The following is a 137830-nucleotide window of genomic DNA, read 5'->3' as shown; positions in this document are numbered from 1 at the left end:
TATGAAACTAGGAATAAGCATAAAGATCATGAAGGTTAAGGACATAATTTAAGATTGGGAACACCAAAAGAAAAACTCTACTAGTCAGCTTGTGAAGGTGCAGTGTTAGGCATATCAATACAACATTTTGAGGCTTACTTTGGCGAAATTTACAATATTTTGCTTAATTTGCATTAGAGGAAGCTCCTTTTTCTATCCATAGTTTTGTGCCCTTTAGCATCTTTGTAGGAATTGAGAGTTTTATAAGAACGTTATATGGACTATTGCATGCATTGCGAGTACATATACTGCATGGATGATTGCACACATTGGGTAAATAATGCATGGACTATTGCACACATTGAGTACATATTGCACACACCATTCTTGCATGGACTATTGCACACATTGAGTACATATTGCACGCACCATTCTTGCATGTCGCTCTATTCTTATGTACAAATAAATTGTGCACTATTCTTGCATGATGCCATACTAGTCTTATGCATGCACACCTAGGTAACTGGCGTGTATATAGAAATTTGGAAATCATGGTGGGACCCTCATTGTGAAACATGAGTCTTTGCTCATATGGATTTCTTGTGCATTTAGCTTAGTATGAGTTAGTAGCATATAGCTTTCCCAAGTTTTTCATGAGTATTAATGCAAAAAGTCATTGCATGAATCTTGGTTGCACTACCTCATGAATGCAAGAAACCAAGAAGCAAGGTTAGAGCTAGTGGATAGACTTCATCTAGCCTCCACTATCTTATTGTTGATCTTCCCTAATCATTTGTAGCAGAAAGAAGCGGCTCAACTCTTTGAGTGGATTAATATTTGTAGGCTACTTAAAACAAAGTGTGGATAGAAAATCTCTTATAGATCTAGTTAAGTTGCCATTCGAGACATGTAAATACTATTATCTTTAGTACTACTAGGTTTGGGAACTCTATAGATTAGTACATAGGTTCATACTTTAGGAATATCCAAGTAGTAGCCTTTGAGGGTCCTAGTACATTCTTGAATATGACCAACCAAGTCCTTCACCCTCGACAAGTCAAATAGGAGACATGTAGACGCTTGGAGAAGAGGGGAGGGCTTGGACGAGATTGATTTAAGAAGTAGGTTGGAAGACCAAGAAGTAGAAAGAACTCAAGAGAATTCATTTTGACCTTTCATCTAATTTATCCCCAAACAAGAGCTCCCTACCGCCAAGCAAGAGGTTTATGTTAAATCTCATAGGTTTATAAGCATTACCCATTACTAGGACGAGTCATTTAACCAAATGTGTATTAGCACAAACAACCTTAGAGTCATTCAAGATTTGTAAAAGGCAATAAGCAATTAAAGTCATAAATTCTACTTAGGAACCTCTACAAAATCAAGTGGGTGTAAGAACAGACGAGCCCACCCTGAAGGCCTACATTTTGGGGAGAGAAAAGTGGTCAAAAGGAGATAATAGCAGAGGATTGGGGGAATCAAGCTTGGCTCCATATGCTTGTAATGTGCCTATATAAAAGAAGCCTCATTGTATGACTAAAGTAATCTAGTCTTTGCTCTAATTCAACTAGTGTGTCATTAGTGGTCTATTAACTCTTAATAATCATTATTAGTCCATAATCATGTTGTAAATTTACACTAATTAGCATACCCTAATCCAATTAATCCTTGGCGTTGTGAGCTTTGAGGTAACGTTGTTGCCGATTGGTCCGGTAAAAAGTATTTTCCAAAAAAGTAGAAAACCTTCATCTAACAATTGTGAAACTATTTTTAAAGGAAAATCTTAAAATTTCAAGGTTTTTGTTCTATAACTTCTCAAAATCTAGAGGTATTTGTACCTTCTTCAAGTTTTAAATTGGAAGGTATTTTTCAAAATATGACAGTGCAAACTACACTAAACTCAGGTTTTTTTCGAACACCGTTTGCTGCTTGACTAGCTGTAGACTGGCCACCTGTTTGTTTGGGTGCCCTGCTGGCTTTTACGACTGTTGTTGTGGTTGATGACTCGATACTCATGCCCCTACATGATGATGATTTATGCTAAGCCTAAACTGCTGTCCCCCTAAACATGGATTATGGTGTTCATACTGAGATTATGCCATGGCACAGGTGTGCATGTGACAAATGTACCCAATCCGGGAGGCTCACATGAATATTAATGTGATTAAACACTTAAAATAAAGGAACAGAGTTTAACCACTTAAAACCACAAGCACACATAAGAATTTGACACCACATTGGGACCAGAATGGGCCGGCCTAACTTGGGAATCATATCCATCATTGTATGAGACTATTTTCATTTTGCTTCATCATTACAACCCTCATCAAGCCTCTCCAAATCAGTGATTTGTTCACTACACATAAATATGCATTTGTATGGTAAAGATCTAGAGCATTATTATATTAGGGATAGTGTATTAGGGACTAGCCACTGCACTTGGAATCATTCACCAAGAGGTAAGATCTTTCCTCTATTTCATCTCATGACATCTCATTCCATGCATCTAAATAAGTTCGATGGGCATGGATTCCATACATGGAAGATGAAAATAAAATATAATCTAATGACAGAGCATATGGAATGTAGCCAATTAAAGGAAAAGAAACTAAATACTAGAGAGGCAGAAATTGCATGGGTTACTAGAGATGACAAGGGATTCATTAGGGGAGGATTGGACTCAATTTTGGGCCTTTTTCTTCTAGAGAGAGAAAGGATTTAGACCAATAGGAAGAGAGCCACTGTAATGGAAATTTTGGTAATTAGATGTTTTTCATATAATCTTTTTATGAATATATTATTAATAAAGAAATGCAAATTGCATTTCAAAATACTTAGAGCACACTTAGTATGTCAATTCTTTAATATATATGAAAGCTAGAGTGTTGTCAGCTCATTTAATATAAGTAGTTTTTTCCTCTAAAATTTTGAGATGTTCTCTTCGAGGTTTCTAGCTCATTTAATGAATGCGGTTTTACATTATGTTAATGCACTGCGCTTCATTTCTATACTTATAATTGTTTTGTATTTCTCTATAGATATATATCCTTCAAACCTGGTAGACTTGTAGTCTAGCGGGAATCTTTGATGCGTTCGTTGCACACTTTTATTGGTGAGCACCTATACAAAGTAAGATCAAGGAGGTCTTTGACTAAGAGAGGAGTTTTCTTTTATGGCAAATTTTACACGACATCCCATAGTGTTACAGGTTATAAATCTTTGAAACCATTACCTACTACCTTCATTCGACAATCCACAATGACCAATACTCACTATAGAAACAAGTAAGTACTTTAGATTAAAGATATACCAAGACTTGCAAAGATGTATGAGACCAAATGTAGCAAGTCGCTAGGTGAAAATCATTGCCTTTAAGCCATTGCACGCTTTTGTTAACTTCTTTTATGATAAGGAGGTTAGAAAAACATTGTCAATGTTTATTTGCAAATTAGAGAAATGTGTGGATTTCTTAGATAAAAAATAGGGTGTAAAGAAATAAATGGGAATACCTACAAAATCCAACGAAAGTCTATTATTTATAAATACACGATTGGCTCTCAGAATTTCATTTTAGTCTTTCATTATATGAGATGGCATTATGTCAATGGAAATCTTGTAGCAATTGATCAAGGTTTGCTAGAAGACATTGAAAATCTATTGATCTTATTAGAGGTATGGTTTGAACATGAGCTCTTAATAGTTGTCAATAGTAGGTCAGACATCTAACTACGTCAAGTGAGAGTAGACCTGGAAAATGAGGAGGACCTACATGTGCCTGATGATTAACGATAGTAAGGTATGCCAATCACTCTAATCTTGAAAACGTCTAGATTTCAACATTAAGCCATAATCATTATTACTTACATACATTACTTTGAATTCTACATATAGGTACCATGGAGAAAAGAAATAACCATTTCATGTAAAGACATTACCACACGAAGCAAGTTTTCCTCGTACTATTGACTATATCAGGAACTCATCATTACAACATGGAGATACAAAAATAGAGTCTCTTTTGTTTTTGATAGTTACATCAATGCCATGTTTACATCAATCATGAGAAAATTTTGTACATCCCTATAGCAGTTAATACAAGGATTAATGCCTTCTTGCATTGTCTAAAATATTGAGTTTACATATTGCATCAGAGCTTTGTTCAAAACATTGGATGAATGCAAGTTGGTTGATGAAGTGTGTTGTTGTTGGGGAGGGGAAGCTTGCTCTTTCTGTTGGGGAGGGGAGGATTAATCTTGATATTAATGAGCTTGCTCTCCGAAAGGGAAACCTTGCTATTCATGAGGCGGTGATGCTTGCTCATGTGCAGGGCCACTGAGGGGGTGGTGAATCTCCTATACAGATCCACTCTGTGTTAACTGGTGTTTGTAGATATTGCCATGGTGGTGCCCGTGGTGGAGGGGGCACAAACAAAAATGGCATATATGGCCACGAAAGAAAAAATTAAATATGTGCTATATCAGAGAATGTATAAGGAAACTGAGATATCATTAAAAGAAAAAATGCATGTTTATAGTTTATGAGGGTAGTCCCAACATTGAGTGCAGCACAACAACATGGCATTGTAGTACACTCTCCAACCACAGCTATAGCCATCCTCTTGGTGCGACACTCTGCATCTAATATAATCTTTGTTACCTCTTACATATCCTCATGGTGGGTAAGGGCTTTGGCACTAGCTATTAACTCTTTAATAGATGTGCATGCCATTTTATGGTTATCAATACAAAAAGTTCTCTCCCTCCCTCTCTCTCTTAGTCTCTCTCTATCTCTCTCTTAGTGTCTCTCTCTCACTTTCTCAATTATATTAAAAATGATTGTGTGGACTTACTGCCTCACGGTGCCATGGAAGCAATTGTTGGCGAGATAACATCTCTTTGATTCAATATAAAAAACAATCAAACTCTAGTGTGAATTACAGAAGGCAATTAAGACTACAAGAAGTAGCATGTACTATCTATGTCACAATACTAAAAGTGTAATTAGGTCACATGTCACTTACTCTTCATGCTAGGCCATTATAAGGACCTAGGCTTTGTCCAAATTTACATCCCTTAACCATGGACATACATCCACATAGGAATGCTTCTCTTCTGAAACCAGAACCGGATAGCAGGGAATCCAAAACATATACTTTATGCCAAGACTTCCATGGGAGATTTGATAAATCAGGTTGCATAAATAATTTACATCATATAACTTACTTTAAGAAGGCATAAAACTTTATAATCAAGTTAATTAGATGGACATAGCAAACCTTAAAGCAGCCAATATAACTCTATTGTTGACCTCCTTGTGCACATTGGATAGGACCACATCAATCTCCTCCATGCCAAAATGGAAGTGTTGAGCAGTGTTACACATTGAAAGCATCACATCGAAGGAGAGGCCTAGATAGCTCAATGATTCAACATTGGATCGATGTAGTTCTAGATAAGCTACCTTCATCACCCTCTTAGAATCTCCCTATTTTTGGCTTGGTTTTGGGTCCTTTATGCATTGAGCCGTGTGTCACGAGAATGAGTAACCTTTGTCACCTCGGTGATCTTAACTCTATCACCCAGGGAAGGGATTTTTCCATAATACCTTTCATCCTTGTGTTAGTAAGTTGAACCGGCTCTAGGGTCTTGTCATACCGGAACCTAAACAGCCAAAGGGAGTTCATGTTGTTTCGCACCATTGTAACCCTATTATGTGCATGAGCAGCTACCATATAGCTATCCTAGAAATACTCGATAAGCCAGTCCTCAATAGCCTCCTACAAGAAACCGAAGGCAGAAACCTACCAAGACATACTGATATGGTTCCTTTCACAAATGGATCTAACTAGGCGCTGAAATGGGAACTTTGGAATTTGTGCTTTGCATGTGCCTCTACACCTTTCACAATGAACAGATTTATGTTGTTCGTACTTTCGAGTTCTCATTGACCACAAAGGGTGGATATGTTTTTACCAAGTCACACCTTCTTAGCTCTCTGAGGAGCTGGATAATGAGATCCTTGTTGTGGACTGCTTTGTATGCACCATCTTTTAAAAAATCATATGGATAGATGTTTAGTCTTCTCAATAGAGTATCTAGGAAAACTTATTAAATAAAAATCACTACAATGCGATAAGTAGTCATCGCACGAAATCGATTCCCCTCCTCATGTTGTACTAATTTCACAAACAAAGGGCCATACTACACATAATAACTCATCTATACTTTTAAAAGACCTATCACTATGTAATGTGCACCAAATCAATACAAAGCGAGGGGGCGACCTAAAAATATGCAAGGTCGCCACCTCGTGTTGTGGTGTTCCTACCCACCACGGAGGAGTTTATTCATGACTTACGAGAATTTGACATGTTAAATTATGAAGTATTAAACATGCTTAATGCAGACATGGTCCATTCCGTACACTGCGGTGATGGAGTCTCCAATAAATTGTACAACCAAGCATGCATTGTCCCGATTTGCACTATATGGTCAATGCAAAGGTTGTCCCACATTGTTGTCGCTCGTGAAGTGGAGCATGTATGCCGTCTATGATGAATACAAAGGTCAACGTGCGTTGATGTGAATGGGATGCATGAGTTTTTAATCAAAACATGCATTTTCGAGAAGAAAACTTACCCACCACAGTAGAGTTGGCATCCACAAGCGTGAATAGTGGAGATGGCATAGACGAGGCACAACTAATGACGTTGAGGCGGCAGACGCATGAAAAAGACAATTTGAAGGGCTCTCTAGTAAATATAACGGTTAAGATTTAATAAGAGAGGTCACACCTTAAATAGGTGTGATGCGACATGATGACATCAACAATAAATGCACTCATTACTAGTGATGACAAGGCATGATGATGTCATGTACACGTAGTATTTAATGATATTGAATGCGTGAATGACATGAGTGGAGGAGAACGTGGGGCGACCCACCAATGCATGCCTGCCACATGTAAAGACCATTTGGTGTCAAGAATAAAGCACTCCCACATTTATTATTGGTACCATTTGGTGTCAAGAATAAAGCACTCCCACATTTATTATTGGTAGCATGATTTTCAGTCACACTTATCGGCCATGACATTGTTCCTCTCCTGCAACAACTGATCCTAATTTTGACAGCGTGATACAGATAGTTGTCTTGATAGTTACTAGTAACAATCTCCTACCCAATTCTAAATTTTGAGGCATGTTCTCAAAGCTTGTCGATTTTGAACTGTCAGTTTTCATGAGATTAAAATATGAATGTGCACCTTAGTTCTATAGTTAAGCAAATCACAATAACACAATATGGGATGTCATATCTCGACTATGTCCTTGATTCACATTGTAATGATCTTTGAGAATTTTTTATCATTCAATATCGATTGTTACTAGTTGATGCAACTCAGTATAACATGAGATATGGAACCTTCTACTCCATCACCGGTCCAGTATCGTGTTGTAATGAATCTTTCAATTACCCTAATTTTCTTGTTGTTTAGAGCCGAGTATCAATGATTGTCGCATATTTGTGCAACATAGACCCTTATAATAGCAATTCAGTACAATGCAATATGAGACCTCACTTGTGATCCTCAGCCACATATCATGGTGTATCAGATCTTTGCACATCTATCAATGCAAATCACTACCATTTTCTCATTTATATATAGTTAATAATCGTTGTGACATCTTCACTGGCGTGTAGATGGATCTGATTGAGGTTGAGGTTGAACTCGATGCTAGGATTGAAGAAACCCTAGAATAGAAATTTTTTGACTTCCTTCACAGAGTTGTCCACAACATCATCACCATCCCGAGATAACATGTATGTTTGCTTGCAATGTCTTCGTCGAGGACATGGTCGTGTCTACACACTCGTATCTCCAAGAGAAAGAACAACGATACTACCAAGAGATCACTTCGAATGATGGCTCAGACAATGTTCGATACGTGCATGTCAATGATCTTGTTCCTTCAACATCCTAAACAGGGATAGGTGCCAGAGGATACGAAGAAGACAAACAATAAGTTCACCATCCACAACCACAAATGTCATCTTGCCGACTACCACTACGTTTATTTGCTACTTGCACACGTGCTGCTTGAGAGCAAGAGCAAGTTTCAATTGAAGGGGTTGAGGAGAGAGCAAAGGAACCTCCAAGAGCAGAAGATGAGGTTCAGAAGATTCCGGAGGAGGCTATAGAGAGGGACCTCAGTGTGAGCAGCTTGATATTGATGCCCTCATAAGAGAAGACACCCAAATGGTAACAACTGACGAGGATCCCTCTGTGACTACAGAGGAAACATAACACATTTTGATCTTAGTCCTCCCCACCTATCCTATAGGTGACAATTATTATGTTCTAATAATAGATATTCAAGCTATGTTTGACATTAGGGAGGACTACTATCTTGCCATCATCACACAGAATCTTGAAGAAGATGATTTTGTTGGATCTAGATGTGGATAAATATCTTCAATTGGATTCAAATGTCAAGGACATGAGAGTTCCGTACTCTTGAGACATTAGCAATGATGTACAAGGATGCATTTTACTATGAAGCCGACCTTCCCATTGAAGAGGAATTTTAAGCTACTCATTAAAGACTCAATATTCCACATATGGGAAAGGAAGGGGAGTCTTCATCATTCCAGGAAACCAAATCAACAATCAACATATGGACAAATGATTTACTTGTTAATGATGAGAATCAGAAGGTCTACTTACAATAATGTTGTCCAAAAGACCGAGAGTTCTACCGGTTTTACAATTGTAAGATGATGTTGAGCCATCTTCAAAGAGGGCAAGGCTTCATGCACCGAAGGATGGCAGTTAGTTAGGAGATCAAGAGTAGTAGTAGACTCCTATCTCTTATAATAATTGGCTCTTTAATGTAATACAATGACACTTCAAGCTATGTTCATTTCTGAAGTAAAATTGTTAATCATGGACCTATGGGTATCCAAATCTTTCCATGTCTTTGTTTTCTTTGTCTCGCCATTCAGCATGCTTAACACTTGCATTAGATCTCCTCCATATATCTTGCTTTTTTTCTTTGTCGCCATTCAACATGCTTAACACTTACATTAGATCTCCTCCATATATCTTGCTTTTTTTCTCTATTTAAAAGTTTCACTACTTGATAAATTTTGGATGCTTTAAATTGCTCCTTTTTTGCTCTAGCTTCCTATATATTCACTAATGCAATTCCTCTAAACTATTAGCTTTCTTTGCTATGATAATGTGTTTTCTCCATTCCTTGGGTTGACTATATTGATAAATTACCATACTACTTTGCAAACTAAGGAGTATGATTGTAGATGATATACAGTAAAAGAATTAACCAATACTTCAATTACTAAATTGCTTAAAATATAGTTTTAGAACTAGTTCAATGCATGAATCAAATACCGTATAGTGGGTGATGTGTTGATCTGCAGCAACTCATCTAGTGCTGTTTGAAAGATCTCATGGTTCTTCTTAGTCCACACTTTCAAATCATAAAACTTAACATAGTGTCTAAATATTTCCACACATTGACCTTACATGATCTTGCTTGACCATTGTCTCCATGGTCTACTATTGCATTATGATCGCACTTCCATCGGCTATATTTTAGGTCTGCACTAATCATCTTCTTCGAGACGACAAGGGATATCCTTTAGTGTTGGTGAAGATAGAAACCTTCTTGCTTTAACACCCCTAATGGAAGGTTTCTTAGGTACATGCCTTCCATCCTTTGATGTTGGTGAAGATAGATTAATTATGGAGTTGTATTCTTACATTAAGTGTTTGCACAAGCCTAAGCGGTCGTGGAGGATAGCCATGGACCTATTTTTTAAGTATGGTCGCACAAGTTGTGAAGGCTGGTGGGGGATAAGATAAGTGTCATTTTGTAGTCTCACCACTCATTCTCTTATGCTAATTCAATTGAGTGCTCTTCTTCTCTACTCTCCTATGCTATTGCTTTCTTGCTTGCCTCTTGCTTTTTTGATCTCTTGTGTGCCTGCTTGCATGTATGTGAGAGAGTGAGTGTGTGTGATTGAGTGAGAGGATGGTCGAGCTTCCATTGAGAGTGCGGCGATGGTGTTGGAGTGGAGATTGGAGTGTGGGTGCATGGCAACATCATCTTCTACGAGAATCCGAGCACAAGCATTCATGAGGTGAGATTTGGGGCATGTTGATTGGCAAGCTGCATTGCGTGCAGGCTTTTAGACCACTAGCCATAAATTTCTAAAGTGTGTTTTATGTGGTTGAACGCATTTATGCGTGCAGGCCCCAAGTCAAAGATTTTCAGAAAACCCTTTTTCGATGAAACTAAAAAGTGAAATTGTAAATAGTAAAACAAAAAAGTGAAAAGCAAAAAATAAAAAAAAAGTAAAAAGTAAAAATAAAAAGTGAAAAGTGAAAAGTGAAAGGGGAAAGGTAAAAAGCCTAGGGGTTAAAAAAATATAAAATGTTTTTAGAAAGTGCTCGAACAAACTTGCCTAATTAAGTTTTGGGCTGTTGCGGTCATACTGATATAACTTGTGTGACACCCAAAAAAATTACAATTTTGCATAGTTAAGAAGCTTTCCTTAACTATGGGAGCCAGTGCATGTAGCGCTTGACTGAACCAGAAAAATTACACTATTTCTAGTGCCAGATGAGTTAAGAAACACAAAAGACGTGTTTCGAAATTTTTTAGCAAATCCAAATTTTTTTGATTTTGTTAAATTTTTTTAAAAATTTTCCAAACTTGTCGGGGGCGTTTATAGGATCTTCTTGCATCCTATAATCACATGCACCTATGATCTGGGTGTGTATTAGAGGCCGATATAGACAATAGTGCATCTATCAAGCTACGTACCTACCTGGTGCTTACACCGGGCTCAGGACCTTCGGTCGAACCCAGTTTAGCATTGTACAAGGACTTGTACAAGGGGCCAGTGACACTTCGTCAAACTTTGAGTCAGTGGAAGAATCCCCAGTCCCAAGAAGTGAGAACCCTAACTAGGTCTCACTAGTTAAGCCAGCTACTAGTCTTTTTGACCGCGTAGCTAGCTACCTCAGAGGTTTGGCCTCAACTGCTACCTTTAATCAAACCTTACGACTTATAGACCATATGATGAAGGAGTTGAGGTTAACTCCAAAGAGACACTTGGTGTACTCTCATCATTGCAAGAAGGAGGGAGCATTCGTGTTGATATCCTTATCCATACAGCTCTTGTTGCACATGCCGCAACTGTGACCATCGAACCACCCCCTGCGCACAAGTGTTTATGCCCAATGGTAGGACATTAGAAGAAGTGCATGCAGTAGAGGAACTAATCCAAGCTGCTAGATCAAAGGAAGAAGAGGCTTTGCGATTGGCACAACAACGATTGACAGCCTAAATAACCCAATACACCCAAAACGAGTCCCAAGCCAGGACTGTCCAAGTAGTGCCCAATAGTCTATCTTGGGGAAAGAGCTAGGCTTGCAAATCATGGATCAATGTCTTCTCACAAATGATTAGGAGTATGACGCATCTGCAAAGACTCTTGTGGATTTTGCCACAGGCCAAGCTTATGGTGTTAATTGGGAAGGGATTGTCTAATCCATATCTGGGGCCACAACAGAGGAGGAAAGATTATAGGGTATCTACGACGATTGTATATATAGGGTCATTGAACATGAAAGGATCCAAAGACCTATGGCACAAGTTGGGACATCCAAAGTAAGAATGCCCACAATGAGTGAAATGGTAACACCTCCTGTGAGCCCAGTGGATCCTACTTTTGTAGTATCACCCGGCTATACCATAGACCAATCCACATCTTCTAACCCACAAGGCCATGCTATAGGGACTTAAGGAGAGACTAGCATAAGATTCACTTTCTTAGATCCTAGAGCTTCTCCCGCCCAAGCTAATATTAGTACACCACCTCATCCAGTGGATGGCATCACACCAACTATGGTACCTACTATGACTGATGCAGAATTGCCTTTGAGCCACATGCCCTCGGTTACCACGGTAGCCAAAAACACCACTTCACACATGGAGCCCCCTATGCCTCGCATATCTAGTATTACCATTCCTAGAGGGGTCACATCTCATTCTAGTGCACCCATGAAATATCACTTCCCTAGAGTGAGTGTGCTACCAACTTCTATTGCGAGACTAGTTACACCTAATGCCCACGTGACTAGAGCACCTCCTTCCGCATGAACACTATTCAAATAATCAATTGTTGGATAAATTCATCCACGGGCTTAACCATGCGATGAGGCAATCTATAATGGCTTAGTCATTTAGAGGGATCATTACATGGGATGAAGTAACAGCAAACGCCATCCAACTAGAGGATAATCTCATGGTCAAAGGAAATGAACTTCCATATGTTGAAATATACAAGTGAATAGGGTGTGTGCGGGAACAAGCCCTTGGCAAGAGGCTATAAAAGAGAATCTGTAAATGTGAGAGAACCTGTGAAAAGGTTAGAAGTATCTACTGGGAGAGAATAAAGGGTAGCATGAGGAGATTTAGGAGGTGTGGAGATATTATGGGAAGAGGTGGAGAGAATCAAGCAAAAGAGGTGGAGTGAATCAAGGAGAAATCAGTGGGATTAGATGCTTGGATGTAAACTCTACAAATTGAGGCATTGGCCTAATGAGAATTTGCTGGTTTTTGATTACCCATGCTTACATTAAGCTATCATTTAATTGCTCACTAATCACATTTTAAAGACATTATGCATTCCCTAGAATATCTAAAATAAGGTTAAACTCAATTAATGATTTACACTAACACCTTATGCAACTTCAAAAACTAAGTAGTGCTTGACAAATTCCATGTGGTCATGCATTATAGTTCATGCAATTAATTGAACAGTAAAAATGAAAGAGAGTGGGCATGGAAGAATTACACCTGTATTTTGGAGATCTCCTTGATTCGATGAGAAATGCTCGTAATTTGATGTAGATATCCATGTATGAACATTGCGGCAGTCCCAGGACTATGAAAGCGAACCCACCTCAAACTTTTCAACCTGTACAATTAACTAACAAAGCACTATACTTCGAGAGGCACATCAGTGGGAAAAAATAAGGACTCGTTTAAGGACACAAAACTAGAAACAACTTGAAAACACTAACCTACCTACCAGTTACCACACTAATACTGAGGATCAAGGTAAGAGGATGCTGTAGAGTTTTGGCTGTAGCCGCGTAAGGCTAAGCCTCTATCCGCATCATCCAAATAAATAAAATCAGCCTCGATAGTGCCATGAGTCTCATCCGTCCATTCATTGTCAGATATATCTTCTTCATACTCCCATCCACATAGACTTGTCAAGAATGTAACTATGCGAGGATAGTCATCTTGTGGAAAAGTAAAGACTTGGGCTATCGGGGATACGTCCTCTATGGAGTAGGGGTCAGTCATGGTCAATAGGTGAATTAGCCATTCTAATTCCTCAACATTTCCCTCGCTGGCTAGTACATCTATATGACCCAATTCGGTTTTAATAACAGGATAGCACATGTGAAATATCTGAGAAAGGTACAGATGATACCTCTCACCAAAGGTGGGAGTGGATGAAGTGTGTGATGGTCGTGCATCTGCCATATCTGCAAACACAGATATAGCATCAGTAGGTTTATGTGAAGACAGGTCAATCTTGTTTCTAATTGTGTGCGGATAACTCTCCTCTTAATGTGATCTTACTCTTTTTACTATTTTTTTTTCTTTTCTTTTTTGTGTATGAAGCTATATATATACATTCCCTCGAATTTGGAAGTTACATGGTCAGGGGAGAATTTCAGGAAGGAAGCAATAGAATGTGGAACGTGAGTACATGCTCCCCCCTTCCTTGGGTAGATCATTTTTTTTGCAATGATGTTGTAGCCCCTTGGAACCAATTTGTCAAGTGGGTTATAGGTGGTGATGTGGGCAGATAGCTTTTTATGACCCTTGTGGGCACATCAAGTTGCAGAGATGGTAGTGTACGCTCCCATGAACGAACGGAGGATATGGCTTCCGACGATACATTTACAAGAGGAGACGTAGACTCATTGGTTTCTTGGTGGGTATTGACAAGGGTAGGTGTAGAGCGTGCAGAAACTTCTATATCAACGTGTGAATGGCATGAGGAGCTAGAAGCTTCCTGTGACTCCCCCCTTCCTAAGCTAGGTGGTAGCGATCGATATCGTTTGGGAATCCAAACTAGCTCGTGGAAGAAGTGGTGTGGAGTACTCCGTTACCTTTCCCTTACCACGGTCTTGAATTGTCGTTGGGGTGGTAACATTTGGCTTACAAGATTTTACAGGCGATGTAGAGGAATTCAGCTTATAGTTAGGGACCCAAATCCGGTCATTCCCTTCGTAGTACCCTTGGGCTGCTAAATAATATTTTAGGAATCCAACGTGATGTTACCTTGCCTTTTCTAGGACAGGTAGCTGCTTTCCTACCTGTACGAGGCTTCTTCTCTGAACGAGGTTGAGCAGTAGAGGTAGCCACCATTAACGAAGCTTTTGGGACCCATTTGTATGTACTCTTCGGTAAAGTAAGCGGAGCCTTAGGGACCGCACTGCCTGTCTCCACTCTTGGCGTTGAAGCGTTAGAGGGGTGGCAAACAATCAAAGATGGTGTAGCCACTTGACTTTGTGATTTTTCCTTATCTAGCGTTTTGTCCAAAGTTGATGGCTTAGGTGTGCGGGACCCTGAGTGGTCAGGCTGAGAGCTGGTTCTTGCGTTGTAACTCGCCTGGTTGCCCAATCAATATTGCACTTGGTGGCTAACATCCATTTGCGCCCTAAGTTTACAATTCCCTCCATGGTACCAACAGGCATAACCAAAAAGCTTTGAACCATAGTCCCCTTGTCGTCATAGGCAACAAGAGTGTGTAAAATTTCCGAGACAGTGGTTTTCTTCTTATTGATACCCTTAACTTGGATGGTACTCTTGGATAAGGGTAGTTTTCCAAGTTGACACCACACTCCATATCACAGAATTGTGTTAAGCTCCCGTATACAATAATGCATTATATAGCACCTTCTCAGTAAGGACTCTGTAGCTCAATTGGGTATCGTAGAGGCGGGTCAGATTCTAGTGAATCCTCCTCTGCCTCCTTGAAAAATGCTTGCGTAATCCCCAAGTTGGCCTCTCGTTGTGGCGCCTAACACGCTGCTGACGTTCTTTAGCTTCAACTCTCGCTTGTATCTTCTTAAGCTCAGCCTGTTCTTTAGCTGCCTTCTTTTGATGGATTGCATGTAATTCCTCTTGGCTTAGGAGGTCATAGTATCTTTTGAATTTACTCCCATTGAGGAATCCAACGGTTTCAACTCCGTCGAGAGTCTCCACTCGGATGGTACCTTGCGGGGTAATTTCACATACTCTGTATGGTCCCTTACCAGCATATTTTAGCTTCCTCTTTTCATTACGCACTCCATACATCAAGACTTTATCCCCGAATTTGATGTCCTTGTTTTTCAGGTGGTGATCAAACCATTTTTTCCTTCTATCCTTCTCTACAAGGGCATTGTACACCGCCAATTGTCTTTCTTCGTCAAACCACTCAAGGATATACAAACGCTCTACTAAGGGATTACCATCCCAACCCTCTTGAGTAGCAACACGAAGACTAGGAATGACAAATTCCCACGGCATGACTGCTTCTTGGCCATATACCATCTTGAATGGTGTGTAATTAATAGCCACTTTGTACACAGTACGATAGGCCCATAAAGCTGATGTAAACTTTAGATCCCAATCCGTGCGATGAGCCTCAATTGTCTTTGTCAGAATAGAGATTAAGGTCTTGTTGGTACTCTCGGCTTGGCCATTCGCTCTTCTTGCGGATAATAAGGAGTAGATTTATAATGGGATATCATGAAATTTGTTGTGAGCTCCTTAATCACTTCATTTATAAAATGCATACCATTGTCGCTCACAAGTTCAAAAGGACAACCGAAGCGTGTGATTATATTTTCAAAGAGAAACTTGGCTGTTATCCTCGCATCTGCCTTACGTGTCGCTTTCACTTCAGCCCATTTGGTCACATAGTCAGTAGCCACAATAATATAGCGAGATTGTGTGTTACGGGCCGCTCGACTAATTGGACCTACAAAGTCTAAACCCCACTTTTCAAACGGTTGGTTTACTTTAATTGGATGTAGGGGCATCTGATCTTTCCGTTGGGGTTTCTTGTAGCATTGGCATTCATCACAACCCTTCACAAAAAGTGATGCGTCTTGGAACATAGTGGGCCACCAATACCTTGATTGCAATATCTTTCGCGCAGTTAAGTCTCCTGAAAAGTTACCACCGGCTACGCCCATATGTGCCTCTTGCAAAATATATAGATACTCATCCTCTTGGGCACAATGCCTAAGAACGTCATCCTTTCCTCTTTTATAAAGAGTCCCGGCCATTAGGCAATAGGGTTCACATTCCTTGATTAGCTTTCGAGCTAGATCTTTACGAAGCTCTTTGGGTGGAAAACCATTAACCAAGAAGTTAACAATCTTCTCACTCCATTCAGGCATTGTCTCCACCATGAACAAGGAAGTGTCAGGTAAGTCATCAACTCCTGTAGGAGCTTCACCATTAGGTGTGCGAGACAAATGATCAGCCATGACATGTTTTTTGCCAGGTCTCACAACAACAGTGAAATCAAACTCAAGAAGAATCAACAACCATCGTGTGATTCTTCCTGTGGAGCATGGTTTGTTCACCAGATACAACAATACTTGATGATCCACATAGAAAACAAACTTGGTGGCAAGAAGGTAATAAGGAAATTTCTTTACTGCATATATCATTGCCAACCCTTCTCGCTCCCGTAGTGGTGTAGTTCATTTCAGCATCGTTCAACTGGCGAACTGGCAAAGCTAATGGGGTATTCTAGTTTATATTCTCCAGGTTGAGTTAGTACACACCCAATAGCAAAGTTTGATGCATCAATATGCACATGGAAGATTAAATCCCAGTTAGGCATTCGCAAGATTGGAGCACTCTCTAGGGCCTTCTTTAATAACTCATATGCACGGTCACAATCTTTGGTCCAAATAAACTCCATGAGAAGCTTGTACAATGGTCGAGCTATCTCAGCGAAGAATAAAATAAACCTTCGATAATAACCAACATGGCCCATAAAGTGCTGGACTCCCTTATAGTTGGTGGGTGGGGCCAATTCACAAATGACCTTGATTTTACTTTCGTCGGTGAAAATCCCATTTTTGGACACTATGTCCTAGAATAACTCTTGTTTAACCTAGAATTGAAATTTGAAAGGATTCAATGAGATGCGATATAATCTACACCTTTCAAATACTTTTTGTAAACACATCAAGTGCTCGTCCCAAGAGGAATGAACACAAAGATCATCTAAGAAGGCTTCACAAAAGTCCCTTAGATATTCCTTAAAGGCTATGTTTATCAACCGTTGGAATGTTGCAGGTGCATTGGTTAAGCCAAAGGCCATGACGTGAAAGGCAAACACTCCAAACTCCGTTATAAAAGCTGTTTTAGCTTGGTCCTCTACTGCGATTGTGATTTGATTATAACCAGAGTACCCGTCTAAAAAGCTATAAGCCTCCTTGCCTGCAACTCTTTTAAGCATATGTTTTGAATACGGCAAGGGGTAATGATCTCTTCTGGTGGTGCATTAACCTTTTTGAGATCAACGCACACTCTGAGTTTCCCATTCTTCTTTGGTACAATGACTATCGGCGGAGAAACTCATTTTGAGTGCTCAATAGGGTATATGAATCCACATTTTATAAGCTTTTCAATTTCCTTTTGTACAATCTTTGCATACTTAGGATTCATTGGTAGGGATGTTGCTGGGATGGTTTAGCAGTGCTAATCATTGGGTAGGGATGTTGCTGGGATGGTTTAGCATCTTGTACAATCTTTGCATACTTAGGATTCATTGGGTAGGGACGTTGCTAGGATGGTTTAGCAGTGCTAATCATTGGAATTATGTGTTGCACCACAGAGGATGGAACACCCTTCATATCATGGTATGCCCAAGCAAATATGTAAGAAGCATCTTGAGTGTAGCTTCTTCCGTCTTGGTGAGGTCTTGAGCAATAAAATCTGGTTTAGACTCCTCACGTGGATCTGCTCCTTAACTACCGCCGGGCCATCGTAGACACCGCTACTCCCATTGGTAGGCATTCGTTGGGCTTTTGTGTAGACGACTTTACGTTCCCCCGTGGTAAAAGGTTTGAAATGTTCGGGTGCGGGGTGTAAGTCTACCGGTTCTTGTTGTGCCATGCTTTTTTCTTTAAATTCCGCTTCCTTTTGTTACTGAGCTAACTCTCAATTTTGACGCCTTCTCGCAGTACGACTTAGTTTTGGCTTCTCTTCGATTTCTAATTGGGCGATGTCATGAGGTTGCGGACTACACCACATGACACTTTGGAGGTATTCTCCTCAATTATCCACTAACTTTCGATGAGCGTCATATGCTCCTACATAACTAAGCCATTCTGCAGTGGATCTCTCTTTGTTTATTCTAGCTCGTACATTAGCTCGATAGCGTTGTCGCTTATGTCTCGTCTTCTTCTTACCTAGTTTCTAATTCTTGTTTATATCAGATTCAGACTCACTTGATCGATCTTCACTTGTGTCCCCCTCACTCTCGGGTGAACTGCAAGAGGTTACTGTCCTAGGCCTTGAGCACGTGGCTTCCACAATTGGGTGAATATTCAATTCATGCCCCCTATCAGGCTCAGAGTCAGTTTCTTCTTGAGATTCAGACTCGGAGTTGCATTGGTCAGAGTCTTCGCTACTTTTAGTGTCAAGGGAGTTTGCCACTTTCTTGCCATCAGAAGTCAAGTGCATAACACCTATCATGTTTACTGGCACTAATGGTGGCATATCTTGCCCCTCAGGTGTTACCCAACTTGTGCCTCTATTTCCCCATGTGTCTATGGTTACCGCTAGGTGTACCCAATCTACGTTATCTGACTCAGTCATGCTCGGTAGGACATCCATATAAGGAGAATCTCCCCCATCACTCATCGGTCTCTTTTTTGCATGTATAGCAATACTTTAATGGGGCTGAGTGAATAGTAGTATCTAATCGATTATCAATGATAACCTTGCTTCCTAAAGGATGCGCACAACCATTCTCAAGATCAACTCAAATGACAGAGTCCTGGAATTGTAAGTAGACATGGTTTTTCGACCAGTCATGCACCATTTGTGCTTCCCTCATGAAAGGACGTCCTAAGATCATTTGATATGACATAGGATGCTCAGAGAAATCCATTACAATGAAGGTATGCCTTACCTTGTATCCCAGAACCTTGATCTTAAGGTCCCTTAGCATTGCAATAGGTTTAGCTATAGTTCCGTTTGCCATCTTAACCACTATGTTTGTGACTTCTAGGTGAGGTCTTCCCATAGATTCCCAGCAGTTTTGAGTCACAATGCTCACTCCAGCACCACCATCAAGGATTCCCTTTAGAGTTAATCCCTTGGTAGTAATGGGGAGGGTTGCATTAGATTCGTCACCTTCAAAGAACTGTCCCAACTTGTTAACAAGTATTTCAACGACCGAGTCTTCATCTAGGTTGGGCTGTAGATCCAAATGTTCCTCCACATCTTGAAGCGTGTCGGGTCTATCCATATTTGCAAATTGTGGTAACCCCACCTTCAGTTCTCCATTGAGAAATGCCCGAAGAGCTACGAATAGCTCAGGATCTCTGTATAACCTGGATATGATCGTGGTTCTGATTTCAGAGGACATGAAATCCATTAGTTTGGACACATTCAATGGTACTTTTTGAGATATCGGCCCTTGACTAGGGACTGGTGAGATGGAATCACTTCCTCTTCGATGGGGTCATGCATTCCCTCACTAAATATTCTTTCAAGCAAGAAGGGTGTCTGCCCACTTCCTGATGTCCTATCCTCACTTTCTTCCCAAATGATACTAGGTATAGCTAACGGTTTATGGCTCCTGTGAGGCTGAACTTGTGTAGGAAACACTGTGTCTGGGATCTTGATTTTTCTAGGTTCTAGCTCCAGTTCTCTTTGTGTTTCTTCCACCAAACCCCTTAAGTATTGCACTCGTTCAATCTCCTCTACTGGGTTTGGGTAAGGCCCAATCTTTTTCTTGAGGGTTTTTGGCCCACGTGGCTTGTCTTTGAGAGTCTCAGTCAGTCTGGGTAGCCGAGAGGGCATTAGCTGACTTGGTTGTGGGGGGCAGGAGGAGTTTCCTTTTATTTCCCCCGATTTATGTCTTTGCTTGATTCTCCTTCGTTGCGCTCCCGAGTGGGTTCCTCCCTTAAAGTAGTGGCTTTGGTCTCCATGGTTTCTATTGAATCAGAATTATCTTCAGGATCATTCATATACACAGGGTCGTCTCTTGTCCCTATATTAGTCTTTGAACTAGGTTTAGAGCTTGTGGCATTAAGCGATCTCTTCCATCGCGTTTTCTTTTTCTTTACTTGAGCAATTGATGCAGTATCCCTCTCTTCAAGAATGTAGTTTTGATTTTGAAGCATTGACCGTGTGACTACATTTGCAGGTGCAATAGGTGTGGTTCCTAGTGCCTCATTGGTGACCTCAACCAAATTCAATGGCGTAATCTTGGGTGCACTTGGATTATGTGGACATTGAGCAATCAAACGATCTATGCCACAATGATTCCATGTAAGTACCGGCATTCCCGACATGCTCCCTTGATTTGGTTGCATTTGAGTAGCAATCTTCTGTAGCCTATTAGGGCACTTCGCTACACGATGCGGTCCACCACAATCGTAGCATTGAAGAGGTGGTCTCCTGGCAAAGGTATTAAGGTTTTGCCCTCTTGTGGCGAGAGCATCCGCTTGATATACAGGCTTGACTTGCCCGAAACGATCCTCCATGTAGTATTGGGGAGTCATTTCAAACGTATCAATCCCATATGGAACAGTGGGGTCTATATCCTCTTCATAATCCCCACATGCACTAGGTGACTCACAACCCATCTGGTTTATAGGGGTAACCCTCGGATGCGGAGGTTGTGGTCCTAGCACTGGCGGTGGTAACGGCACAGACTGGACTAAATTTGGGTTCCTTGGAACTATGTGTTGTGACGGTTGCTCGACAGGTGGTGTAGGCATTAGTGCGGGTACTTGAGGTGTAATTGACCAGGCTAGTGGTGCCTGATTTGCTAACATATGCTTAAGTACTAGGTAATCCTTAGAGATGGCCATACTTACCACATGTATTGCAAGTCCCATTGAATTTAACTCTGAATGTGGGACATTCACTCGTGCTATTATGTGGTCCTAAGCAAACTGAACACCATTGTTGCTCTCTTCTTGGGTACATATGGCTATTTTGAGGAGCTCGATTACCCCTAAAGTATTTTTGGAGAGCCTTAGCAAGGTCAGCTATAGACATTTCGGATATCTTGGGCTCCTTGGCAATAGGTTTTACAGTCATTAGCTCGTGCCCAGATACTTGTGAACTAACAGAATTTGTCTCCAAAGACACCTTTTTACCTACAATCATCAAGTTGTCTTCTAACTGGATTGCATTGGCAGTGACACTGCTTCCCACGTCGTTAGACCTCTAATGACTAGGCCATTGTATATGTCCTCGTGGCGTAATCCTCAGATGAATCTATCAAGAAGTTGGTTGTTATTGAAGCGCTCATCGGGAGTACAGGTGAGAATTTAGATGCTTTAATCGACTAATAAAGTCTCTCACTGACTCTCCTTCCTCGCGTTCAGCTTTTTGGAGTTGAGATGCTACACCCCAAAGCACACCCTCATGTATGTATTCTTTCAAGAACAATCTCTTGAGAGTGGGATAGTGAGTACGCTCTTCAACCCTTAAAGTTCGATACCAATCTCCGGCTTTTCCACTCAAGGTTAAGCCTAAGGCTTTACACTTATGTAGCTCATTGTGCTCTTCCAAGGAATCACACACGTGTTCAAAAACTTCAATGTGCTTCCTAACATCTTCGTTACCACCACTGAAGTTCTGAGTGAGCTTGGCAACTTGTACAGCCTTGCTTCTAGGCTCTCTCTCAGGTATGCCATGCATGTTTTCCGCAATAGATCGTCTGATCGTTTGAGCAAACGCTGCTAGATCACCTAAGTGAGCTGGTGGAGGCACTTCTGGGATGGCTTGGTTGATAGGAGTTGGCATTGGTCTTGGTATGTATGCAGCTGACGCAGGATATGATATGTGACTAGGCATAGCTCCTCTTGGATAAGGGTTCTGATAAGGCATTCGTGGAGCATACGCCATTGGCATAACAGGAGGCGTAGGAGATACATGAGCATGAGTAGCGATAGGTACATATGGTCGATATGCACTGGTACGCACTGTTATAGGTACTGTACCACTAGGTAGCGATGTTGTACTAACTACAGTGGTAAACGGGTGCACTTTCCGTCATGCTCATCATCGGAGTAGACATTGTGGATTCCCTATTCTTGAAAGTTGAGCCAAAGTTGGAAAGCTAAAGTTATTGCTCGTGGGCTCAACCTGCATTGAGACTCCAGGTGAATGGAAAGTTGAGCCAAAGTTGGAAAGCTAAAGTTACTGCTTGTGGGCTCAACCTGCATTGAGACTCCAGGCGAAACAACATACGAAGGATCTACGAGACTCACTGATGGAGTCTCCAATTGCGACAGGGTTGGTTGTTTAGCCTTGACCGTATCCAAAAATCTCATAGGGCCAGTTGAAAAACTAGGTTCACTCCCCTATTCTGCCTCTCGAATTTGATAATTCTATGGATAACTTCACATATCATTTGTTGTTGTTCATCTAGATTGGTGGCACTAGATATAGATCGTATGACTTCTAAGCAACCTACATGGTATGTGTAACCCGTGTATAGGTTAGTCAGAGTCTCCGTGTGTAGGTCATATTCCCAATTTTCATTGAGAAATATCCCATCTAAACTTGGCATGCCAAAAGGTTCTCTCAAAGTGGACGCAATGTCACTTCTTGTGGTATGACTTCTAGGGGCCTCTACTTTAGGAAGTGCGTCAGAAGGTGGTAGCTCAGTAGGGCCTTCATTACATGAAGTGGGTAGAATATCCACATGGACACTCTTTGGGAGGGTAGGGTCTACATGAGATGTGAATGGCGAATCTACTTCCCCACCTCCTTCGTTTACTTCACTTGTCGCTTCGCAGATTCAGAGCGCGTAGCTCTACTAAAAGTCTCTATTAGACGACTAAACATGCTAGATCCGGGTTGTGGGGCCCAAATTGGCACATTTTGGCTTGCTTCCTTAGAGTTCTGGGTAGGATGCCCTTCCATGACTTTAGAGTCAGAGGACGAGTCACTAGCCCCGCTATTCGTGGATCTTGGGTTGCACTTCCTTGGGTTCCAAGTGAAGGCCAAGATGCCAACGTGGAGGGATGGTGTGAGCGTGCGTAAACTGAAATTCTTTCTAGTTGCTCAGACTCTAGCACCCAACCAGAGCGTAGATGCATGTGACGTGGGTATCCTACGGGCGTTGGTAACTACCCTTGAAGCCCACACGTGGTTTCTCAAGTGTTTCGCACCCCGTTTTTACTTGTTTTTGTCTTGTTTTCAATCCGTTTTTACCCCCTTACTTATGGTCAAAATTGGACTAAGGCGTGTGATAGCTCAAGAGACGAGCGTATCATTCAAGGGGTCCTAGCATGCTTTACAGCACAGTGTTCGCCTATCCGGAGCTCCCGTGGCCCTTAGAACACTCTATTTGTGCCTAGGTGTGAGGCTTAAATTAGAAAGACCAAGGGTGCCTGTGGGGGGAAAGGTGAAAGCTTTGTCCCACATGCCCACTCCACTCCTGGGGGGGTAGACTATATATAGAGCTTCACTCCCCTTAAGCTTTCACTTGAGAGAAAGCTACAGAGGCTCACTCTCCTCTATATATATATATATATCAAAAGACCGAGGTTGGGGTCGATTGGGGGTTTTTTCTTTTTCAATTTTTTTTCAATAAAAAATTTCTTTCCATGCGGGTTGGGTTGATTTATTTTTTATTATTTATTATTTTTTACTTTATTTTTTTTATTTTTAACTTAAAAATATTTTTAGTAAAAAAATATTAAGGATAATGTTTTAGCTCATGTGCACCTAGGGCTGGCCGCTTGCCGCCGAGGCACCCTCTGCGGCTGCCAACATAGCAGCACAGCGCGCAGCAGCTCTTCTACCCTCTGTCTACACGCATGCACGCACACACTAACAGCTAACACACATAACTCAAATGTGTAGAAAATGAAGAAAACAGAACTGAAAAATGACTGAAGAACAGCAGGCAAGCACACACACACCTCCACACACGCCTCTCTTTGCCTTTCCTTCACGATAAAATAGACTTCAAACAGCAACCCAAGCTGCATCTGAAGCTTGGTGCAGGGCGATTTCCCGGCAACGGTGCCAAAAATGTGCGCTCTTGCCGCACGTGTCAGAGCTAGGGACTTGCCAAGCACCGTGTGCGAGCCATGAATGGCTGCAAGCACACAACCAGGAAACTAGCAAGCTCAAAACAGGGAGCAATGGTGTGTCACTCATCGCTCAGACCGCCGTCGTGAAGGATTCTCGTGCCGTGATGAAGAAGGAGCCGCTGCCGCCGCTCTACCGCCTCGCCGCCGCCGTGCCGCCATGCAATGCTCGATCGCTACTCTCTCTCTCTCTCTCTCTCACTCTCTCTCTCTCACACACACACACACGCGCTGAAGAAGGAGATGGAGAAGACGAAGCAAGAGCACTCCTTGTATTCAACACTCAGAGAATGAGAGGTTTTAGGTTACATTTGACATTTATATGTGACCTGGCCGTGCACACATGGGCGCCCACACATGGCCGGTCGATCCTGACCATTATCCTGATGAAATTTGAGGTGCGCCTCTCATCGGCGATCACCCAGTCCCCTTACCCTTTACATGTGGTGCCGACAAGCCCGGCCCATGACTTAGAATACGTAAAATAATTATATGATGTAAAAAGTAATACGTCTCAATGTCCGCCATAGGTTAACAGGAATTCATATATGTAGTTAACCCCCCCAGTGTCTTCTCAAACTTGTTAATAGAATCAATCAAATTACATACCCTCACTCATAAAAGTACATTACATGGAATGAAATCCTACAATTATATCCACAATTAGGTTAACAGGAATTCATATATGTAGTTAACCCCCCCTAGTGTCTTCTCAAACTTGTTAATAGAATCAATCAAATCAATCAAATTACATACCCTCACTCATAAAAGTACATTACACGGAATGAAATCCTACAATTATATCCATAACCTCAAATATTAATGTTACAAAAATGTCATTTCATTATAAAACTCAATGGAATACATTCAAAAGAATCTTAACACACAAGTGAAAACTGAACTATAATAAAGAATTATTAAAGGAGAACTAATGAACAATCAATCAAAGTGGAAGAGATGAGAGTTTAAAAAGAGAAACTCATTCCTCTTAAGCCCATAGATTTTATGGTGTATGTGGCAAAGTCGTAGGTAGATATTCATCACTCCTTCCTCCTAAGCCCATAGATTTTATGGAGTATGTGGTAGAGTCGTAGATAGAGATTCATCACTCACTAAGTACCAAGCATGGAATCAAGTATAAAACTTTGTAGATGCAGAGTACAAATTCACCACTTTGTCTAAGTTTCACATCTATGCACATTTGAAGAAAGAAACAATTAAAACTAATTATAAACTTGAAGACTATATAATATAGTACATGTGGACTTATTATTATGGACTTTCATGAGCTTTATAGCACCACTTTGTCTAAGTTTCACATCTATTCACATTTGAAGAAAGAAACCATCAAAACTAATTATAAACTTGAAGACTACAAACTATAGTATGTGTGGAATTATAATTATGGACTTTAATGAGCAATATAGCACTAAAATAGCATACAAACAGAGGGGCGAACCTTGTGTTACTGCTTGGAATAGTTTTTACCTTCAAACCACAAAACATAGCTTATTCTGATCACAAAATCATGTTTGTAACACTAAGAAGAATGGAATAAAGATGAAAGACTAAACATCAATTTCATGAAAAATGTCACTAAATTACAAAGTGAAATTAATAACTTTTTTGCACTTAAAATATATATAAGAAAAGGACTCTCAACATAATATTGAGAATAAAATTAAATGGGTATTATGGAGAATGATTTCAAGAAGGGTTTCCTTCGAGGTTAGAGTAATGGTAATTCACTCATCGAGTGTTTATGTCGCACATCTATGCACAAAATGGGACAAACAACACATACAATAAGAGTAGGAGGGATTTTAAAACTTTGTGTGTGTGGTAAGGGTATATGTTGTAGAAACACTACACCTCTTTTTTGTACATGGGTACTTCTCAAGGGGTCTGGGACACAAGTAGCATTGTGTAAATGTCCGAAGTGAATCTCTTAAGGTTGAGAGATACATTGAATTAAGGGACCTACATAAGCAATAGCAAGCAAAGTGAATGTGGTGTGATAATGTGGCAAGGATATCATTTGAACACATTGTGGGTGAAAGATCTATGGGGAAGTGCATATTTAATGGGTGGGAGACTCTGCATGAGATAATAGTGTAATGCAAATGAACCAACTAAATAAACCAAGTGTGTAAATGCAAACGTGCAACCTAATTTATGTAGGGAGACATATTTATATTTCTCTTTGGTACAATGACACCATGATTTGCAAGTATATAACAAACAAAAGTTCTAAGATTAGTCAAGAAGGAAATTAAAGATAACATCATCTTTCTAAGATGGTGACATCTTTTAATTTTTTTTAAAGAAGAGGAAATAAGGCTTCACAATCTATTGATATAAAAGTTAATTTTACTACTTTTATATAGAAATTATATCAATCTAATGGATCAATAAGGGCCTAATCAGATTGAATTGATGTGGGATGTCTATTTAGTTTACAAGATTTTGAGTGTTTAAAAAGATTAACTATGCTTATTCTCAAGAAAGAAAATTTAGATCAAAAAGATAAAGAGAAAATGCCAAAAGTAAAGTCTAATTTTAGCATAGGATATTCTAGAGAGAATGCTTCTACACAATGTTGATTTAGTCAACATTGTGTCTTTAAAAAGAGATTTTAATTTGGACCAACTACATAAAATGAAACACTTATATAAGGTATAAATCTTTCATGTGTTTGTAAGTTATCATAATAAAAACTTCATCGACTCATATCACCTCAACTGATTGTGTAACATTACTCAAAGTTTGCAAACATGGGTTTTGTGGGCTTAATTTTTTTTTCAAAAAAATAAGTCTCATTGATTAAGAATTACATAATGAAAGAATTTAAATAAATTTCTAGTGATAAGGGTCTCCACAATCAAGGGTTTGCAATGTTTAGAAAAGACAAGGCACCGCTTTCCTTATTTTCATTGAGCTGTGCAAAAATTTTAAATTTAGCAAGCATTTTTTTAAAAGTAATTTTAGTTATATATTATATATTCCATTGACTAATTGATAGGGATAAACATCATGCTCAAGAAGACACGATATATTTTGTGCATAAAACACGCACAATCATATAGTAAGCCTTTTGAGAATGGATAACCTAGACTCAAGGACCTTAAGAAGACACGGTATATTTTGTGCATGAAACTTGCATAATCATATAGTAAGCCTTTTGAGAATGGATAACCTACTCAATTCAAAAGAAGCTTTCTTTATATAGTGAGTTTATTTTATACTACATGCTAGTCAAGTTAGATACTTATGCACTCCAAAAAAAGGAGTGTATCCTTAAAAACCTATTTTATAAATTTTGAGGTTTTCTTAAAAGGATGAAAAGCCTTAAAAGTCTAAGCACAAGTTTTGAATTTCTCACTTTGGTATAACAACAATGGGTTATGCTGCTATCTTTAGGAGGTGGGTTGTCACACATCTAGAAGTTGACAAGAAGAGATATTCAAATAACTTGATGTTGAGATGGACATAAGCGCGTAGGATTTTTCATCCAAGGAGGAACAAAGATTATTTAAATAGATGACATGTGTAGAAGAGCAAACTCAATTATTTGAAGTGCTAGGTCAAATGACTAACTTTTGAAAGGATCCCATTTTGGGACGGATGAGGGGTGGATAAGTCTTTACATGTGTCAAAAGAAATGGAAATGCTTATTTGGAAAGAGATAAAAGGCATTCATGGCCATGCTTACATCCCCTCTTTACTTGTGAAAGTGCATGTAAATGTGCTCCCACTCATGCACACATACCGTAGAAGCATGTATGCTCCAAAAGGGATTCTATTTCCTCCTACTAGTGGATATGATAGTACACATGGGCGAACTACAAAATAGTCGAACTTACACATAGGTGAATGCTAAGACATTATGTGCACCATTGCACACATTGATGTTTACTACTTTTGTATCATAGCATCACAAAAGCCATACTACATGTTTCACATACAACCATACAGGTTCTTCGGTGTTGGTGTGTTAGTCATGCTAACCACCTTTGTTTATGTGTTAAAACACGGTCATGCTTATTTGTAAATCTTATTTCCATTATGTTTAATTCTACAATAGCTCTAGGTGTTATAAATGCCAACCAAACACTGATGTTGATGTACATTGTGTTTCACATACAACCATACAAGTTCTTCGGTGTTGGTGTGTTAGTCATGCAAACCACCTTTGTTTATGTGTTAAAACACGGTCATGCTTATTTGTAAATCTTATTTCCATTATGTTTAATTCTACAATAGCTCTAGGTGTTATAAGTGCCAACCAAACACTGATGTTGACGTACATTGTGATTTCATTATGTTTAATTCTACAATAGCTCCAGGTGTTACAAATGCCAACCAAACATTGATGTTGATGTAGATTGTGATACATACAATAGGACATTGCTTTATGAGATGAAACACAGTCCTATATATTTAAAAGAGTTGCATAGAATGAGACTTAGTTTAAGGTCGGTGAGTACATATTTAAGTATTGGTTAGATGGGGGGGGAGGTGTGTATTGCCCACATGATGACAAAGTAGTTCAGTAGTTTAGAGGGGAGAAAAAGTAGTTCAGTAGTTCAGTAGTTTAGAGGGGAGAAAAAGTTCGTGCGAATGAATCATTGGACGGAATGACTTGGTTTGAGCAAAGGTAGTACACATGGAGATGGGCATTCTGACAGGGGGCAATGGTCATAGGAATGGGGCAATTTGACGTGTAGGGGAGGGGTAGTATTCATAGGAATGGGGCTACCCTGACATGTTTTTGGAATGTGTCAAGGAATAGAGTGGGTGCTTGAGGGACAAGAGGATGAAAGGTGGGGGTGGGTGAGAAATTGGAGGTTTGTGGGGTGAAGGGGACAAAGGGGGGGGTGATGATGTGAAAGGGAGAGCCACGCCGTTTGCCAGCGTGGAAAAGCGCTGCGAAAAGGAAAGCCACGTGGAAAACGGGACAGCTTTGGGGAGGGTGGGTCCACGTGGGAGGGCAGGCGGGAACGCGGAGTGTGGTGACGTTGGGGACTGACGTGTCAGGTTACGAATTTTCGCCCGCCCCCCCTTTCCTTTTTTTAATTATAATAATATAGGTTTATATATTTCTTCTGCTCGCTGCCTCTTCTGCCATTTGTTGCTCTCCCCGGTTACCCTCTCGTCGCCGTTTATGCAGATCGTCTAGGGTTCTGCCCAACACAGAAACCCTCGCCCTCTCTCCCCCTTCTGTATATACACACCCCCTCTCCGCGAGCTTCTCCACGCTTCCTTCTCCTTCTCGGCATCCTCTCGGCACAGGTCAGTACTTCTTCTCGCATTTCTCTGCATTTATTTCTCCGCACATCGTCATGGCAGGGCTCGTATTATCATGTGGTAGTTCTCTCATGCCCTTGCGTTCTTGCACGCCTGATCATGCTGTATCTCAGGCCCTCATTTCAGGGCACTTATGATCATGCCGTATCTCTTGCCCTCATCCTAGGGCATGCATGATCATGCCGTCTCTCATGCCCTCGTGTTAGAGCTCGTCTGATCATGCAGTATCTGTGTTAGAGCTCGTCTGATCATGCAATATCTCGTGCCCTCATGCTATGATCATGTGGTATCTCATGTCCTCTATGCTATCTCACACGGCATGTATGTATGACCTTGTGCCCTCATGTGGGGGCATTTATCATCAGCTTCTACTCCTTTCCTTCTTATGGTGTTTATCTTCTTGTAGGACAAAGACCTCCTTACCTCCATTGAAGCTGCTCTGGGTGCTTTCCTTTGCCATGGGGTTCCCAGTCTTCCCCAACATCTGTGCAGGCTTACTTCCCATGCTCATCATCAACATCGCCATGTCCATAACATTGATCAAGCATGCCTTATACTCTTTAATGCAAGTTTTGGGGGTACTCCGGCGACCTCCCGCATCCAATGAAACTACTGCATCTTTATTGTTTCCTGACGAGTACAACCTCTGCTCCGGCCTCATGTTGCCGGGTGTGTCTGAGGAAATTCGGCAATCCCTCCCTTTCATAGTGTACGACCCCGATCTTGGCGATGATGCCCTAAATCTGGGGGATGCGGAGTGCCCCGTGTGCCTTTCAGAATTCCAGAAAGAGCAGGAGCTTCGCCTCTTACCCCTTTGCAAGCATGTGTTCCACAGAGGCTGCCTAGACCAGTGGTTGGACCAGCACACCACATGCCCCTTGTGCAGAATCTCTCTTGTACCGGAAGACATTGCCAAGAAGCAGCGGCGGAGAGAAGAAGAGCTGTCTGAAGAGCTCATATTCTGGTTTTCGTCTTTCCATGGTTCAGGTTTTCAAGGCCTCTGGTGCCACATCTAATGTACAGAGCATGTTTTCCTTTCTAGGACACTAACACAGCACCTTTAGCAGTAGGTAGATAATATGACCCATGTCATAAGGGGAAACAGGGTTATATCTTTTATATGTTTGTAAAGAAGGTGTGCAAAACAATGTTCAATGCTATTCATATGAATTGATTTTGTCATTTGAAGCTTAACTTCTAAAGCTTGGTGACAGCAGTATCATTGTCTTGGCAAAATAGTTCCCAACTGTCTATTAGAAAAAGATACAAGGTTTTGAAGGATTTTAACTAATCGCAGTATAGTTTGCTTCACAGGACGGAAGTTGGATGGACAAGATTGCCCATCCATAGGGGGCTCTGCTCGTGGGTTGATTGGTGTATTGTGTTGTGTGATATGAGCCTAAGGTTATAAAGACAAGTCCTTAAATCACACTTCCCTTGCTGTGCTACATATATTGGTCTTTTTGGTTGGGAATTTTGGTGGTTGCATGTATACTGTCAACATGGTGTTTTACCATGCCATTTGGACCTGAATCCCAGCTGAATAGTATGAAATACTACTCTTCGAGAAATTTCCTGCCCGTACATCCATTTAAAAATCTCTCCACCAGCACATGCAACAAAAATTTTCAAACTTCGTCGTCTTGTAAATCCAAGTGTCTTTGGTTGTGCATGTATGTGTATGGACGTGTGGATTATATGTGAAAATCTGTTTCGCCTGTGAATGCTGTTGATCTTATCTACTATGGTGAGAAAATCCTGGTTTTGTAGCTCCATCAAAGTAAATTTTGGGTTGCTATTGAGATCAGTAAGCATTTTTTGTTTCCTCGTGGTTGGCTACTTCAGGATTGAACTGTCCTAGCTGTGAAGCTATTGGGATAGCTCTGAGGCTCCTTGGCTTTATGTCGGTGTTTTTTTGTATTAAAAAGCCTACACGTAGTGTAAAGGTGATTATTATTTGAGGTTTATGATAGGATGTGTTCATAGTCAGTAGGACTCGCATGATTAACAAAAAGATAAACAAGGTGACTAGCAACGGGTTGGTTAGTACTGAACATGAGGTATTATTACATTCAAGTCATGGGCTGGAATACCAACAAAACGAGGCATGGCCTTGGCTAGTTTGGAAAACTAGGAAATGGCAAAGAAACATATGATGGAGCCTACCAAGAGTCACCAAGGCTTGTGTAAAAGTCCCAGAATAGTATGAAAATTTCAGCTTCAGAAGTGTGGGAAGATAGCTCCCCATATTCACCCTAAGACATAGAAAGCTCATCCTCGCCGTGCTGAAAAGCTTGAAGCCTAGGTTTATCAGCTCCATAGGAACCAATATGCATCAACTTTGTAGGAATCAACATCTTGAAGAACAGTGGGAATCTAGACTGCATCATGCCTCACTCCCAGCTTTCTTTTTGAAAGTTCACATCGTCACCAACTTACTAAAGAAGTTTGTCTTGAGGAGGCCAAAAGTATCATTTTTTAAACCTTTGTTACCAGCTTTACTACCTATCATCTTTAAAGAAAATAGGTTTCCACATACTTTTGTCACTCCTTCCTTTGGGCTTCTTTCCAATTATCATCTCTAACTGGTATGGTTGTCCCTTTAAAGCAACTAAATTTCCATGAAGCACAAAGGTCATTTGTGACTTGCTAGACTCAAAAGTATTCATAAGAATCCTAAGGCAGAGATTTGAGATCATGGCTTGATTATAGTCGTTTGACAAGGCATATGAAAAAGATTAAGGTACAAGCTTTTCATCAAAAAACAAACAACACCCATGAAAGGCAATGATATCCCCTTGTTGTGCACCACTAACTAGCATTGACAACATTTCTTGTTGAAAAATGACCGTCAAGTTTATCCAAAGAGAAAAAAACCACATTTTGCCCTTAGCAAATGCATTTGCCTTTAACAAATGCATCACATTAACCCTATCTTGGAATGTATCACCAATGTCAAATCACTTTTTTTCCACCATTACAGGTGATTGCTTTTTTAAAACCTTTATATTTTAACCCACAAAGCTTTGCTTGCCAACCACATACTCATGTTGAGAACTTTAGGCTCTAGTGACAATCCATCTCCAGCTGAAATATCAAGTTTAAAAATGCAGCTTCTACAACCCATGCTTCTAATTAGAGTACACTTGTGGGCACACTTATGAGTGCTCTTTTGATAATTTTAGGTGCATATATTGGTTGTTTAGAAACTACCTTTGAGACTTTGTATCCGTCACCTTCGTTGTGTGCAACCCTAAATTTTGAAGGTTGTAGTACCCTTAAACGGCTCTTCATCAAAGCAAGGGTCAATGAAAATGTCATCTATCAAAATAAGAGCTAAATCAATGGTGTAGAAGTTTATGAAATTCTCAAGAAGGATGGATCAAAGTTTGTCTTTCAAAATATGAAATAGTGGGCACTAGGCTACCCTTCATGTTTGTAACCATGAATCACAATCCTCATAAAAGTTTGCATCATCAACCAAATTTAAGGCCATATCCAATGCTAGAGAAAAAAACGATGACATTATAATGTATATTCATGGGTTGAAATTTAACAAAATTGGCCATGGATTTTCCTAGCCCTTCATAAATTTTCATATATTATAGTTATAAATTGGCATTTAGTATACTTATTTTGATTTGTTGAATAAAAGGTTATATTTATCAAGCAATGGCCATGTCAATATCATCAACAATGTCTTTCTCATTGTCAAGGAGCCCTCAAATTTGTTGGGTAACCCCAAATTTCATCTGATATTAAAGTTTAAATCTTCATTTCCTTGGAAGGGCATACTACTAAACTATGCCCTTCTTTGAAGAGTACAGATTTTTTAACTCTTTTTTTGAAGGATAAGCCTACCCTTGGAAGGGTACTCCAACCTTCAAATTCTAGCCTAGTGTTCAAGAAATAGGTATCATTCAATCAATTGGATTTTGGAGATAGCCGATTAAACTTGCATCGAAGAGATAAAAGGTAAAATAGTTTAATTTTGGAAAAATGTATGCCTATGTTGCTTGGTTTGCCAGTTTAACTAGAAGCCAATGGAAATATATGCACATTTCCTCCAAAAGATTTTCCTGAACCTAGGTCTAGGTGTGATTGTTGCCAGCAAAAAAAGTTACATCATGGCAGTCAAAAAGACATTCTTCATTTATCAAGTGGAAAATTTTAGGACCAAAGTTCCCTCGTTGATATCACATACAAGATGAAGAGACATGCATAGTCGTGAGTCACAGCCCATGATTCATGGTGATGAAAATTTATCAAGTGGAAAATTTTAGGACCAAAGTTCCCTCGTTGATATCATATACAAGATGAAGAGACATGCATAGTCATGAGTCACAACCCATGACTCATGCATGCATAGGCATGCGTTGTGACTCATCATTTGCCACTTCAATATAAGGAGTTGGTTTGAAATGCCTTGGTTTCATCCTTTCTCTTATTGTGATGAAGCGAAATGCATAGGCACGAGTCGTGACTCATCATTTGCCACTTCAATATAAGAAGTTGGTTTGAAAAGCCTTACTTTCATCCTTTCTCTTGTCATGATGAAGTGACATGCATAGACATGAGTCATAACTCATCATTTTCCACTTCAATATAAGGAGTAGGTTTGAAAATGCCTTACTTTCATCCTTTCTCTTGTTGTGATATGTCTCCTTCTCCACCAATCATAGTCACATCCACACTTGAAAGGAGCATTGCGATTTGCCATCCACTTGGGTCACAAATTTGGGGATAAAAGACTTCAACATTAAAGCCTATTTTTTTGGCCAAGCATTGAGGAATTTCCCAAATGCTTGGCCTTTCCCCATTGGTACATGTCCTTGGTTTTGGTCTAGCATGTATTTTAATATTTTAACTGCATGTGTGCCTACGTGTTAGGGAATTGGGTTAGTAAGGATCAAAAGTATGAAAAACACTATATGCAAGATAGATAATGTGCTCAATTCTCTGCTTTTCTCTTAGGACACAAAGTATGTAAGAGTGAATCAAAGTAGCATCTGAGAGTTATTAGGAATGGCATGTAAGGTGTACATGTATATGCATAAGAAAGAAAGTGTTCAGACTCCACATGATTATATTAGGTTGTGTTATATAAAGAGATCTTGTCAAGTATGTACATGAAAGTGTTTGAAAGAAAGTGTATGTGCATGAAAATGTCTGAAAGAAAGTGTGTGTGCAAGTATGTGCATGAAAGTGTTTGAAAGAAGTGTATGTGCAAGTGTGGAGAGAGAGAGAGAGAGAGAGAGAGAGAGAGAGAGAGAGAGAGAGAGAGAGAGAGAGAGAGATCATGCATTTGTGTGAGTTTTCACACACATGCAAACAACCAATAAGAAGCCCATGTTCTAAAGCATATAAAATGCTTTTAAGAGGGGGGGTTATGAGTGAAGCCTCAAGGCCTCATGGTTTTTAGCATTTAAATCCAAGGATTGAAAAGACAAGTTGAACAAAGGAAACACTAGATAGTTGATGTTTATAGGCAAAGAATGAAAAAATCAAATAGGGAAATAAATAGATCACCAACATGATTAGACTTACAAAATCTTCTCATATTGTGTACAACAATATCTAGCTATGGAGAATAAGAGTGCTTCCTCTTTGAGATTTGAAAAAAAAGAAGTGTCCTTCTCTTTTGATATTCAAGAAACAATTTCAAAGCATGGCTTTGGGTGTAATGGTTTTGCGTACAAGTATTACTTATGTAAAACTCAATGGATTAGATTATTTCAAGGAGCATGTTCTTATTATTATTTCAAGAAATCACTTCAAATTTTCATCTCAAATATAGGAAAGCTATTTTTGAGTATCATTCTTTTTTTATTTTACGGCTTCCATTAAGATTATCCCATGCATAAGCAATGTGAGTTTGTGCATGTGCGAGCGAGTGTGCATGGGCATGTGCATGTGTGTGCAAGTATGTGGTGCATGTGCATGTGCATGTGCACGTGTGCATGAGCATGAGCATGTGCATGTGCATGCGCGTGCATGTGCACATGTGTGTGTGTGTGTGCATGTGCATGTGCGTGTGCATGTACATGTGTGTGTGCATGTGTATGTGCATGTACGTGTGCGTGTTGGTGTGCGTGTGAGTGTGTGTGAGTTCATGTGCACGTGCATGTGCATGGGTGCATGAGCATGAGCATGGGTTTGAGCATGTGCACGTACGTGCATGTGTGTTTGTGTTTTTGTGTGTGTGTGTGTGCGTGCGTGTGTGTGTGTGTGTGTGTGTGTGTATCTGTGTGTGTATCTATGTGTGTATGTATGTATCTATATATGTATATATACATACATACATACATATATATATATATATGTATATATACATATATATGTATATATATTTATATATCTATGTATATATATATATATATATATGTACATGAATGTATACATACATACATACATACATATATATATATATATATATATATATATATATATATATATATATATATACATAGATATATATACATACATATATATATACATGTATATATATATAGATATATATATGTATATATACATATATATATATATATGTATATATCCATATATATGTATATGTACATATACATACATATATATATATATATATATATATATATATATATATATATGTAATGGGCATTCCTACGAAAGTACTCCTTGAGGTTGGCTCGTGGGATACTATTAATGCCGCTTCATTTTTAAGTCAAGACCACTTTATAGGTTCTTGATGGAGTTCATGTTGGACTAAGAAGTGTGATAATAAATACTTTAAAATTTTAAATCAAACTTTGGTCAATGTGCCCATTCTACAACCACACTCAATTAGAAAGTAGAATTCCCTCTTATACATATCAATGCATCTATGTTTGCAAGATGCATTTTAACACAACCTAGAGATAATTACCCCATTTATTTCTCTTTGAGGCTCATGATTTTCATCATACAAAGATAAGGATTGGCCATGGTGTATTTAATGAAAGAAGTTTTAGGTTTATTTTATTGTTTATATTTTATTTGGATCATCAAGTCTTGTTTATATTTTATTTGGATCATTAAACCTTACTATATTTAGTCAAGGTATGCCCCATTGGAGGATATAAAAGTTGATACTATTACTCCAAGAGTATGACTTCAATATTGTGGAGAGGAAGAAAAAACAATGCTACATGGAATATCATTTATATAAAAACTCTACACATGTGGAAATGATGTGCTTATAGATGACCCCTTATTTACCATGAATATGCAGCGATGCAAGGACTTGCAATCTATCTAATGGAATGCCAAATCTAGATTTGTCACAAGAAAATGTAGAAAATATCTAGATCAATTAATAATACAATTTTTTTATAGATATGGCAAGGATGGGATCCTTTGGAGGTGTGCTAAAAATGATAAGATAGAAATCATTGTTAATGGCCAATCATGAGGACATTAAAGAGAGGTGATACAATGATGAGATAGAAATCATTGCTCATGGCCATCAGGAATTGTGAGGACATTTTGCTACCAATGTAACCACAAATGAAGTGATATAATTAGGATACCAATCTGTTCAAGGAAGCAACGGCCATAGAAACCATTCAAAATATTGGGAACTTATTACATGGGCTAGTTAAGTCAATAATATGATTACATAGAAACTATTCAAAATATTGGGAACTTATTATATGGCCTAGTTAAGTCAATAACTAAGGGGAAAAAATCATTAATGTGGCCTCCCTAGATCGATGATATCTTCATGGAACCACATACATCACAATGTATAAGCTATAATTTTTGGATAGCCCTAACTGATCCATCTTTTTTTTTTTCATGAGAATGATGTCCATTTCATCTTGCCCAAAATACGCCCCTCACATATATGTTTGATGGGGGCCTCAATCTTTGGTAACTCTAACACCATCTTTTACTTTTTAAGACAACAACAAACTACCAAAGTTCGAGTGAAGAAAGTTGCCATGCCATAGCTCTGTATCACTCATAGTACATGTGGTAGAGTAACTGAACAAGTATTATGTGCCAATCTCTCATACCTGCCCAATTTATAAAACCGATAGCTTAGAGTACCACATACCATAGTGATGTCTTCATCATTCTGGTCATGAATTGTACACCTATCACATCAATAAATTTGACCACTATGCATGCCCTAGCGATGATAGAGACTAACAGTAAGTTTATTTTGATGCCTAGCATAAAAAGACTTTTAACAGAGTGATTGTCCCACTAGTTGTAGCAGTGAGAACAACCTTACCAACTCCTTTTACTAAATATGAGTAGTTATTTGCATATGTGATTGTTCCTCCTTGAGGAGTAGACTCAAGTAAGGAAAATAAATCATGTTAAGAAGTAATGTGCTTGCTAGCACCACTATCAAAGTACCAGACATGTTGATCTATCATTGACATGCATACGTTATGGAAAGAAGGATCATAACGAGACAATTCATAATGAATGCCTAATCATCGTGTGCATAGTTCATTAACTCCTCCTTTTTAGCACTTGGTGCTTATGCATCACCCATAGCCATGCCTGACTCTTTGTTTTTCTCTTTTCCAGCCTTTTTTTGTATTCATTGATGTCATGGCTATTGGCTTCCACCAATAGTAGTTGCATTTGCCTTTCTTCTTAGGCTTATCACCCCTCTTCTCAGGATCTTTTTCAGAAGACTGGGTTGATTCTGCCTTTAGCCTATAATAGCCTTAAGAAAAGGCTTTGCCTTTAAGTTTTTGATTGGCAGCAAATGCATGATCTCCCACACACATTCTAGTTCGGTTTTGCCAAGATTTCTCTTCTTACAAAAGCACTATAACCAACTCATCAAAAGCAAGTGCATTCATGTCACCCTTCATCATCATGAGCCAAAGTGTAGATGCAAAACCTTATTATGAATCCGATAGAGCTATGAGAACAGTAGATACTAAAAAAATGTACGGATAGACCTTTTTACATGCCAGATACTCCCTAAGACTTTAATCTTTGTGAGGAACTCATATATTAAATCTTCCTCATTCATATGCTCAAACTCTAACTTCTTATACAAGTAGGCCACTACTACCTCGTTGCGCATATGGTAAAGCACATCCCAAGCATGCTCCGTAGTTTTACATGAGGGAATATGAGGAATAATGCTCCTTTTTCACATTGAAAGTTCCCCACCACTAATGCATGTGCTTGTGCATCCTTGTTGACAGTTGTGGGAGGTATGAAGGCAAATGCCATAGTTACATCAAAACTTGTATCACCATCCAAAGTACATGTATTATGCTATTGTGCTGGTGACACAAGACATGCCGCAATGCTAATAACAACATTTCAAATCCCTTTAGCGAGACAAATACATGGCATATCATATAGGACCACAATGGGTTGTTGGTCCCATCAAGCTTATCCTCAACAAAAAGCATCCCAAATACATCACTGCTTGCCATTCTTCCTGGAAAGAACTAATCTTTGACATAAACTGTAAATATCCCAACTACCATGTACTATTAATACCCATTAATGAAATAACTGAAATGGGTGCCAATAGATCACTAATGACAATGGATACCTGCAAAGTGTATGAAAATTACAGAGTATAGAGTGTGAAAATGATACTTAGCAAGAATGAAAAAATCAATGATTATCTTGACACTATTGTTGTTGAAGATGAACTCAAAGATGCGGTGTTAAAAATAACGACGGCTCTGTCACTCACCAATGATACTAACCCAAAATCGAACAAAAACAATTTGAACTGACACTCCCCCAAGATGCTTAAGAAAACCTTACAGCATGTGAACAAGCCCTGAAACGTGCTTGAAATGCTCCAAAACACAAAAATATAGAATTAACTTTGTTAATAAAACACTATATGGTATACCTTCTCCACCTAAGAGGATAGCTCAATCTTAGACAATCAAAAGAGCAACTCATGGAGAAGATGACAAGGGTGTGAGAATCAAGAGAACCTGCTCTCATACAAAATGTTGGAGTGAAGATCAATGGAGCAACACAGACATAGATGCAGTAAAAAGCAAAAATAGAAGGATGGAAGCACACCACTCAAAGTAGATTGATGAGAATGATTGAAGCATAAGTGAAGTGAGAGTGCATTGCAGATACTGAACCTTCTCGTAGCGGCATAGGGTGTATCCTCAGCATAATTTTGGTGAGGGATGGGAGAAGCAGGCCATAAATCTTAGGGGGGGATGTGGTTCGTGCAACCCCACGGCCCTCCATTCACATGAGGTACTCAGGCTTATGAGAACAGGTTTGGGGATCCTAGGATATGTTTTGGTCGAGGATACATGAGGATGTGAGTTGCACCTAAAAATGGCTGGAGGCGTGTGTCATCTATCAAAGTGTCAGCTACACACCTAATAACGGTCTAAAGTTTGAGCTACACTCAATAATGGTGGCGAGGTAGATTTTCCAATGAATCATCTGCATAGTACTTCTATATAATTACATAGCATTATGTACAAATCATTTAGTGTCAAACAAGTTACCGTAATTTACATTGAGATAAATAACTCTTTTAGAAAGATTTGTCTTCTTATTTTATGAGTGGATGAGTAAAGGAGATTGGGTGCATGGGTAAATGTTGGATCCATTGTGGCCCAGTGGTGGTTGGGATGAGTAAGCTAACCCATGGTGTTTGATCGAGGTTAGGCTGGGTTCCCAAACCTGGCAAGAGTTGAAAAGGATATATAAACTAAAAAGGGGGTAGTAGGGTGGAGTTGAATGAGTAGGGTGGAGTAGAATGATCTGAGTAGTTTTCAAGATGGAAATGAAATATTTCTTTTGAAAAAATTTGGTTTGTAAATTTGAGGTAAATTTTAAATAGAAACAACAAATGCATAGAGTTATTACAAAATTAAAGCTAGAAAGTTAGAAAAGTGTATGATAGCTGTAGAGATATAAGTCACTTCTCGCTTCCGTCAAGCGAGGAGTATGGCCATTGGCCACCCACCTAGTGACTTAAGTTGCTATTGCTTGTGAGATTTGATGGGAGGAAACCTGGATGTAGGGAAACTCCTTGGAGGAATCATCCACTTTAATAACCGTTTAGGCTTCCTTGGATAGAATGACGAGAAGTCTGACAAGGGTGCTTAATGGCCAGACATTGTCTAGTGGGGGATCTACTACTTAGAACAACGTACATAGAGGGAATTCTAGGTAGTAGGATCCTCACACTTGGTATATCAGAGCCCAAGTTAAATTTAGAGGCCTTATAAATTTAAATTGATAGTTGAAAAGTTTGTTAGTATGGCCAGAAACATAGCCCAGAGAGACAAAAGACATGGGGTGATCTCGAGTTCACCCTTGAGTTTACCTTAAACCACTTCTGTTTGCAAGAAATAAATGGAGAAAGAACAGCTGATTGTAAATTTTGAAGACCTTCTCTTTTCGGGTAAAGTGTGGAGACATGCATGGGCCTATTGGAGAGAGGTTGATAGAGAAGATGGGATCAAGATAAATATTTTAGAGAGAAACTTAAGCTTTGTATAATCATGGAGAAACTTAACATAGTAACCCGCTATGAGATATGTGGTACTAACGGACCAAGATAAATGCCTGAGTGTATGAACGTGTTAGATGTCCTTTAGGATATTTTTATCCAAGGACAAGTTTTTAAGTTAGCATCCATCTAGACTTAATAAAGATGTTTTAGAAGACTAAAAGTAGCTTATAAACAATTATCGTATAAATAAAATGAGTAACTTTTTTATAAAATTTATCTTCTAATTTAGTAAAGAAAGGAAAAAATTTACAAGATGTCTCAAGAGTAAATTACACTTGAAGAAATCATACCCATTATACCCCAACATTGGAGAAATAATCAAGGAGAAGCTCTGCAGTAATATAAAAGACTTCATGGATACTACTTCAATGACGAACCACTTTTACGATTTTTATGTGGCCACATTTATGAAACCCACAAACTTAAAAGTACATCATAGAGATAGATTTAGAATTTTATTCCTACTATGCTTCAAACTCAAACTTAGCAAATGTTTATGGAAGAATAAGGTATAGTGCAGGAGTATAGGATTTTAGGAGATGCTATGTGCACATTAGAACAACATCTCTTTAGGGTTAATCATCTTAGCTTATATCTTCCTCCCATAAAGTTTGTATATCAACCTAACCTCGTCGAATTTTTTGAATTTTGGATCAATTCGATGGACAAATACTTTTGATGTCATAGGATACAATGAACGAAGGAAAATGGCTCTTAGTCGTCTTAAGATTGTGTTCAATGCCACCCAAAATAGTTAGAGGAACTACTGGGACTCTAACCATTTTGATCAAAACCAACTAAGTTGGGAAGATATGAAGAGGTTCTTGCAAGAAAGATTGTGTCCTCCAAGATTTAAGGATGATCATTTGAATAAATTTTTGGAACTATCTCAAGAGAGAAATTTTGTGAATATCATTAGAAATTTTCTAACCTCCTCAAATTTGCTCCTCGAATGGATGGAACTACACTATTGGGTCGATTTATCTGAAAGCTTGACAAGTCCTTAAACTCCTTGGTAAAGAATGCCAGACCCTTATCCATATTTGATGCTGTGAAAACAATCGAAGGATTTGCTGAAGCTTTCCTAGGGGTAAATTCAATAGGGTCCATTCAACAATACACTCCTAATAAGAGAAATATAACCCCACGAGATACCCCAAAACTGCACTTGCCCCAAAGAGGAACATAGGTGTAGATAGAACCCATACTCAAGCACCTGATAGGGAATTTGATAGGAAGCCATACCCTCAGTTCTTGGATCCTCTAGGGTCATTTTATTCACTGGAGCAACAAATTAGGCAGCCCAAAATAGGAAATTTTTATAGATGTGGGCACCATGCTATTGATTTTACCAATATACCTAGGGTTGTTACTTATGGAGGCCAAGCTCCCAAAACCCAAGTCCTACAGCATCAATATAAGAAAGATCAAGGCCAAACCTGACGAATTGGGGAAACCAAGGAGGCAAGGCAAGATTCAAACAGGTGTCTCCAACACCGAACAATTACAAACGAAGCCAAATTTGAAAGAGGAAAGATACATGCTACAATCGAAAATTGTCTATAATCGAGACTCCTGCCAATTACCAAGGTCAGAGTTTCAAGCTTTTAATTGATTTCGAAAGTACAAGTTCTTTTATTTCTTGATGGTGCATACACAATCTAGCATAAAGGGGAAAGAAAATGCAAATAGAACTGGCCAATGGTAAATCCCTTTACAGTTGTTAAGAGAGACAGAAGTAATTCAGTTTAGCCTAGATGGGAATCCCACTCAGTGAAAATTCAAAGTTCTTCCCTTAGACTTATACGAATGGAATTCTACAGATGCATTAGCTAACTCAAAATTGAGCCAACATCCATTACCCCCACGAAGGGATAGTTTTTTTCTTAGATTTAGATTAGAACAAGATCCAAGCAGTGGGAACTTTAGGAAATTCAAGATTACATTTTTTCAAGGCTTCTAAACTTTTAAAGGGTCTCAAGAAGGGAGAAGCCATCTATGTGGTCAAAATGAACTTAATGACAAGGGGCCAAGTTTATGAGGGTCTGAAAGAGCTAACTGAGATGCCACCAACACACGTGAGGTAGACCATGAGATAGAGTTGATATACTAGGAGCTCAACTGACTACTCAAAAGGGCATATAAAATGATGGTTCTAGAGATAATTGAGCTTAAGGAACAATTAAAGTAGTTGCTTGAACAAGGGTTCATCCGACCTAGTGTTTCACGTTGGGGAGCACCTGTGCTCAAAAGAAGAAGGACAGGATCCTTAGGTTATTATGCATTAACTATAGAGGGTTGAACTAGTTAACCATCAAGAACAAGTACCCTATATCCAAGATAGATGAGTTATTAGATTGACTACATGGCACACTACTCTTCACAAAGATTGATCCTAAATCTAGATATTATCAGATTAGGATCAATGTAAGTTGCACTCTTGTACCTACATATAGGGAGCCAAGATAGAGGCTGAGGCAGGTAACATCTACATGAAGTATCAGTTTCTCTTATTGTTTTCCTTATATGGTTTAATTATTTCATGTGAGTGTGTGTGTGAGAGAGAGAGATATATATCTTAAACATGGTTTGTAAGAATTGCAGGTTCCTTGGATGAAGCTCTCTTTTCTTTCCATCTTCTCTTTTCTCCTCTGATGAGAAGATGTATTGATTGTATCAAATTACTTCATACCTTAATAAATCATGGAAATAATCATATGTGAGATCGCGGGTCTCACATATGGGGAGGCAGATTCCATGGACCTAATGCTTTTATCTTGTGTTGATAAATATTTTTCCGTTCAAGTTTTTCGTTTAATTCTTCTTCTAAGATTGATGTATTAACTTGTAGTTAACTTATTTAAAGCAATTGTAAAATTTGTTGAAATCTTATACTTGGAGAAAAGGTCATGTAATAGTGGTATCAGAGCTACAGGCCAAGTACAAGATCTTTTGACATACTTGGGGAAAGAAAACCAAAGATGTGGGTTATGGACTAACCTATTAATATTTATACTTTAGTGCTTTTGGTATTTTGAAGAAACATATTGAAACGATTACAATTTTTAAATTCCCCTCCTTTTATCTACTCTTTTAACCACACAGTAGACGATAGTTGTTTTCTCGGGAAAGAGGCACTGATTTGGTGTGTTTGATCACCCTCGGGGTCATTGGGAACGTCCATGGCTTAGAGAAAATTGGACTTGAGTATGGGTTAGTACTCATGATTGATGTCGAGTGTGAGTAGCTGTGAGCTGCTAATTGTGTGATGGTGGACAACTAGTATAGTTAGAGAGATGTGTTGCTCATAAGCCAGGCTAAATATGGCATGAATATATGAGACAATGGATCGAGATGGTTGATATTTCAACAACAATATTGGGCTTTTGGTATGACAAGTATACTTCTTACCAACTTTTTTTTTGAAAAAAAATATTTAATAACATGCATACCTTATTGATGGTTTTGATAGTACTTGCCAACCACATTTTATTGGTAATGTATGGTCTTCTCATTTTCAATATACCATGTGCACAACCTTGCTAGTTTGTTGGACTTTTCTTTTGTCAAAATTCAAGACTAGGTTTGCAAGCTATGCAACTGAGGTTGCTTTCTTAACCAAGAGGACTATTATGTGAGTGAACTTTCTTGAGAATTGAGTTATCTTTCTTGAGAATTTATTATATTTATTCAATAAAAGTTTGATTTAGAGATGAGTGTATATGAATATCTCTAAATAATTAGAAAAATATAAAGAAAATAAATTTGTGATAAAAATAGCATCTTTATAATAGAGATGCCCAAAAGTAGGTTGGCTTTTGTATACGAACGAATTTAGTGAAACGGCCCGCGATAAGTTGTAGACCAGGACTATTCTCGTAATTTTAAGTACCAACTCAACTATATTATGGCAAAAAACTAGAGAGTTACAACGGCTGCAAGTTACAGGCCTGTACTTGCAAGTTACCAACGGTTGCAAGTTACAGGCCTGTACTTGCATACAAAGAGCCAAGATAGGCTAAGACATGCAAACGTCTATATGGAGTATCAGTTTCTCTTATTGTTTTCCTTATATGGTTTAATTATTTCATGAGTGTGTGTTATATATATATATATATATATATATATTAAACATGGTTTGTAAGAATTGCAGGCTCCTTGGATGAAGCTCTCTTTTCTTTCCATCTTCTCTTTTCTCCTCTGATGAGAAGATGTATTGATTGTATTAAATTACTTCATACCTTAATAAATCATCAAAATACTCATATGTGAGACCGTGGATCTCACATATGGGGGGGCAGATTGGACCCAATGCTTTTGTCTTGTGTTGATAAATTTTTTTCCATTTAATTCTTCTTCTAAGGTTGATTTATTAACTTGTACTTAACTTATTTAAATCAATTGTAAAAAAATTTAAAAGCTTGTACTTGGAGAAAAGGTCGTGTGATAGATATACTCTCATCTCTAAATCTAACTTTTATTGAATAAATATAATTAAATTCTCAAGAAAGATAACTCAATTCTCAAGAAAGTTCACTCACATAACTGTTTCGGGAGCATATGGATGATTTTAGCTTGGTTTTCTTCGATGACATCCTAGTTTAACTAGTTTACTCCAAGGATGTAGTAGACTATGAGATGCATGTGTGTAAGATACTAACAATCCTAAGGAAACATAAACTTTTTGTCAAGAAAAGTAAATGTACCTTGTTCACAAATAGGGTTGGGATTTATTGTGTCAAAGGATGGTATTAGCCAAAAATCACATTTTTGTCCATAAAATTGTTTTATAAAATTTCTTTGGCTATATAAAAATTTTCAACCAATTATTTTGAGATTCTTAAGGTTTCTTCACAGCCAAAAGTAATTTTCAATAATTACATGAATTTTTAATCTCTAAAAAGATTTAAAAACTAGTTAAAATCCTATTTTTACTCTAAAAATTTAGTTTTGTAATTTATAAGCTTCTAAAATATTACCCAAATCATAGATTAGAGATTCTTATAGGTTTCCTAACCTTAAAAGTAATTTTCATAATCTTATTAGATTTTTTATAAATGAGAAACCTATTTTTTAGCTTAAAAATCATTTTTAGGCATCTAAATATTGGTTAATTAACCCCAAGTGATGCTTTATTCATATTTCTGAATCCCAATAGGTTCCTCATGAGTTTTTTAAGATTTTAGATAATTTTGTATTTTTAGTGATTCTTCATAAATTTATTTGGCCCAAACCCTTAATATCTAGGAGAAAATAACCTTTAAAATAGTAGAAAATTAGGAGTTGATTTTCTGAGTGTGTGTAAAGGTTTTGGGTTTAGAAAACTAAGGTTAAAACCGCTTTCATGGCCATCTCTATCATAGAATAGATTAAATTAGTAGTTGTGAAGTCTTAAAAAAATGCTCAAAAAAACAAAAGAAAAATCCCAAATAGTAATAGGGTCAGTAGATTAGGGTTAAATAATGAAGTGGGACCTTTTGGATAAGAGAATAGAAAATTTTAAATAGAGTTATTAAGAAAAAGATAGTTTAATGGAAAAGAGCTCTAAAATACATATAGTTTCAGTGTAGTCGATCTAGTTAATTGAACTCGATCTAGTTTAATGGGAAAGAGCTTTAAAATACATATAGTTTCAGTGTAGTCGATCTAGTTAATTGAACTAGATCTAGTTTAATGGGAAAGAGCTCTAAAATACATATAGTTTCAGTGTAGTCGATCTAGTTAATTGAACTCGATCTAGTTTAATGGGAAAGAGCTCTAAAATACATATAGTTTCAGTGTAGTCGATTTAGTTAATTGAACTCGATCTAGTCCTTAAAGATTAAGAAAAAGAGAATCATCTTAAGAAAGAATCTGTAGGGTGGACTCGAATGATCTAGGTACTTTCTAAGCTGCAAATCAAACATTTCTTTTGAAAAAAAATTGGTGTGTAAATTTTAAATGGAAACAACAAACAACTAGGATTATTAACAAAATTGAAACTAAAAAGTTAGAAAAGGATAAGATAGCTGTAGACATTGGAGTTGCTTCCATCAAGCGAGGAGTATGGCCACCTAGTGACTTAAGTTGCTAGTTCATCACCTGCTTGTGAGATTTGGTGAGAGGGAACCTATCTAGTAGAATAACTCCTCAGAGAAATCATTGACTCTAACCACCGTTAAGGCTTCCTTGGACAAAATGACTAGAAGTCTAACAAGGATGCTTGATGGTCGAGCACTGTCTCCTGATGAGACATCGAGTGGAGGATCTACTACTTGGAACAATAGACATAGAGGGAATTCTAGGTAGTAGGAACCTCACAAGTAATAGTATAGATATCCCATGTTCTTCATCATTAGAAATTCCCTAGATTATGGATTTTAATTCATACAAGTATATAGTATAGATATCCCATGTTTTTCATCATTAGAAATTCCCTAGAGTATGGATTTTAATTCAACCACCAAGCCATCATTATTACCTATAAAATTCATTTTGCACTACTCTTTTGAAACCTTGAGTTTTGAAGTACTCATCTATCATATCATAGTACCATAGTAAGATCTCAATAATTGTTTCAAGCCATATAGTTACAAGTGAGTTGTCTCTAAGTATATGCTAAAAACTTCATATTTATTCTAATATACATATGTATATCTTAAGCAATCATCTATTCTACTAAATAATGTGCTTCACATACTTTGTGAAACACTTGTAAAAATGATATCCCATGCTTTGTGACACATATAGGGATCTCAATAAACACAAATGATTGAAATTGAGATAATCCATCGCTTTTATACCATAATCCGAAGTTGTAAAGTAGTGTTAAAGCTTTTACACATATTTCTATACAAGATGTTGTGGAAAGCATGAAGGGATTTGTACTCCTCCAACTATGACTTTATAGATCTTCCTTGATCGGATATGCCCAACTATGACTTTATAGATCTTCCTTGATCGGATATGCCCAACCTTCATGCCTCTTTCAACCATTTTTCCAACTAAAAGTAGCTCCTTGATCAAACATGCCCAACCCTCATGCGTCTTTCAAACATTTTGCCAACTAAAAGTAGCTCCTTGGTGAGATATGATTCTATAATTATCATATTTTTGTGTGCACCCCTAATAGTTTCATTAGACTTAATAATAATAAAAGTAAGCCTAATTCCTAAACTAGTAATAAACAAAGTTATACTAGGGTCTTCATGTATAAGCTATTTCTTTTATAAACTTGCTTTGGTATTAAAAATATAATCTTCTTATCACCTTAATTACAAGTTCAGTGCGAATGATAGCATAATTATAGTCCAATCCATTCTTTCAATGATTTCAACATGATTTATTCAAAATACCCTCCTATGCTTATGGTGAATATTTTACTTGTTTAAAGTAAGTTCCATGTCAATTTTTGTTTTTTTGTCTTGCATTGGATTTGAGTGAGTGAGTGAGTGAGTGAGTGAGTGTGTGTGTGTGTGTGTGTGTGTGTGCGCGTGTGCATGTGCACGCATGCACATCATGCATACGTACATGTGTGTGTGTGTGTGCATGTGCATGCATGCATATGTGCATAAGGTGTTTATTAACATACTTGCTACTCTCTCCCCTTGTGTGTAATGTGGGCAAGCTTGATGGAGAAGGTTAAGGGAGGATATAAAACAAGAGCAAGTTGTCTGGCTTTAAGAAGCTTGGAGGGGGTGATGATGGTGGAACGGTGGCTCCATGTGTTAATATAGGTTCTCAAGATAAATTATGGTGACACTTGGCACCTAGGTGTGTAGAATGTCATCTAGCATTTGTGATGCTCTCCAACCATGGCTAAGTTGAATTTTCAGCAATGTGATGGGCTATGGTGGATCAAATTTAAGAATCAACATGATTAGCAAGCAATTAGAAAGTGATTAAAGCAAGATTAGTGCACAATTAATCTAATAGCATAATGTAAGCATGGATACTCAAAAACTAGCAAATTCTCATTAGGCCAATGCCTCAATTTATAGCTTTTACATCCGCAAGGTGCCAAGCACCCACTCCCCACTGATTTCTCCTTGATTTGGGCCACCTCCCCTACATCTGGGGGCACCTTTTCCTGGAATCTTTCCACACCCCTATATTCACTCACGCTACCCTTGATTCTCTCATCGAGTAGATTCTTCTCACCTTTTCACTGTTACCCACTCAATTACGGACTCCCTTTTACAATCTCTAGCTAAGGGCTTGTTCCCGCATACACCCATTCACTTGCATATTTCAACACCTCCCCTCAAGTGAATAATTCTAGCACACCTGGACCCTATACCAAGTTTCCCTCTTACTTGGTAGCCGGTGACCAGTGCCTCAAGTCCCTAACTCATAGTCCTTGACACTCTCTCTCTATTTGTTCAAGGCTACTACAAGTGCCCGTAACTTTGACCAAAGTGCTCACACATACATCTACCACATGGCCTACATCACCAGTGGCTCAGAGGTGGTTTTACTCTATTGGGGCAGGTTACATTGGGTTATGGGGTTTCTCTCTCTCTCTCTCTCTTAGAGAAGATATTGTGACTCCTCTACCTTAGGAGTCTCCATGAAGTTTGCCAATGCCGATCCTTCTTCATTTGGTTTGCTGTAGCAGTCTATAGCCATGTGTCCTGGCTTCCCACAGTTGTGGCAAGTGAAGGTCCTTCCTCCTCCCTTGCCTCTTCCTCGTCCTCGTCCTCATGTGAGGCCTCCTCGGGTGTAGAGTGCTTTCTTATCTTTGACCTTGTTCTCTTGCTCTAGTAGAGCTCCTTCTATCTCATGCAACTTCAAATCTGGTACATTCTTTGAGGTTGCCACAATGTTCTCATACTCTCCCTTGTCCACACTCTTTAGAAGCACTGCTATTGCCTCATCATCTTCTACTTTCTTCCCAATGGCTACAAGTTGTTGTTTGACTCCTTTATATTTGTTCAAGTATGTGGCTAGAGGTTCACTTTCCTTCATGTCAAGTTTGTAAAATTACATTAGTAGATTTATCTTTGAATTCTTTGCTTGATTGCCAAATAATTTGTTGAGTTCATCCCATGCATCTTTAGCTTGTTGTATCCTTACAATGTGGTGAATGATTTCATCATTTAAGCTAAGTGCAATGAGTCCTAATGCTTTCTCATTTCTACCCTTCCACTCATCCTTCCCATGCTCCTCTGGACATTCATCTCTTCCCTCAACTAGCCCTCATAGATTCTTCCTCATGAGCAAATACACGGTTTTTGTTTGCCATGTATGGAATTGCTCCCCGTTGAATTTAGCTACTTCTTGTGCAATGCTCATGATGATGCGAAGGGGGTCTCACCTCTTGATCCAATTTAAGATTCAAGGGCAGTGTCTACCCTTCTATAACTCTAATTTGGTGTTTAATGATGATTACAACAAGTTTACAAGCATGAATACACCAAAAATTACATAATGCCAATGATAGTTGGTTTTGTACTAAGATGGTTGGGACATCAAACCAACTTCCAATTGTAATATGAAGTGATAAAGGTCTATATCAAATACCTAATGGTAAGTTTGAACCATCAATTGCACTAAACTTCAGTGATTAGTGTTAATTAATCACTAATTAGTGAGTTTAATCTCCTATTTTGTGTAAAAAATAGATTGTACGAGGAGGCCAGATCTGGTGCCTTAGAGTTCATATGAGCTTAAATCCTTTTAAGGGCATCAATAGTAGTTAGTCTAGTAGAGGATCAAGCCCAAAAACATAAGATTTGACCAAATAATGAATTCTTAATCTCTGTTTTACCAAAGTCACTTGCAGATTTGATCCAGAGCTTGATGTAGCTTCTCCTTGATGAATTTCAAAAATCTAAGGCCACCAATGTGTTTAGCACACCCAAAAACCCATTGGGCTAGCTCCAATGGTTTTCCAATTCAAAGGCGTGATGGTGACTTTGTAATTTTTCTCAGAAAAATGGCGCCAGCAAATCGACGCTTCCCAGCTGCATTCTTCCGGTGGTTTGAGCTTCTGAGGTGCCACGCCTAGGTGCCAAGATGTTGGCAAGAGGGTGTGAAATCGACGCTTCCCAACTGCATTCTTCCGGTGGTTTGAGCTTCTGAGGTGCCACGCCTAGGTGCCAAGATGTTGGCAAGAGGGTGTGAATTTTGTAGGCAATGGAGCTGTGTGGAGGGAGAGATCTAAGCTCCACCAAGTGTGGGTACTGTAGAAAGTGAAAAATGGCTTATAAGGTTATTAGCACCTAATTAGTAATTAAGAAGGTGATTATGCTTAAAATAGCAGCTAAATGCTAAGCTAGGCTCTGATACCAAGTTGAATTTTCAACAATGTGATGGGCTATGGTGGATCAAATAAGAATCAACATGATTAGTAAAGCAATTAGAAAGTGATTAAAGCAAGATTAGTACACAATTAATCTAATAGCATAATGTAGGCATGGATACTCAAAAACTAGCAAATTCTCATTAAGCCAATGCCTCACTTTATAGCTTTTATATCCACAAGGTGCCAAGCACCCCCCACTGATTTCTCCTTGATTTGTGCCACCTCCCCTACATCTGGGGGCACCTTTTCCTAGAATCTTTCCACACCCCTATATTCACTCATGCTACCCTTGATTCTCTCATCTAGTAGATTCTTCTCACCTTTTCATTGCTACCCACTCAATTACGGACTCCCTTTTACAATCTCTAGCTACTAAGGGCTTATTCCCGCACACACCCATTCACTTGCATATTTCAACAGGCTATAAGCCAAAAAACAAGGAGAGGCCCCCCTCTCCTCTTCTCTAGGTAACATTTATCATTTATAAGGTAATTATTTATAAAGCAAGTGCAAAACTATAGAAAGCAAGTCCCCCTCCCCCCCTCTACGTAACATTTGTCATTTACAAGGCAATTATTTCAAATATAGAAGTATGGAAAGATAAGAACAACAGAGTGATTTTTAGTAGACTAGTAATTTTAATGTTTATGTTTGAAATGTCTTGATTTTAGTGTTGACCTACAATGGGCATGCAAGGGAGATCATCAAATTCACTTTAAACTTTTTTGTTAAATAAGATGATTTTTACTTGTGTATTTAGTTCATATACATAGCCTCATCTCAAAGGTATATTTTGTGATTAGCGATTTGATTTGGGCAACTTGAGGCAAGTTCTTTTTCCCTCCAACTTGACTTACCTCTTGTGAGTGCCTTATTAGACATGGGGTAGGTGCCAGTACCTCCTCGGGGGCGAGAGTGTTAGTGGGAAAACATAGCTCAAGTCTAGCCTAGTAATGGTCATGTAGATCAAGCTATGCATCTATACATAGTGGGTCCTCCAAAATCTCACTTGTATCTACAAAAAGCTTTGTGTTATGCTCCAATGGCATTGAAATAGACTTATAGCATGCCTTACCATACGTAAATTGCCTCTATAACAACAAAATTCTATGAGGTGATCTCACCACCTCTATACCTAAGAAATACCACAGCTCACCCAAATCCTTCATCTCAAACTTCTACTTCAAAAGTATCCTAACATCATGTATGTCAGGATCACTATCATTAGTGATCAAATCATCCAAATAAATGACTAATAGCATGATCTATGCTCTAGGTATCTACACAAAGCCATATGAGGCTTTGTGTAATCTACGCATAAAATCTAGGTGTGCATCATTCTCAAAACCTAGTGGCTACATTATGTATACTTCGTCTTACAAATCACCATGCAAGAAAGAATTCATTACATCCATCTGATGTAAAGACCAACCCTTTACTCCAACCATAGCAATGACAGCTCTCATGATTGTTATTCTTACAACCGTGAAATGAACGTGTCCTCATATGCCATCTGTTTGCGCATAACCCTTAGCATAACCCTTAGTAACCAATATTGCCTTATATCTACTCATTGATCCACCAAGTTATGCTTGACCTTATATGCCCACTTACATCCAATTGAATACTCTTTTTAGGCAAAGGCACTAACTCCCATGTTGTATTTTCATCCAATATTGCTATCTCCTCATCCATGATATCTTCTCATTTTTTATTTCCAAGTGATTGCTCAAAATAAGTGGGCTCCAACTCTTGTGTTTCTTTAACCATGTAAGCATAATGATGGATTGTATATCTATCACATCTCAACTTGTCAACAGACCTACAAACACCTAAATCACTACCATCTATCCTCAAAACAACCCTAGTTCTCCTTGCGCCAAGAGTAACCCCACTGACAAAATTCAAAGCTCCTCGTTAATGCTCTTCTAAGAGCCATGGGAGTCACCATCCACATATAAGTAACCTCCTGGATCCACTCCTAGAGGAGTCTCTAGGTCCACTAAGGACACGTGCTTGCTGCTCCTACGTGTGTAGGGTAGCATCATAACTACTTACATCTATGTCTTATGTTGCCTTCACTAATGCATACTAGATACTCATCTCATCAAAGACAACATCTCTGTTAGTCGTATCTCACAAGTGGTAAGGTTATAATATCTATAATATTTTTACTCTAAAGCATAACCAATGAAGATACATTTCTCTGCCTTTCGATCCAACTTTGTTCTCACTTCATTAGAAACATGCACATATACAGTACATCCAAACACTTTCAAGTGAGATAGATCTGGTTTTATGCCTGTAAACTTCTGTTCAGGTGTCATGCCATGAACAGCTAGTAGTGGGAATCGTGTTCATTAAATGAAAATAACATTTTACTACTGCTTCAGCCCAAAAATAATTTAACATATTTCTTGAAGACATCAAGGCACGTGTGCCACTTACCATGTGCCTAATCTTCCTTTCTACAACACCATTTTATTATGGAGTTTACCTATATGTAAATTGTCTCTTGATTTCCTTTTTTTATAAGAAATTACTTAATTCATTGGAAAAATACTCTCCCCCACCATCTAATTTTAGAAAGTTTATTTGCATACCTTTTTCCTTCTTGACCAAGGCTTTAAATTTTTTAAAGTGAGCAAACACCTTACTTTTCCCCTTCATGAAATAAACCCACACTTTTCTAGTGTGATCATCTAAATGTAGCATAATACTTGCAACCAACAATTATTGCAGTTTTGGTCATTCCTCCCCATACATTTAAATGTAAAGCATCCAATAGCCTTACATTGACATGATTTTCATGTGGAAAAGCATGTTTGGTCGGTCCCCATACATTTGAATGTATAACATTCAATAGCCTTGCACTAACACATTTTTCATGTGGGAAAGCATGTTTGGCTAGCTTACCAAGCTAGCATGCTTACCATACTTTATGCATACCATCAACCTTAAATTTCAGTAAACTTGCAACAATATTTTGGGCATGCAAGACTTCAATTAATGTATATTCATAAAAGTTAAAAATTAAAGATATTAAATTTTATTCTTGTGCCAAATGTCAATATTTACAATGGCACCCATCCCATGCGCAAACATGGCTACTTTTAACCTCGGGCATGTTAACATCCAAAGTAAACATCTTGCCATTTTTGTTACCATTGTAACCTAGCAGCAATGATTTTTAAAGTCTTTTACAAAACATCCTTGAGGATTGAACCTCACTTTAAGACCCTACTCAACCATCTATCTAACAGAAACCAAGTTTTTCTTTGTAATATTTGGAGTATGAAGTATATCTACTAAAAGTACTTCATTTACCATCTGACATAGACAATGATACTTTACCAACACATGTGCAATGGGGTGCACAATATCATCACATGTTTATACATAACCTGGTTTTTTCATTTTCTACATTATCGCTAAAGCACTCTCCATGATTGGTCATGTGGTTAGAAGTGCCAAAATCCGTATACTTATCTCCTTATCTTGACACATCTCCTGTCATAGAATTGAGCATGTGATGCATCATAAACAGCTGCTCACTTCTGTCATCACCCTGTTTACTTGGTGATACTGTAACTTACCATTTTGATATGATTCTATTTTTTATAGTAGTCCTTTGTAACGTGCCCTAGTTTGCCATAGCAATAGAACTCCGTGTTATTTGCACTTTGATTTCTTTGCCAACCACCTTGGTGGCTCTGGCTCCCACTACCTTTACAGTGGCCTCTTTCACTTGTATGAGATTAATTTTCTTGTTGTTGTTGCTATTGGTTTTGATTTCCAAACCGATCACACCAACTCATCCTTTAGATGACGACTTGCCTTTACCTCTACTTGTATCTTAGTAGAAGGCATGTTCGTGTGCATTTTCAGAGGATGAAACTCCCCCAATATGAGGGATGAGAGCAATAAATTCTTAAAAAACAAGAAAGTTCTCTCAAACTCCAATGTTCTCAAACTAGTTGTATTCTTTGCCAAGATCATTCAAGGTCATGGATGACACCATATCATCATCATTTAATGGGTGATCCAATAGAAGTAAGGGCATACCTTCATCGAGTAATCATTTATACTCATCTTCCCTCTGGTCACATTATCCAGCTCCTACTTTAGCTACATCTTCCGAGCTTGGGTGTTTGTACTGTACGTCTTCATCAAAGTGTCCCAAGTCTCCTTAGGCATTTGTGCATCCTGTATAAGCGTAACCATAGAATCTTTCACACTCATAGATAACCAATACAACACCTTTCTAGCTCTTATATGCCATGCATTATATGCGTGCACTTGCTATGGGATTGGATTTTCTTTAGTAGTAGCATCTGGCTGCACTTGCTAAGGGGTTGGATTTTCTTTAGTAGCATAAACCTTTACAGAGTGAAGGGTGATGTCTATAGAGCTGCTCAATTGGTGATGTTTTTGAAACAATCTTCTCTCTTCTTCATCCACTTAATTACAACCTTGTAGCACAATCTTAATTTCTTTATGCCCTCATGAAAGATACTTGGTAATCTAATTACCCTTTATCATCATAATGTTATCTACATTGCCCTATATATTAGGCCTACCCACTTACTCAGAGGCAAACTTTGGAAACATAATCGCTTCAACTATCCAAAGTCATATGTGACCATATTGTATCATTTTGCTTCAACTATCCAAAGTCATATGTGACCATATTGTATCATTTTGCTTCAATTTTCCAAAGTCACATGTAACCATCTTTTGTATCATTAGAGAGGATGTATACGATTTGTCTTTCTTGGACTTAACACAAAGCATTACCCTCTCTCTCTCTATATATATATGTGTGTGTGTGTGTGTGTGTGTGTGTGAGTGGCATGGCATTAAATGAGTTTTATTTAATAAAATAAATTATTATTAAAGTATTTAATTCCATGCCATATATATACATGTGTGTGTGGGATTAAATGAGTGTTATTTAATAAAATAAATTAGTATTAAAGTATTTAATACTAATTTAAATGAGTGTTATTTAATAAAATAAATTAGTATTAAAGTATTTAAAAATAATTATATCTCTTCTTCATCCATGTAATCACAACCTTGTTTTACACAAGTAGCATAGAACCAATCTTTGGTTTATTGTGCTCGCGCGAAGATGCATAGCAATCTAATTCTCCTTGGATTATGATGTTATATACACTGCCTATCTATTTGCTTTGTTAAATTTAAAATACTATTATGACCACTTTTAAATTCATAGAAAAGGAATTGTAATCCTTGAATTGTGTCTATCCACATTCATTATGTATTATGCTTGATTTTTGAAAAAGCATCACGTATTGTGCTCGCGCGAAGATGCATAGCAATCTAATTCTCCTTGGATTATGATGTTATATACACTGCCTATCTATTTGCTTTGTTAAATTTAAAATACTATTATGACCACTTTTAAATTCATAGAAAAGGAATTGTAATCCTTGAATTGTGTCTATCCACGTTCATTCTGTATTATGCTTGATTTTTGAAAAAGCATCATGTATAGGTTCTTTAAGGTATGTGTGGTTTTAGTGATTACAATTGAAGGTCCATGTTACATAGATTAGTGCTTGGTGTTATCGAGTAGCTAAGGATGGCATTGCTCACAAGGCATTGTAAGGTCCCTCCCCCTCCGAAACTAATAACATCAGTCATTTTCTTTTACTGCACTCTTATATTATAAAAATTAAACTTGTAAATTTTGCCTAGGTAGTAGGCTATAAAAATTCTTAAACAGGCATTATAAAGAGAGATAATATTACTTTTTGATTCCAAGACTTAGAGGAAAATAATAATATATATTTTATAAAATTTTCATGGCAATGGTGTAGTAAATATTAAATAAGAATTTTGTTTCTTGGTAAAGAGCTAGAAAATTTCTTACACATGCCATTATCAAGAGTTATGCTGATAAATCTTGATTTTAAGCTAGGTATGATACATTAGGAAGATATCAAATATTAAAAAAAATAGAAACAAATCATTCTTCATGATTTTTGTGAAGGGTTAAAATTTTGGGCCACTATAAGTGACCATCCGGGTACCTAGGTGTGTATGTTGATTCTAACCTTAGTTAATTAGACCTTATTAATAAGGGGCTTTCTTGGGGAACCTACTCAAGGGGCTTTCTTGCATATTCTTGGCTATGTGTCCCCCATACCTCATTTTAGAAAGGGTAGGATGTGCTTCTCACCTTACCTCCAATCATCCCCTTTCCATGTAAAATCACCACCCACCATTATGCTATTGAATTTAGCATGCCTAGAGACTTATCTTTCTATCCTTATGTGGCTGAAAAATGTGCCTACTTCTCTAGCCCTTGGGGGTTGCTTTTTGTTAGAATAAATATTCCCTCTTTGCTGCCTATTGCCTCCTACTATTATCCTCCCCAATCTCGGGTACTCTTGGAGCTATTTTTGGAGCTACAAGCTCTTCCAAAGATAAATTGCATGTATTATAAGTAAAATTTTAGGTTTCTCTTAATTTTTAATAATTAAACTTAATTAAGCTTTCCCATGGGTTTAATTATGTTGCTACTATGCTCTAGAGTGTTGTAGAGTGCAGTGGGAGGCCATTTCTTTGAGTTTTCGATTCTTCTCTCTCTCTCTCTCTCTCTCTCTCTCTCTCTCTCAATTTTAAAATTAGATTTCTCCTTGATGGCCACCCTACCTCTCAAGCTTTCGAGGTTATTCCTTTGAAAATCTTCCATGGTATCTTGGGTATAGACTAGCTTAGTAGGAATGATGCTAACAATCTTCATAAGACTGGTCATATGTCTTTCTTGGATGCATCCTCCAATACAGTGCAAGGAAATGGGGATCATGAAAGGCCATGTTGTATGTGGTTAAAGTTGCTCATTTAGTTAAAGTTCTTCGAAAGGGATTAGCCTTATATGTCGTGGAATTGATTAAAGCTAATGGATTGGCTATGATGTTCACATTCATTGTAAGATGGGCCATTTGTCTTTCTTGGATGCATCCTCTAGTGGAGTGTAAGAAAATGGAGTTCATGGTGGTAAGGCCATGTTGTCTGTGGTTAAAGCTACTCATTTAGTCAAAGGTCTTTGAAAGGATCAATCTTAGATGCTATGAAACTGAATAAGTTGATGACAAGTCTTCAAAATGGAAACCTCAATTGCGTGATGAGTATACAGACCTATTCCCATTGGATCTTACAATATTCCCACTTGTAGTAGGGAAGCTGATCATAAGATAGAACTAGATCCATGAGTTGGAGCTCTTGGATGTGGTTCATATACTAAAGGCTAGAAAAAATCTTAAGCTCGGCATCTTCTGATCGACAACGTCTTTCATGCAAGTCTCCTTACCATACCACAGATAGATGATCTTCTGGATGAATTGAAAGGTGCATGTTTCTTTACAAAGATTGACTCAAGATTCGACTACCACTAACTAAGGATGCAAAGTGGTGAGATGAGTATAAAACGGCATTTAGGACTCAGAGGTTCCTTTAAGAAAGTATAGGAAAATGATCATTGGGTGCAGGTTATGCAAGATGAGTACTACTCTCAATGTTTAAACTGTCCACTCAATCCTTAAACTGTGGGAGGCAAGGTTGGGTTCAAATCCTTTATAGTATTGTAATAATTATATGAGAAGCTAGTTAAAATTGAACTTAATTCATTATATGAGAAGCTAGTTAAAATTGAACTTAATTCATTAGAGCTTAGACCCACGAATCATTCTCCCCCCCATTTTCAAAGGGTAGACAGACGGGATGGCATGGAGGAGCTTCAACGCGTTGATGGACAAGCCTCGAATGCTGGTGCTGGACGCCAGGCCCGCGAGCCTGTACGCGGCTGGCCACATCCGAGGCTCCGTCTGCGTCACGTGCACTCGGACCCTCGAGAGCGTCGCGGGGCCTGGCCCGCCCACGTGGTACGAGAATTGCTGGTGGGACCGCCACGTCCTCCTCGTCGTTGGCCCCACCCCTACCAGGAAGCGCAAGGCAGGAGAGGACGGTCCACGTGGCCACCACCATGGCTCTCCACATGCAGTGCATCAGTTCTTGCAAGAAGAAGGGCTGGTGAGGTCGCTTCAGTTGCTGGAGTCCGATGAAGGTAAATTCCACAGCTCCCAACTTATGAACTATTTTGGTCTTTCTCAAATCTACCTTTCAAAAATCAAATGGTGCATATTATCTCCATGTACAAACCATTGACAGAATTTATGATGTATTTTACCTACCCCTAATCCCGACGTGCTCGATGCTTTGAGCATCTCTTTATAAGAATGGAACACATCACAAACTGAATTGGAGAACTGAACACATGCACAGCTCAATGAACCAACACATATGATAGAATTGATGAAACCATGGAAGCCCATAGAGCTATGAGTAAAACAACATGCTAAAGGAAGAACCACAACGGTGATCCATTAGCTGAGAGAAAAGCATGGCCAAAGTCTAGCTCCATCCTTTCAAGCTCATATGTAATGTGGGAGTTGGTAGGTGAATATGCAATGGTACGCTCCTTGAGCAGTTGTTGGGGCATCTTGTGGAAGTGGTCTACTCACTAATAGATAAGACAATGAGTCGATTAAACAATAGAATGTAAAAAAACAACATTCACATATACAAAACAGTGGACCAAGTCCCAATGGCCAAGACGGTTCCCCTTCAGGATTATTTGTTTCATTGGTAATTGAGATGCTGTAACGTCATATTAGTCTCATTCAAAATGTCCACTTGCTTGTAGACATCTAGGATAACGACTTGGGTTTCCCTAGAACCATCTGCCATTGTCGTGCTCTTATGAGGCATTTGCTCAAAATTGTTTTGTATAAATTCTCAAATTATTGCCCTTCCCAGTTCAATGTGATCCCATATCTTTCTTATAATCCCTTTGTTTCCGTGCATTGACCTTTATATACCATTCTCAAATTGATCCTTGTACCTGTAAAATGTTGTAGTTGGAATACCATGCATCTCATACCATACCCTTGAACATACTTCCACGCCATTGAATGTGAAGCTATAGTGTCTTGTCTCCACTCTTGTAACACACGGAAGCTCTGGGAGTCTTCTTTCAGCCCTAAACACTCTTGGAAACCATCTGATGCAAAACGCAGATATAGAGAGAGAGTAGAGAGAGAGAAGTGTTGGAAATTCAGTATATTCATATGGTACAAAAAGGTACTTGTCTGCAGCCCTAGGCTGCCTTCTTGAAAAGGTGGAATACACCAAAATAGTCCCCTATGGGACCCCTAATTATTCAAACCCCTAGAGAGAGTGAATGATTAAAACAAGGGGCACTTTGGCCTATTTATATGGGTCTTGGACATATTTTATGCTGGCCGACTGCTGGTCGGCCAGTTCCACGACCATACAAGCTTTTCAACGCTGCCCGACTGCTGCTGCCCGACTGGACTCCTGTTTACACACCATGAAGCGCCTGTAGGGCTGACTCACTTCTGGCACTGTTGACGTCAGCCGACAGTCCTTTTCTGGCAGCCGACAGCTTCTTCCATACCTTGCTCCAAGTCCTGCTCCAGTTTACATTGCTAAGAGTGCTCTGTGCTCTATCATCCTGGTTTTTCTACCTGGTTCATACTCTTTTTCTTGCTGTCTCTTCTGGAGCTAGCCTTGAGAATGTCCATGGCATCTATGATGCACATGACATCCCCCTTTGCTAAACTTGATGACGGGATTCCAACCTGCTCTTGGATGACTGTCATCATCCCAATCCTGTCCCGAAGTCCCTCTGTCATCATCCATCCCTGGCAAACCTTTTTTCTCTGAAAACCCAGCCTGTTCTCCAAACCACTCTGTCTCTGACGTAGATCTATGCATCTGGTTCCATCAAGTCCACAATCCGTTCCTGCCCTGACTCTGAACACCGTCTTGGTCTTCATTCCTGAGAAATGAGTCTGGCACTCTCACATCACCCTTGGAGGATCAACCTCCCTTGGGACCGTTGCCCGGGAACCTATCTGGCTCATAGGACTACCATCCCCTCTGGCACTGTGGAACACCACCAACAAACCTCCTGGGAGTTCTTCCCGATCTGTGTTCCTTGCCCTGGGCTTTGAATCCGTGTACCTTCTTGTACCTTGGACCTGTACACCATCATATGGGACTCATTTAGTGTTTAGCTTGGCTGAGCCTGATGCTCTGATACTAATGTAACACGCGGAAGCTCTGGGAGTCTTCTTTCAGCCCTAAACACTCTTAGAAACCATCTGATGCAAAACGTAGATATAGAGAGAGAGTAGAGAGAGAGAGAGAGAGAAGTGCTGGAAATTCAGTGTATTCATATGGTACAAAAAGGTACTTGTTTGCAGCTCTAGGCTGCCTTCTTGAAAAGGTGGAATACACCAAAAATCTGTCCCCTATGGGACCCCTAATGATTCAAACCCCTAGAGGGAGTGAATGATTAAAACAACGAGCACTTTGGCCTATTTGTATGGGTCTTGGACATATTTTATGCTGGCCGACTGCCGGTCGGCCAGTTCCACGACCATACAAGCTTTTCAACGCTGCCCGACTGGACTCCTGTTTACACACCATGAAGCGCCTGCAGCTGACTCACTTCTGGCACTGCTGACGTCAGTCTCGACAGTCCTTTTCTGGCAGCCGACAGCTTCTTCCATACCTTGCTCCAAGTACTGCTCCAGTTTACACTGCTAAGAGTGCTCTGTGCTCTATCATCCTGGTTTTTCTACCTTGTTCATACTCTTTTTCTGGCTGCCTCTTCTGGAGCTAGCCTTGAGAATGTCCATGGCATCTATGATGCACATGACAACTCTATCCACACGGCATGCCATTTGTATTGGACATAATTGGTGGATTAAATACACCAAAATATCTTATATTACAGTAGGGGACAAGGGCTAAGATTCAAAGTAGTTTTATCCATGTAAAAGCACTAATAGATGAGTAAAATGTTAAACCATGAGTTATGGAGAGGTGGAGATATTCTAGGCTTTATGGAGGAGGTTTAGGAGAAGAAGTACGAGTTACCTCCTCAAATCATGCCCACGAGTTTCTATGATGAAACAATGTATATATGAAGCTTGTTTAAGAGGCAATCTGTCACTGAAATCGGAGACTCGGGAGGAACGATATACCAACACTTCAAATATACCAGACAGAGAGCATGGAGACATAGCGGAAGAACCATAAACAATATAATAACACCGCACTGAGCCGGAACGGCTGGCCTTCCATAGGAACTTCTTTATTCAAAGACAAGCTTTTACAATAAACCAAGGTGTGGGTGCATACAACACTGGATTTTCCACAAAGCATTATTAAATTTCTTGCCCATTTATCCATCTAATGCCAAGATAAAATGCAGCACCAAAGCCATCCGAAAACTGTCGCAAAATAGTCCCATGAATTCAGCTCATAAACAGTCCATAAAACAGCCCGGTACGGAGCCAAAAACAGCTCCGAACACCGCACCAAAGTAGCCCCAAAACTGAGCCTCAAATCAGCCCCAGAAGAGCTCTCAAAACTGTTCTTGATTCCTTCAAAACGATCCCAGAAATAGTTCCAAATCTGCCCATGACAAGGCCAAGGCTCTGAGAGTGAAGAACACCGGAAGATAACCACCTGTGTGGCTACTGAGTACAGCCAGCATTGTACAACCAACAGTCAGCTGCTGCTGTATAGCCAGCGCGAGGGAACAGACCACCACCAGCCAATTGTACGGCCAGCGCAAAGAGAGACACAGGCTGCTATCGGTAAGCAGAAAAGAGAGAGAGAGTATCCTTGCTGTACGGTGTGCGCAAAAGAGAGAGAGAGAATTAAACAGCCCCAAATCTTCCTTTAATAGAGTCAACTTGTTCAATAATAGCTGTGCTTTTCCTTTTAGCCCAAAATAGTTGAACTCGTTCAAAAATATCAACTTTATGCTTTTCTTGACTTGATGCCCAAGTTTCAGCCCAAAATATCAACTTTTTGTGCTTTTCCTAGGCTTGTAGCTCAAGTTTGCTCTAGGTGCCTCCTCCTATCCACATATACATGCCCAAAATAATAATATGTCTAGCTCTTCATTAATGATGTGTGAAAACATTGACTTATTAACATTATAAGTCACTTAAAAAAAAATCTCCATGGTGCTCATGCTACACAGCTATCTTTCAGGCCAAACTTTGCTAGTAAATGCCCTAGCTTTCTTGTGTAAATGCTCTAGCTTTCTTGTGTGGAAAATCCCCATTCACACCTTGGTTCCGCTCAGTCTGTGAAACATTGGTCAAGACTGGTGAAGGGACCAAATGGTGACACAATTTGCTTAATACAATGTGTGCATGATTATGCTAATCATCTGGGTAATTAAGTTAATCTATGTATTAATTTCTCTAGCTTAAGCTCTCCATTATGTATAATCATGATGCTCCGTGATGACTGAGTCTCCATGATGCTATTAAGTGGTATCAGAGTCATTGAGATTCTTAATCTTGCTTGCATTAGCCTTATTAATCACTTACTTAATCTCTACCATTAACTTAATCAATATTTGGGCATTTTTTCTCTCTCATACCCACTTGTAGAGGAGGCTTGATTTTTCCCTTTACACACTACCATTGGAGGAATTACATTAAAAAGATCAAGAAGAAGCCACACTACTATACTTATGCAAGGGCTATGGGTTTAAGTGAATTTTTAAGCACTAACATGCGTATGTATGGAGAAGATGTATTTTTTTGCCATTAAATCTGTGAAGAGACTAGATACTGCTTTTTGGGTATTCATCCCAAAGGTAAGACTTTCCCTAATCGGCTTATTCAATGAAGATAGATAAGTTTGAAGGTCAAAACTTCCACACTTGGTAAACTAAAATTAAATTCACTTTAATGAAGAAAGGATTGTGGAATGTTGTAAATGGCAAAGACAAGAAGCCTAGTATCAAGGATGCCGAAGCTACATGGCTGGCTTGCCATTATTGCCTTGGGTTTAAGTGATAATTTGATCCATCACATAGATGGGAAGGACACCTCAAATGAAACTTGGGAAACACTTGATGTACTGTATGGGACACAAGCCAAAAACTCCAAAATCTCTCATCTTATAAAGTTTTTTGAGTTGAAAATGAATGTGGGGGAATCTCTTCCCACTCACATAAATTACATGAAGAGTATTTTAACCCAACTTGCAGGAATCTAACAAACACATTGAAGATGATGAGGTTACTGAAGTACTTCTAAAGAGCTTACCACAAGATGAGTATGGTAACATTGTTACCACACTTATCAATGTACCCTCTCCAAAACTAATGGATGTAGAGCTATCTCTACTCGAAGAAGAAGATCAAGCAGAGGCAAGGTCACTATTACAAGGAGGAAGCTTACGTCAACCAAGGAGGCTACAAGAAGCATGGACCAAAGGCATCCTTCAAAGGACCATTTTAGAGAAAAGAGTTTTCTAAGAAGTCTTGTAACTTCTGTGGAAAGTCTAACCATGAAGAGAAGGATTGTTTTGCCAGAAAAAGGCTCAAAAGGCCTTACTTGCAGGGAGAGTAGATTCAAGTGAAGATGAAGCAAAGGAAGAAGGAGCCTTAGTTGATGCCAACTACCTTGAAGATAGGTGGGCTTTTTAGACTAAATAGAACCTACCCTCCTATAGTTATCTCTTTATTCTAAACTAGTTGTAAACATAACTAGGGTCTAGCAGCTGGCATCATAAATGGCATTGTAAACCTAATTGGAGTAAGACCTACGGGTACCAATACGGTCATCGTATCCATCATTGCAAATAGTAACTATGACTAGCATTGTTATCAACTTTAGTTATGGATATTTTATTGAGGGAGGGTGTTGGATTAAATACACCAAAATATCTTGTATTACATTAGGGGACAAGGGGCTAAGATTTTATTCATGTAAAAGCACCAGTAGATGAGAAAAATGTTAAACCCCATGAGTTGTGGAGAGGTGGAGATATTCTAGGAGGTTTAGGAGGAGGAGGAGTTACTTCCTCAAATCATGTCCACGAGTTTCTATGATGAAACAATGTATACATGAAGCCTATTTAAGAGGTAAACTGCCTAATACAATGTGTGCATGATTATGCTAATCATTTGTGTGATTAAGTTAATCTAGGTATTAATCTCTTTAGCTTAAGCGCTCCATTATGTATAATCATGATGCTCCTTGATTACTGTGAGCCTCCATGATGCTATTAAGAATCAGTGCGAGATCATGGGAAACAACATCTAGTGTTGTCCTCTTTGAATTCCCTGTTATGCCCAATACTTTGGGTTGCCTCTTCACCATTTAGTATCTTCTCTTCTTGGTTGGAGCTGTTGGGTGTTGGACTCACACACTCACACACACAAACCTGCACATTAGGGTTAGGTGCAGGGTAGAGAAGCTCACACACAGAAATGAGAGAGAGAGAGAGAGAGCCAAAAGTGTGGTATCCACAAAATGCAAGTCAACCCTTGCATGTGTGCCACATCCATATAATATAGAACTACAAAATATTATATGTGTCCTTTCACACTTGATGTCCAAGGGGAAAAACCACATGGGAAAAAGTGCCCTTGGTTAAGCCCTGTTCACACATAGCACTACCATAAGTGAGCATATGCCTACAAATCCCCCCTGTAGTGGAAGTGTGAACCTGTACAAGGTAGCAGATCACTCTCTGTATGAGAGTAAGCCCAAAGCTTTGCGAAAAACTTCAAACTTTTCTTGAGGTAAAGCCTTTGTGAATAGATCTGCAACATTATCCTGTGTAGGGCAATAAGATAAACTGATCTCCCCTGCATGTAGCCTCTCTTTGACATAGTGATAATGAATCTCTATGTGCTTGGTACGTGCATGAAATACTGGATTTTGTGCCACGGCCATAGCACTCTGGCTATCAGTGAGAATGGTGGTGGGTGTCTGCTGACACTCACGAAGATCAGCCAATAGTCTCCTCAACCATACACAATCTACTGTAGCTGTAAAGACTGCCCTGTACTCAGCCTCACAAGTAGATGTAGCAACAGTGGGTTGCTTTTTACTCAACCAAGATATGCATGAGCTACCAAGAAAAAAACAATTCCCACTGGTGGATTGCCTGGTATCATAATCACCAGCCCAATTTGAATCACTATATGCATAAAGCTGCAAGCTGCCCCCCCTGGGATAGAACAAACCAAGATCCAGGGTACCCTTAAGATATCGAAAAATGCGTTTGACTGCTTGCCAATGCTTTGTGCCTGGGCTGTGCATGAATTTGCTCAACAAAGACACTCCAAAAGATATGTCTGGCCTCATGTTACACAAGTAAATGAGGCATCCCACTGCCTGGCTATAAAGGCCAGCATCAAAAGGCTCTCCAATATCATGCATAGTAAGCCGTACACCTGGTTCTACCGGAGTAGAAATGGGCTTACATTCATCCATGTGAAACCTTTTTAGCAAACTTTTTATGTACTTAGTTTGCTGCATAACAATGCCATCATCTGTATGCATAAACTGTATGCCGAGATAGTAGTGTAAAGGCCCCAAATCTGACATATCAAATTCAGCTTTCAAATCAGCTTTGAAATCTGAAATTTGTGCTTTGCTTGTACCTGTAATGAGCATGTCATCTACATACAAGATGACTATGAGAATATCGGCATCGGTTTTCTTCACATATAATGTGCTTTCAGCTGGACTATTCTCATAACCTTGAGCATGTATCTTATCATACCAAGCTCTTGGAGCTTGTTTTAACCCATACAATGCTTTGTGCAACCTACATACTTTATGTTCCTCACCAGGAACTACAAAACCAATGGGCTGATTTACATATACTTCCTCCTGTAAATCCCCATTTAAAAATGCAGTTTTGATATCCAATTGATGCACTTTCCATCCTTTATGGGCAGCCAATGCAATCACAGATCTTATTGTGGTCATTCTCGAAGTAGGAGCAAAAGTCTCTTCATAATCTATTCCCTTTTTCTGGGAGTAGCCTTTAGCCACAAGTCTTGCTTTGTACCTGTCAATAGTACCATCAGACTTTCTTTTGACTTTGTACACCCACTTTGTTCCAATTACATGCTTGCCTTTAGGCAATTCCACAAGATCCCATGTATTGTTCTTCATGATAGAAGAAATTTCAGCTTGCATAGCTTGCAACCAATGCTCATTCTCATGTGCTTCTTCATAAGAAGAAGGCTCTTCTGAATCAAAGAGACCACCCATTGCGAATGCAGACTCCCCACGATATACATTCAAAGCATGGCTGGAACTAGCCCTTGTTCTACCTGTGAGTGGAGCTGCAAGTTTGCTTTCTTGCAAAGTTTTCAGCAACCATCTTGGCGCTGACTTGGCTGTGTCTATGGCTGTTTGCTCTTCCCTGACAAGATCTTCCACTTCTTCTACAGAAGGGGGCTGAATGGCTGGCTGGTCCACATGTTCTACATGTGGATTTTCTTGTGTAGGGGCTGGCTGATCTGAATCCCCCCTAATTGCAATGGGTAAAAGTCCATCAAACATGTCCTGTATGCCTGTATCATTGCTTTTATACAAGCTGACCATGGGCTGTTCTGAATTTTCAGCAAATACCACATCTCTACTCACAAAAATCCTTCGTGTAGTTGGATTATAAAGACGGTATCCTTTGCTTTCATTGCTGTAGCCCACAAAAATGCATCTAATTGCTTTGTCATCAAGCTTTGTTCGGAGTTGTTCTGGCACATGTGCATATGCCAAACACCCAAATGTACGCATATAATCCACTGTTGGCTTTCGGCTATACCAAGCCTCAAATGGTGTTATGGTTTTCAAAGCTTTTGTTGGACACCTGTTCAACACATGAGTTGCACACATTATAGCTTCCATCCAGAATTTGTGAGGCAACTTTTGTGCTTTCACCATGCATCTTGCCATCTCCATGAGAGATCTATTTTTCCTCTCAGCTACACCATTTTGCTGCGGTGTATAAGGCACAGTACATTGGTGTTTGATGCCCTTTTGAAGCATATAATCCTTGAATGCATTTGACATGTATTCTCCACCTCTATCTGAGCGGAGTGTTTGGACTTTACATGCACACATATTTTCAGCCATTGCTACAAAGTGTCGAAAGCATGTAAACACTTCTTCTTTTGCTTTCAAAGGGTAAGCCCATGCAAACCTGGAGTAGTCATCAATGAATGTGACGAAGTAAAGATGCCCCCCTATGGATGGTGTCCGCATTGGACCACATACATCACTATGTATGAGCTGTAATTTACTTTCAGCTCTAACAGCTCCATCTTTGGGGAATGGTTTCCGTTGCATCTTTCCCAAAATACACCCCTCACATACATGTCTTGGTGGAGACTCAAGAGGCAGCATATTATCAACCATATGATGCTTCTGCAAAAGCATCAAACTCTGAAAATTTACATGCCCAAAACGAGCATGCCATAGCTCTGCATCATGCATAGCAGGAGTGTGGGCAGCCACTGTATTTACATCATAAGTGCACTTGTCATAGCTGTCCAGCTTATACAAGCCTTTGTATCGTGTTCCAGAAGTGACTATTTCATAACCTTTTGATGGGTCTTTTACCAAACACTTCCCATCTTCAAATTCAACCTTTAAACCTTGGTCGTTTATGGCTGAGACGGAGAGCAGATTTTTCTTTATCCCTGGAACATACAATATATTTTTCATACATATATTGGCACCATTGGCTGCAATAAGTATGACATTACCAATTCCCTTTACTGGATATGTGGTATGATCTGCACATGATACAGTGCGGCCATTTGAAGCATAAACCAAGTGCTGAAATACATGTTTGCATGAGGTGATGTGGCTCGAAGCACCACTATCAAAATACCATGATGCATTCTGTCTGTCAGATGCAATGCAAGACATATCAGTGTTCGAAGCACCTGGTGTGTCACTAGTGCATGTGACCAAAAAAGTGTACTCTTCCTGGATTACATTAGCTGATTGTTTTGCTTTGTCATCCGAAGAGTCTGCTACTGCATTGCCTGCTTCTTTCTTTTTCTCTTTTGCAATCCCTTTCCTACATTCACTAATGTAGTGTCCAGACTTATGGCAGTAGTGACATTTGCCCTTCTTTTTGGGCTTGTTTGCATCCCCTTTGTTAGACTTTTCACCACTAGTAGAGAGCTGTCCATGACCAGCCTTGCTAGACTGTTGTCCCCCATGCTTAAAGCTCTTTGCTTTACCCTTATCCTTGGCTGTAAATGCCTTTTCTCCACCACGGTTGCTCGATATGTTTGCTCTTGTTTGCTCTTCCTGCAAGAGTAAACCCACGAGCTCTTCAAAAGTGACGGGATCACCACCTCCTCTCATTGAGAGGTTGAGGGAGGTGTGAAAACCCAAGTAGGAAGGCGGTAAAGAATGTAGAGTGTTGGTGACCATCTGTCTGTCTGGGATAACCTCATCAATGTTGAGCAATTGTTCTTGCAAATCTTTCACTTTGGTGAGATGCCATAGAGTCACCCTCATCCATAGAAAGAAGATCCAATTGCCTCTTCAAGTAGGCAACTCTTGCTTCGTTGCGTACCTGATACATTGCTTCCAATGTGTCCCATGCAAGTTTCGATGTCTTGCATGAACGAATGTGCGGAATAATAGTCCTTTTCACTGAAAGGGCTATCAATGACATGGCCTGTGCATCTCTAGAGTCCCATCTCTTCTGCTCTTGTGTGGGAGCAGGATCTACATCAGGAGCTCTTTGAGCACCTCCCCTTTGAGGCGTGGCTGGTTGAATGGTATGTGGGCGTGTGTCATCACCACACACGATGCCCCAAAGCCCTTTGGCTACCAGCAAATTACGGATCATAAAACTCCAGAGGGAGTAGTTAGATCCATCCAGCTTGTCCTCCTGGGTGAGCACACCAAATACATCTGTAGCATTCTGTGCCATGTCAACAAAGTATAACTGCAAGCAAACCAAGCACCAATGTGCACTGCTAGGCAACCAAATGTCGTGTGCAAATGTATGCCTGCAAACCAAAGCAAGTGTAAACCTGCACCAAATTGTCCAATTACACTCAATGTGTATACATACGCGACAAATCGCAGCTTTAATGCCCAATTACATGCTCCAATCAGAAAATCCCCAATTTTTATGCACTCCAATCGCTTCAATGTGCATCTAATTGGCCAATTTTCAGAAAAGCCCAAATTTCTGCAAATGTAAGAGCTTCAATTTGCCAATTTTGACCTCAATTTTGAAAACCCCCAAATTTCTGCAAATAAGGGAGGTTCAATTTGCTGATTTTGACCTCAATTTCAAAAACCCCCAAATTGCAGGCAAAGCAAAATGCCCAATTTTTTTAATTTGTCCTGAAATTGAGAAATCCCCCAATTTGCCTGAATCCACCACCTGCAATCTGTCAAATCTTCCTTGGTTTTCTTTGTTTATTTTTTTTTTCTGTTTGCTGAAACAAAGTTACCTGGGCAGCAATGATGCACAGCCAGGGAAGTTGAAGCACGGAAGTACAGTCGAGAAGAGACCTGGGAGTCGGTGCAGGTGGAGACTCAACGAGCTGCAGGCGTGTATCTGTAGCCGGATGAAGACATGAAGAGAGTGTCGAGGAGCTGTCGGCAGGTAGACTCTTCTGTCGACGGGCAGCAGCCAGGTGGAAGCGAAGGTGAAACGCGTAGAGGCGAATGGCAGGTGAAGGCGTTGGAGTCGGACAAGAGTGAGGCCAGCGCTGGAGTCGTGAGCTAGCGCGAATGGCCTGTAACGGGCGAGCAGTGGAGCCGTTACGATGGCTGTGGGCAGCCGACGGGGAGAAAAGCAGAGGGGCGTTGGGCGCTGCTGGGCACGGTGGTGTCGGGCGAGCGAGAGGCGACGAGGCGCTGGGAGGCCTGGAACTGAACGGCGACGGCGGGTGAGAGCAGGCGGCGACTGGAACGAAGACGTGCCGGAAGGGAGCACCACCAGACGCCGGACTTGGTCGACGGCCGGAATGGAGCACCAGATGCCGGACGGAGCGTTGCTGGGCGCCGGAACGGAAAGGTGTTGACGTCGACCGGCTGGGGGCTCTGACAGAGGAACGGAACCGACGGGCACTGGGCGGGTGGCGCTGACGGGACTACGCCGGCCGTCGATGGCGGGCCTGGGCTGGCGGCGCTGACGGGACCACGCCGGCTGTCGATGGCGGTGCCGCCCGCGAGCTGGGCGGCGGTGGTGGGCTCCCTAGTAGTGCCGCCCGATTCTGGTGGCTGGAGGGAGGAGCGTCGAACGGAACCGGCGGACGGAAATTGACAGTCGACGGAAAAACGCAGGCGACGGAATTCGGCAGCCTGTGGACGGAATTTCGCAGGAATTTCAGCAGATTCTGCACAGCCACCACTCCAAGGCCAGCTCCCAGCTCTGATACCAAATGTTGGGTGTTGGACTCACACACTCACACACACAAACCTGCACATTAGGGTTAGGTGCAGGGTAGAGAAGCTCACACACAGAAATGAGAGAGAGAGAGAGAGAGAGCCAAAAGTGTGGTATCCACAAAATGCACATGTGTGCCACATCCATATAATATAGAACTACAAAATATTATATGTGTCCTTTCACACTTGATGTCCAAGGGGAAAAACCACATGGGAAAAAGTGCCCTTGGTTAAGCCCTGTTCACACATAGCACTACCATAAGTGAGCATATGCCTACAGGAGCATCAACACATTCATCGATGAACTAGACATCCATATCATTGGAATTCTCTTCACGACAAGGAGCGTTGAACCATCCTGAAATGTGAGTCTTTTAATAGGCCACCTAATAAGATTAACACCATTATCTGAAGAAGGTAGTGATGACTGATCTTGTTGGGTGGCTTGATCAACCACCACCCCCACATCATCTCCCCCTAAAACTTCAAAACCAACAGCCTCCCTTTTCCAATACATTCTTCTTTGCCCCTTTGACCACAACACTACAGATTTTTCTCTATAACTCTCACGGACTACTGCACTATGCTTCCACAATTACCAAACCAGGAATTTGTCAAAGAATCCATCTAGTTTGGTCTTGTTCCATCTTCCATTGGGTTTCATCCGTTTATGGAGCAATCCTGCTGATTTCCATCCATCAGGCTGCTTCTTGCTCTTTGTTGGTTGTGTTTGCTTAAGAATAGGGGAGACAAAAATGAGATATGAAGAATGAGGGGAATTTAGAGGAAAATTCTCCCTTCACTAATGCAAGTCGGTTAGCCCTTTGCAAGTCCTTGAAGAAGCGTGCCAATAGGCTTTTATTTGTATCAGCAGCTTGTATTGGTTTTTAATGTGGTTTGATTACAAGTTATCTTTGCTATTAAAGAACGAAAAATACATTATTTTTGGCATTTTAACAAGCTTGCTATGTTTGATAAGTTTTGCAAGTAGATGCCATTATTATTGTAATGTGATTCATCACCTTGTTTTGGTACCAGGTGAGGATGACGCTTTTATCTCTTTTGCAAGATCATACCCCTTTCTAATCACCAGATCAACCAAAGCGTCCGAAATTGAGAGCTACCCAACTGAGGTAATTTAGTGTCCTTGGTGAGGGTTAACCATTGCAGGTAATAATTTGGCAAGTGATGCATGACTATCCTATCATGTAGTTGTTGATTGTGTGCAGATAGTTCCAGGACTTCTATTCTTGGGTGATTTGACTCATGCAATAGCTCGAAATCGTCTAGACAATCTTCACATTTCTCATGTGTTGACTATACATACGGAGCCATTGAAGCTGTCAAAGTCATTTGTACACATTTATTTTGATCTGGAAGGTGTGCGCATACCTTTGAGAGGTTATTTTCTGTTAAAAATAGCAAAATCTTGTTGTAAATTGTGAATGTAGCTGCGGTGAAGTTTCAAGGAGTGGAGGGCTATGCATGAACAACCTTGGTTCTAGATGAGGCAATGGATCATGGTTGCACTTTTAAAGCTGTAACTCTGTTGGACTGTGTTACCTGTCGTGTATTAATAGGATCACCCTAAGGTGCTTATGTGAAGCAGGGCATCTATGTTAGCAATCATCTCCTGTCTGTACATTAGACCAGGGCCTCTGTCGTGGGTGTGCCCGCCCAGTTTTGGTGTTTCCCCATTTTTCCTCACTTTCCATGTATTTTTCCCATTTTTTGTGGGTGTGGGAGGGCTGTCGGCTGTCACCTTCTGCTGGCCGACTGGTGGAGTTGCTACCCGACCTGACCTGGAGCACTGGCCGATTGCTGGTTACCTGTGCTGGTCGTGAGCATTTGTGTTGGTTGTGAGAATCTGGCTGTTGTTGGCCTGTTTTGGGCTGGCCAACCTGCAGCCTGGGGCCATATAAAATGGCCTCTGCCCCCCACACTTGTCATTGTGCCATTCCGGGATTTTTCTAGTGTATATACAAAGTTTATACAACTTCTCTCTCTCTCTCTCTCTCTCTCTCTCTCATTTGCGTTTTGCTCTCTACAGCAATTGTCTTCATTTCCGCTGTGCATTCTGACATGGTATCAGAGCCCCAGGTGGCTTGAAGCTTGGAGATAGTGGAACCTCGAGGGTTTGTTGATTTGAGGTGCTGATTGGAGATTGCTTGGGCTGTTCGGGACTTGGAGATCGGGTAGAAGGTGGCCATCACCGTCGGACAGCCACCTTGCATATTATTTGCAGTCTCTTCTGCTTCTTTTTCCCCACCCACCCTTCCTTCACAAGACCTTGTGAACCCTTGAGATGGCAGACTTGCTTGAGATGGGTGAGAAGCACGTGAAGATCCCTACACTCCCCATGTTCCCGGTGGACCGACAGTAGGACGGGAACAACTACGGCATATGGAAGGTAATGATGGAGTCTGTTTTGGAGTCTTATGACTTGGTTGATTTCATTGTAGTTGGTGTTCCATGGCCGGAGTTGGAAGACGGGGAGTTACCCTCTATACGGAAAGAACGGGAGACTTAGGTACAATTATGGGATCGTGTCAATGTCCGCGTGTGTTCTTTCATCTTCCTAAATTGCACACCATAGGTGATTAACCATATAAAACATATGATGCTGGCCAGAGAGGGATTTGGCAACATTTGGCTTCTCTGTATAACAGGGTATTACCCATGAAGCGGATCTGGTTGTAAGTGTAGATGCGGTTGATGAATCCGGCAAAGTTGTCGACGATGTGGGAGCACATCAACAAGTTGTAGGCTCTTCAGCAGGAGGTTCTTCAGGCAGGAAAAGAGATATCTTTAGAGGACATGGCCATCACGTTGTTGTCCCATTTGCCCTCACAGTACTCAGCATTTTACTCCTCTTTGATCACCAGTGGTAGGCTCAGCACCATCATGTGGGAGGAGCTTTTGCCTATGGTCTTGGACCAGGAAGAACGTTTTACGAACCCTCCACAGGGCGGAGGTTTTGAGGCCTTGACTGGCCAATGGTCGAAAGGCCGTAACAACAACAATAAGGGCAAAGGGAAGTCTTCATCGGAGAAGTCTTCTGAGAAGAAGCCCGATTCAGACTGTGAGAAATTGAAGGCCGAGCGGACCTGTAAACGATTGTGGCATGAAAGGCCACTACTGGAGAAAGTGTCCTAAGCGGAATACCGAGAAGAGTGCCGATTCTTTAGCTTCAGCTGCAAAGACTCCAGCCTTTGTGCACTCGGAGATTTTGGACATAGATGCTTCATCTTCTTCGAGCGAGGAGGCAGTTGGCTTTACCGCCAAGGATACTCGAGAGTGGATTCTTGATAGTGGTGCTTCTAGGCACATGACTCCTTCCCGTGAGTTCTTACAGGATCTTAAATGGCAATAAGGTCGCATTTTCATTGGCGACAATTCCACTATACCGATTCATACTGAGGGCAGGATGGAGATCATTCCCGATGGCAGAGGGGGGAAGCATTCCTCTCGTATTCTTTACGTCTCCGCACTTGGTTTTCATCTATTGTCAGTGCATGAGGTTTGCAAGACTGGCTTCCGAGTGGAGTTTGAGGAGCATTCTGTTGCACTACGGGATAGAGAAACATGCCAGGTTGTTGTTTGGGAAGACGGAGTGGAGAACCGTATCTAAAAACTCTCAGCACTCTCCTCTCTGACAGGCACTCAGATCGGTGACTTGTGGCACTTCCATTTTGGCCACTTGAATGTGGATGCACTACGGCAGGCTTTCCGGGACCAGATGGTGGATGGCTTGCCAGATGTTGGCAGCAGGCAAGGACACTGTAGTTCTTGCATTCGTGGAAAGCAGCACAGGGAATCTTTTTTGAAGCACGCTTTCAGCCGGGCTTTGAAACCTTTGGAGTTGGTACACACTGACTTGTGTGGACCTATGCAGACCCCATCCTTGGGAGGTTCTTTGTATTTTTTCCTGCTTGTTGATGATTGTAGCAGATTCACATGGGTTTATTTCCTTTCCCAGAAGGACCAAGCTTTTGCTCGGTTCAAGGAGTGGCATGTGATGGTGGAGAAAGAGTATGGATTGCAGATAAAGACTCTTCGGGCTGACAAAGGAGGAGAGTTTTCTTCCAATGCGTTTGTGCGGTTTTGTGCTGAACATGGCATCAAGCGGGAGCTGGCCAATACAGGTTCGCCTTCAGAGAATGGAGTGGTTGAGCGAAAGAACCGGATTGTGGTGGAGATGGCGAGGACAATGTTGGATCATCGTGATCTTCCTCGTCCACTTTCGGGAGAGGCTGTGGCTACGGTTGTCTATATCCTCAACCGATCTCCGACGACTTCAGTAGCAAAGATGACTCCCTATGAGGCTTATTTTGGTAGGAAACCAGATGTCTCCCATTTCCGTGTGTTTGGGAGTGATGCGTATGTTCACATTCCAAAGAAGTAAGGGGGGGAGCTTGACTTGAAGTCCTAGAAGCTTGTATTTGTGGGATATAACTCTCTTTCCAAAGGATACAGGTTGTATGACCCGGAGTGGAACAAGGCTGTTGTCAGCAGAGATGTTTTTGATGAGCATGTTCCAGCTTCCACTGTTGATGAGCCGCCACTTCTTGGAGACCCAGATGAGTCCTCTTCGAGACGAGCTATAGGTCTTTGTGTGCAGCATTGAGCAAGTACATTCTGTTTTCAGTTTTGTCTTGGATTTTCTAGTACCGTGCGGGAACACGGACACGGAACACGTCCCGAAATCACCGGTCCGTGACACTTGGTATTAGAGCAAGAAGCACCGCACCGCGGTGAGGTGAGTAAATGCATATGCTAAAAGGGAAAACCACAGAAGGTGGTCACCTTAATGTGGAGGAAGCCGCGAGAATCGAGGAAGAAGCCAGACAAGAAAGGGAGACAGAAATTGATGCTGAGGTAGCGGCGTGGATTCGGCAAGAATGGCACAATAGACGCCTTGAGTCTAGAACACGTGACACCCAGCAAGATCAGATGGATGACCTGAGGGATCCAGGGCCGAGTTGGCGGGATTACCAAGATGATAGATTGAACCAGCTAGAAGGCATGTTGGCCTCACTAGTCGAACAATTGCATAAGAAAGATAGTAGCCGACCATCATCACCAAAGCATACGAGGTCGTGGTCTCCTCCCCGATGCCATCACAGAAGGCGATGAGCGTCAATGGCTCCTACATAACTAAGCCATTCTGTAGTGGATCTCTCTTTGTTTATTACAGTTCGTACATTAGCTCGATAGCGTTGTCGCTTATGTCTCGTTTTCTTCTTTTACCAAGTTTTTGATTTTTATTTCACCGGCAATCATTATGACAGCGAATGTCCTCGTCGATCCGCTCAAAGTCGGGTTACCACCGTTCAAGCCCAAGGGCAAGAGGATAATTATGAGCGGATGGATTGATTGAGGATCACCGAAATCGAGGATGCAGAAACCTCATCCCGGCTTCATAGTTGTGTCCATGGATGCCTTCGAAGTGATTGTAGGGCTTACTTGGGTGGACACATACCTCATTGCCTTTATGGGAAAATGCGTGAATTCAATGATATTGGCTATGCAGGGGGTAGGAGTCAATGTGTCATGCATTCGACCTCAAATGGGAGGTAAGCTAGTGGAGGCCAACAAGGGAAGCAGGGTTAAGAACACCCCGATACGTGCAGTAGGGTCTAGCAAAGCCTAGGAAGCGACAACAAGTCGCGGCAAAATGCCAGAATGGTGTAGTGCTAAGCAAGTGGAAAGGGCAGCCAAGCAAGGTTGTCAGATTCATTTATGCGTGATCAAAGTCAGTGATGCACAGCAAACAAAGTGCAAAAATTGGTGAATTAGAGATTTAGAAAGTTCTACATGAATTCAAGGATGTATTGCTTGAGAAGCTGCCGCTAGGGCTACCACCTAAACGCTCGGTGGATCATAAGATTGAACGTATACTAGGGCACAACACTCCGGCTAAGGCTCCATATAGGATGGATGCTACAAAAGTCAAGGAGCTCAAGGTGCAGTTAAGTGAACTGGTCGAGAATGGAATGATCCGATCCAGCAAGTCACCTTATGGTGCACTTGTGTTGTTTGTCACAAAGAAGGATGGATTAGCCAAATTATGCACTGATTACAGGGCCCTCAACAAGATCACCATTAAGAATCGTTATCCTGAAATACATACCGATGCATCAAACGGGGCCCTTGGAGGAGTATTACTACAAGACGGGCATCCCGTTGTGTATGAGTCACGCAAATTTAGCGATGTGGAACGCCGATGGACCAAGCACGAAAAGGAAATGCAGGTGGTGGTCCATTGTCTCAGGAAGTGGCGTCACTATGTGCAAGATAAGCACACTAAGGTGTTCACAGATAACATATCATTAAAGTACTTTCTGACGCAACCCAAATTGTCACCGAAGCAAGGCAGATGGCAGGACTTCATAGCAGAATTTGATATCGACATTATTCATAAACCAAGAAAACAGAACTTGATGCGAGATGCTTTAACCCGCATGCCACAACTGAATGCAATCAGCGTTGCAAACAGTGCACTCTTGGACAGAATCAGAGATGCTCAGAAAATGGATGCAGCAGTTGTTAGAATGGCCAGCAATTTGCAAAATGGTACATCAGCAGTGGGTCTGTTCGACTTGGAGGATGGAATATTGTATGCCCACCAAAAAGTGTATATGCCCGATGACCATGATCTGAAACAAGGTGGAGATGGCGAGGACGATGTTGGACCGCGGTTGGAGATGAGTCCTTGCAGCAATAGGAGGCTCGGCGTTCTGTTCGAGTATCTAGGTGGTTGTTAGACACCCTTTGGGAGTCAGGTGTTACGGAGCTTCCCTCCAAGTGGACCACACAGGATGGACCTTGAAGATCACATAGAGTTTGTGACAAAAGTCATTTAGCGGAGCTCTTACAGGTAAACTATGCTTTGATGTCTCGTATCATGCGGGACAAAGAGCCCACTTCCGTAAAGGAAGCCCTTTCTCAGGATACTTGGAGGAAAGCCATGCAAGTGGAACTGGATGCCATAGAGAAGAATAAAACTTGGGAGTTGGTTCCGAGGCCATCAAAATGGTCAGTCATTGGTGTCAAGTGGGTCTTTAAGACCAAGTATACGTCAGATGGGTCGGTGGACAAACACAAAGCCAGACTTGTGGCTAAGGGTTATGCTCATTGGCTTGGTATCGACTACGAGGATACCTTTGCACCGACAGCGAGGATGGCCATAATTCGGATCGTTCTTGCCCTTGCCTCTTCTCAAGGTGGCCCGTATATCAAATGGATGTCAAATCCGTGTTCCTTAATGGTGACTTGTAGCAGGAGGTGTACGTTGAGTAACCTCTAGGCTTTGAGTTTCCAGGATCAAAGGGGATGGTTTATAGGTTGCGGAATGCCTCGTATGGTCTTAAGCAGGCTCCCAAGGCTTGGAATCAGAAGATTGCTTCCTTCTTTCTATGGACTGGATTTCAGAGATTAGTTGCAGATCCTAACTTGTATCTCTTTCGGGAACGCAGCTTGGTCACGTTGATCATCCTTTATGTGGATGACCTCATTCTCACTAGTGGTCATATGGAGTGCATAACAGTGATGAAGGCTGCCTTGTCAAAGGAGTTTGAAATGACCTACTTAGGCTTACTTCACTTCTTCTTGGGATTGGAGATTTGGCAGACCCAGAGGGGATTCTGTGTCTCTCGGCAGCGGTATGTTCATGAGTTGTTTGAGGCCTTTGGGATGGAGAACTGCAAGCCTATCACGTCACTAATAGACCCGAACACGAAGCTTACATTGAATGATCCTTGTGAGCCGGTTGATGCCTCTCTGTATCAGAAGCTGGTTGGTTCATTGATCTGGTTGCTGAACACTAGATTGGACTTGAGCTTTCTTGTGGGGCTGTTGAGCTTGTTCATGCAGACGCCTTTGAAGTCTCATTGGGACGCAGGATTGCAGATCTTGCAGTATCTGCAGGGTAAGAAGGATCTTGGACTCTTCTACAGCACTGGAGGGGAAACGAAGGATCGAGTCCGACTCCAAGGTTGGAGTGACTCAGATTGGGGAGGAGATCCAGACGCGAGGAGATCTACATCAGGCTACGGATTTACCCTTGGCTCAGGAGCTATATCATGGAGCAGCAAGAGGTAGCCAACTATTGCCTTGTTGTGTGGCTACGGAGGTTGCTTGGCGAGATTGGGTTTCCCTAGAAGGAGCCCACGGTCATCCAGTGCGATAACCAGAGCTTTATTGCTATTGCTTGGAACCCGATCTTCCATGCCTGGACCAAGCACATAGAGATACAATCTCACTTTGTTCGTGAAAAGATTTTGGCTGGTGAACATCTTGCTTGTTTATTGTTCGACGGAGGACAATGCAGCGGACCTCTTCACGAAGTCTCTACCTCAGGTTATGCTCCGGCAGCACTCCAGCTCACTGGGGTTGGTTCCACATCCAAGAGCTGAGAGGGGGTGTTAGCAGTCATCTCCTGTCTGTACATTACACCAGGGCCTCTGTTGTGGGTGTGCCCGCCCAGTTTTGTTCCCCCATTTTTCCTCACTTTCCATGTATTTTTCCCATTTTTTGTGGGTGTGGGAGGGCTGTCGGCTGTCACATTCTGCTGGCCGACTGGTGGAGTTGCTACCCAACCTGACCTGGAGCACTGGCCGACTGCTGGTTACCTGGCCGACTGGCTTATTGCTGGTCGTGAGCTGGTCGTGAGCATCTGGCTGCGGTCGGCCTGTTTTGGGCTGGCCGACCAGCAGCCTGGGGCCATATAAACTGGCCCCTCCCCCCCACACTACCATTCCGGGATTTTTCTAGTCTATATACAGAGTTTATACAGCTTCTCTCTCCCTCCCTCATCTGCGTTTTGCTCTCTACAGCAGTTGTCTTCATTTCCGCTGTGCATTCTGACAATCTAGAGGGGTAGGCCAATTTGAAAAGAAAAATGCCAAGGGATATGGCCTAGGGCATTGGTTTGGAATAAATTATGGTGGAACACCTAAGGGGTTAAAATAGCTGTAGAAAATTTAAGGGCCACATGGCATCTATTGGGTGGGGTGAGCATTCTGGTGATGATGGTAAATTCTTGGCGGATTCTACTACAGTGTCTTGTTTTTGGCCTGTCTTTGTAAAGGGTAGGGGCCTGAGCACTATGATGCATTTGCTGAGGGAACAGCTTAACAAAATAGGGGGGAAAACTATCATGGGTTCAATAAATACATATAAAGTCCTTCTCGTCCTCCTGATCCTCCTCCTCTTCTTCTTCTGCCTCAGAAGACAATAATAGCGTGCGCACGTGTGTGTGTGTGTGTGTGTGTGTGTGTGTGTGTGTGCGCGCGCGCGTCAAAGGCAGGCTCCTTGTAAATAATTCTTCTCTCATTTTTTAAAGATAGTGTTCTTCCAGCCCCTTGACACCAGTTAACTCTAACCGCATTGATATGAACCCTTAACCCTAATCCTATCCTTTTTCTTCGTGATTATTTATTCCATCTCCCGGAAATGTCTCTATGGAAGCTGTATCATTTAATTTACATCTCCTAGAAACATAAATGAGAGGTTTATTACAAGCAGGCTGCAGCATGCACTCTTTCTCATGTGCTAAGATCCATTAATGCTGATGGTAGATTGCATGGAATTCCAGATGCTTCATGTGCAGACATTGCTCAGTATTTTGAGCCGACGTATGAATTTGTAGAGAGAGCCAGAAGGGCACAAGAAAGAGTATTGGTTCACTGTGGGGCTGGAGCCAGCAGATCTGCTACTCTGTGTGCAGCTTACTTGATGCGTGTCAAGCGTTGGGGGTTTGAAGATACATTGAAGTAAGTCACTTTGAAGAACGCAAGCCAGTCATCATTTCATCATCTCCAGCTGTCACATGCATCCACTGCACCATTAGACATGTTCAGGGTAAGTGTGTGTTAATGCATAAAGCAAAAAAAAATCTGCATAAAGCATATATGCTTGACAAAACCTGCCTAGAAGTAGAAGGATGAGAGCAGTCAAAAAGCACGGACAACTGCACACAACTGCCCTGGCAGCAACTTGCTGATCCGCAAACTGCCTGACAAGCAAGCTAGCGGATCAGCGCATTGGCTGGCTTGCTTGGCTGTACAGCCCCTCACCTCCCAGCCTGAGAGGTCTTTTTGCTGTCAGCCTCCTTGAGCAGCCCTGTCAGGGTGTTTGGTGGAAGTGGATAAATATGGATTGAATGGATTAAACAACGGAATAAAATACATACATTCACATTCATGAGACATTGCAACCCCTCCCCCCCCCCCCCCCCCCCCCTCCCCCCCCCCTCCCCTTCCCTTGGAGGCTAAAATTGTGTCCCCTCTTGTTAGCTTAAAAGAGCGCAAAGAACCCCGTGGATGACCACCCCTTGCTGGAGATCCAATAGTTTCCTTTTGTTCAAAATTTTGTGACTTAAACTTTGTCATCCATTGAGCATCCTCAAGAGAACACTCCAAAGAATGACGAGGCAATACTCCACTGCCAAGACTCCATCCACTAATGCATTAGCTCAGATTGATCACTAGATGTTAGTAAAGCGATCAATCATACTGCATATTCGGTCTTGCAGGACCTCACGACGAGCTTGGGATGTACTTGAAACCATGTATCAGGCAAAGAATGAGGCCAGGATTGCATTTCTCAAGAAAGAGCTTGAGAACTTGGACATGAATGAAGGTGATAGCAACATTGATAAGGTCATTTCCGAAAAGGAGTTGGTTTCTAGGACACTATCACCTTTTCGAGAAACCTACTTGAATTTCCACACATCGCTCACTCTATCTATGCAGGGTAGCCCTGAACCAATCTTGTTTGAAGAGTTGGTTGGTTTGTTGCATAGGAGGAGCAGAGTCGGAAGAACAAATCTTCCACCATGTGTGGTGATGGGGCTTTTGTTGCCCAAGACAAGGGCAAGGGAAAAGCCAAACAGAGTTTTCAGCCAAAGGCTGATTTGGGACAGCCTTCACAAAAGGCTAAAAATGATGCAGGCAAGCCCGAAAAGAAGGGCAAATGTCACTACTGCAAGAAGCCAGGTCATTACTTGAAAGAGTGCAGAAAGAGGCTTGCAAAGGAGAAGAAAAAGAAAAGCGGGATGGTTGTAGATTCTTCTTCATCACTACAGGGAAAGATGATGTATCAGTAAATTTTGTGCAGGATAAGTGGACTTTCATCACTTGCAGTTATGATGCATCTTTGGAGCATACGTCTCTCAGTGTCAATGAAACACACGACACATGGTATTTTGACAGTGGTGCTTCTAAACACATCATTGTTGGAAGGTTGGCGATTTCGAGCGTGTGATCTATGGCTAGAAGGTGCCTTGGATTATCCCATAAGTGGAAGCATGGGAAGTTGAAGAGCCATATATAGGCTAGAGTGGCACCTTGTCATAATCATCTCCTCCGGCCGGTGTTTTGGGAGGCAGCTCATTGGGAGATGGGAGCCCGGTGGAGGGATGTTGCAGTGCTCGTTGGGGGTGTTCGTGGTGCTCGATGGTGATGCGTCTCCTATGTGTGTTAGTCTTCTGCTACGCATTCTGACATGGTATCAGAGCCCGGGCATGTGTGGTCCTGGGCGGCTCAGGCATGTGTAGTCCTGGGCGGCCCCCTCGCGCCTCGATGGCTTGCGGAGCTCGAATCGAGGGAGGGTGTTGGAAGATTGGCGATTTCGAGTGTGTGATCTATGGCTAGAAGGTGCCTTGGATTATCCCATAAGTGGAAGCATGGGAAGTTGAAGAGCCATATATAGGCTAGAGTGGCACCTTGTCATAATCATCTCCTCCGGCCGGTGTTTTGGGAGGCAGCTCACCGGGAGATGGGAGCCCGGTGGAGGGATGCTGTAGTGCCCGTTGGGGGTGTTCGTGGTGCTCGATGGTGATGCGTCTCCTACGTGCGTTAGTCTTCCGCTGCGCATTTTGACGATCACCTCACGGAGGGATTGGTTTACGAAGCTTATGGCTGCCCCAAAAGGCAAGCGGGTAACATGTGCAAACAATTCTTCTTATCCAGTTCAGGGTGTTGGTGAGGTGATTCTCACAATAGCAGATGGTGCAGACTTACGTCTTCCAGATGTATTGTATGTGCCAGGGATTAAGAAGAACTTGCTGTCCGTCTCCTCTTTTGCTAAAAGAGGATATGCAGTCAACTTTGAGGACGACAGATGCAGAGTGAGACCGTGAACGTGGCTATGGATTGGTCACTTCCAGCACATTGTACTATGGGTTATATCAGCTTGACAGGTTTGACAGGTGAGAGCATGATGCCCATGTGGTTACCACTCTTACACCTGCCATGCACGAGGCAGTTGAGAGGTAAGCTTGATGACAAAGCCGCTAAGTGCATATTTGTGGGTTATAGCAGTGGCAATAAAGGCTACCGTCTCTTGAATCCTTCCACACACAGGATTTTGGACAACAGAGATGTTGTATTTGCTGAAAATTCAAACCAGCCATTGGCTGAATTTTTTGGACAGCCACCTTCGGGCCCACATAACATGTTTGGAGGACTTCTCCCGTTGGGAATTGATGGCTCAACAGATCAGCCATCAACTTTGCCCAATGGATAGCATTTGGGTGCTCAAAATCAGCCCATGAATGAGCTCATTACACCTCAAAATGTGGAGGAAGTAGTGGAGCAAGAGCGGACAGCAACGGAGGAGGCTAGAGTTGTGCCTCGTTGGCTGCTCCACACTTTACAGGCGAGCAAACTTTCAGCTCCACTTGGTAGTAGGACACGTGCTGGTTCATGTAATGCAAGAGAACACGCAGATGTTGCTTGAATGAGTACACTTTGTGTTGCAGATGAGCCATATTCATTTGAAGAGGCTCATGAGGATGAGCATTGGATGCAAGCCATGCAAAATGAGAGGAATTCTATCCATAAAAAGAGCACTTGGGATTTGGTAGACTTGCCTGTTGGCAAGAAGCCCATTGGCACAAAGTGGGTTTACAAGTTAAAAAGAAAGTCTGATGGTACCATTGACAGGTACAAGGCCAGGCTAGTGGCCACAGGATATGCCCCGCAAAAAGGCATTGATTATGATGAGAGTTTTGCACCTACTTCTTGTATGGCCACAATTAGATGTGTTGTTGCATTGGCTGTTCATCATGGATGGAAAGTGCATCAGTTGGACATAAAATCAGCTTTTCTAAATGGGGATTTACAGGAAGAAGTGTATGTAAATCAGCCCATTGGTTTTGTGATTCATGGCCATGAAATCAAAGTACGCAAGCTTCGAAAAGCACACTTTATGGTCTCAAATAAGCTCCTTGAGCTTGGTATGAGAAGATACATACTTATTTGACCACGCAGGGATTTTGCAATAGTCCAATGGAGAGCATCCTCTATGTGAAGAAGGATCATGGCACTTTCATTATGCTCATTCTTTATGTGGATGACATGTTGTTAACTGGGAATGATACGGATAAAGTTTCAGCATTCAAAGCTGAATTGCAATCATCATTTGAGATGACAGATTGACATGTTGTTAACTGGGAATGATACGGATAAAGTTTCAGAATTCAAAGCTGAATTGCAATCATCATTTGAGATGACAGATTTGGGATTGTTGCATTATTATTTGGGCATATAATTTGTGTAGATAGATGTTGGGATTATGTACACCAAACAAAGTTCATTCAAAAGCTGTTGCACAAATTTGGCTTTAAGATTGTAAGCCCATCTCTACTCCGATGGAGCCAGGGTTGAAATTGAGCATGTATGATGTTGGAGAGACTTTTGATATGAGTGTTTACAACCAAACAGTGGGCTGCCTCATATATTTATGCAATACACGCTCAGGTACAAAGCATTGGCAAGCAGTGAAGTGGATCTTCTGCTATCTTTAGGGCTTCCTGGATCTTGCGTTGGTATATCCCGAGGGGGGGCAGCTTGCAGTTACATGCTTACAGTGATTCCGACTGGGCTGGTGACTATGATACACGGCAGTCCCCAGTGGAAGTTGTTTCTTTTTGGGGCATTCAAGCATATCATGGCTAAGCAAAAAGCAACCCACTGTTGCCACATCTACTTGTGAGGTTGAGTACAGGACAGCCTTTATAGCCACAGTAGATTGTGTATGGCTGAGGAGATTGATGACTGATCTTTGTGAGTGTCAACAGACACCCACCACCATACTCATTGATAGTCAGAGTGCTATATCCGTGGCACGAAAACTAAGCACATAGAGATTCATTATCACTATGTCAAGGAGAGGATTCATGCAGGGGAGATCTCATTATCTTACTGCTCTACACAGGACAATGTTGCAGATCTGTGCACGAAGGCGTTGCCTCGAGAGAACTTTGAAGCTTTCCGCAAAGCTTTAGGCTTACTCTCCTACAGAGAGTGATCTGCGCAGACCTTGTACAGGTTCACATTGCCACTACAAGGGGCATTTATTGGCATATGTGCTATGACTTTTGCCACTTATATCAATGAGTAGTGCCACATGTGAACATGGGCTAACCAAGGGCACTTTTCTCCCTTTGGGTTTTTTCCCCTTGGATATTAGGTGTGAAAGGACACCACACTTCTTATGTGTATTTTGATATTGTGGAGTCAACTCACTTGCTCCACATCTTTGTATCCTATCTACTTTGAGTAGCTATCACCATCTCTCTCACTCTCTTGAGAGCTTGCTGCTGTGTACATCTCTCTGTGTGTGTGTTCTCTGTTTCTCTGAAACCCTAACTCCCAATACAATTGTAGAGAGGGTGGGAGGGGTGACATTGGCAGTTGTAAATAGCCAGTCCCAGAGATCCACTCCACGCAAGGCCGACTTCACCTTCACCTTCCACAATGTATAGTTGGAACCATCCAACGTGGCAGACTTAGAAAATGTATGAAGCACAGTCGAGGCAGCCATCACGGAACTTGGGCTCAACTCTCAGAAAAGAAAACGGACAACTTAGAAGAAAGAAGTGTCCGCCACACAGGTACCAAGGTGCCACCAAAGCAAGTGATATGTGTCCACTGGAGAAGAAAACGCAGCCAACAAAGGGGCTGCAAACCTGAAAACACAGGCCGGCCAGCTTCCACACTTCAGATGAGAAAAAAAAACGTTGAAGAGAAGGTACCTTCTGGCTTAAAACGATGAAGCCCAGGTGAAGGTAGAGCAACCAGCAGCTACTATCCAGAAAACGCAGCAACCAGAGGGCTGCAAATATGAAAAACGCAGAGCAAAAGGGCTGTAGACAGGGCTGAATATGGGGCAGCAGGAAAACGCTGATCCTAGAGCGATGATATTATGATAGAGTGTGCACAAAGCGAAAGCAAAGGAAGCACTAGAATGTGCTGAACTGAGAGTGCAAGAGCGAGAGAGAGATATATATGAAGCAAAAAGGCTGAATATACTGCAGTGAATACAATCTTGAGCAAGAGACCTAATAGTCTCATAAGTGAAGGATACAAAAGGGAGCAAGTGTGTCAACTCATGAATCACACAACTCAAGAATGAAGATATGGTAAATGGGAGAGGCCAGCCCACCTATTTATAGGTAAGGAGCTGGCCGATTAATCATGAAGACCCGGCTTGGAAAAAATGGGAAAAATAGGGTGGCCAGCCCACAATCAAGGGCCATAAAAGGGAACAAATATGGGCAGCATATAGGGATGAAACGCTAACACAAGCAAGCCTCCACCCCGCATTTGTTGAGAAAAGAAAAGGATGTATATGGCAAAGAGAGTGGCAAAGAGGATGTTAATGTACATGTGATGCATGCTCCCCATGGGGAAAGTGATAGGCATGCTAGCCGCCGTGCTTTGCCTATGGAACTGGCTAGAGATGAGCCCTGTCATGGGCTAGAAGTTGTGAATAATGTTGGGACAGCCAAGGCTGATTATTATCACATGCCACTCATGCCACCGAGTATACCCATGGTGAACGAGTCTCACGTAGGGATCAAGGTAGGATCAAAACGTATGTCCGGATCCAATCCGTGCCGTACATCCGTACAGTACGGGGATCCGTACGTACGGATCGATCCGTACGGGGTGTGTGTGTGTGTGTGTGTGTGTGTGTGTGTGTGTGTGTGTTTTTTGGTGGTGGTGGTTTCGGGTTTCGCCTGCGATAGTGTCTAGACTCCATATTTTTTTTTGGGTTTCGCCGCTACTGTCTGGATTCCGTACAGCGTGTGGTGGTTTCGGGTTTCGCCTGCGATAGCGTCTGGACTCCGTACAGCGTACACCTTCCGGTAAGGGCCGCTACAGTCTCTCTCTTCGCTATTGTTGCCACTGCCTTCCCTTCAATTCGCCTCCCTCCCGGCGCCTCGCCATGTTCGCCTTCCCTCCTGTGTTCGCCTGCTGTTCTTGCTCATTCTTCTGTGTTCGCCCCCCTTTCCCCACCCACCCTTGCTCAGACCCCCAAGGGAGCAACATAACTCTCTCTCTCTCTCTCTCTCTCTCTCAGCCTTAGCCCACCATCTGTGGACCGTGCACTGAGCTCTCAGTGCCTCTCTCCTTCAAGTCTCTCTCTCTCTCTCTCTCTCTGTCTCTCTCTCTCTCTCTCTCTCTCACCTGAGCTGCCCACTAAATATTATGCATTGCATGATTGTTGAATCCTGATTGAAATTGTATGGCATTGTGCATTGAATTTGTCAGAGCAATCATGCCGAAGCGAGAGAACCCATACTGGAAGGAGCACACAAACGTCATTCGCATTGTGACTCCTCCAGGGCAGGTAGGTAGTGGCTCTCGACAATGGCAGTGCAAGTACTGCAATTTCACCCTCACGAGTACAATTACTCATGTCATCAAGCACCTCACAGGCATTGGCACCACCAACAATTGTGCAGGGTGCAAGAGAGTGCCACAAGCATTGAGAGATCAGTTGATTGCTGAAAATTTCCCTGCAATGGGGGCAGCTGGAAGAGGAAGAGGCACACAAGAGACACAGGATGCGCTTCATGATGCTCTCCGTTGCATAGAGCACATGCCTCTGTGCCGCATGTTTCTCGTCAAGGTTTGATGCATGCACCTACTGCTGTCCCATTGGATAAGGGAAAGAGAAAGCTAGAAGATGAGGGTCACCATGCCAAGAGGCTTAAAGAATTTAAAGCATGTGACAAATCTGTAAAGTTTGAAGCCTATCATGGTGATCATGATGCAAGCAAGGCAATGGCTTTATAGTTCAGTTTGACATTGTCTTCAGTGATGAGGAATTCTCTGAGAACTCAGAAATCCAAGATTCACCATGTAAGCATGTTTCTAAAGGGCTCGGCTGCCCATTGGTGGATCATGGAAAAGCTCTCTAGCAGCCCCGTTCAGACATGGGAGGATTTTAAAGAGGGATTTTATGCATAATTCTTGCCTCCCAATGCCGTGGAGAAGATCACGAGCAAGTGGGATAAGATTGAGCAAAAGGACAATGAGTCCATGTAAACAAGTTTTGGAAGATCTACCTAGAGGTCTCATCATTCTTGCTTGTGGGTGAGAAAAAAAGAAAAGGAAGTTCAAGTTTGGACTTCAACCGGTCTACAAGTCTGGTCTTGATACTCACCACAATGCTACCTTGTAGGACTATATAGCAGCTACTCTTGCCAGTGAGAAATTGGAGCATTAATTGTAGCATTTTGGTAAAGGAGACCATGCGTTCAAGAGCAGGTCATAACCAACAAAAGAGCGGACAACATGCTAAACCTTTGTGAAAGATGTAAAGAGTGGTGGGAAGGCTGAAAATATGCAGCCCCTCTTAGAAAAAGCACAAGTTTAGCCTCACTCCTAAGCAAAGGTAGCAATATGCCAAGGACGGTAAATGCTTCTCATGTGGTAGCAAAGATCACATGTTTAGGGCAACGTAAGAAGAAGGAAAATGAGAAGCAACCAAAGGTAAATGTGAATGCCGTTCCCGACGTAGAGAGAGAGAGAGAAAGAGAGAGTGGTATGTAAAGCATGGGGACCACTCAAAGATCAGCCCGCTCCCTTTATGTTTGATGATTGTGCCATAGATAATTTCATTTCTATGGAAATGGCAGCCGCTTTGGGTATTGAAATTGTAGGCCCTGCGGGGCGTGTCGTGATAGACTCAACCACGTTTCCAAGAGATAAAGATATAGAGAGAGGGGGGAGAGAAGGGAATAGGGATCTTGCACAATAGATCAATACAATCAATGAATACAAAACAAACAGATATGCCAATGCGGGATATCCAAGTCGATGTCGATGCCTGGGCACGAGATCTCTGATGCCGAGCACACCACGAGGATGACCCCCAAGTATCTCTCACCGGGCTAGTACCAAATCCAATGAATTCAAGTCCAGTGAATCCAAATCCAAATCCAAGTCCAAGTTCATATCCAAGTCTAAGTTCAAGTTCAAGTTCCAAGTCCAAATTCTAAATTCTAAATTCTAGTCCAAGTCCAAGAATCACTCCCTCATCCCATGAGTAATCTCCACAACTCCTATAGTCTTGTCGATGAAGAAAACCATGGAAAAGCTCTTTCTAGCAAGAAAACTGATATAAAACCTGTTTTAATGGTTTTTAGGTGATAAAAATCTCCAAAAAGCAGTTTTTTAAGGGTTTTTGGAGCAGTTTTAGGGTTTTTGAATTTTCAGTCGGTTCATGTCTGTACAGCGCACACGGCTGTACGGATCCGTACAACCGTATGGATAGATGATGACGTGGCACTGCAATTGATGGGGTACTCTGAATCAGCCGGGCAGCAATGAAAAATTCCATGGCAGCAATGAAAAATTCCATGATTTGGTTCATGATCAAGTAGATGATGATGGAGAAGATGGTCTCCACGCTTCAACGAAGATGGCAACGCGATGAAGAGGTTCTTCTTTAACTTGATGCTCAAGAGAGGCTCATGCTTATTTTATACTTGGGGAAGCCTTGCTTTTGCTTTGCTTTTGCATTTGGTCTTTTTAATAGTAAAATATTACTTAACTTTAGTTAAAAGTTCTTGTTTTTCTTTTCTAGTTTCAAGGCCTTGCTTTTTGGCCTTGGAGCTGCTTTTTGAAAGAGTGGCTTTTAGCTTTTTGGTCCGGCTCAGTCTCCTCTTTTCAATGGTGTCCCTGTCTCGCGGTCAACCTAGTTTGACTTTTTGCTTTTTCTTGCTTTTTGACCAAAACTGGTGCTTTTTCTTAATCACACCTTATGAACCCTGCCCCCATGTCTTCTTCCACTTGTCTGGTGTCCAGGCACGGGTTTCATCCTGAGAAATATTTAATAGAGCTAGGACGGCCAAATAGTTACATTCCCTCTCTCTTATATAGCAGTTGTCCTTAACTGTGCACTGCAAGTGTTCCAAGTACATCCATATGTTCCATGTATATCCATATGTTCCAAGTACATCATGTACCTCCATATGTTTGAAGGTACTAGCTCCATCTGGTGAGCTTGTGCATCTGGTCTTATCCTGTACTTGTGGTGTCATCTGCTCATCTGCATTGGTGCTTTGATTCTCCTTGCTCTCCCTTGTATGGCTCCAAATGGCTATCATAGCTTGACCTTAAGAGTGGGTATCACCAGGTTTGGCACCACAGGATGTACACAAAACGGCATTCAGGACATCATTTGGGCTATATGAGTTTTTGGTTATGCCGTTTGGTCTCGCGAATGCCCCGGCCACGTTCAATAGAATGATGGATCGTATTTTCCCTGAGCATCAGAAATTCACACGTGTGCTTTTTGATGATATCTTGGTATTTTCCAAGAATGAGCAGGAACACCACCATCATTTGGCTATTGTATTAGCTTCGTAACCACAAGCTCTTCATTAATGTGAAAAAGAGTGAATTTTTCCTTTCCAAGATTCACTATTTGGGGCATATTGTATCAAAGAATGGTATCAAGATGGATCTTGCAATATATCAAAGAATGGCATGAGGATGGATCCTGCAAAGTCTGAAGCCATTCGGAATCGGCCTGAGCTATCTTCCGTACATGAAGTACGAAGCTTTATGGGTTTATGCTCATATTACAGGCGTTGTATCAGGCACTTTGAATGGATTGCTTTGCCATTGCATGAGCTCACTAAGAAAAAGGCAGTTTTCAAATGGACAGTTGACGAGAAAGAGGCTTTCGTTCGCCTCAAGGATGCCATTATAATTTATGAGTGGGCTTGTGTTAGTCATCCTAGACTTAGGAAACCTTTTTGTGTGGAGTGTGATGCATCCGGAAGTTGCACTGGGGCTATCCTAAATCAAGGACATGCCGTAGCTTATGAAAGCCGTCGTTTGCAAAATGCATAGCTTTCTTTGGACATTTATGAGGAGGAGTTGTTGGTTGTGATTCATGCCTTGACTTTTTGGAAACACTACCTTTTTGGGGCTGATTTCATGGTCAAGAGAGATCATCAAAGCCTAAGGTACTTCTTGAGGCAAACAAAGCTTTCAGAGAAACATATGAGGATGGCAAACTTCTTGTCTATGTTTCATTTTCAGATTATGTACACTATAGGAAAGAAGAATGTGGTGGTAGATGCATTGTCTAGAAAGCCATATGTGGCTGTAGTGTCAATTGCCTCACATGGGGACATGTTTTCCATGCGCGAATTGTACCTTACGGATGCTGATTTTGGGCTTATATGGACTGATATAGTGGTTGGACATGCACATGCCTCTTATGTGATCAAAGAGGGATATTTCATGAAGGATAATTCATGAAGGATAATTGCCTATGTGTTGTGTCAAACATGAGGCAAAAGGTCATTGATCAGTGCCATGCTCCTTTGTATGCAGGACATAGAGGTATAATGCCTACTACGCCCATGATTGAGCATTACTTCTTTTGGCCAAGAATGCACAAAGATATAGACATATATACGTGCATGTATCACTTACCAGAAAGTCAATATTGACAAGCAAAAGGCTCCTGGTTTACTTCAGCCTTGGGAAAGTATTGCAATGGATTTTATCATGGATTTGTCTTATACTCAGCAAGGCAGTGATGCTATTTGGACCATTGTTGATAGGTTTAGCAAGTAAGCACACTTCTTGCCGGTCAAGAAGACGAGTAAGCTTGAGCATATGGTCAAGATATTTGTGGCACAAGTGCTCAAACACAATGGTATGCCTAAATCCATGTGATATACCCTATCAACTACCTTTTGGTTGTAATAATTCTTTCTATTTGTTATAATTCCTTAGTGCTAGGCTTGATTATGGCTGAGTTTGCCTGCATCTCCGGAGCTCTGATAGAAACTGAGTACACAGATATTTTATAAATGTATGCTCTTATGTGTGTGTGTGTGTTTGTGTGTGGGAGCATATATTGATACCAAGTTCTACACCCACTATTGGGCACTGATGACGTTAGTGGGGATGTCGTAGTATCTAGTGACTAGTCCATACTATGCATGATGGAGTTGATGGTTTATTGTCTTGTGGATGACTACCATGAGGTTATAAATTGCACGTTCTTGTAAGGTGAATTTGGGCATGTTCTTGGATTCATCTAGGTATATCCCAAGATTACAAGCCTCTTTTGGAGAGCTCTATTTGACAATATGGGCATTAAGCTAGATTTCTCATTGGCTTTTCACCCCCAAACGGATGGGCAAAGTGAGGCTGCAAATTCAGTTGTGTTGGATCTTCTCAAATGCTTTGTTGCAGATTAGAAAACAGCTTGGGAAAAGTATCCACCGCTGGTAGAGTTTGCATACAACACCACAATGCATGCCTCCATGGGAAGGGCCCCGTTTGAAATTGTTTATGGCAAAGTGAGATTTTCGCCCATCCTACGTACTAAGGATGAGATCTTTGTAGCTGATGAGTATGCTAGAGATCTTGATGTTTTGCACAAGTGTGGACAACTATTGCCCATTCACAAGATAAGTATAAGAGGGCTGCCTACAAGCATAGAAGAGAGGTGGACATCAAAGAGAATGATTGGGTATTGCTGAAATTTGAGAAAGCAAGACTCTGTAAGAGGCCAGGAAAGGAGGGAGCATGCCCTAAGCTCTCTACCAGGTATTACGGACCTTTTAAGGTGATCAAGTAGATCAATGAGGTTGCTTTCCGAATTGCATTGCTTGATCATTGGAGGATTCACAATGCCTTTGCGCAAGTATGTGGGGCCAGAGCCAGAAGAGCCTATCACAGAAGAGCCGCCAGAGGTCGATGAGCTAGAGGAAGTTCTTCAACGTGAACAAATTGTGTTTCACAAGGAGAGAAAGCTACCTGTCGGTAAGCTTTCCTCGAGATACCTTGTGAAGTTCAAGAACTATTTGCCTATCGATGCAAAATGGGTTGATGAAGATTACTTCAAAGATTACCCACAACTTCTTCAAGGTTATTTGGAGGCTTTTAAGTTTAGGTCAACTGTTTAGAAGCCGGGGGCAGATGTCACCATTTGGCTGCCCAAGTGGTCTTCCCTTATTTTGTGCCAAGGTACAGGAGGCTAGGGAGATTCGTGTTGCCCGTACTGAGGCCAAGACTCGCGTCACCTATGGGAGGCCAAGCCTCGTGTTGCCCATAGTGTGGTGATCGAGGATGTGGAACCCACTATTAGGGATCCTAGTTTAAGCTTCCCACTGAGCCAGTTCCGTGCTCGGGGAAACTTGCTATCTATAGGTTCCAGAAACGGCAGATATATCCATTGCATAATGCATATGCACGTATCTTTGCCTACTTGAAACTGTTTTTGCGTAACTTGTTTTGGGGTGACTGTATGCTATGACGTGTCCAGTTCACGGGTAGGAGACACCCACCCGTGAACTGTGTGAATGCCCAGTATTCTGACATGGTTTGTGGAACGTGAACATGTGGTAAGAATTCATTTAAACCTTTGTTTATTTCTCTAAGACTTCATAACCTTAGCAGTTCACATTCTCTTAAGTTGGGCACTGGCCATTGGCTAGTGATCGGGGCCCAAGGACCAAGGTATGGCCTTTCGAAGCTTTGGGCACCCTTTTATTTAAACCTTTGTTTATTTCTCTTAAGACTTTATAACCTTAGCAGTTCACATTCTCGTAAGTTGGGCACCAGCCATTGGCGAGTGCTCGGGGCCCAAGGACCAAGGTACGGCCTGTCCAAGCCTTTGGCACCCTTTTATTGCATCAAAACCCATGTGTGGGACTCTTTAATGAGGGGGCACCTTATAGAGGTGCCCACCTTCATTAGAGGGGGGGTGCCATGTGTCCTATAAACAATGGACCCTTCAGGCCCTTCCACCAACCTCTCCCACTCCTACTTTGCTCTCTCTCTCTCTCTCTCTCTCTCTCTCTCTCTCTCATTAATATAACATTTCATTTCATTTCTCATTTATCTCATATTATTGCAGCTGGCACATCTCTCCCTTGCTATCTTTCTGCAAGTTGACTCTCTCTCACAGGATTTTCCCCTGCTGTTGTACCACCTGTACCTGCTGCAGCCGCCTACTGCATCTGCTGCTGTACCTGCTGTATCTGCTGCAGCCGCCTACTGTACCTGCTGCTGTACGTGCTGTACCAGCAGTACCCGACTCAGTACCTACTGTGTCAGCAGTACCTGTGTAAACCGGCCTCTGATAAACAAAGGGCGGTGAAACAAACATTTGCACACAAGACGCTTCAACACCATTGAGGACCTAGAAAAGGAAAACAAACAGGGGGAGCTAGAGTGCTCCTGCAAAAAGTACACGGACACCGATTGGCCCCAAATCGCAGTGGCGCCCCTTGCGGTATTTCTTTAATTGAATATAAGAGTTTTGATTACAATATAAGGCTGGGAACTCAGCCGTCCCAGTAGAACTCCTGAAGCCTGCAAAGAATCTGCATCTGGCTTCTTGTCCACACGGCATCCACAAACAAGTCCAGCCATTGTTCATATCAAAAGACTCTCTCACATTGAGTCTGCATACAGAAGCTTTCTCCCATGATCAAGGCTGCCACAACCATCCATAGCCTCTCACACTATGAACAGCATCACACCCTGACACATCCAGTGCTCCTGTATCACAACACAGACTCCCAAACTGTCTCTCAGAAGAGTATCACAGCACAGCATAACATACAGTCGACACACCTGTACAAACCCTCTCTACCATCCAAGGGTACTATCCATCTCTGTCATGGATTCCCTGTCCCCTGTCTTGTCAGTAGCAAGGCTGTACCAAACATGTGTCCATTCCTGTACCTTCTGCCTGCATGTGACCTATCTCCTGGAGAAACCCAAATAACATGTTTCTTCGAGAAAACCTACGACCTGTTTCCACATGAAACCCTTAGGCCTGTTTCCCTTTGAAACTTCTGTCCTGTTTCCCATACATCTAGTTACCTGTTCCCTCATGAAACATCTGGCAACATAGAGATGCCCATAACTGTAGGTCCCACTGTTCCTTTCTAGCGGGAAGAAAACAATTTGCTCCATGAGCACGCAGCCATGCGAGCTTGCTTCACTCCCATGCCAAGAAACATAACCACATGACCTGTACTTGTAGCCAGAAACCCAAGTACATTGCTGAATTTGCAACCAAACAAAAACAGCCCATAAACTGTCCCAAAACAGTCCCGAATCCAAAGCAAAGAGAAGCTGAAAGTTCCATCAGTTGAATGCCATCGACACGATGTCTATGTTCATGAATATCCAGCCCTTGTTTACCTTTATGCTGACTTTGAATGTACAGATCTGAAAAACAGCCCCGTACCCGTCTGTACCACCTCGGGATACGTGCCAAGAATCGTACTTGCACAAGCAGCCAGCTGTCCTGATTCTGGTCGCCTGAATCTGTGTAACCAGGCCTGTCCAGCAACTGTCTGCACCGCCTGCAGCAACTGTACTTGCTGTACCTGGCTGTCCGTACACTGTACGGCAGCCGTACAGAACTGTACTTGCTGAACCTTGTCTGCACAGCCTGTTCTGGTCCTGTGCGCAGCCAGTCCAGCAGTGAAGAAGACCCACAGCTTGTACCAGAGAGAGAGAAAGAGAGTGTACTTGCACAGATCTGGCCGTACAGTGCTGTACGGTTGATTTACACTCAGAAAAACAGCAGCAGCACTCCAAAATCTGCAGTCGACTTGCTCTCCAGCTTCTCCACGCCTGTGTACATGCGCTTGAAGGCTCCTCCACGATTCCTTTCCCAAAAGCTAGAGAGAGGGGGAGGAGAGAGAAGCACTACCCCAAAAGTGGCTCCTCCCCAAAATAATCCCTAGGGCCCCCAACTTTAATAAGTCCCTAGGGCCACTAAGGCCTAGGGGCAAACTTTAATAAACATTAAAGTTTAATGTTTCTAGTTCCCCCCTTCACACCTAGGGATGTCCACACATCTTAAACTCTGTCCGGGCACCCCCCATGTGAATCATAAAATATTCTGACTCTGCAACCACCATGCCCACACTTGTGCTGTTCCATTTTCACAGGGCCATGACATACCCCCCTCTTGAAAAATGGCAAGCGTCCTCGATTGCATTCTGGTGATGCATCAAAATATCCAAAGATACCCCATATGGCAAAAACAATGGCCTTCCAATGCATCTGGGTGATAAAACAATCATCCTGCACAATAAGCCACACTGTCCTCTTGCTTGTTCCTTCAGAACCTACAGCAAAAGTCTAAAACCAAATGGAAACACGTTAACTGTGTTAGCCAAAAACAAAATCATGCATCATTCTACATATGACAAACATATGCATGACACATACATGCATTCGCAAACAATATGCTCCTCAAAATGCTCTACCTACTCCAAAGTAACAGTCTAAGGGCTGCTCGCAAGCCTTACGCCCATGGGCATCCCGCAGGACCCACGACTGAAGGTAAAACATGAGCATATGAAAGCAGTCAATGCATCCAAACACTACATCCAGTAAGTACTTTCCCACATATGTCTCATGGCCATTCCGCAGGAGTCACACCCATGAACATAATAAAGCACTTGATGTATCATACCAACATACATGCAGCACATGACACAATGCAGAGTATTTTCCCAATGTATTCTCAATGATACCAGGATCCAATGGCACCAGAATACAAAAATACCTCTACCTCAAAAAGTGTATGCATACATGCACAAACAGAGTTCGATCCATATTTCCATGAACCAAACCAACTCTAGGACTGCTCGCAAGACTTATGTCCTCCATAGAGTTATCCATAGTTGCAGTTATAGTTCAAGGTGCGCGCGACTGTGAACCATACTCAACCATCATCTCATGTGTCTAGAACACAATATCATAGAAGTCCCATAAGCAGATGTACTGTCAGCCTCAGTACCTTCGGGTGAATACAAAGATGTCACCAAGCGACTCCTAGATAACAAATGAGCCTGTCTGTAACAAGGGAGTGGAGGTGCTACCCCCCTCTTGAGCATCAGGTAATGCTCCAGACCCATGCTCTGCTGAACCTGAATGAGCCGTAACAAGAGTCGACTCCAACTCATAGGCATCAAGATAAAGCTGCAACTCCTGAGGTGAATCTGCTAAATCACCCTCCTCCATCCACTGCGCATCCATCAGTGAACCTCCTCCATCCACTTCGTATCCATCAGTGAACAGCTCTTGAACTTCACAGGATAGCGACGGGAAACTTTACCCTGTACCTTTCTTTCCATATGTGCCAGTATATGCTCAGGAATAAGAACCTCGTCAAGTTCCTCCACTTCCATCTGAGCCTCATCTGATACATCCTCAGGCACCCAAAACCTGCTTGCACTCCACCCAAGTGGTAAGCACAAGTCCTCGATGAAGCATAGTAGATCACCACTGCTAAACATAGAAGGAAACTGTCTTCCGAACCCATGAAGCCTCTATGAAGATACCATCGGTGACAAACTGTCGAAAGCCATAGCCTTCAACGCATCTCCTGCACCATAACACTCCAACTGCTTCTTGTTCCTGGCCGACTACTTCTTGTCCTTGGTGTCTTTTCTCCTGAACTTCATCTTCAGCTCTTGCTCTTCACCTCATATAGGCAAAGACACAAAATCCTGTACTGTGTCCTGCACTTCCTTTTCACTTTCCTCATGTTGAAGCTTTTGATGTGACTCTCATGAGACAACCACGAGCTCGCCCCCTTAGGAAAGTTGGCGATTGTCCCGACCAAAGCAACCACGGACTCGCCTCCTTGAAAAAGTCGACGATGTGTCCCGGCAACGGAACCTTGTAAACCGGCCTCTGATAAACAAAGGGCGGTGAAACAAACATTTGCACACAAGACGCTTCAACACCATTGAGGACCTAGAAAAGGAAAACAAACAGGGGGAGCTAGAGTGCTCCTGCAAAAAGTACACGGACACCGATTGGCCCCAAATCGCAGTGGCGCCCCTTGCGGTATTTCTTTAATTGAATATAAGAGTTTTGATTACAATATAAGGCTGGGAACTCAGCCGTCCCAGTAGAACTCCTGAAGCCTGCAAAGAATCTGCATCTGGCTTCTTGTCCACACGGCATCCACAAACAAGTCCAGCCATTGTTCATATCAAAAGACTCTCTCACATTGAGTCTGCATACAGAAGCTTTCTCCCATGATCAAGGCTGCCACAACCATCCATAGCCTCTCACACTATGAACAGCATCACACCCTGGCACATCCAGTGCTCCTGTATCACAACACAGACTCCCAAACTGTCTCTCAGAAGAGTATCACAACACAGCATAACATACAGTCGACACACCTGTACAAACCCTCTCTACCATCCAAGGGTACTATCCATCTCTGTCATGGATTCCCTGTCCCCTGTCTTGTCAGTAGCAAGGCTGTACCAAACATGTGTCCATTCCTGTACCTTCTGCTTGCATGTGACCTATCTCCTGGAGAAACCCAAATAACATGTTTCTTCGAGAAAACCTACGACCTGTTTCCACATGAAACCCTTAGGCCTGTTTCCCTTTGAAACTTCTGTCCTGTTTCCCATACATCTAGTTACCTGTTCCCTCATGAAACATCTGGCAACATAGAGATGCCCATAACTGTAGGTCCCACTGTTCCTTTCTAGCAGGAAGAAAACAATTTGCTCCATGAGCACGCAGCCATGCGAGCTTGCTTCACTCCCATGCCAAGAAACATAACCACATGACCTGTACTTGTAGCCAGAAACCCAAGTACATTGCTGAATTTGCAACCAAACAAAAACAGCCCATAAACTGTCCCAAAACAGTCCCGAATCCAAAGCAAAGAGAAGCTGAAAGTTCCATCAGTTGAACGCCATCGACACGATGTCTATGTTCATGAATATCCAGCCCTTGTTTACCTTTATGCTGACTTTGAATGTACAGATCTGAAAAACAGCCCCGTACCCGTCTGTACCACCTCGGGATACGTGCCAAGAATCGTATTTGCACAAGCAGCCAGCTGTCCTGATTCTGGTCGCCTGAATCTGTGTAACCAGGCTTGTCCAGCAACTGTCTGCACCGCCTGCAGCAACTGTACTTGCTGTACCTGGCTGTCCGTACACTGTACGGCAGCCGTACAGTACTGTACTTGCTGAACCTTGTCTGCACAGCCTGTTCTGGTCCTGTGCGCAGCCAGTCCAGCAGTGAAGAAGACCCACAGCTTGTACCAGAGAGAGAGAAAGAGAGTGTACTTGCACAGATCTGGCCGTACAGTGCTGTACGGCTGATTTACACTCAGAAAAACAGCAGCAGCACTCCAAAATTTGCAGTCGACTTGCTCTCCAGCTTCTCCACGCCTGTGTACATGCGCTTGAAGGCTCCTCCACGATTCCTTTCCCAAAAGCTAGAGAGAGGGGGAGGAGAGAGAAGCACTACTCCAAAAGTGGCTCCTCCCCAAAATAATCCCTAGGGCCCCCAACTTTAATAAGTCCCTAGGGCCACTAAGGCCTAGGGGCAAACTTTAATAAACATTAAAGTTTAATGTTTCTAGTTCCCCCCTTCACACCTAGGGATGTCCACACATCTTAAACTCTGTCCGGGCACCCCCCATGTGAATCATAAAATATTCTGACTCTGCAACCACCATGCCCACACTTGTGCTGTTCCATTTTCACAGGGCCATGACAACCTGACTGTACATGTACCTGCTGTGTACTTGCTGTGGACACCTACTGTACCTGCTGAACCTGCTGTGTGGGCACCTACTGTACCTAATGTACTAACTATACCTGCTGTGTATTTTTTGTGGGCACCTGCTGTACCTGCTGTAGCCGCCTGCTGGGCACTTGCTGTGGGCACCTACTGTACCTGTTGTAGCCGCCTACTGCACCTGCTGTACTTGAATGTATCTACAACTACAAACTGAAACCCTAATTGTACTTGCAAGTACAAGCTGAAACCTTAACTGTACTTGCAAGTATGAGTTGAAACTCCTATTTTTACTTGCAACAAGTACAAGATGAAACCCTAACTGTTCCTGCAAGTACAAGCTGAAAACCCTACTGTGCCTGCAAGTACATGCTGATTATCATCCTACATCTATAGTACTAGATGTACATGCTGTGAACCGGCACCAAGTGTACTTGTTTGAGTACCTACTATTGACACTGCTTACCAGTACCCGTTTGTGTACTCGTGCGCGGGAGGTTTGAACCATGGTCTCTGTGAGTGTGTGAGCCACACTTTGGAACGAGAGCGCTTGCTTAGGTGTGGTCTCGGAACGACAGTTTCGGGTTCACTTCCCTCTAGGTGTATGAGACTAGTGGCCAGGCTATTTAGACTCACTCATTCGACGAGTCCGGCATCAACAAACTACTCCGACACACTTTTGTGCGGGTAACTTGTCTTCGTACTTTCATTGCATTGGGTTATCTGGCTGGCAAGCCCTTGGAACTTTGTACAGATTTAAATACTCCAATACTATACTTCAGTATTGAGGGGGGGTCAGCCCGTTCGCGGCCCCAGTGATTGTCTCTTTTGCAAATTATCTTGTGCAATGATGTATCATTCAGCCAGTATGTGCAATGTGGCTTTTACATATTAAGTGTGACGTGCATATTGTTCACAAGACGGTGCCCAAGGGCGTTCACACCTGGCCGGTGTAGTTTTAGGCTCCACAGACTCTGAATGTCCCTCCAAGTGTGGAGCACTCGGTTTAATATGTGGGACACTTGCTTTTCTAATTTCCAGCTTGGTTTTGACAGAATCTTTGGTCTTTATGTCTTTTGTGGCTGTTCTTGATCATTTTGATCCTTGTTTAATCTTTCTTTGACTCTTATGATCTTGTCTTGTAATCACTCTAGACTTCCATTTCCATATGGCCAGGTGCTTCTTGCAGCTATGATTGGTCTACCCAGTATGTGCAAATCCTAACCAACTCTTAGTGTCACTTAGTCAATCGTGTTCCTTCGTTTGAGGACTCAAAAAAGTCTAGTAAACCCAGCCTCACCTCCGCTACCCTACTTGGCACATAAAGCTGAAGACATATACATGTGACAAGGCCACAACAGCCATATGGCATCTGATTTGATTGATCTCCAGTGCCTGCCTATTTCATGTGCTGCCTATTGGGGTATGAAGTGAAAGAGAGATTTTGTAGTTTTTAGGCCTCTGTAGGGGGGTGACTATACTCAGCTAAGTTGTCCAGCTTACAAGGTTGATGGTGCCCTGTTATGGACCAACCAGCAATTAGCGTGCTAATCAACTGGCCCCTTCCTTGGATGTGCAAACGGCACCTCAATGGCACTTTGATGCACCTGGTAGGGCTGTCCAATTTGGCCTGGTGAGCTCTCTCCTGCCCAGCACTGCCACTGCTTACCTTTGTCCTGCTGTCTGTGCCAGACTTGCCTATTCACACACACTCGGGTGCACCCATCTGCTTTTTGATCCGCGTGTTTAGCTGTGTTTCAGTTATTCTAGAGCCATCACTTTGCTGTCATAACTGATTAGATCTTTGTTCGGTGTCCAAGCCTGAATGGCATGAATAGATACCAACACATGGGCTTGCATTTAGACTTGCACGAGGTTCTATCTTTGAGCAGGTCATCATGAGCCCAGCCTTTTCAACTTTCAGCAAAGGAGATGAAGTGCAAGTATGTGGGCGTTCACTCACTTGTGCAGAGTTAACTGCACACGGGTTTCATCACTTGATTGCATTTGACTTTGTTTTGTTGGTTTTGAAGGTTTCTGAAGGAGCAGCGAAGCAAGGTAAATCCAAACTCGGGTTTTTTGTCTGCGTTGCACGAGTATTCTCGTGTATTAGACTTTGGTGGTCTTAATTCCGAACCAAAACCGCTCACGGTTAGTGGTAATGATACAATTTGGCACTTGGATGTCATAAAGGTAAGTTATTTCTTGTTAGTTTGTGTTGGGAGCTTTACTTTTAATAAGTTGGGTACAATATTGGAATTGATATAAGTTTTGGTCAGCATGGAGAAAACATTGGCAACCTACCTTTGAATCACAGTAGCATTTCCTTTGGCCGAGGAGCAGATTGCAATGTGATTCTAGACCATGCTTCAATATCACGACAGGTGTGTACCATCTTTTACTTCCTGTTCCAAAATATTAATGGACTTTGTGGGGCATTTTCTTGGAAGGGCTGCAATTGAGATTAGTTACTTTTTGAAGTTAAATATGCAGGCATAAATCAAACAGAGATTCAAACATGCTTCACAATATGTATCTAGCAGACCCATTTAGTAACAGTAGTTTGCATGCAGTAAGCTATGCATCAAGATAACATCGAGTCAAACTGTGTTGTGTGTGATGAACTTTTCACTATGCTCTAATTCAAAGCATGTTTAAGTTTACAAAACAAGAAAGGCCATCAACTTTAAAGTTCTGTAACTTTCTCTTGACAAAGTCATCGTTTTAGTCTCAACCACAAATGGTTGACAAGGATTTGGTAAGGCTAAAGTAGGTGCTTCCTTCACCTTAAGCTTGAGAGTGTGGAAAGTCTCGTTAGGCCTCTCATTCCAGGTAATAGGACTATTGGACTTATGTCCCTGTCCTCTTAGAGCAAAGTCAGACTCGAATAATCCTTCACTGACTTTTTAAGAAAGATAGTGAATCCTAAGAATGCCCGAAGTCGCCTCACTGTCTGAGGTACTGGCCAATCCAACACCTTTTGTGGATCTGCTTGTACTATCGTGAGAAATTTGATGACCTAGGTATGTGAGCTCCTTATAGAAGAACTCTCACTTAGAGAGTTTAGCATATAGTCGTTCCCGTCTTAGAATCCCCAAGACTACCTTGAGATGCTCAACATGCTCCTCGAGGGTAGGACTATAAACTAGAATATCATCTAAGAACACTACAATGAATTTTCCTAAATAACGTCGAAAGAGATCATTCATCATCTGTTGAAATGTAGCAAGAGAATTGGTGAGCCCAAAGGGCAATACGAGAAACTCGTAATGGCCATATTGCGTACAGAAACCTATCTCAAAGACCTCCTCGGTTATACGTATCTGGTGATAACTAGTACGAAGGTCAATCTTCGTAAAATAGGTAGCACCTTGCAACGTATCTATCAAATCATTCGCTCTGGGAAGAGGATACCTATTCTTTATCGTAACCTTATTCAACTTTTTATAATTTACACACATCTGCCAAGTACCGTCCTTTTTGTGCTTCAAAAGCACTTGAGCCTCCCAAGAAGATTTACTCTTGCGTATCTGTCTCATCCGAAGATATTCGAATAATTGTCGGGCAAATTCATTCTCTTTCAGCTGGCTTATTTGCAAGGTGCTATACTGAGAGGCTGAGACCCCGGAAGCAAATCAATCTTATGATCTACCGACCTATTGGGCATCAAACCATAAGGCAATTTAGTAGGAAAGACATCGGGAAAGTCCGCCTTAATGTCCGCTAAAACCTCTGTCTCCCAAGCATCCAACTTAACCATATTCAAACTACAATTAACATTAGATAAAAGGGGATTAAAAACACACTGGTACACCTCATAATCTGAATTTCCAATAATATTATGAAGTTCTGCTGAATTTACAAAAGTAGAGGGTGGGATTGTAATATCATCCTTGAGACAAATAGGGAGACTCTCCATAACAAAGGACAAAGTATGACTCTTCCAATTGACATGCACATCATGGCTATAAAACCATTTCTTTCATATAATAACATCAACCCTATCTAGATCCATAATCAAGAAATCTAGGACCTTTGTATAATCTTGGATGGAGATCGGCAGCTAAGAAACTCGCCGGTCCCAAATCTGTCCATGCCCCACGACTCCACTCTCAACTTCTGCACAAGTTTGGCATTAACGAAGTTATGAGTACTACGAGGGTCAAAGGATGTGCACAGTCTTCCGCAATGCCGATCCATATATCCGTATAAGATCATTGGGACTGAAGACCGACATGTCGAAGTTGCACACCATATAGGTACTATGATCTAAAATTGTAGTATCAATGAAAGAGATTCTAGGGTTACCGTTTACTTTTGTCACGTGAGATGTCTTGGGCATTTTCTTCGCTTGCAGACAATTCACTCTCATATGGCCCTTCTGACCACAAACGAAGCACCTGCCATCTTGGAAAGTTCAGAGACCTTTGATGGGTTTTCTTCTGTTTCTTTAGATTGGAATCACCTGAAGTCTGGGTTTGATTTTTATTCTGTGAAGCCTTCCCAAACCTAAACCTTACGTTTACGTTGGGAACCTTGCTCGGAATTGCCGAGAGTGTGAGATGTCCTGTTTCTGATTTTGATTCTGGCTAGCGGTGGTCTCCTCGTAAATTCTAGCATACTTGATGGCATCCTCAAGCGTCATGCGATGATTGTTTTTGTCTCCAATGATGTCTTTGCCACTGCCTTCTCGGTAGGGGCAGACATTGGAACCAACCCCTTTGCCGTTGGATGCTAAGCTAGCATGGTAGATATCATTGTGGAATCGCTCATCTCATCCTCCTCTTCAATGGATTTGGAGAGAAAAACCTGAAGTTCACTTGATGACTCCTCTCTGTCCTTGGATATTGGAGTGGACTCTCAGATGGGTTGTTCTCCATTTGTCTCGATCACCTCCAAGCGTGGTAGTGTTTGCTCCTTTTGGTCATCCTCCAGATTCTGCAACCAATGTAAAAACGTGTCAAACAGCATGTTGCGTATATCCAACTCTAGAAACTTGGCCACAACATCAAACTCGTTCTCAGCCTAGAGGAACTCGTTGTTGCAAAACTGTGCCTCAAAATATGCCCAAGTAGCGTGTTTATCCCCGAGTTCTCTCCACCAAGTAAGCGTCTTTCCCTTCAGGAGACCCCTCACAATTTGAATCTTCCAAGCGTATGGGAAAGGTGAAACTCAAAGTGCACATTCCTCGAGTTGAGCTAGGAGTCTACAACCTCTTGTGTCCTCTCCTTCTTCTCGCTCGCAAAAGCGTTCGGCGTGAAAGAATGCGCGATTGCAACCGTATGAGTAGTAGGTGCTGATCCAAGGACTTCCCTCTGTAGGAGTATCACCTAGTTCCGCGACTGCTGCATATCAGCCTGTAAGTTGGCTCAGAGTTTGGCCATTTGCTCCTCAAAGTAAGATTTTTCCACACCTTCAACCTCCTCCATGTGGACCTCAATAGGCTTCCCATCGGGTTGAGGGTTGTCCTCATGGTCCGACAGGTCGTCATTAAAGCGATGTGTGAGCTCCATGGAGAATAAAAAAAGGTGGTGCTGCAAGAAAACTATGTGCTGATTCTGAATTTCATAAATTAAAGAGAGGGAAAAGCACGCTATTTCATGCGAGGAAAGATGAGAAAACATGCAAAACCACCCACTTACCAATACTCCATGCATGAGAGTTGGAAACCGTATTCTGAAGCCTCACAATAGATCGTGTCCAAGGTTTTGTCACCTCCGAACAAGGTAAGACAAGTAAAAGACTCCCTAACCCACGCTTTTATAGGTGAAAAAAACACACATGTGCTTTCCCACTATAAATAAGGAGGGTGCCTTTGATAAAGTACCAGGTCCATCCTTTGCACGTTTTTCCTCAAAAAAGATAGGCACCTTAGAGTTTAACCACACCCACTTGCTTTAAAAAAAAACACACGAAAAATACCTTTATGCCATTCTTAGCAAGCGTTCACCCAAATTAACGGGCGCTTTACACAGCCCGACTTGGCACTTACTGTACTTTGCCTGGATAATTTGGTGTGGGACTGATGGTTTGTTGCAGATCATACGGGAGAACATCATGACTTGGGGCCTCTCAGCTCGCTGCCAATCCTCATCGGATAAATCTGGTACTAAAAGGTTGCTCCATACATCAAGGCCGGTGTGAAAAGGGTGTCAAAAAGCCAATCCTTTGTCCTGGGCTCCTAGAAATGTGCTTGGAAGCATTGCCGCTCGAGTAAGCTCAAGGCTTCATATTCCCGTGTCACTCTTATTTTATGGCCTTTGGACATTAGTTGAGCAATATCCTTGGAACCATGACTTTGAAGCGTAGTGCAAATGTACAACATCAGCGACTTATTATTTGGGCTTCACATTAATGTGTTGGGTTGTCTTGCTCTCTTGGACATTGGCTAGGTGGACATATACGTATAAATATATTGGAATGTTGCCGATCTAGGAGAAGGTTTGGGCTTGGTTTAGGAAAGGAAAGTGTTTTTGTACATCAGGTAAGAGGGCTCTTGTTTGGTGCACGAGGATCAGTGATGCCCTTGGTTTAGGAAAGGGAGGTGTTTGTACATTGGGTAAAAGGGCTCTTGTTTGGCGCACAAGGGTCAATGATGCCCTTAGATCTTGGGTTGAAGTGTTGGATCTAGCTAATTGGGCGAACGACGGCTATGTGGGTGTGGTCTAGTTGTGATCGTGGTTAAGAGGAAGGTCCTTGGCATTGAAATTTGATATTGGAGGCCCTTGCCCAGGGGCAAAAAGGTGGTGGTGGGGCATCTTCAACCCCTAGTGTGGTGTCTTTTGCGAGTACTCATAGCAGACATGCCTGTGATAAATTTTGCATCCATTCTTTTATCTAATGGTTTATTAAGATCTCTTTGGCCATGCTCCTGTTTACAACAGATTGAGCTTGGTTGGGATTCTTTTGAATGTTGTCACGGAGCTGAGTGAAGGGAGGAATTGGTGTGCGTGTTTTGCACAAGGAAGGTTGCATCCATTGCAAGCATATTATACTTTATTCCATCCAAGTTGATGAGCTGAGCATTGGTGCTTTTTTAATTGGGAAGATTCTCATGAGCATGTAGAGCATGCCATCCTTGATAGAGCATTGCCAACTTCATGAAAATACAGAAACTTATTAGATTACAATAACAAGATTCAAAGTTTGCATAAGTGGATAGTGCTTAAAGTTTTTGAATACTAGTCCTTTGATTGTGTAACGAAATAAGTGATGTTTTTGGAATGGGATGGGTAAACGTTTGTTACGTTTTTATGTAAACAAGTCATAAATAAGTCTTTTCTTTGTGAATGGTGCATCCCTTTTGTAACTATTTGGCCCTCCTAGCTCTATTTCACATGATGAAATCCATGCCCTGACACCAGACAGGTGGAAGAAAACATGGGGACAGGGACCATAAGGTTTGATTAAGAAAAAGCACCATTCTTGGTCAAAAGCAAGAAAAAGCAAAAAGTCAAGCAAAAAGCAAAGCCCTCTTCAAGTATAAAAAGGCTTGAACCTCTCTTTTAGCATCATGAAGGAGATCGTGGAGTGTATGTGTGGGCATCATTATGATCATGGAGAGCTTCTTCTTCGCCAACAACACCTCCAACTTGCTTTTCAGATGTATGGTTAGCCCTAGACTTGTATGGGCATATGCATGGGCGATACGGAGCTGTATGGACAGAAATTTCAAAAACCCTAAAACTGCTCCAAAAACCCTAATAACTTCTTTTTTGGAGGTTTTTATCGCCCGAAAACCATTCAAACAGGTTTTATATTAGTTTTCTTGCGAGAAAGAGCTTTTCCATGGTTTTCTTCATGGACAAGGCTATAGGAGTTGCAGAGATTACTCATGGGTTGAGCGAGTGTTTCTTGGACTTGGACATAGAGCTTAGACATGGAGAACTTGGGCATAGAGCTTGGACATGGAACATTAAGCTTGGACATAAACATGGAACTTGGACATATAGCTTGGGCATGAAGCTTGGACATGAACATGGAACTTGGATTTGGATCCAGACTTGGATTTGGATTTGAACTTGGATTTGGACTTGGATCTAGACTTGGACTTGGACTTGGATCTAGACTTGGACTTGGATTTGGACTTGGACGTGGACTTGGACTTGGATTTGGATTCATTGGACTTGGATTCATTGGAATATTAGATTTGGTACTAGCCGGGTGAGAGATACTTGTGGGTCATCCCCATGGTGTGCTTGGCATCAAAGATCTTGTGCCTCGACATTGACATTGACTTGGATATCCTACATCGGTATATCTGTTTGTTTTGTATTCATTGATTGTATTGATCCTTGGCCAACGTGCCTGTGGATTGTTTCTGAATAAATTCTTGAAAGGGAACGGGGTCTGTTTCCCGCTCAATGTGGTGTACTGTGCAAGATCCCCATTCCCTTCTCTCTCTCTCCCCTCTCTCTCTCTATATATATCTTTATCTCTTGGACATGTTGAGTCTATCACAGCACGCCTTGTTGGGCTTACACCTTTTGAAAAATGAGAGAGTTGTTCGAGTGGAGACAAAGGTGGAGACAATGGTAGCAACACACACACACATGCAGCAAGCAGGCAAAGATAGAGATAAGCACAACACTCAATGTAGATTGATGAGAATAAGTGAAGTAACATGATAAGGTCACTTACACACTCACTCACAATGGGTTCCTCACAACAGCCAATGCACTCTGGCTGTCAGTGAAGATGGAGGTGGGGGACTTTCGTTCAACACCAAGATCTGCCAAAAGGCATCTGAGCCATACACACCCCACAATGGCTATAAAAGCTACGTTGTACTCAGCTTCATAGCTCGAAGGAGCTACCGTCGGCTGCTTCGTGTTGAGCCATGATATACATGAATCATGGAGACGAAAGCACAAGCCACTAGTGGACACTCACGTGTCATAATATCCACCAATTGGAGTCAGTAAAAGCATGCATTTGAATCACCCCCCTTAGCATAGAATAGCCCAAGGGACTGAGTGCATTGCAAGTATCGGAATACTTGCTTGGCAGCTTTCTAATGCTTACTTTTGGGACTGTGTATAAACCTGCTCAACTTGGAGACCCCAAACCTTAAAGGTTGAAATCTTCTCCTCGTCAGGTTTTTGTGAGTAGCATGTTATCAATGTATAAAACGATGACCAATAAACAATTCTTACTACTCTTTACATAAATGGTACTCTCACTTGGACTGTTTACAAAAACTTTTTGCAATTAAGTATGTGCTTATCTTCTCGTACCATGCTCTGGGAGTCTGCTTAAGGTCAGGATTGTGGTCATATGAGTCATGAGGGCAAAAGTCTCATCATAATCTATGCCCTGCTCTTGAGCAAAACCCTTTGCAACAAGCCTTGCCTTGTAGCAATCCAACGCTACCATAAGCTTTACGCTTAAGCTTATAAACCCACTTCGTACTAATGGTGTTTTTAATTTAAGGCAAATTTGCCAAATACCAAGTGTCATTTGTGAGGATTGAGTCATACTCATCTTGCATGGCTTGCATCCAATGATCATTTTCTTGAGCTTCCTCAAAGGAAACAGGTTTCTCTTCATTGCATATACTGGCAATGAGAGCATGATTCACAAAAGAATAAGATGCATGATGAGAACATGCATATATTCTGCTAGGCAAAGGATTAGCTAATTTGCTATCCCGCAATGTTTGCACCAGCCATTTCGGCATATGTTTAGACTCATGTATAGCTACTCTCTTTCCTCATCCATTGCATCATCCACAATTGCCTTATCAATAGGTTGATATGTGGGCTGAAATTCGAGTTGATTTTCAGTCACTATGGGCTTACTTGCAGCGCCTTGTTGAGAATTCATTTGCTCCACATATGACTGTCCGGCATTTTACAAAGGTAGGAGTGTATCAAAGATGTCATGTGACCATACACTTTGCTGTTTTTTGCATAAAAGCATGGGCTGATCTGAGTTCTCAACAAAGACAACATCTCTAATTACCAAAATCTGCCTTGTGGCCTAGTGGGGGCTATGGTGGCCTCCATTTCCATCTTTGAGGACATGCATCTTTCTCTAGACTTGGATGCATCTATTGGGAAACTATGAGAGACAGGGTTAGGATTTAGCAGAGTGCTGGCCATTTGTGAGTTCTATTTATTTGAAGTGTGAAAGGTCAAGTGTGACATTGATGCTTAGGATGCTTATGCTAGATTAGGTGTGTGCCTATGATGGGTTTTCAAGTTTGTAAGACAATAGCTTATGGGTATGGCAGGTTGGGAACAAAAGGAGCAATTTTTACAGAGCAGAGATGGAAAAAATCAGCATGGCAGAGATGTGGTGCCACTTTGGTCAGGTTTCAGCCACCCATAGGCACCAGCCTAAAACAATCCTAGCGAGGTGCCCAAGGCTCATTTAAGGGCTGAGTATGTAAAAAGGCCTAGAAGGGGCCGAATGGGGATTTTCAATTATGGCAACACAACAAATCCAGAGAACATCGAATACCTCAAAACACTGAACTTTTTGTCCCTGATTGAAATCAGTTCTTTGATCAAAGAGCTTGTTCAAAGAATGTGTGAGGGTTATAGCTCGGATCTCCCATGAGCATCCCAAAGTATGGTCAAGCTTAATTGTTGAGAGTAAAGGTTGGTATTGATAACTTGCGGATGAGCAGCAGTCACTCCTTAAATTCAACTCAGAATCAGCTCTAGAAGTCTGCTCACTGCTTATAATCAAGGCACATCTATAATCAATTTCAGGTGCAAGAAATCAACTCTAGGTAAACTTAAATGTACCTGTCAATAGATCAATATCTGTCTCATATGCAATTCAAACAAAGAAATTAGCTACTTGCAAAATCTTCCTATGAATAGTTAGAGTAACTATTGACTCAAGATGTACGTATGATCCCCATGTTCAATGGAAGATGTACCTTTTGTTTCCAGAAAAGATCCTTCTATCAGTTGAAAACGAATGTCTGCCCGTGGGGGACTACAATTCTCCGTAGAGGTAAAATGCTCAGAGAAAGGAAAGGGATGCTCCCTCCATGGCTGGCGGCTCTCAGAGGAAGACTACATTCTGTGTGGAGGGGGGAAGAGGCACAGTGAGGGCATATAGTGCCAAGTGATATCACTATCCCTGCTGGTGATGAAGGGGCATTGCTCCAAGCACGCAGGAAGGCCGCGCGGCGTTGCCGCATGTGATCAGAGTGTCCTGCCAAATCAATCCCAATGTCCATGAAGGGTGTGGATAATGTCCGTCCAAATGTAGTTAATGGACTCTGCTGGGGGGTGGGAGTAGTGGCGATGCTGCTCATAATCTCCCACCTCTGGTCAGTGTGGGTGTCGGGGGTCCAAGAGGACACGGGGGTCATCGGTGCTGTGATGGCAGTGATCCTGAAATGTGTCAGCTGAAGTGCAACGCCATCACCATGCTCCTCATAAAGGAGGGGTGGGGGGAACACCCATGATAGTTCCAATGCTGCACTGTGACTGGGGTGCCTTCGATCCCAGCCTTTTTGAATCCTACCGTGCACTTGAAAAAATCAGCATGGTAGAGATGTGGAGCCACTTTGTGCAGGTTTCTGCCTCCCATAGGCACCAGCCTAAAACAATCCTAGGCGAAGCGCCCAAGGCTCATTTAGGGGCTGAGTATGTGAAAAGGCCTAAAAAGGGCTGAATAGGGATTTTCAATTATGGCAACACAACAAATCTAGAGAATATTGAATACCTCAAAAGACTAAATTTTTTGTCCCTGATTGCAATCAGTTCTTTGGCCAAAGAGCTTGTTCAAAGATATGTGCGAGGATTGTAGCTTGGATCTCCCATGAGCAGATCAATATCTGTCTCGTATGCAATTCAAACAAAGAGATTTGCTACTTGCAAAATCCTCCTACGAATAGTTAGAGTAACTATTGACTCAAGATGTGCGTATGATCCCCATGTTCAATGGAAGATGTACCTTTTTTTTTCTAGAAACGATCCTTCTATTAGTAAAAAACAAATGTCTGCCCGTGGGGGACTACAATCCTGCGTAAAGGTAAAATGTTCAGAGAAAGAAAGGGGTGCTCCCTCCATGGCTGGTGCCTCTCGGAGGAAGATTACGTTCTGTGGGGAGGGGAGACAAGCCAGGTTGAGGGCCAAGCATGGTTAGTTAGTACGAAAGGTACGGTACGGTACGGTACGATAAAATACGGTACTAATTGGTACCTTAAAATTTTTTGAGGTACGGTACGATATTAGTACGTTTTTTAAAAAAAAATACTTCCTAAACTTAAAAATTGTAGACAAGAAGTATGTCTGTGCAAGCCTCCAACTCCATAAGGGCAGCTCTAAAGAAGTGGACAAGAAGGCCCATGGTGGACCCCTCGCAATCTGTCATCCGCAAGAGCCTATAGAATGGAGTCATAGCAATGACAATTGCTCGAACTCTAGTCCAAAATCTCTCCTCTAGGCAAAAGCGTTGCATGGCTTTGGCCTCTTCAGTGACGTGCTCATCCCATTCGTTCCACATGGTGGAAACAACTGTCTGGCGAAGGGCGGGCCTCACATCGTATAGACGCTCCAAAACCAGCCACATGTAGGCAAAGCGGGTGGCCGATGGCTTCTTCAAGTCAAGCCTGCTATGCTCATGAAACACAGCAAGCACCTTCACCTTTAGCATGAAGAAGTTGACAATAGATGTAGCTTGTTGCACAATCCTCTTCACCCACCCGAGCGTCGCCACATCCTCCATGAGTAAGTCAATGCAATGACTCGCACATGGAGTCCACACAATGGTGGGGAATTCCTCCTCGGCCCATGCGTCGACAATTTGATGCATTGTCGGTGATGACTTGCACCACGTTTTGAGCCCCAACCTACATGGTAGATAAATCATATGAGTTGAGGGCTTTGCACAAATGACAAAATCAGCCACACTTAAGTAAAATAATGCTTACCTCTATGATCGCTTGCCTAATATGGCGGTAGATGAAACTCCCGGTAGTCTTTCTCCCCCTTCTCCCGGTGTCAACCGCACGCAAGAAGTATGTGCCAAGCGGGCAAGACACAAGGATGTTGATAATGCCACGCTTCCTTTGATCACTCCATCCATCTGTGAGAATAGAACATCCATACTTCGTCCATGCGGCTCGAATCGGGTCAAGGGCTCGATCAATTCTCTCCTTCTCTTCATCAATCTTCCTCGTGCGCATAGCCGTGTAAGAGACCCCCGTCCACCCCTCACATGGGCCCACATTCGCAATCGCCGTCACCATCTTCTTCCATTGCTCCTTTTGGAGTACATTGAAGGCAAGATTGCATTCAATAATGGTGCGAGCAATCTCTATCTCTGCAAGGCGTTGCCGCTCCTTAAGGAATGCAACCGAACCTCTCACACTACCCGTGACTTGGTGGAGAGAGGGTTGCACCCCTTCACACTCCACCACCCTTTGACTTTTGCCCAGTGCGGAGGCGGACCGTGCATCCGTGGAAGTGGCAGTGGAGGATACACCAATGAAAGAGCCGGTGGCCGCTTCATCATGTGCCGATGGTGGTGCTGGTGGTGGTGCCAGTGCGTGTGTTGATGATGCTCCTCTACTTGAATTTGAGCTGCCGCTCATCTTCCACGAAATGTCATCGGCAATGCTTTGCGGAATCTCCTTGCATGGGGCAACTTGTCCCCCAATCTTTGAAAGGTGCTGGAGAAGCCTTGTTGTTCCACTGGTGTATGACTTGCCGCAATATCGGCATGTCCAATGATGGGAGTTGGACTTCTTGGTGTCCTTCTCCACATTGAGGCAATGCAAATCAAAAGCCTCATGCTTCTCCCGAGGCATGATGGATAAGAGAAGGGCTAAAGCGTGGAGTAGAGGAGAGAGCGTAGAGAAGATGAAGTATGGGAAGAGCTTGGAGGAAGAGAACTTGGAGTAGAAGCTCAAGTGGGATGGAAGGTGAAACCGGCCTCTGATAAGTGCGGTAGATTAGCAATCACCCGTCCACTTGTAGTCTAGATGTGAAACAAAGCAGATTGGAGCTAGAGTGCCCAAATCTGAAAACACAGCGACACCTGTTGGCCCCAAAGCTTGGCGCCCCTTGCGGTATTTCTTTATTCAATTATAATAAAATGAATGGCTGAGTACAACACAAAGATCAGCCAAGAGTTTACACCTGTATATCCAATCTGACGGCCCACAAATCCTTCTTAGCACAGAGGATCTATGCACACAGATCTGTGTCTCTAAATAACACACTGTGCCTCCCTCTGATCAGCCAAGATCACTAAGCAGGCCAGCCATGGGCATACATCTGGCATAACTCAAGTGCATGATACATCATCTCAGCTCAAACATACATGTGTTGTCCAAACTCTGTCTCAACCCTTGTCAATCTGCCATACCCCTCCTCTCACAAGGGGCCAGATAACTCATATCTGCAACAACAGACATCAAGCAGTAGAAAGAGATATAGATGAACACAAACGGAGCTTACCAAATTCAGCTCGTGAAACAGCACTGGAGGAAGCAATAGCACCAATCTGTACTTGCAGGCACTTGTATCCACAACCCTGCTTCACTTATGTGCTTGTACTTGCCTGTATCCTCCTCCTGATGTGCACTCTTATGCTGTCCTTGAAAATACAGATCTGAAAATCAGCACTGTACCCGTCTGTACCACCTCGGGATACGTGCAGGAGTTGTACTTGCACAAACAGCCTGCTGTCCTGATTCTGGTCGCCTGAATCTGAGTAACCAGGCCTGTCCAGCACTTGTCTGCACCGCCTACAGCAACTGTACTTGCTGTACCTGGCTGTCCGTACACTGTACGGCAGCCGTACAGTACTGTACTGGCTGTGTACTTGCTGGTACAGCCTGTATAGGGCCTGGGCGCAGAGAATCCAGCAGAGAAGAAGAACGTTTGCAGCAGATTTCAGCAGCAGCCTGTACTTGCAGTCGTACAGTGCTGTACGGACTGCACACGTGGGAAGTACAGCTGATTATGCAGAAGAAAACAGCAGCAAACACACAGAAAATAGCAGTCGCCTCCTTCCTTGTGCTTTTCCATGCTTGAGTGTCCCTTTTGCTCCACGACTCCCCAAAAGGGAAGAGAGAGAGAGAGAAGAGAGAGAAACTCTCCAAAAGTGGCTCTCTTCCCCAAAATAATCCCTAAGGCCCCAAACTTTAAAAGTTCCCTAGGGCCACTAAGGCCTAGGGGCAACTTTTATAAACATTAAAATTTAATGTTTCTAGTTCCCCCCTTCACACCTAGGGATGTCCACACATCTTAAACTCTGTCCGGGCACCCCCCATGTGAATCATAATATATTCTGACTCTGCAACCACCATGCCCACACTTGTACTGTTCCATTTTCACAGGGCCATGACATAACCCCCTCTTGAGAAATGGCAAGCGTCCTCGATTGCATTTTGGTGATGCGTCAAAATATCCAAAGTGAAATATACAATATGGCAAGATCAGCATCCCAATCTCTCTAAGCCATACATATGTATCATCATTCACTGCAATCCAATGGCATAGTAATAGTCCAAGTTGTATACCACTGTGAACCATACATATCCACAAAAATCTCATGTGACTAGTACACATATATCATAGAAGTCTCATAAACAGATGTACTGTCAGCCTCAGTACCTTCGGGTGAGATAAAATCTGCACCAAGCGACCTCTAGATGTCATCTGAGCCTGTCTGTATCAAGGGAGTGGAGGTGCTACCCCCCTCTTGAGCATCAGGTAATGCTCCAGACCCATGCTCTGCTGAACTTGAATGAGCCACAATAAGAGTCGGCTCTAACTCAAAGGCATCGAGATAAAGCTGCAAAACCTGAGGTGAATCTGTTAAGTCACCTTCCTCCATCCACTTCGCATCCATCGGTGAATAGTTCTTGAACTTCACAAGATAGCGACGGGAAACTTTACCTCGTACCTTCCTTTCTTTATGTGCCAGTATCTGCTCTGGAATCAGAACCTCATCAAGTTCCTCAACTTCCGGCTGAGCCTCATCTGATACATCCTCAGGCACATCCCCACGGAAAGGTCTAAGAAGACTCACGTGAAAAGCATTGTGAATCCTCCAGTGATCTGGTAACTTCAAACGATAGGTTACCTCACCAATCTTTTCCAAAACCTGAAAAGGCCCATAATATCGCATGCTCAACTTAGGGAATAAGCGCTCTTTACCCTTCATCTTCTTGAGTCTAGCCTTTTCAAAGCGCAAAAGAACCCAATCACCCAATGCAAACTGTAAATCACGTCTGTGACGGTCTGCAGCTTTCTTTTGCTTCTGCTGAGTTTTCTGGAGGGCCAACTTAACTCTCCGATAAGCTTCATCCAAGCTCTCCACATACTGATCAGCCTCAAAGATCTTATCCTTTGTATGCAAAATGGGTGGTACCTTCTTCCCTCCTTCTACAATCTCAAAAGGCGCCTTGCTTGTCGAGCTATGTATAGTGTTGTTATAAGCAAACTCCACCAAAGGAAGATACTTTTCCCATTGTTGCTTGTGCTCTGACACATAACACTTGAGAAGATCCAACACTGTAGAGTTAGCCTCTTCTGACTGACCATCTGTCTGTGGATGAAATGACGATGAAAACTTGAGAGTTGTACCCATGTTGTCAAACGATCCTCTCCAAAACAAACTCGTCATCCGTGGATCACGGTCACTAATGATAGACGTAGGCAAGCCATGATACTTGAAGATGTTCGCCATGAACAACTTCACCATATGATCCACTTAAATTGTCTTCCGCACGGGAATGAAATGAGCCTGCTTACTAAACCTGCATATGATAGTCCAGATGCCATCATTTCCCGTTTGTGTCCGTGGAAGATCAAATACAAAATCCATGGCAATGCTCTCCCAAGGTCTATCCGGAATAGGTAAAGGTTGTAATAACCCTGGTGTCTTCTGACGGTCAAACTTTACCTTCTGACATACGATGCATTGCCTCACAAAGGCATCAACATCTCTTCTCAAGGTTGGCCAATAAAAGAAAGTCTCCACTGCTTTGACTGTGGCGTCAATACCTCTATGACCTGCATACGGTGGAGCATGACTTTCAATCATAACCTTGAGTCGCAATGGCCTGGTAACACACAGTCTGCCATGCATCAATAAAAACCCATCTCTGAGAGTGTAGTGCTCATGCCACTGACCCTCAGACATCTGATCATACAACCTTTCAAAATCCTCATCATGGGCATACTGCTCTTTCATTTCATCAAGCTCATGATGATAAGCAAGTGAAACTGCAGAGACCTGTGGCTTGCGTGACAAAGCATCTGCAGACTGCCACTACATTCTTTTTGCCTTCCACATGCACAATCTGGAAGTGAAACATCGACAAAAAGTTTGCCCAACGCATATGCTTCTCTGAAAGCTTAGTCTGCGTGAGGAAGTAACGCAAGGTTTGATGATCTGTCTGTACAGTGAAATCAGCCCCAAGCAAGTAGTGTTTCCATGTAGAAAGAGCGTGAATTACAGCCAACATCTCTTTCTCATACACCTGTAAATGCTTCTCGGCATCTTGCAAAACTCTACTCTCATAGGCTATCACCTGTCCCTCTTGCATGAGAACTGCACCAATGCTACTTCCACATGCATCACACTGGACAACAAAAGCCTTTCGGAGGTCCGGTAACACAAATACTGGGTCCGAAGTAAGCTTTTCTTTGAGCTTTTTGAATGCTGTAATTTCCCGATCAGCCCATCTAAACGGAGTTGCTTTCTTCGTCAAAGCATGAAGAGGCGAAGCAATTTCAGCAAAGTGCCGTATGTGAACACAATCCTAGAAAGCTGCGTACATCATGCACGGTCCTCAAAACTGGCCAATTAAGTATTGCTTCCACCTTTGCTGGATCCATACGGACTCCATGACCAGACACAATATGCCCCAAGAAATGTATCTCCTGCAAGAAAAACTCACTCTTCTTGCCATTAACCACCAATCTATGGTTTCTGAGTTCTGCAAACACAATGGCCAAATGCCTTCTATGCTCTTCCTCAGTTCGTGAATGCACAATCATATCATCAAAGAATGTGCCCACAAACTCTCTATGAGGCCTGAAAATCCTGTCCATCATTCTGTTAAATGTGGCAGGCGCATTTGTCAAACCAAAGGGCATAACCAAGAACTCATACAACCCAAATGTGGTTCGGAATGCTGTCTTATGCACATCCTCGGGTCTAATGCGTATCTGATGATACCCGCTTTTCAAGTCAATACGACTAAAAACTGTGGAGCCCTGTAAGCGGTCCAAGATGTCATCGATCCTCGGTATGGGGAATCGATTCTTGATGGTATTCTTGTTCAGTGCCCTGTAATCAATACACATGCGCCAAGAACCATCCTTCTTCTGCACTAAGAGCACAGGTGAGCAAAAGGGTGATGAGCTAGGCTGAATCAACCCCTTATTTAGAAGCTCCTGCATCTGACTCATAATTTCTTCCTGTTGGGCTGCACTAACACGATACGGCGGTCTATTCGGTGGAGTACTACCAGGAATCAGATCTATGGCATGATCTTCTGGCCTCTCAGGAGGTAATTCTCCTGGCAATGACTCGGAGAAACAGTCTTGAAACCCACTTAAGAAATCAGCCCTGTCCTTATCTAACATTGACAAATTAGACTTAGACTCATCATCCTGTGCATCCTTTACATAAATCAAGTACGCGGAGAGATGCTTTTTCATTACTGATGAAATCGCCGAAGCGGATACAATAGGAACAGATTCCCCTTTGAGTTTTACATCCAATACATGCTCTTTCCCTCTATGAGTCAGAGTAATTTTCCTATTGTAAGTATCCACCACCGCATGTACCCTGTGGCACCATGGCATCCCCAACAAAACATCACAGCCATCCAAAGGCATGATGAAGAACTCCTCGCTGTCCACATAACCCTGCAAATGAAGCCGAAGCTTCCCAATAATAGGAGTAACGGGTTCTGCATACCCTGGACAAGCCATATTTGCCTCATGTAACGGCCCCATCTCCTCTGCGCGAATCCCCAATCGGCCAGCCAAATCTGGTGAAATGAAGTTGGCTCTAGCACCTGTGTCAAAGAAGATCAAAGCATTCTGATCTCTCACTTTGCCCCATGCCCTGCACAACTCTGTAGCTTCACCACCTAGCTGCTCCCCCACAAGATCAGGAACTAAGCCTGCAGAAGGCTTTGGTTTCTTTGGCTTGGGCTCTCCTTTATTGTCAGGATCCTTTTGGGACTTCCTCTTGGGACAATTGAATGACATATGACCCTCTTCAGTACAGTAAAAACACTTTTGAGCATCTCTCAAAGCCTGTCTTTCCTCAGAAGTCCTCTTGGGCATTGGCAACTTCTTATACTTTGTCTCTGAAGACCCTTTAGCATCACGAGAAGCATGCCCAAATTTTTCAGCTTTCTTGCTCAATTTCTTACTGCCTTTAAACCCAGATGAACCACCTGTGAGTAACGCATTAGCTGTCATAGCATTTTCAATCATCTGTGACATGTTCGTTACTCTTGTCTTTATACAATAATCTCGTACCTCTTTGGGCAGCCCACAACAATACTTCTCTACCTGCTCAGATAATGGCACCGCACGATAAGAAGTCACTGATAGAAAACCAGAGTGCGGTAGATTAGCAATCACCCGTCCACTTGTAGTCTAGATGTGAAACAAAGCAGATTGGAGCTAGAGTGCCCATATCTGAAAACACAGCGACACCTGTTGGCCCCAAAGCTTGGCGCCCCTTGCGGTATTTCTTTATTCAATTATAATAAAATGAATGGCTGAGTACAACACAAAGATCAGCCAAGAGTTTACACCTGTATATCCAATCTGACGGCCCACAAATCCTTCTTAGCACAGAGGATCTATGCACACAGATCTGTGTCTCTAAATAACACACTGTGCCTCCCTCTGATCAGCCAAGATCACTAAGCAGGCCAGCCATGGGCATACATCTGGCATAACTCAAGTGCATGATACATCATCTCAGCTCAAACATACATGTGCTGTCCAAACTCTGTCTCAACCCTTGTCAATCTGCCATACCCCTCCTCTCACAAGGGGCCATATAAGTCATATCTGCAACAGACATCAAGCAGTAGAAAGAGATATAGATGAACAGAAACGGAGCTTACCAAATTCAGCTCATGAAACAGCACTGGAGGAAGCAATAGCACCAATCTGTACTTGCAGGCACTTGTATCCACAACCCTGCTTCACTTATGTGCTTGTACTTGCCTGTATCCTCCTCCTGATGTTCACTCTTATGCTGTCCTTGAAAATACAGATCTGAAAATCAGCACTGTACCCGTCTGTAGCACCTCGGGATACGTGCAGGAGTTGTACTTGCACAAACAGCCTGCTGTCCTGATTCTGGTCGCCTGAATCTGAGTAACCAGGCCTGTCCAGCACCTGTCTGCACCGCCTGCAGCAACTGTACTTGCTGTACCTGGCTGTCCGTACACTGTACGGCAGCCGTACAGTACTGTACTGGCTGTGTACTTGCTGGTACAGCCTGTATAGGGCCTGGGCGCAGAGAATCCAGCAGAGAAGAAGAACGTTTGCAGCAGATTTCAGCAGCAGCCTGCACTTGCAGTCGTACAGTGCTGTACGGACTGCACACGTGGGAAGTACAGCTGATTATGCAGAAGAAAACAGCAGCAAACACACAGAAAACAGCAGTCGCCTCCTTCCTTGTGCTTTTCCATGCTTGAGTGTCCCTTTTGCTCCACGACTCCCCAAAAGGGAAGAGAGAGAGAGAGAAGAGAGAGAAACTCTCCAAAAGTGGCTCTCTTCCCCAAAATAATCCCTAAGGCCCCAAACTTTAAAAGTTCCCTAGGGCCACTAAGGCCTAGGGGCAACTTTTATAAACATTAAAATTTAATGTTTCTAGTTCCCCCCTTCACACCTAGGGATGTCCACACATCTTAAACTCTGTCCGGGCACCCCCCATGTGAATCATAATATATTCTGACTCTGCAACCACCATGCCCACACTTGTACTGTTCCATTTTCACAGGGCCATGACAGAAGGAGCTTGGAGGAGGGTGGAGGAGAGGTGGAGGAGGGTGGAGGAGAGGCTTGGAGTAGATGGAGGGTGGTGGAGGAGAGGCTTGGAGTAGATGGAGGAGAGGCTTGGTCCTTGAGGCTTTTATAGAAGGACTCAGGAGAGATGAAAGGAAAACAACCAAAAAAACGGGCAGAAAACGGCTACTTCCAACGGGCAGAAACAGGGAAAATTCGTACCTGATCGTACGGATACATAGTACGGATACGTACGGTACGAATCGTACGTACGGCCAGATCCGTACGACGTACGGAACTAAGCATGGTGCCAAGTGATATCACCATCCCTGCTGGTGAGGAAGGGGCATTGCTCCAAGCATGCAGGAAGGCGATACGGCGTTGCCGCATGCGATCAGAGTGTCCTGCTAATCGATCCCAATGTCCATGAAGAGTGTGGATAATGTCCGTCCAAATGTAGTTAATGGACTCTGCTGGGGGGTGGGAGTAACCCTCAATATCCAAACTGCAGCATGCAGGCCAAATGTGCCAGCGGTGATGCTGCTCATGATCTCCTACCTCTGGTCAGTGTGGGTGTCAGGGGTCCAAGGGGACACGGGCCATCTGCCGTCTGTGCTGTGATGGCAGTGATCCTGAAATGTGTCAGCTGAATTGCAATGCCATCACCATGCTCCTCATAAAGGAGGGCTGGTCCTGCCTCCGTGGCCCATGCTATGGCCCTCCAAGCAACTGCCCGGGCAGTCCCTGGATCTACCGTGAAGAGCCGGAAGATCCGCCACCAAATCTGCTGAGCCCTTGGGTGATCCCAAAGGTAACGACGCCGAGACTCCTGGTGGAATCCACACCTTGTGCAAGGGGCCGGGTGTCTGCCAATCACGAGCCAAGTACCGACCACGAGGCCCCTTTGAGCAAGCTGTCAAAGGAAAAGAGTGACCTTCTTAGGTTGAAAACTGTCCCCCAGCCGCTTCCAGAGGTTGGAAAGGAAGCCGCGCGCCCGCCACTGGGGGGGGGGGGGTGTTGTGTGTGAACGCCATGATAGTTCCAGTGCTGCACTGTGGCTGGGGTGTCTTCAATCCCATCCTTTTTGATCCGGCTACCCAACCTACTGTGTACTCAAAAAAAGGAAAACCTGGATGCTCAGGTGGCAGGGTAGGGTCTCATGAGAACCACTCGCTGGGGTCCCACCGAAGAGGGGACAGAGCTCTCCCAAAGCCACAGGTGCCAAGGGGAGTCAACAGCAACTTCTATTGGAGAAGGGTCGGTGTGCCAACTACCCGCCGCTTTGGAGCGCTGCAATCCTCCTCCGAAGGGGGGAGGATATGCTGGAGATGGCCATGACTGCCTATCTCAAAGGCAAGAGGCAAGGTACCCTCTCTGATTGCGAAGATCGCAAGAGGGATGTCACATTGGTAGAAATTCGCCACCCACTGAGGCGCCAAAGAGTGGGGGGGGGGGGGGGGGTCAAGGGGGTCCCGCCAATCTGAAGGGATGGGCGGGCCGACATCGAAGATTAGCTGCCTCTCTCTTTATAGCCCAAAGAAGCTCTCGGACCTGACAGAGATAGGAAACTAGCTGAAAGTGTACCAGTTGCCAAAGGACTGGGTTGGACCCATGCAAATCTGGCCCCACAGGATGTGATTGCGAGCCCCCAACTGATGACCACTCGGTTATCCAAAAAAGAAGTGTTAGATCAAGGGTTGTCAAGAATGCTCCTCGGTGGTGTAGGGAGGAGCTTGGAAAAAGGCCCAAGCTTTCAGAAGGCTGGCTGCAAATTTTCCTCAAAAGAGGATCCAAATTTGCACGTGTGGGCATCCGTGAAGATCCACTTGGGGCTTGGGAGCCAAGGACCGCCAAGAACGGGGGTGGGAGATGAGATGTAGGCAAGGAGGAAGAGGGATGGGCGAGTCGATGTCGAGGATGAGCTTCCTCCCTCTGCAGACCCCAAAGAGGCTCTTGGACTAGATAGAGATAGGAAGCTATCTGAAAGTGGACCAGTCGCCAAAGGACTGGGTTGGACCCATATAAATCTGGCCCCTCGGGATGTGAGTCCCCAACTGACGGTCACTCAGTAATCAGAAAAAGTGATGCAAGATCAAGGGTTGTCAAGGATGCTCCTCGGTGGTGTAGGGAGGAGCATGGAAAAAGGTAGGCTGAAGAAAGGCCCAAGCTCGCAGAAGGCTTGCTGCAAATTTTTCCTTAAAAGAGGATCCAAATTTGCACGTGCGGGCATCCTTGAAGATCCACTTTGGGGCTTGGGAGCCAAGGACCACCAAGAATGGGGGTGGGAGATGAAATGCAGGTGGGGAGGAAATCCTTCCACGGCTTTCCACCTTGAAAACCATTGATCGATATTCCCTAGGCCCCCTTTGTGGATGGCGGTGTTGGATGATGACTCTCCAAGCAACCTTGGCATGGGTGGCCTCACCATTGGCCCAGAGAAAGTTCCTGAAAAGCAGCTTAACTTGGCCTATGCCAGAACGTGAGAATGCCCATCATGAAGTGATGTACCACATGGTGGCTAGAAGGATTTCATAGATGTTTATATAGTGTGCTCTCTCTCTCTCCCCCGTCTCCGGCCATTACCTCTCCAGATACATGGGGCGAGTATGCAGCCTCCCTCTACACAGTACCAGAGCAGCCACCACTACCGAACCCTCCAGAGCCTTGTCCACCCACTTCTACCTTCTTCACAGCAGAGATGGTGAGGAGGACCATCAACAGATTGCATACAGGGAGGGCACAGGATCATGAGGGCATTGTAGCCGAGCATTTCATACATGCTAGAGATATGATTGCTTTTTGACCAGTAGCATTAGCTTCCCACTCTCCCTAGTTGCTGCTTCCGGATGCCCCCCCTACTGATGTATTGTGGGGCTAGATACTTAGTTCTTTCTTTTCTTTTCCAGACAGTGTATCAGATGTCACATGGTTGTAACTTTGGTCTCATAGGTCACTTTGGCCTTTTGAAGACGTTAATATAACATTTCATTTCATTTCATTTCTCTCTCTCTCTCTCTCTCTCTCTATGCCCTTTGAATTTTTTTTAAAACTTGGAGTTCAAATTATAAACACAAACCATAGCATCTCAAGTTATAAAAATACCTTTTTTATAAAATGCCCTACACAAAAAGTAATCACCTTTCAATGTCAACCTGTTCTTTGCCTCCCCATGAAAAATTGCACACAAGTAATAACATACAATAACTAATATGTAATACAAAGTTGTTTTTTGGAGTATTCAATCAAGGCACGAGAGGCTAAAGGGGTTCCTTTCTAGATTGAACGTGTGTAGGAGGAGGGCAATCTGCTGCCTGACAAGATGTCTATACCAACCTAGCACCCAAGATACCACATGGGGATGTTGCATGCGATCCACCAAGCCGGGGGTAGGGGAGGGGCCCACCCCAAAAACCTCAAGACTTGTGCCAGTTGATTTTTGCCCCTGAGGCAAGGCAGAACACCTCAAGCTCTGCATTAAAACATTGCAATTTTCCCTCGTCGCGGGAGAGGAAGGTCGCCGTGTCGTCAACAAACTCTGGATCCAAGAGCTTCTCCATAGTCCTAATGGGCTTTCATGTGCAGAGGTCCAACCGCATGCCTGTTCCTGAAGGAAGTGAAGCCATGTGTTTTTCATCCCTTGTCATATGACCTATTTCGCTGTTATGAGCCCGTGGGAGGTTTGGCTGTGGAGCAAGTGGTGTGGGGAAACTAGCTTGGGCTGATTCATGAATGATAGGATAACTGTGCTGGGACGGTTGAGAGGGGCAATGTAAGATCAACATCGAAGGTGCGGCGAGAAAGATGATCATCATAAAGAGAATCTAGCTCATGGTGGAAATGAATGCATAAAAGGTGGAAGGGGGGGATCCCGAGGGTGTGTGGGAGGGAGACATGAGATGGTGAACGCTAGCTATGTCTAATCAGCCGCTATAGGTTGAGGTGGATTGGTAAACTCTGAGTTGTGACACACAAGAGCAGGAAACCCCATCAAACAGTCAAGTCAGGCTATTAGAAGGTGGCCATGGAGACATGCCATTATACAAGAGTAGCTCATGCATGCTTCCCATCTCCAAAAAATGCCTGCCATAGCTGGTAATATGCCCAGAATCCTGTGAGGGCCAATCCATCCTCAACTCCATAGGGTCCATCTCTGCGAACATCAGAGGATCCAGCTGTGTGCGTGCATGTGTGTGTGTGTGTGTGAGAGAGAGAGAGAGAGAGAGAGAGAGAGAGAGAGAGAGAGAGAGAGGGCTAACCATTTACCTTTGTTGGCAATAGCATGCTTTATTGACTCCATTAGAAAATCAACACTTTCAACTTGTAGACAAAAATTCCACCCATGGTACGTTTATCAACGGCGAGAGGTTGTCAAAGGCAGGTGCTAAAATCCTCAAAGTTGGAGACATCGTACAATTTGGTGCAAGCACTCGCACGTACGTTTTATGTTGCAAGGCTTCATGTTGTACATCAAATTAAATCTATAATAAAAAATATTGAACGTGTATGCCAATAGAGGCTTGTGCAATGTGCTTTGCCAATAGTCCCTCATGGTCATGGGAATGCCCGTTTTGGGGGGGGGGGAGAGAGAGAGAGAGCGTGTTATATTAACGTCTTCAAAAGACCCAAAGGGTCTATGAGACCAAAATGATGTTATATAGTGTCTATGAAATCTTGTCATGGATGAAAAAATACAACACACAGTGCATATGTACTATATGGGGAGACATTATTCACACTCTTATGGCCACATGGGCTTGTATACAGTGACCTTCCAGATCTGTGCATGCAAAGCGCACTGTTTTCATGAGGGAGTGGGATCAAGGGATCTGTTTCTCAAAACGACCCCCACAAGACTCTCTTGACACCTTTGTGCCTCACATTGGTTGAGTTCAACCTACATTTTGGGATGATGTTTTTGTAAGGTTTATTCATACGTAATAGAAGTCTCCTTTTTGCAAAAAAAAAAAGGTACATGTATATATATTGTATAAGTAATAAGTTATAACTATGCTCTCTCTCTCTCTCTCTCTCTCTCTCTCTCTCTCTCGTATCCCATCACTTATGGTACCCTATACCTGGCATAGTAGGACCTAGATTTTTCATCATGTATAAACTCAAAGTCTAAAATGTTTGTGGACCAACCTGAGGGAGCCAATCAATAGAGCCCCAATTAACATAAATGGTCTCTCTCCTCAATCTGCACATAAGCTGAGCTATAGAGCCCCAAATCCTCTAAGCAGATCTACACCCCCAATTACAATGTCGCAATGTCTCATAAGGTACTTGGAACCTGGGGCAGGCGGGGTCTACTCCAAAAATAGCCCTCCATTGATTAGTGGGAAGGCCACCATGTAAGAATAACCAAAAGAAGTGAGAGATATGGCTTTGTATGAGTGCCAAAGTTTGTGCCAAAATCTCTTTTGAATTAGCTTTCCCAATGCGGCGTGAGGTTAGGAGTCCTCTGAAGCAGAAGGAGCCTAGCATTACGTATAGTGTAGCTAAAAAAAGGCTCACTCTTTATAAAATTGACTGCAGCAATCCACTCCCACTCTCCAGGATCCCAATGAAGATATCTGATAGGACATCCACCATAAAATCATAAACACCAAGACCCGTGGGTCACAATATCAGGCTGAGGGTCAACATGCCACTGCTTTCCTGAGCAGCTAACTACTCTCACTGGATGAAGGGCAGCGCCAATTATCCCTAGTGTGTCGTATTTCAACAATCTCCATCCTTGATGGGTAGAATAAAAAACACAATCTCTCTCCTCATCCTAATCTAGCTGGAGAAAACTCCCTGCCACCTAGGATGATGTTGATCATGAAATGTGCCAGTAATCCACTCATGAGGTACACTTGCATCAATTTGATTGATTCGTCTAAGACTCCCTTTGAGGTGCTGGGTAGATACAAGTCTCCGATCCATAGAGAGACTTTTAAAAGTTTTCTAAGCAGTAACTGTCAATGCACATCTCTCATAGCTAGGCCGCTACATATATCGAGACACACCCAAAGGTCATCCAACCTCATCTCTAATGAGGTCATTACACATAATGGGCTTTCTATCAGCCTCATCCACTTATGTAGGAATGAAGAAAGGTCTCATGCTACTCGAGGCTCTGATAATGGCAACTAAAAGTGGAGAAGAAGGTGGCCTATACTGTGCTTCAGTGAAAATGAAGTGAGCATTCAATCTCCACCACCACGAGGTGTACAACTGGAAATATGATCCAAGGCTCAGTGCCTGGGAGCAATGCACTGATCGCTAGCTTGCAAAGCAATGCCCTGCATTGTATATCTGAATTTACAATATTCATCCCCCCTTTGTGTCTGGGGCGTATAATAGTCTCCCAAGCCACTCTGGCAGGTGTCTAATGAACCATCCAGACGTGACCAAAGAAAGTTATGGACCGATCTTTGCAGTTGGCCAATGCATCTATGAGAGAAGCACCAACAAGAGGCAATGAACCAGGCTGAGGCAAGCAATATTTGGTTAACCACCAAAGCTTTGGAGGCTAGATTCAATCTCCTAGAACTCCTATAAGCTCAGCGGGGCATGCAGTGACAGACTCAACCACATGTCTAAGAGAGAAAAATATAAAGAGAGAGAGAGGAGAGAGAAAAGGGATGGGGATCTTGCAGAGTACACCACATTGAGCGGGGAACAGGCCCCGCCCCCTTTCAAGAATTTATTCAGGAACAACCCACGGGCACGTTGGCCAAGATCAATACAATCAATGAATACAAAACAAACAAATATGCCGATGTAGGATATCCAAGTCGAGGTCGATGTCGACGCACAAGATCTTTGATGTCGAGCACACCACGGGGATGACCGACAATTATCTCTCACTTGGTTAGTACCGGATCCAATATCCAAATCCAATGGATTCCAAGGCCAATGAATCCAAATCCAAGTCCAAGTCCAAGTCCAAATCCCAGTCCAAAATCCAAGCTCCATGTCTAAGCTATGTGTTCCATGTTCATGTCCAAGCTTCATGCCCAAGCTCTATGTCCAAGTTCTTCATGTCTATGCTCAAGTTCAAGCTTCCATGTCCAAGCTTCATGTTACATGTCCAAGCTCTATGCCCAAGTTCCATGTCCAAGCTCTAAATCCACTCGCTCATCCCATGAATAATCTCCACAATTCCTATAGTCTTGTCGATGATGAAAACCCTAGAGAAGCTCTTTCTGGCAAGAACACTGATATAAAACCTGTTTTAACGATTTTCGGGCAATGAAAACCTCCAAAAAGCAGTTTTTAGGGGTTTTTTTTGCAATTTAAGGGTTTTTAGAAATTTTAGGGAATCTGAAATTTTTTGTCTGTATAGTCCGTATAGTCGCACGAAAAGATGGTGACATGGCACTGCAGTTGCTGGAGGCGCTTTGAAATCAACGCGGGTAGCAATGAAAAACTCCATGATTTGGTTCATAGATGATGATGAAGAAGATAATCTCCATGCTTGAACGAAGATGGCAACACGATGAAGAGGTTCTTCTTCAACTTGATGCTCAAGAGAGGCTCATGCTTCTTTTATACTTTGGGGAAGCCTTGCTTTTTGCCAAAAAGCAACGCTTTTGCTTTGCTTTTATCTTTTTATTAAATATTATTAATAATAGCCAAAGTTCTTGATTTGTGCTTTTACAACTTCAGGGCCTTGCTTTTTGGCCCTAGAGCTGCTTTTTGAGAAAGTGGCTGTTAGCTTTTTGGTCTGGCTTAGTCTCCTCTTTCCAATGGTGCCCTTGGCTCGTGGTCAACCTTGTTTGACTTTTTTGCTTTTTCCTACTTTTTGACCAAGAATAGTGCTTTTTCTTAATCAATCCTTATGGACCCTGTCCCTATGTCTTCTTCCGCCTGTCTGGTGTCTGGGCATGGATTTCATCATGTGAAAATAGAGCTAGGAGGGCCAAATAGTTACATTCCCTCCCTCTTACATCGCAGTTGTCCTCAACTGCGGACTGCGAGTGTTCCAAGCATGTCCATCTTCCAATTACATCCTTATGTCCCTGGTACATCAAGTACATCCATATGTTTCAAGGTACATCAAGTATATCTATATGTTTCAAGATACTAGCCCCATCTGGTGAGCTTGTGCATCTGGTCTTTTTCCATATCCGTGGTGCCATTTGCTCATCTGGCAACATCTCAATGTCTTTTCTTTGACCGATGTCCTTGTTCTTGATGGTACATCTTCATGACCTATCATATGTGTTAGATAAAAATGCATACTTACCTCCTGCAAAAACTAGACACAAGCTAGTCAACAAACAAGTATGCATCATTCGCGTCTAATGGGTATTCCAAGTACTGGCCATGTAGTATGGAGCCCAGTGGACTATCACATGCCATAAATCCAAGCATTGTCCATACATAAAAAACAACACACAAAGTCAAAGAAATTCTGACATACATTAGTGTGCAATGCACATGTAATGATCCTTTTGTTCATGGATTGTCCTGTTTGGTTTCATCGAAACCATGCTGAGCCATTTGGTCACTAGGACCGCTCAGTCTTTTCGTGAAGGCCATCTGGTCACTGGGACCGCTTGAGAGTTCATCAATAGTCATCTGGGCCATCTGGTCACATTGATCGCCCGACTATGAAGTCCAATACAGTCATCTGGGCCATCTGGTCGCAATGACCGCCCGACTGCAAAATCCAATATAGTCATTTGGGCCATTTGGTCGCAATGATCACCGGACTATGAAATCCAATGCATTTGGCATCGTTGCCGTTCAATGGGTCATCTGGCAGCATGTCATATACAAATCTTGTTTGGGTATCGTTGCCGTCCAATGGGTCATTTGGTATCGTTGCCTCCCATATACAAATCTCATTCTGGCATCGTTGTTGCCACCCAAACTAGAGCATGTCCAAATAACCATTATAAGCAGAATAATGATCAATTCCAGTCCTATATATATATATATATATATATATATATATATATATATATATATATAGTGAAGAGGGCTAGAGGTATGATCCCTCCCTCTTGAATCTGTCTTGATCGCAAGACGTCCATATCTGTACTTGAAATACATCTCGACTAACCACTTCCTCAATGCTCATAGGCTTGAAGTATATCTGGATAGTCCTAGAAGTACTCCTTTGGCATCCATTTCACGTCCAACAACGAATAACTCTTGAATTCCAAGAGGAACTTTCTGACCACTGTCTTTCCTCCTTTTCTCGCAGAATGAAACACAATCTGTTCTGGCTCCTCCACCTCTGGTGGATTCTTCAAAACAAGTTCCTGTGGGGATAACATGGTTGATCTTCTTGGTATCCTGAAAGGGCCATATACCATCACTTTGGCAATCCAAAGATAAAATCCATAGCAATATTCTCCCATAGATAATTTAATGGGTGCAATAATCCTACTGGTGTTTGTCGATCAAACTTGACCTTCTGACAAAACATTCTCGAATCATAAATCTCAATGTCTTTCTCATACTAGGCCAATAAAAATAGCTCTCCAAGGCTTGAAGTGTAGTCAAGCTGTCTCCATGCCCCATGTAGGAAGGAGCATGGCATTACTTTGGGTCTCAATTCCTTGTGTCACACATAACTTAGGTTCGCATCATAAGAAAACCCTTCTTGATGACATAAAAAAATCTGTTCCAAAACATCTTTGAAATCCTTTTTGGTGGCATAAGGATCCTTCATCCTTGAGTTGACTTATCCTCACATATGTCTCTCTCTCTCTCTCCCTTCTTCTCTGTGTATGTCTCCCACATGAAACCCTAACTCTCTCCCTTCACCCCAAGGTGATTTACTTGGACGTTTTGGTCCATCCTCAAATAATCTTCGAGTTGTTTGGCCGACTCAGAAATAAATTCTTCGTCTTTGACAGGTCTGAACGGCTGAAAGTCATGGTACTCTTCTGATGTCATGGCCGCGGTTCCCATCAAGAATTTCTGTAACAACCTCACGGTTGTTTCCCTTCATGAGGCCCATGGTCTCCCTCTGCTCTCGACATGGCTCTGTCACCCCAAGAAAGTTTCTTCAAGAGATATCTTGTTCTGATACCACTTTTGTAAGCCCAACGGGGCATGTAGTGACAGACTCAACCACGTGTCTAAGAGATTAAAATATAAAGCGAGAGGGGGGAGAGAAAAGGGAATGGGGATCTTGCACAGTACACCACATTGAGCGGGGAACATGCCCCGTTCCCTTTCAAGAATTTATTCAGGAACAATCCACGGGCACGCTGGCCAGGATCAATCCAATCAATGAATACAAAACAAACAGATATGTCGATGTAGGATATCCAAGTCGATGTCAATGTCGAGGTACAAGATCTCTGATGTTGCCGAGTGGACCACGGGGATGATCCACAAGTATCTCTCATCGGGCTAATACCAAATCCAATGAATCCAAAATCCAAGTCCAAGTTCATATCCAAGTCGAAGTCGAAGTCCAAATCCAAGTCCAAGTTCATACCCAAGTCCAAGTCCAAGTCCAAGTTCATACCCAAGTCCAAGTCCAAGTTCATATCCAAGTCCAAGTCTAAGAATCACTCGCTCATTCCATGAGTAATCTCCACAACTCCTAGAGTCTCATCGATGATGAAAACCACGGAAAAGCTCTTTCTCGCAAGGGCGATAAAAACCTCCCAAAAACAGTTTTAATGGTTTTTGGAGCAATTTTAGGGTTTTTGATTTTTTTTGTCGGTACGGTTCTGTACAACTGTACGGATCCGTACAGTCGTACGGGTAGATGATGGCATGGCACTGCACTTGATGGAGGCACTCTGAATCAGCGGGGCAACAATGAAAAACTCCATGATTTGGTTCATAGATGATGGAGAAGATGATCTCCATGCTTCAACGAAGATGGCAATGCGATGAAGAGGTTCTTCTTCAACTTGATGCTCACGAGAGGCTCATGCTTCTTTTTTACTTGGGGAAGCCGTGCTTTTTACCAAAAAGTGATGCTTTTTCTTTGCTTTTGCCTTTTACTTTGCTTTGGTCCTTTAAATAGCAAAATATTACTCAAGTTTAGTCAAAAGTTCTTGTTTTGCTTTTCTAGCTTTCAGGGCCGTGCTTTTTGGCCTTGGAGCGACTTTTAGCTTTTTGGTTCGGCTTAGACTCCTCTTTCCAATGGTGCCCTTGGCTCATGGTCAACCCTGTTTGACTTTTTACTTTTTCTTCTTTTTTGACCAAGAATGGTGCTTTTTCTTAATAAAACATTATGGACCCTGTCCCCATGTCTTCTTCCACCTGTCTGGTGTCCGGGCATGGGTTTCATCATGTGAAATAGAGCTAGGAGGGTCAAATAGTGACATTCTCTCCTTATTATATCGCAATTGTCTCCAACTGCGGACTGCAAGTGTTCCAAGCACATCCATTTGTTCCATGTATATGCATGTGTTCCAAGTACATCAAGTACTTCCATATGTTTCAAATATATCCGTATGTTCCCAATACGGCCATATGTTTCAAGGTATTAGTCCCATTTGGTGAGCTTTTGCTTTCTCCATATATGTGGTGTCATTTGCTCATCTGGCAACATCTCAATGCCTTTTCTTTGACCAATAGCTTTATTCTTGAAGGTACTTCTTCAGGACTTGTCACATGTGTTAGATATAATCAGGGTTATTTTCATATGGTGTACGACGGCTTATTGTACAGAATACCGTACGGACTTGTACAAATTTTTTTTGAAAACAAAATAATTATTTTTTGTTTTTTTTTCAAAAAAAGGGAGATAATGATCTTTTTTTTTGGGCTTATCTATGGTTGTTTGGGCTTCCTCTGTACTATGATGCTTCCCTCCTTTTTAAAATACTCCATATCTAGAATTGGAAATACCTAAGTTTATAAGTATTTTTTTAAAACATTGTATTTTATCATACGATAAGAAAAAAATTTATATCGTACCGTATTTTTTCCCGTACGGTATTGGATCGTATGAATCGTACGGTATCGTACCCGACAACTATGGATATAATAAATGCATACTTCTCCAAAAACTATACAGAAGCTAGTCAACAAACAAGTATGCATCATTCGTGTCTACTTGGTACTCCAGGTACTGGCCAGGTAATTTGGAGCCCAACGGGCTATCACATGCCATAAATTCAAGCATTGTCCATGCCTCAAAAACAACACACAAAGTCAAAGAAATTCAAACATACATCAGTATGCAATGCACAAGTAATGATCCTCTTGTTCATGGATTGTCTTGTCTGGTTTCATCGAAATCGTGCTGAGCCATCTGGTTCTCGAGGGAAACTGCTCAGACTCTCGCTCAAGGCCATCTAGTCACTAGGACCGCTCAAGAATTCATCAATAGTCATCTGGGTCATGTGGTTGCTTTGACCGCCCGACTATGAAATCTAATACAGTCATCTGGGCCATCTGGTCGCAATGATCGCCCGAGTGCGAAATCCAATAAAGTCATCTGGGCCATTTGGTCACAATGACTGTCTGACTACGAAATCCAATACAGTCATCTGGGCCATCTAGTCGCAATGACCACCCGACTGTGAAATCCAATAGTCATCTGGGCCATCTGGTTGCAATGACAGCCTGACTGCGAAGTTCAATATATCTGGCATTGTTGCTATCCACCAATGGATCATCTGGCATTGTTGCCTCCCATATACAAATCTTTCTCCTTGGGCTATCGGGCATTGTTGCCACCCAAACTAGAGCATGTCTAAATAACCGTTATAAGTAGAATAATGATCAATTCTAGTCTAATATATATACAATGAAGAGGGCTAGAGATACAATCCCTTCCTCTTGAATCTGTCTTGATCGCAAAACATCCATATCTGTACTTCAAATACATCTGGACCAATTGCTTCCTCATAAGCTTGAAGTATACTTGGATAGTCCTTGAAGTACTTCTTTGGCATCCAATAGCAAATAATTCTCAAATTCCAAGAGGAACTTTCTGACCACTGTCTTTCTTCTTTTTCTTAAATAATGAAACTCAATCTGTTCTGGCCCTTCGGCCCCTTGTGGATCCTTCAATGCAGGCTCCTCATGTACATGGTTTCCATATACTGTCATGGAAGCCATTATATATCCTCCAATGATTTGAAAGGTCCAACCGCCAATGACGTACATGGTTGATCTTCTTGGTAATTTGAAAGGTCCATATACCATCATTCCCCGACTTTGGCAATCCAAAGATAAACCCATAGCAATAGTCTCCCATAGAACATCCAATGGGTGCAATAATCCTACGGGTGTTTGTCGATCAAACTTGACCTTCTGACAAATCATTCTCGACGAACATAAAGTTCAATGTCCTTTCTCATAGTAGGCCAATAGAAGTAGCTCTCCAAAGCTTGAAGTGTAGTCAAGGTGTCTCTATGCCCCATGTAGGAAGGAGCATGGCACTCTTCCATTACCTTGGCCTCAATTCCTTGTGTCAGACATAACCTGGGTTTGCATCATAAGAAAACCCTACTTGATGACATAAAAAGTCACCAAATCTCTAATGTGCAATCTGTTCCAAAACATCTTTGAAATCCTCTTTGGTAGCATAAGGATCCTTCATCAAAGTGAAATCCATATGGTAACCCATAGAAACTGCCTAAGTCATGGGTCTCTATGATAGCGCATCTGCTACTTTGTTGTCTTTGACATTCATAGGCCACAACATGGCCTCCTTGGTTCAAGACTGCTCCAATGCAATCTCATCATGTTCAACCACAAAAAGGTCTAGAATAACCAACACCGGTCCTTTGCTAGCATAAAGTCTCAATGCTTCAAAAAGCGTTCTGTTTGAGCTTTGGTCTACAAAGATTCCTCGCCTTTATTTATCGAAACATGCAATGGCTAAGAACCACTGCAAACCATTCGACGAACTTCCTTGCATGCTGTCAATCTGATGATCTTCCGATCTCTTTGGCTTCTTTGCCTTCCTTTCCCTTACCTGTCTTGAGAAAACTGCATCTAAGAGAGCAAGCCTAGGAGTAGCTTCCTTGTCTCCTCCATGATAAATAGAGCGGGTAGCTCTAGATCCTTTTCCAATGGTGACTCCTTTGGCCCGAAGATAGGCTTTAGTAGCTTCAACTCCTTCGGCTTCGATGGCTCAATCTTTGATGAAATCTCAAACATTCGAGCCCTTGTTTGGTCCTTTTCCTTCTTGGCTCTCCAAGCAAAATAAAAAAAACAAAAAAAAATTCTACGTCTTTGAGAAGTCATTTGAATTGTTGAAAGTAATGGCTCTGTCACCCCATGAAAGTTTCTTCAAGAGAAATCTTGCTCAACATGGCTCTGTCACCCCAAGAAAGTTTCTTCAAAAGAAATCTTGCTTTGATACCACTGTAATCCTAGCGGGGCATGTAGCGATGAGACAGACTCAACCACGTGTCCAAGAGATAAAGATATAGAGAGAGAGGGGAGAGAGAGAAGGGAATAGGGATCTTGCACAATACACCACACTGAGCGGGGAACATGTGCCGCCCCCTTTCAGGAATTTATTCAGGAACAATCTACAGGCATGCTAGCCAGGATCAATACAATCAATGAATACAAAATAAACAGATATGCCGATGTAGGATATCCAAGTCGATGTCGATGTCAAGACACGAGATCTCTGATGCCGAGCACACCACACGAGGATGACCCATAAGTATCTCTCACCAAGCTACTACCAAATCCAGAATCCAAATCCAAATCCAAATCCAAATCCAAATCCAAATCCAAGTCCAAGTTCATATCCAAGACGAAGTCCAAGTCCAAGAATCACTCGCTCATCCCATGAGTAATCTCCACAACTCCTATAGCCTTGTTGATGAAGAAAACCATGGAAAAGCTCTTTTTTTGCCAAGAAAAACTGATATAAAGCCTGTTTTAATGGTTTTCAGACGATAAAAACCTCTAAAAAGAATTTTTTAGGATTTTGGTAAAATTTTAGGAATTTTGAAAATTTTTCCCGTGTAGTTCTGTACAGTTGTACGGATCAGTACAATCGTATGAACAAATGATGGCGTGGCATTGCAGTTGATGGAGGCACTCCGAATCAACGGGGGCAACGATGAAAAACTCCATGATTTGGTTCATAGATGATGGAGAAGATGATCTCCACGCTTCAACGAAGATGGCAATGTGATGAAAAGGTTCCTCTTCAACTTGATGCTCAAGAGAGGCTCATGATTCTTTTATACTTGGGGAAGCCTTGCTTTTTACCAAAAAGTGATGCTTTTGCCTTTTACTTTGCTTTTGGTCTTTTTAATAGTAAAATATTACTCAACTTTAGTCAAAAGTTCTTATTTTTCTTTTCTAGCTTCAAGGCCTTGCTTTTTGGCCCTAGAGCTTCTTTTTGAAAAAGGGGCTTTTAGCTTGTTGGTCCAGCTTAGTCTTCTCTTTCCAATAGTACCCTTGGCTCGTGGTGGTCAACCTTGTTTGACTTTTTACTTTTTCTTGCTTTTTGACCAAGAATGGTGCTTTTTCTTAATCAAACCTTATGGACCCTGTCCCCATGTTTTCTTCCACCTGTTTGGTGTGTGGGCATGGGTTTCATCATGTGAAATAGAGCTAGGAGGGCCAAATAGTTACACCATGGCCAATGATGCAAGGCAAGATAGGAGTTAACATGTTGAAATAAGTGATGCTAGAGTGCCAAGTTACCTAGTCAAAGTTATCCTACATAAGCAAGAGAAGCCAACATGTACTCACCTTATATAAAAGGGGGTCATTTCAAGCAATGAAATCATATCACTTGCAGTTATCTCAAGTCTCTTTATGTATCCAAGCTAATTCATCTTGGTGTCTAATTGTACTTGAGTGCATCTTAATTAGTAGACACTTATCCACCTTAGAATTAGGTAGATGTCTTGTCTTTAGGGAAGCTTGATCCATGATTGTCAACATGGTATCAGAGCTTAGGTCTAGCTCTCCTAGCTTACATTAAGGCTTGAATCAGTAGCGAGTGTTAGGCTCGCTCATTAGCTTGGTTTCTATTCTTATTTCTTTTTTTTTAAAACGTTAATCCTTATTTTGTTAACCCATCGCCCAAGCACATTGCTTAAGCAGCTTGTGGAGCATTCAGTTAGTGGTTCCTTGTTGACATCCTTATGATAGAGGATTAGTGTGAGCATTTGAGCAAGAAAAAACCTTAGGTTTATGCGAGAAGTAGGAAGAAAACGAGGTCGTGGGGCAAGCAAGGAGGAAAGATTTTCTGCTTCCTCATA

The 137830-nt window shown here is 42.1% G+C and overlaps 2 protein-coding genes across 5 annotated transcripts; both read left to right on the top strand.

Moving 5' to 3' along the window:
• The first annotated feature begins 29544 nt into the window (after positions 1 to 29544).
• LOC147627785 (E3 ubiquitin-protein ligase ATL59-like) lies at positions 29545 to 30894 on the top strand. The gene is made up of 2 exons (XM_086814750.1): positions 29545 to 29685; positions 30107 to 30894. Exon 2 carries the CDS (start codon positions 30159 to 30161, stop codon positions 30714 to 30716), a length of 558 nt encoding a protein of 185 aa, XP_086670876.1. The 5' UTR covers positions 29545 to 29685; positions 30107 to 30158; the 3' UTR covers positions 30717 to 30894.
• A 28295-nt stretch (positions 30895 to 59189) lies between these two features.
• LOC147627784 (uncharacterized) lies at positions 59190 to 126177 on the top strand. Of its 4 annotated transcripts, none has more exons than XM_086814746.1 (7): positions 59190 to 59589; positions 72863 to 72957; positions 73054 to 73204; positions 81423 to 81600; positions 102729 to 102888; positions 102975 to 103079; positions 110930 to 112028. In XM_086814746.1, the coding sequence occupies exons 1-7, from the start codon at positions 59247 to 59249 to the stop codon at positions 111071 to 111073; spliced, it is 1176 nt and encodes a 391-aa protein (XP_086670872.1). In that variant the 5' UTR covers positions 59190 to 59246; the 3' UTR covers positions 111074 to 112028. The 4 variants fall into 4 exon arrangements, with proteins under 4 accessions (XP_086670872.1, XP_086670874.1, XP_086670875.1 ...); XM_086814748.1 differs by lacking the exon at positions 110930 to 112028 and adding an exon at positions 108060 to 108130 and having other exon boundaries at positions 59191 to 59589; XM_086814745.1 differs by lacking the exon at positions 110930 to 112028 and adding an exon at positions 125946 to 126177 and having other exon boundaries at positions 59192 to 59589.
• Positions 126178 to 137830: the final 11653 nt, after the last annotated feature.

The sequence above is a fragment of the Cibotium barometz genome, chromosome 20 (genome assembly GCF_041138505.1).
Source record: "Cibotium barometz isolate CiBa-2024 chromosome 20, ASM4113850v1, whole genome shotgun sequence".
Lineage (NCBI taxonomy): Eukaryota > Viridiplantae > Streptophyta > Polypodiopsida > Cyatheales > Cibotiaceae > Cibotium > Cibotium barometz.
This window is presented reverse-complemented; position numbering and strand designations above follow the sequence as displayed.

Coding starts and splice junctions, on each gene's coding strand:
- LOC147627785 (XM_086814750.1), top strand. CDS start 30,159: ATGGGGTTCCCAGTCTTCCCCAACATCTGTGCAGGCTTACTTCCCATG.
- LOC147627784 (XM_086814745.1), top strand. CDS start 59,247: ATGGCATGGAGGAGCTTCAACGCGTTGATGGACAAGCCTCGAATGCTG. Junction 72,958..73,053: donor TTGAGAGCTACCCAACTGAG/GTAATTTAGTGT, acceptor GATTGTGTGCAG/ATAGTTCCAGGACTTCTATT. Junction 103,080..125,945: donor ATGCTTCAATATCACGACAG/GTGTGTACCATC, acceptor TGTTGGCAATAG/CATGCTTTATTGACTCCATT.